The following is a 132,795-nucleotide window of genomic DNA, read 5'->3' as shown; positions in this document are numbered from 1 at the left end:
AGCTGTACACCCAGTCCTCCACTGTACACAACACCCCAGTGGGCTCTCACATATTACCCCCACCCAGGCCACACATACCCCAGCACAGTACCCAGGCACACACCGAGTGAGTGATGCTGACAGTCCCTGGGTCAGTTCTTCCGGGTGCTGCACTTTGCTCACTTGGCCCCCATCAATACCCCTGCTGCCACCATGGAGAGCAGGAGGACCCTGAGGGAGGCAGAAGGGAGGGGAGTGACATTGACCTAGGTTGAGAGTGTGTTCAGCCCAAGCTGAAGTCATCACAGACTATGGTGGCTACAGTCCCTGCGCTTACAGAGCCCCCAGTCTTATGAGATACCCCAATAAGGATACAGGTGTTCCCTAACAAGGGAAATAAATAATCTCATTTTCAGGCAGTTCACGGGGACTTCCTAGAGGAGGTGATGTCTGAGCTCAGACCTGTAGGAAGTCAAGGACTTAGATAAAGAGGAAAGTGGCTGGTGTTCCTGGCAGGGGCGTAGCACTTAGAAAGGCATGGAGGTAGAAGAGATGATTCAAAGGAGGGTTCCAGAAGCCTCTAAGGCTTTAAACCAGAGGACAGATATGATTAGACAGTAGGGGCAAGAAGGAAAGCCTCAGGGAGTAAGCTGGAGCCAAAATTTAGGAAAATATGAAGCATGACCTGGAGCTGTTGGAGTGGGGAACGGAGAGTATGAATAGCCTGGAGGTGGGAAGTAGAAGGGACAGGTGTGAGTGGAAGACACTAAATCCCTTGGGGCTTATTGGGCGCAATACTCTCAAAGAAAGAAACTCCAAAGTACAAGCGTGAATTTTCACATGTATTTTTACCATTCAACTCCTTTTTTTGGTGCAGAAATGGAAACTGAGGCTCAAAGGAGGCTAGGATGAACCAGGACCACATATCCAGTAGTATACTGCTATCCCTACCGGGCCAAGGCAGGGTCACTCACCTGGGACCACTCCTCTTCATCTCCACTGCTCCCACCTCCACTGCTGTCTCCACCACTGCTGTTGGCCCCGCCAGTCCGAAGCTGTGCCCGCTCCCAGCGCAGCTGCTCCAGCAGGAGCACGTGGGCTGGGCCCTGGGCTCGGAGGGCAGCCTCCCGCAGTTCCAGAGCCCGCTTTTCCCGCCGCACCAGCTGTAGCCGCAGCATCAGGTCCGCCAGAGTCTCCTGAGAGACCAAGGAGAGGGTAGAAAATGTGCCTTGAAGGTCAACCGCTGAGAAAACTGAGCCTCTAGGAGGTGCCCACTGAGGGCTCCTCAGGCAAGAATCCTAACCCTTACCTTGATCTTGCATGATAGGAAAAATCCTTCCATAAAAACTACAGCTGTAGAAATAGCCATTCAGAGAGAGCAAGTGTCTTAGACAAAGTCGAGTAGCAACTCAATGGTAGCATCTGGAGTTTCTCCAAATTCAGAACCTCAGCTCTTTCATGCGTGTGATAGCTGCTCAGTCATGTCTGACTCTTTTGCAACCCCATGAATTGTAGCCCGCCAGGCGCCTCTATCCATGGAATTTTCCAGGCACGACTACTGGAGTAGGGTGCCATTCCCTTCTCCAGGGGATCTTCCCGACCCAGGGATCGAACTCGTGTCTCCTGCATTGGCAGGCGGATTGTTTACCTCCTGAGTCACCAGAGAAGCCCCGAGCTCTTTCACGGCAGGTCACAAATTTCAAACAATATCCAGCAAAACTCTCCCTTACTACTCGGTCCCCTAATCGCATCTCACTCAGACTCAGCACAGGATTTGGTCCCACCAGGAAAGATCGACACAGTGACCGCAGCCCATGTGTACCCGTGTGGCCGCCAGGTCCTGCTGGATCTGCGTCTTCTCCATCCGGGGCAGGGATGGGCCAGGCTGGGCCCCCAGAATGGCCTGCACCATGGCTTCTGCGTGGGGCACGGTAGATATGGGCACCCAGGTAGAGCCAGGCTCAGGGGGAATCTTCACCAGAGCACGGCGTTCCTGGAGACGCTGAACATAGCCCTGGAGCTGGGACGCCACCTCCTGTGGTGTGGGCTTATCCACGCTGCTGCCTTCGGGACTACAGGAGACAGGAGAGGCCTGTGTGAACTCTGCTCAGCGTGGCTACACTAACTTCATGCAATCCTGGTGCGCTTTGTCATCTTCCATCTTACTGACCGTGATGGTTCCTTCCAAGGCCATCTGTGGTAGGCACGGTCAAACTAACATGGTGGGCACCATAACGTAAACCCAAACGGGCAACATCAGCCCGCCAATGATCATTCATCAGTGATGAATGAACACCACCACGCCAATGGGCACAGTCACTCACACCATCACAGGGAAGCCATCACACCAACTCAATGAGCACCATTGCTCAACCTGCCAACCCTGTTATGCAGCATCATGACAACCCCTATGGGTACCAGCATCATGCCAACCCCATTAAGCACCATCATACCACCTGATCAGTGGGCACCACCAGCCATCCTCATGCCACCCTGGTGGGTCCTATCCCACCCCCAATGGCTGTAACCACCATGTCAACTTTGCTGAGTAGAAAACAGCCAACTCCGGCAGGCCTAATGCCAACCTCAGGAGCCACGCCAGCCCCCAATATAGGGCCAGTTCTGGGAGCCCCATTCTGCAACCAGAGCCCCACTCACTGGCCCACCCAGTCCCCAGGGCTCCCAAGGGCACCTTGGACATGGATCCTGCAGTGTCACTCCATCCATGGCAGCCTTCTCTTGCACTAGGAGCCTCTGAGCTTCCTTCTCAGCTGCCTCCAAGTCATCCACGAAGGCTCCTTTTCCAGCTCCTGAGTCTGCCTCCCGGAGAGCGAGTAAGGCTCCATACGCCTCCTCACAGTGTTCACTGTGGGACAGCAGTTCTGAGCACCCCAGCATACCCATCCTGTTGCGTAGGTGACACTCCCACTTGCCCCTGGATCTGTCACTCCTCCTCCTAACCCCAACCCTGGGAGTTTGTAAATTCCTTTAGCACCCTGGGACGAAAACTGCCCTAAGTTAATTTCCACGGCAAGGGCAAATACTTTTCTGAGAGGGCTCCGTCTCTCTCTGGGAAGTAGGACTATCCTTTGAGGATATCCATTTCCTTCCCAGGCAGTAGAAAGCATGTGAATCGTGGCTGGGGTGCACTGACCTATACTGCAAGGCTAGACGCAGCGCAGTGGCCTCGGCCTCCCGCTGGCCCAGCCGCATGCTGAGGCTCTCACACCGGCCCTTGTACTCCTGGAGCACAGCTGACAGCAAGCGGTTGAAGCATTTGAGTTTCTCAATGTTCCTGCCTCCGGAGGTGGGGGAAGAGGGAAAAGTGAGTGACTTTGAAGGGCAGTTAGGACACCATTGATTTCCCCACCCCATCCCCACCTTCCCCACCCCACCCCCACTCCAGCTCCAGACTCCTGGCTTTATATCCCAGCTGGGCGGCACCAGTGCCCTTATGAGCCCAGCATTTGTGACTCTTACCCTCGGAGTCGCTCCATCTGGGCTTCCATGATGTGCATCTCAGGAGCAAGGGGCTGGGTTGGGAGAGACCCAAGCATCTGGGTGCTGGAATCACTCTGCAGGCGCCGGAGCAGGGGGTGAGCCCGGGAGAAGGGATCCTGTCGAAAAGAGGTGACTTGATTCACCCAGAATTTTCACTGAGAGCCCAGCATTAGGATTTAGGCCTTTTCCAATCCCCGAAACTATTGGATCACATGACCAGGATTTGAGTCTCATGGCCCCAGACACTAAGGATCTGAAACAGACCGTGGTTTTTAGTTTCACATACTCACCTGTGAGCCCCAGGTCTCTCCATCAGCCCCAGAGCTGCTGGAACCACTACCTGAGCCACCTGCTTGGTCACAGGAAGGAGGTGGAAAGGGCTCCAGCCTCAGCAGGGAATCCTGCAGCTCCTGGACCTGTGGGGAAATGGGGAATGTAAGGCTGGGGTGGCTCCAACCACCTGCCATTCTTCCCTAAGACCTGTTCTTGGAGCAGTGGCAAGAGCACTGGCTGGAAGGTAGGACCCCCCAGATTCTCATCCTGCCAAATAGCTTCTTGTACAACCTTGGGCAAGTCATTCAGCCATGACTTGTTGGTCAGCCATTCAGTCATGCAGTCCCTGAATCAAGACTTCTCTTTCCAGATGTCCAACAGGTTCATGAAAAGATGCTCATCATCACTAATCTTTGCATGCGTGCCTGCTCAGTCACTTCAGTCGTGTCTGACTCTTTGCAACCCTACAGACTGTAGCCTGCCAGGCTCCTCTGGCATGAGAGTCCATGGGATTCTCCAGGCAAAAAAAAAAAAAAAACAGAAAAAATACTGGAGTGGGTTGCCATGCTCTCTTCCAGGGGATCTTCCCGACCCAGAGATCGAGCCCATGTCTCCTGTGGCTCCTGCACTGCAGGCGGATTCTTGACTGCTGAGCCACTGGGGGAACCTCACTAATCCTTAGGAAAATGCAGTCAAAACCACAATGAGATACCACCTCACATCGGTTAGAATGGCAAGCATCAAAAAGCCAAGAAAGGGACTTCGCTGGCAGCCTAGTGCTTAGGACTCCGCCCTTCCACTGCAGGAGGCAGGGGTGCGATCACTGGTCAGGGGAACTAAGATCTTGCATGCCTTGCTGAATGGCGAGGCCAAAAGAAACAAAGAATGCAAAAGATAAGTGTAGGCGAAGATGTTGAGGAAAGGGAACCTTCGCGCACCGTTGTTGAGAATGCAAATGGGTACAATCATTACGGAAAAAAGTATGGCAGTTCCTCAAAGAAGTCAAAATAGAACGACTATATGATACAGCAATTCCATTTCTGGGTATTTCTCTGAAGGAAACCAAAATGCTGACTTGAAAAGACATCGGCACCCGCACGTTCACTGCAGCACTATTTACAAGAGCCAAACCACAGAAGCAACCTAAGTGTCCACGGATGGATGAATGGATAAGATGTGGTAAGTATATTTATAGAATGAAAAATTATTCATCTGTAAAAAAAGGAATCTTGCCATTTGGGACAATATAGAAGGACCTCAGGGCCAGGAGCCGCAGGAGGTGTGGGTTCAATCCCTGGGTTGGGAAGATCCCTTGGAGGAGGAAATGGCAACCCACTCCAGTATTCTTGCTTGGAGAATCCCATGGACAGAGGAACCTAATGGGCTACAGTCCATGGGGTCACAAAGAGTTGGACACAACTGAAATGACTTAGCACGCACACAGAAGGACCTTAAAGGCACTATGCTAAGTGAAATAAGTCAGCCAGATAAAGACAAATAGTACATGATCTCACTTATATGTGGAGTCTAAAATAAAACCAGGGAGTTCCATGGTGGTCTAGTGGTTAGGACTTGGTGCTTTCACTGCTGTGGCCTGGGGTTCAACCCATGGTCGGGAACTGAGATCCCACAAGCCGTGCAGCAGGGCACAGATAGATGATAGGTTAAAATTTTTAAAAATTGAACTCACAGATACAGGGAACATGTTGGTGGTTGCCAGAGTTGGGGGAAGGGGTCAGGGAAGTAAAATTTTTTTTAAAAAGACTTTTCTTTCCCGGCTGAAAAATGGGCTCCACTCCTTGCGCTGGGCTTCTGCAGCCCAGGTCTCACCATCTGTGTCCCTCCTGCCCTGACATCACCTGGGCTCTGGACTCGGACATAAAACTGGCCCTTTAATGGCCCCATGTGGGTGGCTCATAGCATCTTGAGCTGATTAAGGCCTAAGAGCTCTGGTCTCCCTTCCTCCAAACCCACCCCTCCCACAGGCTCCCTGTGTCTCACTTCCAGTCTCTAAGGCTCCCAATCCAGGTCTCGTCCTCAGCCCCTCTCTAGCTTTCACATCCCACCTGCCAGCTCCAGCTTCAGCATCCCCGCAAAACTGCCCGGTTCTCACCGTCTCCACAACGTTGCCACCTCCTGGATCGCCAAGATTCCACCTTCTCCCTCCACAAGCTGTTCCTCCCAAAGCCGCCAGAGGGCGCCTGTGAGCACCTGCATCAGGTCTCCATCCTTGTTTGCTCAGAGCCCTCCGTGCCGTCCACCTCACTCAGAGCAAAAGTTCAAACCCTCCTTGAGGCCCACAAGGCCCTCCGGGATCTGCTCCCATCACCTCGGTACCCTTGTCTCCTCCTGCTCAGCCCCATACTGGCCTCCTCACTGTTTCTTGAACGCACTAATCACACTCCAACCTCCAGCCTTTGCGTATACTGTTCCTAGAGCCTAAAATGCTCTACCCCGGTTCCTTACATGTTTCCTCCCTTGCCTCCTTGTGGTCTTTATTCAAGTGTCATTTCTTCGATGGGCCTCTCTGATCCTCTTAACTAAAGTTGCAAGGGATCTTTGTCTCTTTGGGGTTGCCGACAAAGGTCCGTACAGTCAAGCTATGGTTTCTCCAGTAGTCAATTATGGATGTGAGAGTTGGACCATAAAGAAAGCTGAACGCCAAAGAATTGATGCTTTTGAACTGTGGTGTTGGAAAAGACTCTTGAGAATTCCTTGGATAGCAAGGAGATCAAACCAAGCAATCCTAAAAGAAATCAGCCCTGACTACTCATTGGAAGGACGGATGCTGAAGTTGAAGCTCCAATACTTTGGCCACCTGATACAAAGAGCCGACTCATTGGAAACGACCCTGATGCTGGGAAAGACTGGAAGGCAGGAGAAGAGGGTGACAGAGGATGAGAGGGTTAGATAGCATCACCGACTCAATGGATATAAGTTTGAGCAAACTCTGGGAGATGGTGAAAGACAGAGAAGCCTGGCATGCTGCAGGCTGCTGGACATGAGTGAGCAACTGAACATCAGCAAGGCAAGTCAAAGCTCCAAAAAAATCTTCACAAATGAACAAACGATTCAATGTGTCTTATGCCAGGCCTGCCTCCCTCCCACCAGGGATCCCTGGGAGGCAGCCCTGCCCAACTCACCTCTCTCTGCAGCATCTCCTTCTCAGCCTGGAAGGCCTGCAGGGAGTTCTGTGTGCAGATCAGCTCATCCTCCCGGCTGCCCAAGGCCAAACGCAGCCAGGCATTCCTTTCAGCCAATCGGGCTGCCTCCCGCTGGCAGCTCCCAGCCCCCTCCTGCTCCAAGCAGGGCTTTGATGCCCCCTCGCTTCCGTCCTTTGCCTCCACTGGCCCAGGACAGTTTGGGGGCCGGTGGCGCCAGGCAGCAACGGCTGCTTCCAGAGAGCTCAGCGCTTGCTGGAGAGTCTGAAATACATCAGGTCCAGAGGGGACGCTCTCCCCGTCCTGCAGGACTGTCTCTGGGGCCTGGTGGGTTTCCTCACGGGGCCGCCCCTCAGGGGCTGGGGCTGGTCCCCTGCTAGAGTCCCCATCAACTTCTTTGTCAGTCCTGTGAAGAGGTGAGAGATGGAAATTTCTGGAAATGGGGTCATTTGAGGTAGCTAACACACAGAGGGTTTGTAACAAGGCTAGGACTGCAGGGCCTTGAAAGCCAGGCCAAGGGCAATGGGAGCCATGGCATGTGTGTGAGTCGGGGAGGGACATAAACCCATCTCTGAGTGGGAAAGATGTGCCAGGTCTGCAGTGGGGGACACAGACAAAGTGGGCCTTACCTGCTCTCCAAGCCCTGCCCTTTGGCCTCCACCTCAGAGGCCAACAGTTCCACCTTGGTGCTATCTTGAGATGCCACAGGGCCCGGCTCAGAGCTCCCACTGGCTGCCTCAGCCTCCTCTGAACTCTCTGCCACAGGGTCCAGCTCACCCTGCAAATGATCCCCAGGGCTGAGCTCTGAGCCAAGCAGATCTGGGTGCTGGAGTCTTGCAGGGTTGGGTGTGGCAGGGAGGGGGAACACTTACGGGCAGAGCATGTCTCCCTCGCCGGCTTCGGGGCCGTGTGGCCCTGGCACTCATTGTTATCCAGAAATCAGTGTCTTCTGAATCCTCCTTTATCCTCACCCGCTAAAACCACAACCTGACTTCAGCTCAAAGCAAATGACAACCTTAATTTCGTCTTCTGTGAAATGGGCATTGATTTCACTTCTCCAAAAGGCTCTTGAGTTATCAATGTAGATTTGGCACATTTGAATGCCTCCCTTGATGGACAGCTCACTACCTCTCAAGGTTGCCCTGACCTCTTCCTTCTCTTCCGTCTCCTTGATTTTCCTCTCTCTCTTTGCTCCCCTCCCTCCCCTATCCGGGCTTGGGAGGAGGAGTTCAACAGTCCTCTCTCCTCCTCAGGGCTCTCCTGAACCAGAGATTCTAATCCTGGGATTTGGTTCCCTCAGCCCGCTCTACTTCCCTATCCTCCTGGGGGGTACCTTGGTCCGAAAACCAAGTCCCAGGACATTCTTGGAGTCACTCTGGCCACTGCCCGCTCAAGCTCGGGCTGGCCGAGGCCAGCCTGGGAGGGGCCGGGAAACAGGAAGCCCCCTCCCCGGCCATGTGACCTGTTATTGTGTACTTTCTTCCTCAAGGGCAGCGACTTCCTCTAGCCCCAGCAACAGGACGCATGGCCAGCTCCCGACATGTCAGCCCCTCCTCGCCTCTGCTTCCCAGGCCGAGGCTCCTCCAACTCTGACCCTTGGATTTGATTTCTTGGAAGCTAGAGTGCCACTCTGGGCTGATGCTCTCCACCTGGCTTCCCTATGAACTTCTTTCCTCTGACTGTCCCTTCAGTGTGAGAGTTCTCGTTCCACTTCAAGTCACGGACAGACCTGGGGTTGGGACCCCTGAGCAAGCGATGAGCCTCAGCACATGAGCCTCAGTTTCTTTGTCTCCCTTCAGTGTCACAGGAGGTTTTTGTTTTGTTTTGTTTCTAAACAAAAACAATTTTCTGAACGATAGCTGATTTACAATGTTGTATTAGTTTCAGGTATGCAGCAAAGGTTTTTATTTTTCTTCTTTTCTTTTAGAATATTACAAATTCTTTTTTATTCTTTCTCAGGTTCTTTCCATCATAGGATTACAAGATACTGAATATAATTCCCTGTGCCTTATGTAGGTCCTCATTGTTTATTGTATATAGTGTGTACCTGTTCATCTCAAACTCCTAATTTATCTCTCCCCTACTTCCCCTTTGGTAACTATAAATTTGCTTTCTTATGTCTGTGAGTCTATTTCTGTTTTGTAAGTAAGATCATTTGTATCGTTTTCCCCCCAAATTTAACTGCACATCTTGTATTTTATTTTTAAATTAAAAAATTATTTATTTATTTATTTATTTATGGCTATGTTGGGTCTTCCGGAGAAGGCAATGGCAGCCCACTCCAGTACTCTTGTCTGGAAAATCCCATGGATGGAGGAGCCTGGTGGGCTGCAGTCCATGGGGTCGCTAAGAGTCGGGCACGACTGAGCGACTTCACTTCCACTTTTCACTTTCATGCATTGGAGAAGGAAATGGCAGCCCACTCCAGTGTTCTTGCCTGGAGAATCCCAGGGACGGGGGAGCCTGGTGGGCTGCCGTCTATGGGGTCGCACAGAGTCGGACACAACTGAGGCGACTTAGCAGCAGCAGCATGCTGGCTCTTCACTGCTGCGTCAGCTTTTTCCTCTAGTTGTGGTGAGCGGGGATACTCTCTACTGGGGGTGAGTGGGCTTCTCATGGCCATGGCTGCTCTTGTTGCGGAGCAGTTTTGAGGCACACAGGCTTCAGTAGTTGCAGCACATGAGCTCAGAAGTTGTGGCTCCTGGGCTCCAGAGCACAGGCTCAGCCGCTGTGGAGCATGGGCTCAGTTGCTCCATGGCACGTCGATCTTCCTGGGCCAGAGACTGAACAAATGTCCTCTGCATCGACAGGCAGATTCTTTACCACTGAGCCACCAGGGAAGCCTTGTATCATTTTCTAAGATTCCACATATAAGTGATAGCCCTGGAGGAGGACATGGCAACCCACTCCAATATTCTTGTCTGGAAAATCCCACGGACAGAGGAGCCTGGTGGGCTACAATCCATGGGGTCACAAAGAGTCAGACACAACTGAGCGACTAGACAGCAGTATAAGTGATATCACATATTTGTCTTTGTCTGGCTCGCTTCATGTAGTGTGATAATCTCCAGGTCTATGTATGTTGCTGCAAATTTCATTCTGTTTTGGGTTCAGTAATATTCCAGTATACATACACACACACATATATATATATACACACACATTGTATATAAATGCATGTATATGTTCAGTTCAGTTCAGTTCAGTCGCTCAGTCGTGTCCGACTCTTTGCGACCCCATGAATTGCAGCACGCCAGGCCTCCCTGTCCATCGCCATCTCCCGGAGTTCACTCAGACTCACGTCCATCGAGTCCGTGATGCCATCCAGCCATCTCATCCTGGGTTGTCCCCTTCTCCTCTTGCCCCCAATCTCTCACAGCATCAGAGTCTTTTCCAAGGAGTCAACTCTTCGCATGAGGTGGCCAAAGTACTGGAGCTTCAGCTTTAGCATTTCTTCCAAAGAAATCCCAGGGTTGATCTCCTTTAGAATGGACTGGTTGGATCTCCCTGCAGTCCAAGGGACCCTCAAGAGTCTTCTCCAACACCACAGTTCAAATGCATCAATTCTTCGGCACTCAGCTTTCTTCACAGTCCAACTCTCACATCCATACATGACCACAGGAAAAACCATAGCCTTGACTAGACGGACCTTAGTCGGCAAAGTAATGTCTCTGCTTTTGAATATACTATCTAGGTTGGTCATAACTTTTCTTCCAAGGAGTAAGCGTCTTTTCATTTCATGGCTGCAGTCACCATCTGCAGTGATTTTGGAGCCCAAAAATATAAAGTCTGACCTGTTTCTACTGTTTCCCCATCTATTTCCCATGAAGTGATGGGACCAGATGCCATGATCTTCGTTTTCTGAATGTTGAGCTTTAAGCCAACTTTTTCACTCTCCTCTTTCATTTCATCAAGAGGCTTTTTAGCTCCTCTTCACTTTCTGCCATAAGGGTAGTGTCATCTGCATATCTGAGGTTATTGATATTTCTCCCGGCAATCTTGATTCCAGCTTCTGGTTCTTCCAGTCCAGCGTTTCTCATGATGTACTCTGCATAGAAGTTAAATAAGCAGGGTGACAATCTACAGCCTTGATGTGCTCCTTTTCCTATTTGGAACCAGTCTGTTGTTCCATGTCCAGTTCTAACTTGCTTCCTGACCTGCATACAGGTTTCTCAAGAGGCAGGTCAAGTGGTCTGGTATTCCCATCTCTTTCACAATTTTCCACAGTTTATTGTGATCCACACAGTCAAAGGCTTTGGCATAGTCAATAAAGCAGAAATAGATGTTTTTCTGGAACTCTCTTGCTTTTTCCATGATCCAGCAGATGTTGGCAATTTGATCTCTGGTTCCTCTGCCTTTTCTAAAACCAGCTTGAACATCAGAAAGTTCATGGTTCACGTATTGCTGAAGCCTGGCTTGGAGAATTTTGAGCATTACTTTACTAGCATGTGAGATGAGTGCAATTGTGCGGTAGTTTGAGCATTCTTTGGCATTGCCTTTCTTTGGAATTGGAATGAAAACTGACCTTTTCTAGTCCTGTGGCCACTGCTGAGTTTTCCAAACTTGCTGGCATATTGAGTGCAGCACTTTCACAGCATCATCTTTCAGGATTTGAAACAGCTCAACTGGAATTCCATCACCTCCACTAGCTTTGTTCGTAGTGATGCTTTCTAAGGCCCACTTGACTTCACATTCCAAGATGTCTGGCTCTAGACATATACGTGCTTAGTCGACTACTCAGTCATGTCTGACTCTTTGTGACCCCTTGGACTGTAGCCCGGCAGGCTCCTCTGTCGATGGGGATTCTCCAGGCAAGAATACTGGAGTGGGTTGCCATAACCTCCTCATACACATACATATACACACATGTATATATGGATATACACCAGAGTTATGGAAGTTTTAACAACCAATTTGCATATGGTCAGGCACCATCAGAGAACTGAATCATAACGCATCCTCCTTGTTCCTTACTGCCTCTCTGACCGCCCCATCTCTGCTTCCTCTGTTTCTCCTCCATAAATGCTGAATTCCTCAGATCCCAGATAATTCCTGCATCCTGCTCATTTTCCCGGCATCCACCTCGAAAGGGCCTCTTCCTCATCTCCATCCATAGTCAGAGCTCAAGCCACTCCTTCCCAGTGTGGATGTGAGCCCACCTCCACTCCCTTCCCCACCCAGGACCCAGAGACAGAGATCTCACTGTTCACCTCCCTGGCTCATAGACCCTCCATGGCTCCCCATTGCCCTTGGGAAACATTTCATCCTCTTCAGCCTGGCATTCAAAGTCTTTAATAAAATTATGCCTGCAGGTGGCACCAATGTGTACTCCGGTCTCTAGCCACAATAATCTCTTCCATGAACAACTGAAGCTTCCCTCACATTCTGGTGCCTTTGGCCATGCCTTAACCTTTGCCTGAAACACCCCTTTCTTCCTCATGCATTTGATGTAAACCGTTCATAGCCTGTGGTAGTCTGAACCTTTCTGGTTCCACTGACAGACTCTACGAGGCTGAATCTTCCTGCCTCCGTGCCCCCAAAGGTCGTAGCAAGAGAAGCCGGCAATTTTCTGACTTGAGGGTGAACATTAAAATTCTCACTCTGCTCCAGCCACATTAGCCGATGAGAGACTTTCACAGCTCCAAGGCTCCTCAAAACCTACAGACCGTTGCCCAGGCAGTTCCTTCTGCCTGGAATGACCTTACCCCTCTTGTTTTTTCAGCAGATTCTCCATCCTTCAAGGTTCATTTTACACAGCCCCTCCGGGCTCTCTTTGAACCGGAGCTTAGCTGATGTGGGCAGGCTCAACAGATTTTAACAAGAAACTGAGGCTCAATTTTTAGGTGGTTATGGAGCTGAGGGGAGAAGTGTGCATGAAGAAAAGAAGGATGGCTTGAAATAGTTCTGGCTTGGTATTTTTTAAATTTTTGCAAATATCTGTAAAATAATTGGGAGAGGCCTTGGGTTCTGGACCACGCCCACCTCTGCCGCAAAATCCCCTCACTGAGGTTAGGTCAAGTCCATCAATCACCAGTCAGCCCCTCCTCTTCTAAATCCCGCCCAATTCAGCTCCACTTTATTTAATCACACGGTAAACTAGGTCTTCTCCATTTTTCTGAGCCTTTCCCGTTGTAAATCCTACTCCACTCTGCCTCGATTCAGCCTATCACGTTAGAAGGGCTGACCACCGTAATCAGAATCGACCAGAAACATAAAAGCTCCTCCTTGTCTCACCTTAGCCAATCGTATTCCAGATCCCGGCCCACTCGACTCCCACTCCAGCCTATCACAACCCAAACCCCGCCTCCTAGCACAGTCTCAACCTATCAGCTTCCAAGGCTCTCGTCCCATTCATCTCTCCGCTCGGCTTTCGGCCGCCGAACTACAGTTCCCAGTAGGTTTGACGGCAGCACCGCCCTTCTTCCGGCTGCTAAAGATGGCGGCTTCCTAGCGGGTCAGCAGAGGAGTAGGAAGGAGGCTCAGGCAACGGTGAGCAGAAGTTGGGTGGTGAAAACGTGCGGGATCCGTCCTTAAAGGCCCAACTTCCTTAGCCCCAGAAATTCAGCCCCTCACTTGCTCTGAGGCTTCCTCCTTCAGCCCCAGTTTCTCCTGCAGTCTAGCCTCCATCTCTCTTGCTGCAGCTATGCTTTCCTTAGAGATTATGGGGTCTGCAAGGCGCTCAGAGATCATCCCCGGCAGCCCTCACCCGTTGCCCAGACAGGCAAACTGTTCCGCTGGCGCCCCGTTTTTCCGCAAAGGCATTGTAACACCCGGATCTCCTCTCCAGTGTGCAGACACCGCCTAAGCAGTCACTACGGAGGGGAGAACCCTAGAAGTTTGTATCCTTTATTCACCAAGACATTTTCAGTTTCAGGTGACAGAACCTCCAACCCAGTCTGGCTTAAGCAAGAAAGGGAATTTAGGCATAGCTGGATCCGGGCGCTGAGAAGGCTTTCATTTTCTGAGTGAGCATCACTTCAGGCAAGCTCTCTTTCCCCTCTTGGAAGCAAGAGAGGCTCCTAGCAGCTTTGGACTTGTAACCTCCCAGTACTGCAATTCGGAACTGCCCCTCTCTGGCGTGTTCTGGGTCATGTCCTCATCTCTGAGCCATTCACAGCCCTAGCCAAAATGGGGAGAGAAGGGGTTAGCTAAGAAAAAAAAAGGGGAGGCTGGGTTGATAAGTGTAAAAGGCACCCATCATACAGATGAGGAAACTGAGTCCCTGAGCAGAATGACCTATTGTCAGGAAGCGACTTATGACCTGTTCTGCCCCAATAACCAAATGCTTTTAAAAGCCCTAAGGAAAGGATCCTGGCTTCCCTCATCCCTGCTGCATCCAGCCACTCCGGAGCCATGGAGATAGCAGAGCCCAGCTGTCCCACGGAAGAGGAGGAAGAAGAGGAGGAGGAAGAGGAGCAGTCAGCTGAGCCCAGGCCCCGCACTCGCTCCAATCCTGAGGGGGCTGAGGACCGGGCGCTGGGGGCCCAGACCAGTGTGGGCAGCCGCAGTGAGGGTGAGGGCGAGGCGGCCAGTGCTGATGACGGGACCGCCAACCCTCCAGGAGCCGGTCCCAAGCCGTGGCAGGTGCCTCCACCAGCCCCAGAGGTCCAGGTGCGGACCCCAAGGGTCAACTGTCCAGAGAAAGTGGTAAGTGAGGGGCTTGGCCTGTGCCTTTGAGATGTTAGGGAACCTTGGGTTAAATGTCATTCTTTAGGATTCACTCTGGAAAACAGTCCCTTTTTATTAGTGTCCTAGGGCAGCTGGGCTTCCCAAGTGGCTCAGTGGTAAAGAATCCACCTGCCAGTGCAGGAGACGCTGGTTCAATCCGTGGGTCAGGAAGATCCCCTGGAGAAGGGCATGGTAACTCACTCCAGTGTTCTTACATGGAGAATCCGATGGACAGAGGAGCCTGGAGGGCTACAGTCCATGGGGTCGTAAAGAGCTGGACACAACTGAAGTGGATTCAGTAGCCCTACGGCATGTGGGATCTGAGTTCCTTGACCAGGGGTCAAACCTTTGTCTGCTGCATTGGAAGGCAGATTCTTAACCACTGGACCCCCAGGGGAGTCCCTCAACTGCCTCCTTCTAGAGTGGATGGCTTGGCTGGGAACTGGGAGTCATCATATAGCCTTCTCCCATAGGGCTGCGTGGAGAGGGCTGGCAGAGTGGCATGGGGGCCTGCAGTGACATTTAGTTGCCAGGGACTGCTGGTCACAGCTCTCACTAGCCTCCAGATTTGTTGCAGATCATCTGCCTGGACCTGTCAGAGGAAATGGCGCTGCCAAAGCTTGAGTCATTCAATGGGTAAGAGGGGTTTTTTGGGGGCTGGAGTTTGCCACCATGGCTGGGAGGAGCCCAGCCCCCAAAATGCAGGGTTGTCTCTCTGAGACTAACTCCTGGGTCCTGGAGGGATTGGAGAGTAACCGTGATAATTGGTAATGTTACAGCTGCAGCCCATGGGGTTCTGTTCTCAGCACTTGAGAGCTGTCACACTCCACCCATGTCACAGCCATGACTCAGAAACTCCGAGATTGTCCAAGGCTTCCTGGCAAATGGGCAGAGCCAGATTCAGAGCGAGGCCTGGCTGACTCCAAAGTCCTGTCCTGTGAGCAGCTGAGTCTCATTGGGGTCAGGCAACAGGGCCTGAGCACAAGCCTACCTCCGCTTCCCTGGCATTCCTGATGACCCATGACTGAGCCAAGGTGGGGTACCTCCTCTGGATCACATGTGAGGCCCAGGCTGGCCAGAGGGACCCATTCAGTGAGGGCAAGAGCTGGAGAGAGTCACCTGGGCTGGGTTTGCGGCTGGGCTCTACCGCCTGCCCGGCTGCATGACCTGGACCTTAACCACCGCCTCAATCTCACCCCAGCTCCAAAACCAACGCCCTCAATGTCTCCCAGAAAATGATCGAGATGTTTGTGCGGACAAAACACAAAATTGACAAGAGCCACGAATTTGCGCTGGTGGTGGTGAATGATGACACTGCCTGGGTGAGGCTGGGGGGCAAGACTGGTTCCGCTGGGGTCCCCCAGGGGTGAGAGAGCACCTCACTGAGTTTCAGTCTTCCTGCAGCTATCTGGCCTGACCTCGGACCCCCGTGAACTCTGCAGCTGCCTCTACGACCTGGAAACAGCTTCCTGTTCCACCTTTAGTATCCTTTCCATGGAGGGAGGAGAATGGCCCCAGTCCTGAGGGAAAGGGGGGCTTTGAGTCACTAAGGGCTTTCAGGTCATCTGATGCCAGGCCCCTAGTTGATCTGTGCTGAGGGAAAACAAGCTCAGAGAGGGCAAGTGACTGGAACAGGGTCACATAGCGTGTCTCCTGGCAACAGGCTCAGAGGCACCTGTACTCTCCCAGCCTCTGGAGGAGGGAAACCACCCACTTCTGTCTACCCATGCACTGCTCTGCTCTCCTTAGCATTCCCGCCAGATCTGGAAGGTCTCTTCAGCCTCATGTAAGTCCCCCAAGGGGAATTTATTACTCACCTTTGAAGAGAAGAACCCCTTCTGGGTAAAAGCTCCAAACAGCCCAGAAATAGTCCTTTCAGGAGGCCAAAAGGCTTCCTTTCTCACCCTTTCTCCCTGGAACAATTGCTCACTTACCTGTCTGAAAGCATTTTTGCAAAAGAGGTTCTCTTTCACATCTTGCCCTCTGTGTTACTTTCCTTTTTCCCCTTCAAATCTATTTATTTATGTATTTACTTTTGGCTGTGCTGGGTCTTGGCTTTCTCCAGTTGCAGTGAGCGGGCTTCTCATTGCGGGGGCATCTCTGGCTCCAGAGCACAAGCTGTAGTGCACAGGCTTTAGAAGTTGCAGCACGTGGGCCCAGTGGTTGCAACTTGTGGGCTCTGTAGTTGTGGCATTTGGGTCTAGTTGCTCTGTGGCATGTTGGATCTTCCCAGACCAGGGATCCAACCAGTGTCCCTTGTAATGCAAGGCAGATTCTTAACATCTGGACCACCAAGGAAGTTCCTCTGGGTTATATTCTGACAGCCCAGTGGTCCGCCACTACTTTGTTTTAACTGTAGGGCAGCAAACTTTTTCTTTAAAGGGCCAGATAGGAAACATTTTTGGCTTTGTGGGCCATATCGTCACTGTTGTGGTGACCAGACTCTGCCATTGTAATCCGAGCAAGCTCTGGCTTTGAGGGTCAGCAAAACCTCTGATGGAGCAGGAGAGGTCAGGCAGAAAGGTGAAGCTGGGAAGGTGCCAGGGCAGAGGGAACAGCATGGGGAAAGGCTCAGAGGCAACAGTGAGGTTGGGAGGGGTCAGGTGGAACCTCACATACCCAGTGAGGAGCTGGGCTCTCCTGGGGGGATGAGAAGGGTGGGCCACCAGGGTGTACTCTGACCCTCCCTCCTTCCTGCTGCACAGCCAGCAGAAGACCGAGCTGCCAGTCACGGAGAACGTGCAGACGATCCCGCCGCCCTATGTGGTCCGAACCATCCTGGTCTATAGCCGTCCACCCTGCCAGCCCCAGTTCTCCCTGACAGAGCCCATGAAGGTGAGACCCGGGAGAAGGAAGGATGCCTGCAGCCAGCGCGATGGTGGTTAGATACTAGGAGGGACTTCCTGACCACAGGTGCTGGGGTACCTAGAATCAGGTTCTCAGAATCTAGAGATTGTGGTCATGGGGCCATGGGGTGACCCTAGTCCTGAAGGCTACCTTTCTTCCCCTGCAGAAAATGTTCCAGTGCCCGTATTTCTTCTTTGATGTTGTTTACATCCACAACGGCGCTGACGAGAAGGAGGAGGAAATGAGCTGGAAGGTGAGAGGCCACCGTGAGTGTGGGTGGCAGGTGGATGTATGCGGGGGGTCTCCGAACCCACCTGCCCCAGCCCTAAGGGAAAGGAGGCCCTTTTCACTAAGGGCCTTCAGGGCATCTGATGCTAACCCCCTAGATTATGATCTGTGGTGAGGAAAAGCAGGCTCAGAGAGGGCAAGAAACCAGGTCAAGGTCACACAGCTTGTCTCAGGCATAGTGGTGCCCGGCAACAGGCTCAGAGGTACCTGTACTCTAATGGGGTCCGGAGGAGGGAAGCCACCTGCCCTGCCCACTCATGCACTACTCTGCCATTAGCCTTTTCCTTACCATTCCTGGCCCTTCTAGATCATGGTCAGTCAGATTCCAACATTTCCCACTTGTCTGCAGTGAACTAATGGGGCTGTTGGGACAGTGGCCCAGGAGCATGTAGGGTCCTATCCACCTCATCCCCAACATCCCCTGCTTCTCTCTCTTCCTGCTTTTTCTGGCTCTGTGCCCTCTGCCTGGAGCATGCTTCCCTCCCGGCCTCGCCAGGCTCTGCTGGTCCTTTACATTCCAGCCCTGAACTAGTTGTGGCATCCCCAGTTGGCTGCTTATCTCTCTGAGCCTCACTTGACCCAACCGTGAGCAGAGGGGGTTGAGCCCAGCTCCTACTTATATGTCAGTACCCAAACTGGAAGTCCCTACTCTGAGAAGCCTTCCCTGCTCCTCTGGGTAGATCAGCATCAGGGGGCTGGGGGTCATGTGCTTCTCCAGACTAGGGGTTCCAGCTCTGAGACCTCTTGGGGTGAGTGGGTGGCAGGAAATCTTTGCTGAATGTGGGAATAGTTTCTGCCTGGCAAACTCCTCTTTACCCTTCAGAACCCATCCCTGCGGCCCCTCCTGGGAGGCCCTCCAAGACAGGGAGGGCTTGTCAGCAGAACATCTGCATGAACAGCCCTTCCTTGGCTCCACAGGACATGTTTGCCTTCATGGGAAGCCTGGATACCAAGGGTACCAGTTATAAGTACGAAGTGGCGCTGGCTGGGCCAGCCCTGGAGCTTCACAACTGTATGGCCAAGCTGCTGGCTCACCCGCTACAGCGGCCTTGCCAAAGCCATGCCTCCTACAGCCTGCTGGAGGAGGACGATGAAGCCACTGAGGTGGAGGCCACTGTCTGAACCATCCCTGTGCATCCAACCTTCTTGTACAATGAAACCCTTGGCATTGAATGCTCGTTCTCAGACTGGGCTCCTTGGGACCCCCAGAGGGGGTTCTAAGAAGTATCTGAGGCACCTGGGCAGCCCTGAAGGAACCCTAAGATTCCAGGAAGCATCCCAGGGACTCTAGACACCCAGGCCCCATGTTTCCCAGCCCACATCCCACTCCCAAGTTTTTCAGTTGTAAGTTTCGGTGTGCTTTGTGTGTTTTTGTCATCAGAATAAAAATCTGAGACTCCCTAACCCAAGTCCATTGTTCATTGAAATCTTTTCGGTTGCAAGTGACAGAAAACCCACCCACTGAACTGAAAGGAGAATGGCTAGGTTCTTGTAGATAAAAAGCTAAGATGCAGCTTTAGGCTTGGCTGTATCCAGGTGCTCTGACATTGCTTTGGGGAGAGCTGAAACACCCTGCATGGTTGGTTTTCAGTGTGCCCTGCTTTGCTCCCAATATGTGGAAAGGGGTAGTACGGCTGAGCACCCTGCAAATGCCAGCCCAGGTGAAATGAGGGCTCTCAGAGCAGCCCCTATGACAGGTCTTGCTTGGGTCAGTCATGGACCAGAACTGTGGAATGCTCTCATTGGCCAGGCCTCGCTCAAGCCTCTCTGGGAAGAGAGGTTTATAGTTCCATCAGGAAATGGTGTGGGTGCTCCCCAGAGGAAGGGAAACATATAACACGTCCATCACTCAACTTAATCTTCCTGGATAATGAGCAGTTGTGGGGGGAAAAAAAATTTTTACCAGCTAGATTTTCTCAGTTTCATATAAAACGAAAATAGCTTTATCAAGAAACAGCTTTACTTTCCCAGGAGCATTTACTGGGCACCTGTGTGCCAGGCCCCTCTTTCAACTTAACACCAGCCTGGAAGGGGTTATTCTCCCATCCTGCATATAGAGAAACTAACACCCTAAGAGGCCCAGGGCTCCAAAGTAATGGACTTCAGACTCCACAGGGCTGAAAACGGGCGACGCAGAGCCTCCGCAGGCAGTAGCTATTAATTGAAACCTTACATACGGTCAGGGCTGCGTGCGCCTCGGCAGAGGGTTCCGGAAGACTCAGTACCCTGTGGTCACCACCCGGTCCTGGGGATCGTAGCTCCACCCCCTCCAACAGGGTGTGTTCTTGTTTACACCGTTTTGAGAGATAAGGGCACACATGGCGACCTCCACCCTCCCGGGCCCTTATCGGAGGCCCCAAACGTTATTTGGCCCTGAGCAAACATCACTTGGCCCTGGGCACTACTTGGTGTCGCGGGCTCGGACCGGCACTAAAGCTCCCGACCCTCGATGTGGGCGACAATGCGGCGCCGGTCAGCCTGGCTGGGGTCGCTGCACTGCACCAAGGCGCGGAGAAGGGAGCCGAGGGGCGGAGCGGCGCGTGCGCACAAGGGCGCCGCGGGAAGTTGGAAAGCGGCGGGCGGCGCGACCAGGCGGCTGCCCCAAGGGGACAGCCGGGGCATGGGCCCGGCTGTAGGTCTGGCTCGGCGGCTGCGGGCGGCGCTGCAGGAGGAGGAGTTGCGGTGAGGGCAGGGCCTGGGTGGGCGGGCCAGGGGTGGGGGTAGGGGGCGAGTGCCACGGTCCACTCCGACCCTCTATCCCTAGGACTGTGGAGGAGTTGCTGCGCCGTGGTGCCGACCCCAACCTGGTACTCGAGGATGGCGCGGCGGCCATGCACCTGGCGGCCAGAGCCCAGCACCTGCGGAGTCTGTGTTGCCTCGAGGCCCTGCTGCGCCGAGGCGGGGACCCCAACGCGCGGTGAGGCCGAGTGTGGGCTCGGGGCAGGTCTTCCGTGAACGAGAGCTGTCTCCCGAGTACGAGGACCAGACCTGGGAGTCCTGAAGAGGGCGTCTAAGGATGCGAATTCAATCCCCGGCGGCGGAGCTTAGGGGATCTGGGGAGGGATCTTGAGGGTCCCAGGGCAGAGGCAGGGTACCAGACCCAGGGTAGGGTATGAGATTGCGCCGGGGTCAAAATGGGAATCGAAGTTTCAGATCCGGCGGTAGAAGCTCTAGAGTCAGAGAGCAGAGGTTTGGGTCCCAGCCCAAGGGCGCAGGTTCGAAGGGTGGCATCTCAGGCTGGAGGGCGGAGATGGAGGGCTGAGAGTCAGGGCTTCCGGACCCGGAGATGGAGATTCTTCACTGACCCCCTTCTCCGCTCATGCCCTAGATCGGCCGAGGCACTGACACCGCTGCATGTGGCCGCTGCTTGGGGCTGCCGCCGGGGCCTGGAGCTGCTGCTGAGCCAGGGAGCGGACCCCGCTCTCCGCGACCAGGTAGGGGGCCCCATCGCAGTCTCTAGCCAGGCAAACCCAGAGGGAGGGAAAGAGGAAAGGAAAGGAGGAAGAGAGGGAGGGAAGGGGGCGCCCCCTACTGACCGCACCCCTGCAGGACGGATTCCTGCCTCTGGACCTGGCGGAGCAGCAGGGGCACCAGAACTGTGCCCGCGTGCTTCGGGAGCTGGAGACTCGGACCAGGATCCCAGCCCGGCGGACCTGGAAAGGCTCCTGGAAGCCAGAACCCGAACCAGAGCCTGGAGGTGAGTGGTGTCTGGGCGGCTGGGAGTGGTTAGCCTCTGATATAACTTTGCAGATCTCTGTGTCTAATGCCCAGGGTTTCACCACCAGCCTCTCTGGTCAGTCTCTCTGCCTCTGACTCGCTCCTTCCTCTTTGTGATTGCAGCTGCCTGTTTCTGTCCGATCTGATGTTGATCTTTGTCTCTCACTTCCTCCTCCCCTCCTTTCTGACTTCCCTCTTACCCCTGCTCCAGGCCCAGGCCCTTGTGAAAAGGGGCTGGATACCAGCCCCTCCGGTCCTCCTAATGTGATGCTGAACTCTACAACACTGGGCACAGGTGACAGCAAGGACGTGAGCCTGGAGGCTGGCCCTGGACCCCCCCGCCTGCTTGCCCACCCTGAGACTGCTGACACAGATGGTGGATTGGAGTCCCCCTTGGGGCGCTGGGACTGCAGCTCGGTGACCTCCTTTGTCACCGCTGTTGAGGCCTCAGGAGCTGAGGACCTAACCGGCCACACCTCCCCCTGGGCTGGTGTCCGACTCTCCCAGAGGGTGCCAAGATCTTTGGGTACCCTACAGCTGGCACATCAACCCCTCCTGGAGGACAGGGAGGCAGAACTAAATGCCCATCTGCAGGCCCTGACTCTGACCTTGCCGGATGAGTCCCTCTCCCCCAAGCTCTTCCCAGACAGGAGCCCAACCCATAGTCCTCCTTGGGAACCGCTGCCTGGACCTTCTGACACCCACATCCCAGGAGAGGACCAGCTATCCCTCGACAGTGATTTGGCTGCCCTCTGGCTGACAGAGGATGATGCAAGCGCCACAGTGGGCAGGGACCCCAGCCCCTCTGATCAGTGTCCACCAGACCCTCCCATGTCTGACCTGGAGCTGCTGCAAGGGCTCCGGGCGCTTGGCAAGAGCCCGGGTCCCATTACGTCCTTCACCCGACCACACTACCTCCGACGGCTGAAAGAAGCCCAGGCTGCTCCTAGTGAGTATCCAGAGTTCAAGGAGTCTCCAGGAATCTTCCAAGATCCCTTGGCTCTGAGTGCAACCTACTTCTTCGTCTCTGGGAACCACCCTTTCCTTTGTCTTTCTTGACCCAGTTTCCCTTCCCAGGCCCAGACTTTTCAGGGCACAGCCCAGAGCTGGTCGAAGCCCTGCGGACAGGCCGTATCCCAGATGCCCAAGCCGATGAAGATGCACTTGCCCAGCAGTTCGAACGGCCAGACCCCACCAGACGGTGGCGGGAGGGGGTTGTGAAGTCCAGCTTCACATATCTGCTGCTGGACCCCAGGTACCTGGAGCAGGAATGACTCAGAAGTGGGAGCTGGAACATTCTGAGATTGGTTCTTACCTGCTCTGTGTCTTTTCTGTTTTTTATGTTTATTTTTGGCTACACTGGGTCGTCTTTGCTGCAGACGGGCTTTCTCTATTGGTGGCAAGCCAGGGCTACTCTCCATTGCGGCGCGCAGGCTTCTCGTGGCGGTGGACTCTCTTCTTGTAGAGCACAGGCTCTAGGCACAAGGGCTGCAGTAGTTGAAGCATGCAGGCTCAATAGTTGGGGACGTGTGGGCTCTAGGGCATGCAACTTCAGTTGGGGCACACAAGCTCAGCAGTTGTGGCTCATAGGCCCTAGAGCTTGTAGGCTTCAGTAGCTGTGGCCCCCAGGACTAGTTGCTCCGCAGCATGTGGAATCTTCCCAGACCAGGAATCAAACCCGTGTCCATGTCCCCTGCATCGGCAGGTAGATTCTTATCCGCTGCATTAGAGGGAAGTCCTGCTGTGTGTCTTTAGGAAGGGGACTGGCCCGGTCATCAGCTTCTTTATCAATGAAAGGCAGTTGGATCCACTTCAAGCTGCTGCGTGTCCTCGGGGATCAGCTACCCACCCTGCCTTTTATAAAAGGGGTCACTGGCGTGGGTTCAGTTTGCTCTGTGTCATTAAGGACTATCTCTGGGGCAACTCTCGTCCCCTTTCCCTCTCTGAGCCATCTACCTCATCTAGGAAGACTCAGGACCTGCCAGCCCGAGCCTTCTCACTGACGCTGGCTGAATGCCTTCGGATTTTTGTCCAGGCCATCTTCTACGTGGGCAAGGGAACACGGGCCCGGCCAGACGTTCATCTCTGGGAGGCCCTTAACCACCGAAGACGGCCAGGAAAACAGGTATGAGGATAAGTAGCAGGTTTGTGGCAGGGGGGGCCCAGCTAGGGGCAGGTAGAGGGAATTGTGGGGCAAACCTCTGACCCTGCCCTGGCTCCCCCCAGGCCTGTCCCAAGGTACGCCGGATCTTGGACATTTGGGCCACTGGTCGTGGCGTTGTTTCCCTGCACTGCTTCCAGCATGTGGTCCCTGCAGAGGCTTACACTCGAGAAGCATGTCTTGTGGATGCTCTAGGTAGGTGCCTGGCTTGTGGGGTAGGGGTGGAGTCATAGGAAGGGCATTTGATCTACTAATTCCCTGACCCCTTCCCCATCACAGCTGTCCATTCAGCCAATGAGCAATTATTGAGCACCAACTATGTACCAGCATGTACACATATTTTACTCCATTGGTTTATCCCTGCTTGAGGGCAGTGCCCAGTGGGTTCCCTGGCACAAACTTCTGCCAGCGGTTCCCAGAGGCTGCCTTCATGACCTTATTCCTAATCTCCCCAGGAATCCAGATGCTGACTAATCAGAAGCAAGGACACTGCTATGGAGTGGTGGCGGACTGGCCCCCCACCCGGCGCCGCCGCTTGGGGGTCCATCTGTTGCATCGTGCCCTCCTTGTCTTCGTGGCTGAGGGTGAACGAGAGCTACGGCCCCAGGACATCTAGGCTTGTGCCTGAGCACTAGGGAATTGGCCATTTAACCTAAGTAGAGATCAGGGTGTTTGAATGTTTCAGCTGCCCCTGCATTGAGAGCAGCCCACATCCCCACCCCACAACTCCAGCTCCAGAAGGCTGGTAAGGGAGCAGCAAGACAGATCTCCTCCTTGGGGTAAGGGAGGACTTTATTACAGATGGAACTGCTGGACAGGGAGTGAGCTCCCTGTCATGAGAGGAGAATAAGGGGATGTAGGAGGAGAACAAGTAGACCAGAAGGTTCTTTGGAACATGGTACTTTGAAACATGTCAGTGCTTTGGCAGTTTGGTCCTATCTGGGCAAACAAGTGACCATTTTGATCTCCCTGATACAGAGGACCCATGGTGTAGGTTGTGCTGGGAGTTCCTGAGCTACATGCAGGAAATCTGCCCAGCTCAAGAGTCAAGTTTTGCTGCTTCCCAGTTGTGGGACGGACCAGTAATTTCTCTGTCTGAGCCTCAATTTCCTAAGTTGTACACAATGAGGAAAGTGCAAAATTCTACCTCAGGGGGTCATTGAGGGAATCAGATTAAACCGTCATGGCGTAAAGTGTTTGGCTCTGAGCCCTCCTGACCCAGAGATGACTTTGCAGCCCAGGTGGAAAGTTTCTGGTGGAACGAGTTTGAGAGGGTATGCAGGATGTTCCTGAGGGGTGTGTCGTGTGTTGAGGGGGTGGGTAGAGCTGGAGATTCATTGGAAGGACTGATGCTGAAGCTGAAACTCCAATACTTTTGGCCACCTGATGTGAAGAACTGACTCATTGGAAAAGATCCTGATGCTGGGCAAGATTGAAGGCAGGAGAGGGAACGACAGAGGATGAGAGGGTTGGGTGGCATCACCGATTCTATGGATGTGAATTTGAGCAAGCTCCGGAGTTGGTGATGGACAGGGAAGCCTGGCGTGCTGCAGTCCATGGGGTCACAAAGAGCCGGACACGACTGAGCGGCTGAACTGAACTGAGAGCTGGAGAAGTCGTCGCAGTGTGGGTGTGAGACACCAGCCCTCCTTGGGATCGCTGTGTGACTGGAACCTCCTGGCGTTGCTTCTCTGAATCTGTGTCTTCAACTATAAAATGAGATTAACCTCGACTTTACACAAAGAGCTTCAGTAAATGCCAAGCTACTATCCTAGGGAGGTATTGGCCGGGTCATTTAAATTTTCCAGAAGTGATCCGCTGCCTCATTGGGTTCATCACCTGCCTATCATTGTGGCTTTGCCAACCAGGCCCTGCAGGGGGGCGGGGTAAGCATCCATCTGCCTCCTGGCCTCCACTGCTAAGCCCACGGCTACTCTGGCTATTGCAATAATTAAGACTGCCTGCCTCTGGCATGAGCCTGGGCTCTACTTTTTCAACCGAACTGATGACATCTCTGAGTACCCCTTTAAAACAGCATGTCATGTCCCAAGAATACACAGAAAGAATCCAAAGATGTCCCTCCCCACCCTCCCCCCAGAAAATTCCAGAAGAGATGGAATTTGTCTAATGCAGTGTATCCCGACCTTGGCCCTACTGATTTTGAGGCCAAGTTGCTCCTTGCACTGGGGCCGTCCTGTGTTCTGTAGGGTGTCAGGCAGCATTTCCGGGATTAACACACAAGATGCCAGGAACATCTCCCCCCAAATTGTAGTCATCAAAAATATCTCCAGAATTTACCGACTGACAACAGTGCCCCTGTGAAGACCCCAGTTTAAGCTAAAGGTGGGCTTGCAAACCAGAGGGGAAAGGATCAAAGGTGCAGCAACTGAGGTGACCAGTCTCTCCTCCCACCGCCCACACAAATGCAGGTAAGCCTAGATATACATACACTATTAGAATAAAATATGGGGACTGCTCTGGTGGTCCAGGGGCTAAGACTCCACCCTCCCAATGCAGGGGGCCTGGGTTCCATCCCTGGTCAAGGAACTAGACCCCACATGCCTCAACTAAGACCCAGTGCAGCCAAATAAATAAATAAATTCTTTTTAAAAAGAATAAAATATAGATGGCCACGGAGCAGAGAAATCCGGATTCAAAAAATAGATTCAAAATAAAAATCGTCTTTGTGGCAAAAGGAACCCAAAACCAAGTTATAAGATGAAATGGGACAGTAAAGAGGTACTAACTTGCTGTATGGTGTGGGGTAAAGAGGATTCAATGAACCCATGGGTGTCAGGCACTCAGTACAGGGCTTTGCATACAGCTGACACTCCATTATGGCTACACTATTTAGATGCAATGGCCACTGAGCCTCATCTCAACTTTAGCATCAACCTTAGTTGGTTCTCCTCCTCTCCAGGGACTGTCCTCTGCTCCGGCAATGCTGCCCAAGGAGGCCCTGTGTTTTGAGAAGGGAGGTGAACTCGCAAAGCAAGCCTGGACCACCTACACCCTCAAGTCTTTGTGGGTCAGCCCTGAAGGGGAGGTACCTGAATCAATTCAGTCTACACTTGGGGAAACTGAGGCTCAGGGTGGCCCTATGCTGTGGTCACCCAACATTAGTCTGGAGGCTCAGATTGTCACTTCTTTTTATTGAGTTACTATAAGAGATGTGCAGGTTTGGTGGCTCCAGCCCCCTCCCAAGCCCTCCCCACTTGGGCAACAATAGCTCCCAGCGCCAAGGAATGGGGGATCAGGGGTCTCGGGCATGGTGGCGGGGGGCCCGAGAGTCCCCGCGGGGCTCGTGGGTCCTAGGATCAAGCACGGCGGACACGGAAGACAGCGGGGTGGCAGCCTGCCTCGGCCCTGGCATTGTGGGGGAGGGGGCTTCTGTACAAGGTCACCCTCCGCGGGGGTCGCTGCTGCAGCCCCGAAACACCGATGGGCCCCGCAGGACTAGAAAAGAGCAGTGTGTCCACTTGGCTCCCACGAATGCCGCGTCGTCCGTCCCAGCCAGCCAGGGGCCGTCTCCCTGACCCGACTCCGCCCACTGGGGCGAATGGCCCGCCCACCTGGTCCGCGCTGCAGGACCCAAGCCGGTTTCGGGACTCTTCCTCCCGTTCTTCGGCTCACTAAGAGATACCCGGCCAGCTCAGTGGCTACTTCTTTTCCTCTGGGGGCGCAGGCAGGGGCTCGGGCAGGGCCTTGGGCGAGGGCTCGGGCTCCCAGAGCAGGAATTCGTGGAGCAGCGTGTTGACGGTCTCCGGACACTCCAGCATCACCATATGACTACCTTCATCGATGAGCTTCAGGAAGGCCAGGAGCAGGATCTGCAGAGGAGGCCGGCTCAGAGCGGCCAGAGCCAGGGCCCGGGAGCTCAGGGCCGCTCAACCCCTACCTATGTATGGCCTGCAGCATCAGGAAGTCTTTCTTGCAATCTACCCTGTATCCCTTCATTTCCATACAAGGGGGAGCTAGAGGATAGCCTGTCACTCTCCACGCGTTTTAAGTCGCTTCAGTCGTGTCTGACTTTTTGCTACTCTATGGGCTATAGCCCGCCAGGCTCCTCTGTTCATGGGATTCTCCAGGCAAGAATACTGGAACAGGTTGCCATACCCTCCTCCAGGGGATCTTCCTGACCCAGGGATCGAACTGGTGTCTCTTAAGTCTCCTGGCAGGCAAGCTCTTTACCACTAGTGCTGCCTAAGCTTGGCCTGTCACCCTGCTGGGGCCTAATTCAGTATTCATTCATTCTGCCTTTCTTAAGTGCCTACAATACGTCCAGAGCAGGATTTTTCAACTTGGGCACTCGTGGCATTTGGGGTGGAGTCATTCTCTGAGATGGGGACTACAGGATGTTGAACAGCACCCCTGGCTCCAATCCACTAGGTGCCAGTTGTAGCATCCCACTCCCCCACCACAGTGTGACAAAAATCTCTCCAGGGAATTCCCTGGTGGTCCAGTGGTTAGGACTCTGCATTCTTACTACTGAGGGCTCAGGTTCAATCCCTGGTTGGGGAACAAATATCCCACAAGTTGCACAGCATGGTCAAAAATAAAATAATAATGAAATTAAAATAAAATCAGACACTGCCAAATATCTCTAGGGAGCAAAGTCATCTCAGTGGGAACTCACTGAGAGTGACAGACGGACAGAGTCTCTCATGCTAAGGTCGGGTTTCTCAATCTCCACAGGGTAGACACTTGGCATTGGGTCATTTTCTGCAGTGGGGCTGTCTTGCTCACTGTAGGTAACTGAACAGCATCCCTGGCCTCCACCCACCAGGTTCCAGAAGCACCTCCCTCGCCCACAGTCAAGACATGTCTGCAGACATTTTCAAGTGTCCCCTGTGGGGCAGAATCATCCCTGGTTAAGAACCGATGGTGCAGAGCTATTCTAAGCACTAAGGATCCTAAGACCCTTTCTGGGGAATCTGATCTAAAGACCCCCACTCGCCCTCTTGCAGGATTCTGTTGCCCATCACAAATCCCAACTGTGAAGAGCGCCTTTTTTCTTTTTTTGGCCACACCGCATGGCATGTGGGATTCCAGTTCCCCAATGAAGGGTCCCCATGCCCCCTGCAGTGGAAGTGTGAAGTGCTAACCACCGGATCGTCAGGGAGGTCTGACAAAGGGTGCCTTTTAGTGGGCAGAGGGAACAGCACATAATCCGACCTCCTGCCCCAGGCAGCCCCACCTTCTGGATTCTACCTTTGACCCTCAATCTAAGGTCTGATGTCCCTGGGGCTGGAGCACAGAGCGGAGTCCCCCTGGGGTGTGCAGGGGGGATTTGAGGGGTGTGGTGACTGGGGTGCCATACCTCAGCCATGCGCTGGTCTTCCTCCACTGGCACAAACTTGTCGTGCATGCCGTGGACGAGCAAAACCGGCACGGTGAGCTCAGCGTGGTAGACCTCGTCGCCCTCGGGCCAGTACTGGCCGCTCATCATGGCCCGAAGCACAAAGGAAGACACATTGAACGCATTGCCCTCCTTCAGCAGCTGCTTTTCTTTGGCCCCTTGGCGGGCGAAGCCGGCCCTGGGGGTGGGGGTGGGTGGGGAGCACTGCTGGAGCCCTCAGGCCATCTCAGCCACCAGCGGTGCTCCCCATGCCAGCCCCAGCCATATAGCCTCCCCTCCCGTCCAACTTGGGGAGATGTCAGGGCAGGGCCGGGTCACTCACTTGAGGAAACTCCAGGCCAGGCAGGGCGACAAACAGCGCAGGACGCACGTGGGCATGTTGAAGACGGAGCAGAAGCTGGGCTCCAAGGCCGTGGGCCCTCCGCCGTTGATCATGATCACCTTGTGCACCAGGTCCGGGTACTCGTGTGCCAGGAATGTGCAGAAGGAGACACTGCCCGCCGGCGGATGGTGGGGAGAGTCAAAAGGCAGCGGTCAGCAGGGCACAAGCAGCGAGAGGGTGAATGCCCTCCCCTCACCCAGAGGCAGGTCCTTGAAGGCCAAGATTCTTCCCATGGGGTCCATGAGCACCACATGGGGGTGAGGGATGGGAGGGGCAACCCAAATGCCCTGAAATTGTGTGACTGTGTGTGTGTGTGTGTGTGTGTGTGTGTGTGTGCATTCGTGCATGTGTTGAAGGCAGATTTTTTTTTTCTTTTGGAGAAAGGATCTACATACAGAACTTTTATCAGATCCTCAAAGTCATCATAACTCCCAAAGAGGTAAGAATTACTTATTATCAAGTGTTGGGAAAGCTATTTGATTAAACAAAACCTTTGGCTTCTCAGAGAACATCACTGTTTCCAGTGTATCCCTTCCCTTTAAATCTGACTGCAGTGCAGGAGACCCTGGTTTAATTCCTGGGTTGGAAAGATCTGCTGGAGAAGGGATAGGCTACCCACTCCAGTACACTCGGGCTTCCCTTGTGGCTCAGCTGGTAAAGAATCTGCCTGCAATGCGGGAGACCTGGGTTCGATCCCTGAGTTGGGAAGAGCCCCTGGAGAAGGGAAAGGCTACCCACTCCAGTATTCTGGCCTGGAGAATTCCATGGACTATATAGTCCATGGGGTCACTAAGAGTCAGACACAGCTGAACGACTCATTTCACTTGACCTTCCCTTTAAGGATCTTCTCTTATCAGCCTCTGGGTTTGTCGAATCTGCCTGCTTTATGCAAGGTGGAAGCCTGCAGGTACCTCTCATTACCCCGAAAGCAGGGTTTAGGCAAATGACGGCCTGAGGGCTAGCTGCTTGTTTCTGTTGTTAAACTTCACTTTAAAATTCTGGTAATGTGTAAAATAGCTTATAAATAAAGATTTATTGGAACAAAGCCACACCCAAACAATTGTAAATTTGTTTACAATTATGTCTGCTTTCCTTCTAGAGTGGTAGGCTTGTGAAGTTTCAACGGAGACCAACCATAAGGCCTGCAAACCTAAAGTATTTACTCTTTGGCCCTTTGAGAAAAAGTTTGCCAACTCCTGCTAAAAAGAGGGACAGGATACGAGCAGGAGTCAAATGGACTTGACTGTGCCAGTGACTTGGGCAAACTCCTTAACCCCTCTGAGATATCATCTCCACATTTGTGACACAGAACCTGTGCTGACCTCATAGGATTGTTATGGGGTCACAGGAGTTTGCACACATGGGTGGTCATTTAATGGAGGAGTCATTATTGTAAGCAACCACTTTGGGGTATGTTTTCCTATAAACAAATGGGAGCTATGCTACTTCCTAGTCTGGCCTTCCTTTCTTTTATGTAACATTTCTTTTTCTTGTCTAATTGCATGCACTACAACTTCGAAAACAACAGCTCTCAACCTGGCTGGCTGATCAGACCCTGCCTTTCATCCTGGGTAAGGACGGAAGGGTACCACTTGGCAGCGATCAGACACCAAGACCCAGAGCCTTCCATGATGTGGGCTCTCATCTAAATGCCCAGGTGGTATTATCTACCACCCCTTTTAAGGGAGAGCACATGCATATTAAGGCACTTCAGTCATGTCCGATCCTTTGCACCCCTGTGGACTGTAGCCCTCCAGGCGCCTCTGTCTGGGAGGATTCTCCAGGCAAGAACACTGGAGTGGGTTGCCATGCCCTCACGCAGGGCATCTACCCAAGCCAGGGATTGAACCTGAGTCTCTTACGTCTCCTGCATTCGCAGCCAGGTTCTTTACCACTAGTGACACCTGGGAAGCCCTTAAGGGAGAGTGAATTGAAGTAAACTGTACCCTTGTAAACAAAGATTATGAGATTCCAACTGGTCTTTGCTTAGAGCCCTTGGCGTCACCAGAGCAACCAGTTCTTGGATTTAATAGAAGACAGCGGTTTTCAGCTAGGGGTGATTCTGCCCACCAGAGGACCTTGGCACTATCTACAGGAAATTTTGACTGTCACAGTCATCACTAGACCATCGTGCTAGTTCAGGGATTGAGACACTGCCCTAAAACAGTGTGAAACAACAGTATTGGTGGCAGGAGTCCATGTGTTGTTGTAGATGTTAGTGGGATTTTTCAAAAAGGGAAATTTGGTGAGTGGGTGTGGTTCCTGCCAGTCCCCACCCCTCACCCCCATTCCCGCCGCAGCATTGGCTCACCCATAGGAATGCCCAATAAGCACGTTGCGCTTCTTGGCATAGCGCTTGAAGATTGCACGCATGTCCTCCGCCAGCGCATAGAAGGTGTAGGCGGCAGCCACTTGGGGCGCTGAACTGGCCCCGTGGCCGGCCAGGTCAGGCGCCACCACCTCGTAGCCCAGGCGCACAAAGAAGTCCAGCTGTTCCTTCCAGATGGCCAGGGAACCGCCAACACCGTGGATGAAAAAGAGCACCACGTCAGCCTGGGCGCCCTTACAGCTGGTGATGCGCTTCTCACAGTCAATGTGGATGGTCCGCTTGGGGCGTCGGGCTCGCCGCCGCCGTCCACCACTGCCGCTCCCAGCACTGCCTGGGACCGAGCGGCCATCGCTGCCCGCTGGGTCCGCCAGCTCTACCTCAAGGGCGGCTGGTGGCTCCCCAGAGCCATTCTGCCCGAGCAGGAGGTCAGCTCGTGGTGCTCGGCCCAGGTTCTCCACCAGTAACCGCCCATTGCGGTACACGGTGATTCTGCGCTGGCAGCGGACCAAGCCGGACTGGTCCCCCGGGGCGGCGTCCGACAGTGGTGGAGGTGGGGTCGGGGCCGGAGCGGGTCCCGCATGCTTTACCCGCAGCACACGGCCAGGTTTGACCTCCACAAATGTGTAGCCATCGCTGGACTCCACGCTCTCCAGGGGACCTACTGCGTTGGGTGGCGCACCCAGCAGGCAGCAAAAGATCCCATCGGTCACGCCGGTCAGCATGGTGTGTCCTGTGAGTGTGGGTGACAGCCAGGTCAGAGGCTGTCTGAATAGGAAGCCCTTCATGCCCACACTACCCACTCTCTATACCTGGGGTGGGTGAGCTGCACTGGGAGGCCCTGTCTAGGCCCCAGTTTAGAGGTAGTCAGAACCAGGCACGGACTGAGATGTTTTGTCTGGTCAGTGCCTGTGTGGTAGTCAGCCAGTCCCGTGGGTCAGCCTAGTCTACCTCAAAGAGAAGGCTGTGGCTATGGCTGACACCAAGAGGCATCCATGGGGAAGGTGGTAGAATTGGGGTTTGGGGGACTTCCTGGAGGAGGGGACACTGTGGCAAATGTGACGCATCCCTGAGGACCCTCCAGCTCAGGTTTCTAACTTCTGCCTTCCTAAATCCGTTCATTCACTTGTCCATTCATTCACTCATGCATTCTTTTGTTAACTCACTTTCACTAAACCAGCATAACTTGAAGGCTCCAAAGATATCTTAAAAATATGCAGATCCCAACAATGAGCCCCCATCCCAGGCCTCTAAACGTGGTTTCTGAAAGTTGAGGCCCTGAGAGAGGAGTTTCAGGACTGAGCTCCAGAAGGCCTTATCATGGGTGCAATGGATCTGTTTCACAGACCAGCAAGCTGAGGCCCAGACACTCTGGGAAGAAGCTGCTCTGTCCCCACTGGTCAGTATCCTGGATTCTAGGGAACGTGATACACAGCCTCCAGTGGTGGAGGTGAGGATGGAGCCCTGGCTGGGGGCCTCCAGGCCTCCATCCCCGCTCCCTGGGCCACCCCCCGCCCCCCGCGCCGTGGCCATGGCAACTGCAGGCAGTTACATAACTCGAGGGGGATACCCGTGCAGCACACCCCCATTGTTTAGGCCCTGATGATGGGACCAACCCTTCCCCGTCCCCATCCTGGGCTCCGCGGGGATAATGAACGCCGAAAATCCAGCCTGCGGTAGCCCATACTTGCTGGTGGAGGGGGAGCAAGCCGCGCCCCCCTCCTCCAGCGGGGTTCCAACCCGGGATTGCGGAGGGGGGCGCAAATGCGCCATGCCAGCCCCCCTCCACGGAGCCAGGCCCTCAGCTCCTGGTTGCCCGTCAGCTCGGTGGCGGGATCGAGGCCACTGGGGCACCGCGGCTTTCTAAGAGCCCAAGGGCGGGCTTTGTGGACACCTCCTCCAAAGTGAAAGATCCAGGGGCCTCAATGTCCCTTTCCCACGGCCCTCTCCTTGCTCACCTCATCGAGGGCCCTGGGACCCGGGGCAGGGCAGAGGGGTCCCGGGCAGAGAAACCAGCGTCCGCCTGCAGGCGCCGTTTACATGGTGGCGCGGGGTCTGGCCGGGCACGTCTAAGCGGGCGGGCACGGGCCCGGGGCGGTCAGCGCGGGGACATCCCGCTACCTCGGAGCAAGCCGGCCCTTTAAGCGTCTCCCCGGGCGGGACCGTGAGCCGACTGACTGGCGTCTCGGCCAATCGCAGCTGCGAACTGACCTGGCCTAGTTAGACTGCCAATCAGACTCGGAAGCTCCGAGATTAGGGCGGGCTCTTGGGGCAACGGCCCCGCCCCCCTCGGGGGTTTACGGAGGTGGAAGGAGAGATTGGGCCTGGTCCAAGGCCGAGAAGGGGTCGGAACCTGAGGACTTCCGGGCCCCTGGGAGGTAGCAACCGGAGCCCTCCTCGCTGCAAAGAGGATTTCCTCGGCTAGCCTCAGCCTCCGTACTGGCCTGTCTCCTCTAAACGTCGCCCCAATGCCCCTTTCTCTAAGCTCACCTTTTCTTTCTACAACCTCGCAGATCTTTGCAATTTGCAAAGGAAATTTCAAAAGGCGAGGAAACACGCTCATAAAGGGCACAAGGTCACAAAGTAAGCTGGAGGCGCAGAGATGGGACTTGGAACTACGGCTGTGTGACTCCAAGTCCTGTAAATAGTTATTCTTTAAACCATTAAACAGGTATCTTGGGGCTATTAGGAATTAGTGTCACAGACAGGCCATTTTAACTGTTGGTCAATTTAACTGGTGACTCTGGTTCCAGCTGGAGCCAGAGAGCCCACAGTTCAAATCCAGCTTCTGCCGTTTGCCGATATATGACCTTGGGCAAGTCTCTTCCCTGAGCCTCCATTTATTTCTTTATGAAATTAATTCCCTCTCCCGCATGAGTTTGCTAGGCAGGTAAAACACTTAGCGAGGAAAGTGCTCCATACGTTATTGACATTATTATTGTACTGCTGTCGTACTGTAGTGGTTTGCTAAATGATGGTGCAGGTAGGATGGGCTTCAGATGACAAGGGGTTAACCATCCCTTGCCCACTCCTATCCCCTGGAATTTGCTGCCAGAGCTGGATTAGGTCCAGCCACCCACTCTTGCCCACTCAGGGTGCTCCTGGGAGACTACAGTTTTATTCATGCAGAAAAAAAATTTCCCGCCCCCTCCCCAAGGTGGGTGATGTTGCGGGGTGGGGGCGGGTTGGACCAGAGGGAGGGACTGGAGTCGGGGAAAGGAGAGTATCTGAAGAGGATTTTTAAAAGATGAACGGGAGAGCACCAAGCAAAGGAGGGAGGGTGTGTGTGTATGTCGAAGGCAGGCTTCAAATGCCTGTCAAATATTTTCCCTGGGACAATGGGGCGCCATAGAGGGTACATAAGAAGGGAAAGAGCTCAGGTATGAGCATTAGGAAAATAGAGACTGAACGGGGGCACCATCAAGGGCAAGCCTGCAATCCTTGAGTTTTGCAGATTGAGAAATTGAATGACCACCCCAAGGACATCCAGCCAACTCCAACTCAGACCTCCTGGGCTCCCCTCCAAGGGGCGGAGACTTGGCTGAGGAGAAAGGAAAGCTGCCAGCCAGCTGTGCGCCATCTGCCTTGCTCCTGCTGGGGATGGGAGATTGAACCAGTCGTTTCCTGAGGCTGCCACCAGCTGCACCACCGTCGCCCCCGGGCACCCTCTGCAGGTCTACAAAAGAAGGAACTACAACTCCCAGCAGACTCAGGGAAATAATGTTTTGTGGGCAAGCGCATGCGGAGAAGGCGCCGTTCGCGTGCCGCCTGCTGGTCCAGAAGAACTACACTCTCCTGCGGGCAATGCTCACGCCAGAGGTGCGGTGAGTCTACGTAGGACTACAATGCCCAAGGAAATGTGGGCTCTGCTGTAGAAGAAACTACATTTCCCAGAAGCCCTCGTTCCGCAGCTGCGGAGCCTATAGGCTGCGGAATAGCTGGAAACTGACGGCGTGCTGCGGCTGAACATGGCTTTCTCGGTCGGATCGGTGGGTTGCCTGTTGGGCCCCGTCAGTAGGTCAGCGGGGCTGCTGGGTGGCAGGTGAGTCTTCATGGGGACAGCTTCTCAAATCTGGGAGTAAGAGCGGCGTCGAGGGCTGCCTCCAGGTTATTTACCAATCGCATGACCTTCCAGTGCCTTGCGAACTCCTCGAGTACCTTTTCCTTCCAGGCTCCCTCCCGGCCGAAGCTTGGAAAGGTTGAACTCCACGCGGAAGTCACATAGCGCCCCCTCTGACCTTTCTCTCTCTCTGCTCCCGCAGGTGGCTCCAGGGTCCCCGGGCCTGGCTGGGGCTCCCTGACACCCGAAGACTCCCCGCCATGCAGCAGACCAGGGGCAGGACGCGCGGGAACGAGTATCAGCCAAGCAACATCAAACGCAAGAATAAGCATGGTTGGATCCGGCGCTTGAGCACGCCAAACGGCGTCCAGGTCATTCTTCGCCGCATGCACAAGGGTCGAAAATCGTTGAGCCATTGAGGAGCGCGACGTGGCGGCTGGATCTCCCCGTTAAAGCATTTCCCTCGCTTAGCCTGCGGCCGTTTTTGTGGAGAGCTGAGAAGCAAAGAGTCGGACACGACTGAGCGACTGAATTGAATTGGGGAGCAGGGACTACTGGGACAGACATGAATCCTCCTGTAGATTTCTGGAAGAGGGAATGGGAAGTCAGACCTTGCCAGAGTGCCTTTTTACACTCTTGAATTAGGAAGACTTTGGGGCAATAGTCCACAGATGGTACAGTGAACACTTTTGTAGCCCAGTACATAGCTGTATTCACAACTTGTCCTACCTTCTCCTGTGAGGCAGATCTAAATATTTCAGAAAGCACCTCTCTAAAATAAGGTTCCGTTAATACATATTAACAAAACTTTTCACAGATTAAAAAAAAAAAAGTCAACAATTCCTTTATGTTGTTAAAAGTCTAATAAATGTCCAAATTTTCACTTGTCTTATAAAATGTCATAATTCTCACAAGTTCTAGGAAGGCTTGTGAGCGGTGGGAGGGGTTTGAACCCTCCACCTGCCCCTTGGGGATGGGCACTGTGATCTGGAGCAAGACAGCCCTCTGAGGTTCTTTTGGTTCTTGTAAAAAGGGACTTCCCTGGGACTTCCCTTGGGACTTCCCAAGTGGTTAAGATTCTCCACTTTCCCAACTGCACGGGGGCAGGTTCAATCCTGTATGCTGTGTGGTGCGGCCAAAAATAAAGTAGATTCGTCCTTAAAATGAGATGCTCATTTCTTCTTTGCTATGTTGTTGGTGGTGGTTTAGTCGCTAAGTTGAGTCCGACTCTTTGCAACCCCATGGACTATAGCCTGCCAGGCTTCTGTCCATGGGATTTTCCAGGAAAGAATACATACTGAGGTGGGTTGTCATTTCCTTCTCCATGTTGTTGGAGTAATAATATTCCGTAACTTATTGAGTACTTCCTCAAAAAGTCCTCGTATCCAGGCTGTCAGGCTGGGGGTGGTTTTGTGGGGCTTATTCATACCCAGGCAATTTGGACCCAGTGCACAGTGGAGTCAGGGCTGGGAGGATGATCGTGAGGATTGTAGGAACCCAGAGGAGGCACTGGACTTTGCCTTGGGAAGAAGGCAGTAAGACAAGGCTTATTCGAGAAGGTGGTCCAGAAGGAGAGATTGGACGAGTCAGGATAAAATGTGGACGAAGGAGGCCGAAGAGTCCCAGAATTTCGGGGCAAGGAGGCGGGACTGGATCTTTGGGCTACTGGGGAGCCACGGGAAGTGTTTCAGAGATAGTCTATTCCGTCAGTTCAAAGATAGTCAAACGACTAGCGGGGAAGTTTAGATATGCGGAAACCTAAAGGTTGGAACCCTGGGTAGGAGGCTGGGAGTGTTACGGCGGGTGCCCATCCTTCCAGGGCTGCTGTGAGAACTCCATGAACCACCATGTGAAAAAGCGTAGCAAATGTTAGAGAGCGGCGGGACCTCCGGGTGTTGCGGACTACAAATCCCAAGGGGCTTTGGGGACCCGGCCTCCACCCGTTTCCGATTTCACCGCTCACAGCTTGCAAGTCTCGGGCGGGGTTTTGCTCTCTCAATGTAACTTGACCACGAAGGAGGAGGCGTGACGACCAATGGGCGCGTGGTTTAGCTGGATCTGGCCAATGGTGGGGCGCAAAGACCGCGTAACTTGGGGGCGGAGCCAGAGGGCAGACCAATGATGGAAGGGCGGTCGCACCATCAGTTTAGGCTGCGCAGTGGCTGGAAGTTACTGTGCGGCGGCGGCTAAGAAGGCGGCTGTGGTGGCGGTGGCGGCGGCTGAGGCGGTGGCTGAGGCGGTGACGGAGGAAACAGAAGATGGTGAGAGCGGCCGACAGGGCCGTATTCCCCCTCCGTTCGACAAAATGGCGCCACGGGCCCACCCACTTCCAGTAATCCCTGAGGCCCCTCACCGCCCTACCCGGCCCCCTCTGACCCGGCCCCCTCTGGCCCGGCCCCGCCCCTCCATCTGACCTGTGACCTTCGATCCCCCCCGGACCGTGCTGTGAGCTTCCTGCTTACCCCACCCTGGCTCCATCTTCGACCCCTGACCTTTTTTAGGCTTCCAGGCCCTGACAACTCATTCATTTCCGGGTCGCGGGTCCCCCCGGAAATCGCCTGGTGGATGGGGATGGGGTCCCCCAGACCCCCAAACTCAGGCCTAGTACTCCGCGCCCCGAGCCTGGGCCTTTTCAGTTCGGGAGGGTTTGGGAGGCCGGCCTGAGCGTCGAGGAGGGGAGGGGGCTTGACATAGTGACATGCGGGGCTTTGTCGTCGAAGGAAGTGCGACATCGCGAATTGCCCTGGTCTCTCAGAGCCCTAACCCCACCCCCGACATTCCGGCCCAGACCAGCTGGAAGAGGGAGCAACTTTATCTCTCTAATCACCAGGCCCTTTCCCTGCTAAATGGAGGTAGCAATAGTCCAGACCTCATCGGGCTGTGATAATTTAGGGAACTGACGTCTTAAAGGGCTTGGGACAGTAAACGCTCAGCAGATAAGCTGGGTGACTCGGGGATGGTGACTTTCTCTCCCAGCTGTCTCCTCATCTTGAAGTGGGGATGATGCCAGCGTGTTGTTGGGAGGTTAAAATCCCGCCTTGGGCCACTCAGTCATCCTGGGGTTTGTGTCTGGTGGTTCTGTGGGGTTCAGTCTTTTCACCTGTGAAGTGGGACTCAGCCTTAGAGTTGGGCTGAAGTCCTCTCCATTCCCCCCACTATTTGGCATCCTCAGGGCTGACAAAGGTGATGGAAGCTTTTGTCAGGGCAAATCAAACAGCACTGTCCCTGGACTCAGAGTCCCAGCCCACAAGGTGTAGTTCTTAGAATGTCGTGGGGGATGGGCAAAAAAAGACTTCTTGTCAGAAAGAGTATGGAAAAGTGGTAAGTTGGTTCCTAGCAGGTGGGTCCCCAGGCCTGGGCGTTATCTTCGATTGCTCGCTGCAACCTTATTGCCCGCGTTCAGTCCCTAAAGAGTGTTCTGTTGGCTCACCCTCCAGAACGAATTCTGAATCTGTCCACGGCTCCCCACCCTGGTCCAGGCACTGCCACCTCCCGCCTGAACACCTGCTCCAGCCTCCTACCTGGTCTCCTTGCCTCCATCCTGCCCCATTGAGTCTGTAATGCACCAAGGACCAGAGGGCGCTTTTAAAGATATCAATCAGATAATACCACCATCTCGCTCACACAACATTCCGGGAGCTTCCTGTTGTCACCCCAGTGAAACCCACCTCCCCCCTCAGCCTCCAAAGTCCCCCCTGCCTACCTCTGTGGCCTCATCTGTACCCACTTCTCTCCTCTCCCCTTGAGCTCCAGCCACTGTGGCCTTGTTTCCACATCTTCACCTTCCAAGTCCCTGCCACTCCAGGGGCTTTGCACCTCTTACTCCTCCTGCCTGGAATGCTCATCCTTCCAGGAATATCATCTGCCGGAGGGCCCCTTTCTGACTGCAGGAGACCCCCATGTCTCTCTTTTTTCTGCACACCATTTATTTTCCTCATCTTGCTTTGGTTGGGTCACTGGCAGGCTGCCCACACAGGGACTGGCACACAGATACTCAGTGAGTGTTTGCTGAAGCAGTGGACAGCTTCTGGGCCCAGCTGTAGCTGGGATTTGTCTTGCTGAGGTGAGGATTTCTCCCTGTGTCTGAGGCTTCATTTTCCTGCTCAGCTAACAGGAAGTACAGGCCATCCCCTGTCTGCATTAATTTACTCAGCACAGACACATTGCTGCTAATAATGCTCAGTTGATGCTACCACCTCAGGGCTGCTCTGGGTAAAGCTATTTCTCCATGTTGTCTTACTGGAGCTCAGAACAACCCTGGTTCCCAGCAGGAACAGCCAGGCTGGGAGTTCACCCGCTTCAGGTCACACAGCCAGGGAGAGGCCCGTCCAGCATTCAGTGCAGGCCTGGGGCTCCGGAGCCTCTCACCACTCTGCCACCCGGTCCTGTGTGAGCCCTGTGAGGGGCCCAGGGTTGAGCCAACCCTGCGCTCTGCCTCAGGGAGGGGACAGTCCATGAAGGAGCTGGGTGTGTAAACAGATGGCCTTGTTGGGGTGGGCGTGATCATGGCTCCCGAGGTGTGGGGAGAGGTAAGGGGGAGAGGGGGTTTGAGCTGGCTGGAGAGGGTGGTGGGTGTTCCCCCGTGGAAAACGGAGGGGCATTGCTAGAGGGTGACTGAGGCTGGGGAGGGGTGTGGCAGTAGGCTGGCATGGGCCCAGCCCCACCGGGGCTGTGGAGGGGGACCCCGTCCCGTCCTTTCAGGTCTCAGGCCTGCATCACTGTGTCTGGGCCATCCCCCATCTCCGCTGTCAGGAGCCTCACGTGGCACCTCGTGGTGCCCTGTCCTTGTGGCCGCTCGGCTTTCACCACACGCTCTTTGATCCGCACCCGTGTCCCCGTGCACTGGCTGTTCCCGGGGGCCGGGGGTAGGACTGCTGTGGCTCCCTGCAGTGCCCTCGTGCCTGGCGTGGGGCCCACCACATGGCTGGGTCCCGAGAAAAGCCTGCCAGGTGGATGAAGCAGATCCCATGGTCTGGAACTGAGCTGAGGCAGGTGTCCTGGGAAAGGGGAGGCAGGTGTGAGGGGCTCTGCGCTGACTTCTGGGCAGTAGGTCACTCAGATATGAGGGCCGCCTCATATCAGATATGAGGGCCGCCTTCTGGGTGGGAGCAGGAGGCTCATCCCGCTGCCGTCTTGCCTAGGCCCAGCAGGGGGAGAGATTGGTCTCACGAGGTGAAACCTCTGTTCCTGCCTGCCCCAGAGCGGGATGGGGGAATCCCCCGAACGGCGGCTTCCCCGAGGGCACAGCCCACAGGGGTCAGGAGCACCCAAGGGAAGGTTCACATGGCCTGCGGGCTCTGAGCCTCAGCTTTTAGGCGGGGAAGAGGGGGCACTGGCGTCACGGGAGCAGGAGCTTTACCTCCAAGACTGGGCAAACCTGGATTCAGCCAGCTCTGTGTTTCCCTTTGGGGCTGGGGGACCTCTGACGCGTGTCACGTGAGCCTTCTGCCTCCGTTTCCTCGACTATGAGGGGGTGCCTCCAGCGTGGGAGGGCCCTGGTCCTCCCCCTCTGTGCCCCTGCAGGCCTGAAGGCAGTATTGCTTTCCTGCTCTGCTGGGCGTCAGTTGCTGCCTCAGGCTCTCAGCTGCCGTTCCTCCTCAAGGCTCTTGTGCCTCGGGTTCTGAAGCGGACACAGCTCCTGTTGGCCTTTGTTCCTCACATCTTGCGCCCAGAGACCTGACCCCCGCCCAGAGTCAGGGTCTTCCCCTTCCAGAGCACCCAGCTGGTGCCAGCATGCCAGGGAAAAAGGACTTCCCACGAGTCAGGGCCGTGGATGAATGCGGTTGCTGGCTCCCTAGCACCTTGCAGACCTAAAGCTTCTGGCACCTGCGCCCCTGCCCCAGGTAGTGAGGTGTGAGGGGGCAGGGGTGGCTAACCTGCTCCCTTTAGAATTCTGCCCACCCTCCCCACCAGGCGTTCTCCCCTCACAAAGCAGCCTTTGGATGTTGGGACCTCAGGAGCAGCCCCCGAACTGACCCTCGTCCCCACAGTGTTTGACGAAGAGCTCAACCATGTTTAAGAAGCTAGCACTGACAGACTGGAGCTTAGGTTTCTGAGTTTTCACAAGACTTGGAAGCTTGGTTGACCCTGGGCTCTGTCCGGGTCCTGCGTGCAGGCAGCCCCTGAGTCCCAGCTGCCCTTTCCCCTTCACCCAGGCTCCTCCCCCAGCTCCGTGCATTGTCATGGGGTGTCTTAGGGCAGATGAGTCTCTCTCCATCTCAGGACTCTATTAGAGATGCCTAAATGGAGATGAGACCAGGAGTTTTATCTTCAACAAGCACAGAAGGCAGGTCTGCAGTCGGATGGCCTGGGACCAGTTCCCCACCCTGCTGCTCACTCCTGACTTGACATACGTATCTGTTCCTTTTTGAGCCTCAATTTCCCCGCACCTCTTGGGCTTCCTTGATAGCTCAGTTGGTAAAGAATCCACCTGCAATGCAGAAGACCCTGGTTCGATTCCTGGGTCGGGAAGATCTGCTGGAGAAGGGATAGGCTACCCACTCCAGTACTCTTGGGCTTCCCTTATGGATCAGATGGTAAAGAATCCACCTGCAATGCGAGAGACCTGGGTTTGATCCCGGAGTTGGGAAGATTCCCTAGAGAAGGGAAAGGCTACCCACTCCAGTATTCTGGCCTGGAGAATTCTGTGGCCTGTATAGTCCATGGGGTCACAAAGTGACAGGGCTAGGGTGAGGACTGGGCATTCCTAGTAGCTCAGATGGTAAAGAATCTGCCTGCAATGCGAGAGACGTGGGTTCATCCCCTGGGCCGGTGATCCCCTGGAGAAGGGAAAGGCTACCCACTCCAGTATTCTTGTCTGGACAATTCAATGGACAGAGGAGCCTGGTAGGCTACAGTCCATGGGGTCACAAAAGAGTCAGCCATGACTGAGTAGCTAACACTTTCACTTTCTTGGGAGAATGTGCCCTAACCCCGGGGTTGTTTGCTCCTAAGAGTAGACACATCAGGTGGCCAGCCCAAGGGCGAGTTCTAGAAAACGTGATCAATGGGACAGAAAGAAGGAAGCGGAAGCTGTCTGGTAGCCCGCCCTGCCGCAGGTGCTCTGGGGGCGGCCCAGCCTGCCACCCGGTTTCTCACTCACCATCTTCCTGTCTTCCAGGCAGATTTTCTGAAAGGACTGCCTGTCTACAACAAAAGCAATTTTAGTAGATTTCATGCCGACTCTGTGTGCAAAGCCTCGGTGAGTACGTAGGCCGTAAGCTGCCTCGAGGGAAAGGGTCGGGGTGATGTGCAGCCCAAGGGTCAGAGTCTTGTCTGGAACAGAGGTCGAGCTTCAAGCCCAGCCGCCTCGAAATCCTTGCATGTCTTTTAATCCGCCTGGGAGTGAGGGTGCCAAGTTGAGGTGTGTGGGGACTGCAGACCCGCCCACTCTCCTAACTCATGCCTTCCCACCCCTCTTGCAGAACCGACGTCCCTCAGTCTACCTGCCCACTAGGGAGTACCCGTCTGAACAGAGTAAGTGGCTGCTGTCCTGTGCCATCCTGGCTGGCGAGGGGAAAGGCCATGGAGTGGTACAAGAGGGGACCTGTGGGAAGTTGGGCCACTCCCAGCCCTTGGGAGCAGCCGGAAGCCTGCCTTGCCCTGGGACCCTCCTTATCTCCCCACTGGCATCTACAGTCTGCCCTCGTCGAGTCAGATGGGCCCCGCTGGCTCCACGACACAGATCTTGAGACTTGTACCGTGGGGTGGGGGACCCATCCCAGCCTGGGGTGGGCAGCCTGGGGAGGGAGTGTCTGGAAGAGGGACCTGCAGGGAGAGGCCTGGAGCCCGCAGAACAGGGGGATCTCACGGTTACTTATCGTGGTCCTGGTGTGTTCTTTTAACTGTGAAAAAGAACCCCAGACCTTTCTCGGCGCGCTCTGCGGTCACTGGGGCTTAGTCACGTGGATCTGTGCTCCTGGTCTGTCTGGGCAAATAGGAGCTGGCAGGCTGGGGCTCGTTCCCTGCCTGAGGGTGGAATCCGCGCTCCCCTCCAGACTCGGCCTCCACCTGGGAAGCCGGGACCCTGTCGCGGCAGCCGGCTCGGGCTGCTGGTGGTGGCAGTGCTCAGGTCGGTGGGGGGGTTTGGCTTCTAGAAATCTGCTCCTGGGTTGGGTGTGTGACTTGAGTCCCAGAGAGGCCACCCAGAGCAGTGACAGCCCAGAGGCCATGTAAGGGAAGGCGGTGCCAGCCGGGGTGGCCAGCTCCTTCCTGCAGCTTTGTCTGTCTTTCCTCCTCAGTCATCGTGACAGAGAAAACAAACATTCTTTTGCGCTACCTACATCAGCAATGGGACAAAAAGGTAAGGCGCGTGGGGGTTGGGTGCTGGGCCTTGGGGAGGAGCACGGTGCCCAGCAGGGCCTGTGAGCTGGGGGAGAACACGGGTGGCTGGGAGAGTGAGTGCTGGGTGGGGCCGTGAGGGCTAAGTAGGAGTTTGCCAGATGATCCAGGAGAGGGAAGAATGTTCTGGAGGAGAGATGGGCTGTGCCGAGGCCCTGGGGCTCTGGTGCTCCGGGACAGGCAGGAGCTTGGTAAGCTGTGCCGAGAGGTCTGGCTCCCCAGAGGGTGTGGGGAGCACGGCCCCAGTGGCAGGTGGACGTGGGTGCTATTACTTAACCTTCATTCAATGATGAAATGCTCACATGATTAAGAAATTCAGGCTCCACTGGGGTGTGTAGCTGAGGTGAAAAGTCATCTTCCCCACAAAGGGCCGTCTTTCGGACAGGATTTTTTTTCCTTCCTTGAAAATCTGCCTGTGTAGTCTTGCCGCATGGTCAGGCGGTCTTATTTCCTCTAATGCTGACCACTGGACAGTGGCCTGCTCTGGGCCAGGTTGAAGGGGACCCCATGATGCAGTGACTGCTCGGAACACCCCAGCCCCCGGGCTCCACAAGCCTTGCTCCCCACCAGTGAGGGAAGAGCTTTTCCCAAGTCAGCACACTTTCCTTTTCTGTGGCAATTTGGGGGCCTCACCAGGAGGCTCTTGAGTGCCCTTCACCCTCCGGCACAGTGAGTGGCTTCTGAGAAATGGGCCACGTGGTGGGGGTCACTGAGACGTCGTGGTGACTCCGTGACATGCCTGTCACAGGCTGGGGTCCCCAGTGGCTTGGCAGGGCAGGTTCAGGGGACAGAAGGGTCTGCCTGGCCAGGGGCCTTGGATCAGCCCAGGCCCAGCTCGGGGAAGCACTGGAGCCCCGGAGCTGCAGAGGCAGCCTCAGACTTTAGGCGCTCCCCCCTCGGGGAAGCTCACAGCCACTCTGCTCCCCTGCCCCCCAGAATGCCGCCAAGAAGAGAGACCAGGAACAAGTGGAGCTAGAGGGTGAGAGCTCGGCGCCGCCCCGCAAGGTCGCCCGGACCGACAGCCCGGACATGCACGAGGACACTTAAGACTCGCGCCCCCCTCAGGCGCCTCCCGTCTTGTCTGCTCCTCGCCCACCTGCCTTGTGTAAGCGCCCCCCACCCCTCCCCTCCGCCGGCCCGCCCATACCCCTTCCACACCACTTCCAACCTCATAGGAGCCAATGTATTTATTTTCCTTGAGTTTTTATTTATGCTGTAAAACGCACCAAGCGATGGTTACAGGGGACGCCAGGCCCAGCAGTGTGATGTTGGTAGACGCTTTAAAACAGAGACAAAAACGTCGTTACTCACCTCCCCCCATCCCGCTCCCCTTCCTCCTCCTGCCCCCCAGTTCTCCTCTGGAAAACTGGAGCGTGTCTACGAGGGTCTAGAGCCGGGACCCCGCTGTGGCCGGCCGGCAAGGGTGGGGGCCCTTCTCCCAGCGCCCACCTCCCGGTCCGGTCCTTAAAGACTTTGCCTTGTCTCGAGTTCCACCGGGACCTATTCTGTGCCCAGACCTTGCTCTGAGCTCGAGTAAGGGGGAGAAGTCAGCCCTTCTGGATCTTTCTCTTAAGTCATTTTATCATGGACTAGTGCGTGCTCCATGTCCACCCCAATAAAAGGATCTTTCCTACCCGACCTTGCGTCTTTGCTCGGCGTGCCTCAGCGCCAGAGGACAGAGCCCCTGAGAGTCGTCCCATCGTCACCGGAGGAGCCAAGAGGGGCCTCCAGACACTGGGGCCCCAGAACCAGCTGGATCCTCTGATGGGCCTGCTTGGCCATCTTGGTCAGAGTCAAGACCTGCCTGGACCCTCCCCTCGGCCTCACCCGCATCAAAGTGTCCCCAAGGACCAGGACACTCCCTACCCCTGCCGGAGGAACGGTCTATGCTGCCAAGGATGGAGCTGTGGTGGGCCCCATGCCCAGAACATCAGCGAGCAGGGCGACATGCCCACCCGCCATCGCGGAGACAGGTGGCCTGGCCTCCCTCCCTGGCTCAGGAGGCGGCGTGCAGAGCGCCAAGGAAAGCCCAACCCCAGTGCCCTCAGCAGCAGGTTCCTTGGCCAGTCCCAGCCACCAGCTGGGCTGGGATTGGGGCTGACCCCAGGGAGGTAGGGAGCATTCAGGCTCCAGGCAGAAGGTTCAAGGCCCTGAGCACCAGGGCCCAGGGCCAGGGAATGCCACTTCTCCGCCCCCCTACCTTGAATGGGAGCCAGAGTGTTGGAGCCAGATTGCTAGGGTGTTGGGGGTGGTGAGGGGTGGGGCTGTGGAGCGAGGGAGACAACAGGCTGCAGGGGGTGCCCGTTCCAGGGTATCACCACGGAGATGCCAGCCTGAGTCAGACTGCTTGGGCCTGGGCCACCAGGGGTCTGCTGGGTGGAAGGTTCCAGGCTCAGCTGCCCAGTGATGAGGCCCAGCTCTGGGCGCCTCTGCAGCAGTGGCCATAAAGCTGGTGCTTAGGAAAGGCAGGTTTGACTGTGGTCATGCCAGGGAGGGCCAAGTCCCTGGAGGCTCTCAGACCAGCTGAGAATCGCTAGTCCCAGGGGTTGGCCTGGCCCTGGGGAGGCGCGTGGTGTCACCAGCTGTTGGTGACTGAGTAGATGGCAGGAGTTCAGCTTCAAAGGCCACGGGGCCCGGGCAGGTCTTGTCCTTCAGCCTGTCCTTACCCAGGCTCACCCACACCTCCCTGGCCCCAGGGGGCTGGATGCCATCTCCTGCCAGCCCTGTCCATGGTGTGGGTGGGGTCCCATGGCCTCTCCATGGTCTCCCCAGCTTAGGCCCCTCAGCTAGCCTCCACCCACTCCTGCCTTTGGGGCCCTCCTTACTCTGCTCCCCGAAAACACCACACTGCCTTCCCACACCTCATGCCTTCGCACAGGCTGCTCTCCTGCCTCTAGCAAACCCTGATGTCTTTTCTGGGGCAGGGCCTTCCTGACTCTGCGCCTCTGGATGTGGACCCCCTGAGGCTGAGGCCACGCCCATCCCTGGTCACTCAGTGAAGGGTCCTGGCCACTGTGACAGCGGTCTGATAGCAGTCACACCCTGGGGCCGTGCCAGCCCTTCCCCGATGCTGCCCCTGAACACATCGTCCCCATAACATCGAGACAGGCACCAGGTGCCTTCAGACGCCCGCGCCCCAAGTGCCCCCTGTAGCCCTTGACTTCTCAGATGTCAGCCTGGGAGGCAGGTATGCCAGAAAGGGTGGCTTTGCACGACCGAGGCTGGCTCAGGACCCACACCTACTACCTGACCTGCTGATTCCTGTCCGCACTTTTTGAGATTTCTTCCTTGGTCTAGGAGGCTGAAGATGGGGCCTGAGGCTCTGCAGCTCCTCCCAGGGGGCCCCCTAGGCCTGGATTTCTGGAGTTTTCCATACGTTTGGCCTGGAGACCCAGTTCTTAGGCATTCCCCAAGGGTCTCAGGACAGAAGGGGAACCCACTCTGGGCCTGCCAGTCCCCCAAAGAGCTGGCCCCGACCTTGTCATTGGGCCTCAGAAGTCCCCTTTCAGCAGCTCCGCCTTTGGGCACTGTTGAAATATACTTTTTATTGCATTTCTGCCGTTTTACAAAAATATGACAAAATAAATTAAAAACAAATAAATAATCACCTATTCTGTGTGTTTTCTGTTGTTTTTTGGGGGGGTTTCCTTTCATTTCCCCCCATCCTGGTCGAAAGGAAAACGGCAGATAGAGGGGCCCCAGGCCCCTGGCCCTGCCCCAGGAGGGGCAGCCAATACTGGGGTACATCGGGCCGGCCCAAGTGTTTTCTGGGTGGCGGTCGCCGCCCCGTCTGTGACTGATATTGCATATGAAAACAGGAAGGCAGGGCGGGCGGAGCTAATGCCAGCCGCTGGGCCAGCACAAGGCCTGAGGACTGGGACTGGAGCTGGGGCTGGGCGAGGGCGCCGGGGGCTGGGGGGGCTCGGAGGTGGGAGGCGGCGGCGGCGGCGGCGGCGGGAGGCTGTAGAAGCTGGCGTCCCCCGGCAGGGGCTGGGGGGCAGGCGGGGGCCCGGCGAGAGCGCAGGGCGGGCAGTCGGTGGCAGCAGGGGCCTGCCGCGGGGCGGCGCCCTCGCCCCCGCAGCCCCACGGCCCGTCCCACTGCCAGCAGCCCGCTGGGGGCGTCGGGGGCCGAGGCAGCGGTGTTGGCGGCGGTGGCGGCGGCGCAGGGCTCCGGCTGCGGCGGGTGCGGAGGGCCGGGGCGCCCACGGGGGCCAGCGCTGTCCCTGCGGAGGCGAGAGGGGCCGTTCCGGGGAGATGCCGTCCCCGCCGCTGGGAACCCTGCCCGCGCTCCCTCTGGGCTTTCAGGCACATGGAGGGCCTTATTGCTTCTGATCAGTGACAAGGGGTGGGCTTCTTCGGGTGCATCCCCGGCCTCTGGGCACTGGGCCCCTCCCCTTCACGGAGAGGGAAGTCTGAGGAAGTCCCGCTGACTTCTGACCTAAGTCCCTGGTGCTACGGCTGCCGCCCCTTGGGCTCCCTGGGATGGGTCTCTGGAACCCGGGCATGAATGAGGTGGGGCGGGGCGGCGCAATGAGGCCTGTGACTCTGCTCCGCGGCCACAGGGCTGCAGCCCTGAACTCCCCTAGCGGGCAGCCTGAGCCCCACCTCCAAGGAAGGCCTCCAGGGACAGCTTGGGCTGCAGGCCACGGGCTTGCATAGAGGCCTGGGGGTTCCGGTCCCCCAGAGTGAGCTGGGTGTGGGGTCTCATTGGGGCAGGAAAGGCTAGGCCAGGTGGTGAAGGGTCCTCCCTCATCTCTCCTGGCACCAGAGCATGGCAGGCGGGCACCCTGGGAAGGGCAATGGGGGACAAGGGACTTTGGCATCCCTCCCCCAGGGGTGAGGAGGGTCAGGCACAGGGCTCCAGGCTCTCAAGGACCCGGAAAGACTGAGAAGGCTTTGATCAACAGGCTCCATGTACCACAGACCCAGGTCCCCAACTGGTACCAGGAGACGGAGCCTCCCCTGTCTGCTTCAGCCCCTCTGCCCACGTCTGGACACCCCACCCCTACCCCCAAAGCCCGGCCCAGAGTCCCCACCCCCGAGTTAAAGCTTGTGACCTGAGCTTTCCTCTTCGGGCCGGGGTGTGTCCGGCTCCTCAGCTGCAGCCTCGTCCACCAGCCCACTCCGCTGGGCTCGGCAACCACCACCGCCGAGGGTCCCGTCCTGCCGGGCCTGCCCGCCCGCCCCGTTGGACCCGGCCTCCGCCCGGGCCCCGCCGAAGGGGAAAAGCTTGCCGGCGTGGAAGGCCTTGGGTGGAGAGTGGCTACGCTCTGGGTCCCGCCGGGTCTCAGGTGACTTGAGGAATTTGAAGCTAAGGAAGGCTGGCAGGCGGGTGTCGCTGCCAGTGGGCGACTGGGCAGGGGTTGACCGGGTGGTGAGGTTGGCCCCCGCGGCGGCCGGCGAGGAGGATGAGGTCCCGGACGACAGGAACTTGCCCTGCAGCGGGATGATCTGCTTCAGCTTCATGACGTTGTTAGGTGCCAGCAGGGACCCCGGGCGCTTGGGTCGCTCTGGCCCGTGGCCACCTGCCCCACTGCCCTTGGCCTTGGCCGAGGTTTTCTCCGGGGCAGCAGGGTCCAACCCAGAGCCCTCAGCCCGAGCCTCCTCTCGGCCACTGGCGTCCCGCTCCCTCCGGGCATGGTGCTCCGCGTGGCGCTGTCGCTCCTCCTCCTCCCGCCTACGCCGCTGCTGCTGCTGGTAGCGGTGCTGGGCCTGGCGCTCATGTCTCTGAGGGCAGAATGGAGCCATTATGGGCACTGGGAGGAGTGAGTGCGTGAGCAGGTGCCCACCCAGGCCCAGGCCCACGCGGGGCTCTCCTGCAGAAGTGGGGAGAGATCCACACACTTCTTGGGTTCCAGCTGCATCCCTGGACCCACTCCAGGGCTCTCTGAGAACTGAGAAGAGAGCAAACATTTACTGGCCACCAATTCTGTCCCCGGTCGCATGCCAGACGCTGTCTTAGAAATTGGGAGAGTTAAAACAAATACTGGGCCTCAGTGGTTCCCTGCTTTCTGGAGAACGGGGGAGAGACAGAGCTGTGACTGTCCAGTGGCCAGTAGCCACACATGGCAATGTTAATTTAAAAAAAAATTATTATTTTTGGGCCCCACTATGTGACTTGGAGGTGTCTCAGTTCCCAGACCAGAGACTGAACCTGGGCCGTGGCAGTGAAAGCAGTGGATCCTAACCGCCAGACCAGCAGGGGCTCCCATGGTTTAGTCACTTTAAATAACTGAAGTAAGGGGATTCCCTGGCAGTCCGGTGGTTAGGGTTCTGCGCTCTCACCGCGGAGGGCCTGGCTTTGAGGCCTGGTTGGGGAACTAAGATCCCATAAGCCACGAAGCACAGCCAATATATAAACAAACAACCAGATAACTGGAGTAAAAGCTCGGTTTCTCAGTAGCGCCAGGTCCCACTGCAAGCGCTCATTGGCTGTCTGTAGTAACGGGCTACATGGGCAACCCAGAATAGAACATTTCCATCACTATTTTTGGGGCTTCCAGGTGGCGCAGCAGTAAACAATCTGCCTGTCAATGCAGGAGACTTCTCATAAGAGATTTAGGTTCAATCCCTGGGTTGGGAAGATACCCTGGAGAAGGGAATGGCTACCCACTCTAGTATTCTTGCCTGGAGAATTCTGTGAACAGACGAGCTTTGCGGGCCCCAGTCCATGGGGTCACATGGACACTGAGCAACTGAGCACACACACGTCATCATGGAGGGCTCCACTGGTTGGTGGCAATGAGCTCCCTGGTCTGCTCTGCAGCTTTCTGGGGAACGTGCCACAGGCTGGGCTTCCAGGAAGCATCAGCTGTGTCCCTGACCCCACACAGGACAATGTCCGGCAAGCTAGCAGATGACAGTTCATAAGTGCTGGCCTGGTGCGGGATGCCACCAGGACCCCAGATGGCAGATGACAGTTCATAAGCTGCTGGCCTGGTGCGGGATGCCACCAGGACCCCAGAAGGGACCAGGTCCCTTTGAAATGCTAATTATTACCCTAGGCTTCCCTAGTGACTCAGATGGTGAAGAATCTGCCTGCAATGTAGGAGACCTGGGTTTGATCCCTGGGTAGGGAAGATCCCCTGGAGGAGAGCATGGCAACCCATTCCAGTATGCTTGCCTGGAGAATCCCATGGCCAGAGGAGCCTGGTGGGCTACAGTCCACAGGGTCACCAAGAGTCGGATACGACTAAGCAACGAACGCTAACACAAATCTGCACATCTGCCCTCCTAAGGATGTGACTGCCCAGCCAGGGGAGGCAGAGAGGCGAGGGGGGAGAAGCCCCTCGGAGCAGAGATGTAAACCGGGCCCTGGCCCACATACCTTGAAGGCCTCCCGGCGCTGGTACTCCAGCTTGGCCATCTCCTCAGCCACCCAGCCTGGGATGTCAGGGATGGCCACATGGATGAGGTACTTGAGGAGCAGAGAGAAGTGCTGAGGCGACAGAGGAGGAGGCTGCAGGCATGGGGACACCCCACCACCACCACCTGGGTCCCCCACCCGGCCACCGGTCCCACCTCGAGCACCACCACGGACACGATGGCTGCCTCAGGGCTGAGCCAGGGGAAGAGGCGCTGCAGCTGCCCACACTGGCCAATTAGATAGCAATTGACCACGATTGCCAGGACGCCCATGGCCTCCATCACCTTCTGCGGGGGAAGGGGGGACAAGAGGGGCTCAGATGGGGTCCCACCAGCCTCCCCAGCACCCGCTCCACCTCTGGGCATCCTGGCTCAGAGCCCTTGGCCCTTCCCCCACCTGCCACTGGCCAATGCTTTCCACGCGCTGCCCAAAGGGCCGCTGCAGCCCCGTGCACAGCTTGAGGGCGTCACTGCGGATCTCGATGAGGTTGTTGATGAGGGCGCAGAGGGCAGCCAGCGGGAAGGCAGATGAGAAAAGCACAACATAGCCAAACTGCACAAACATCTCCTGGTAGTCCTGGAACGTGTCCTGTGGGCAGGCACCCAAGGGGTGGGCCTAGGCTCTCCCCCAACTCAGGACACCTCCTCCCTCAGCCCACCTTCCTCTCATCAAGCCCGCCTCCCTCAGATTATCCTGCATGGACCCAAGCTCAGCAAGGTTAGCAAGTTTCTGATCACATAAGGGTGAGTCGTAGCCATGGGATTCTCTAGGCAAGAAGACTGGAGTGGGCAAGCCATTCCCTTCGCCAGGGGATCTTCCCAATCCAGGGACTGAACCCCAGTCTCCTGCATCGCAGGCAGACTCTACCATCTGCGCCACCAGGGAGGCCCCGATCACATAAAGGGGCCCGTCATTCCTTCCTGTCGCTCCCACCCCACCTCCATCCTCAGACTGTGTGCCCGGCCCTGCCGATGGGCCTGCCTCCACCCTCAGGGGCCCTCCTCACCTCGTATTTCTTCATGCAGCTCTCGAGCTCCGCCTGGGTGAGCTGAGACGAGTGTTCCTCCTCGGGTGGGTCGATCCAAGATGACCGGTTCTGCCGCCGCTGCTTCCGGGCTGAGTCGCCTGAGCCCGGCTCTGGATCCGGGCCCCCATCCGGCCCCTGGTCTCGGCCCTCGCCTCCAGCCCGGCGGAGCAGGACAGCCGGGGGAGGCTCCCGTTCGGGGCTGCTGGGAGCCCCCTCAGCCTCATCGTCCTCCTCGGCCAGTGTGAACACGCCCGGTTCCAGCCCCTTCTCCACCATGGTGGGGCTCCCCTCCTCCAGGAGGGCCTCCTGGCTTGGGCCCGGCCGACGCCGCCCAGCCCCCCGCTCGGCAAAGCTGACCTTCTTCAGTCGGAGCCCGCAGTCCAGGAGGCCGGCCTCCTCGCCTTCCTCGTCGTCCTCCTCCTCCTCTTCGTCGTCCTCCTCCTCCTCTTCATCCTCCTCCTCTCTGTCCCCCTGGGGCCCGTTCCCCACCTCTCCCCCTTCCCCTGCAGGCCGCCGCTCCACCGCGGCCTCCTCTTCCTCCTCAGGTGCCCCGCAGCCCCCACTGAGACACCTGCGACCCCCTCCACTGCTGCTGCCACCGCCGCCCTCTTCAGCCGGGGGTTCAAGGTGGCGGCGTGCGGGGCGCTGGAGGCTCAGGAGGCCAAGCAGGGCACGGGCCAGCTCCCAGGCCGCCCGCAGGCCAAGCTCTCCTCGGCCCAGCCGCCGATACAGGTGGGGCTGCAGAACCTCTCGAACATTCTGGAGGAACTGGCGGGTGATCAGCAGCGTGGCCAGCATCTGGGGGTAGGAAGGGGGCGGAGGGCGGCCTCGTGGGGGGCGGGCGGGGCCCTGGGCACTGGGACAGGCTGTGGGCGCTCACCCTCCCAAAGCACACATCCAGCCACAGCCTGAGCCCAGTCTGGATGTCCCCGGGCACAGAGGCAACCCCAAACCACAGCTGGGCGGGCCACAGCGCTTCTAGCTGATCACGTGGGCAGGCCATGGCCTCCCATCATGCTGCACCTCCCGGAGCTCAGCTGGTGCCCAGGGCCTCCAGGGGCTCTCGACACCTGCACGCAGTCAGTGGAGCCCCATCCCTTCAGAGCATGCACCCTCGGCTAGGCGTGAGTGCCCCGGCACAGCCACACTGCCCACCCTGGCAAGGCCCCACGGGCTCGCCGCCACCTGCCCGTACTTTGGCCCGGGCCTCAAGAAGGAGGCCTTGGAGGGAGAGGAGGAGCAGGCGGAACCGCAGGGCCACGAGCGGGACCAGCACCGCCCAAAGCTGCCGCTCGAGGCTCTGGGACAGGGACAGGACGATCAGGAGCTGTGGAGGGACCGACGGACAGGTGGACAGACAGATGGGGGGGCATGACAGGCAGAGGGAGGACACACAGACGAATGGACAGAGAGGAGAGAAGGATGGAGGAGGAAGGGAGGGGCTGGAGAGCCCATGGACCCCTTGGGCCAGTCTGGCCCCCATAGCCAGCTGCCTCGGGGGCACTGCTTTGGGCCAGAGCCTCACCTCTTTCAGGCGCTCCATGTCCTTGAGGTAGAAGCCGATGTAGAAAAGGCTCAGGTAGGAGTTGACGAACTGGAACTGTGCGAAGCGGGCAGGGGGTGGTCACCCCGCCATGTCTGCCCCGAGGAACCCCCATGTGTCCCCTGGAGAACCCCTGCCTGGGGACTGCCCCAGTGGTCCAGTAGCTAGGACTTCATGCTCCCAACGCAGGGGGCCTGAGTTCGATCCCTGGTCAGGGAACTAGATCACATGTGCCACAACTAAGACCCGGTGCAGCCAAATAAATAAATATTAAAAAAATAAATAAAAGAAGCCCTGCCGGCTTGCTGGCCACCACTCACCAGAACGACCTTGATGATGAGGTGCTTCTCATAGGCACTCTCCAGCCGATAGTTCTCTGGGGGCCAAGGAGACGAGTGAGAGTGTAGCCCAGACCGTCATAAGCAGCAGGGACCCCAGAAGGCCCTTCCTCCTGGGGGCTGGGCAGTGAGACCTCCCTTCACAGGGCATACCCATGTCGTTGAGCCAGACAGCCAGCTTCTTATAGCCCTCGGCACTTGCGCTGACCAGCAGGGCCAGCATGACTTTCGGCAGGAAGCGGGCAAGACGGGGCAGCCCCTTCACACTCAGCACCAGCTCCTGCAGGGACAAAGTGGTTCAGAGGTTACCCTGGTCGCTGGGCTTGGCTCGGGGCACACCTGAACTGGTTGGGGCCGAGGCCAGGGCTAGGGACTGAAGGTCACCTGGAGCTGGAAGCAGCCGAGCATGAGCAGGAACACACAGGCTAGGCAGGTGAGGCACAAGGGAAGACTGACGAGCATCTGGAAGAGCAGCCGCTTCCAGGGCGGGTAGTAGAACTCCTCGGCCTGAGTCACGGGGCTGATGCGCCGCACGCCCTGGCAGAGGGTGGGGGCGCAGCCCAACACAAGATCAGAGGGGCTGCCTCTGTCCCACCTCCTTCCCAACCCTTTGAACTCCATGTCTATGATGCTTTATTATGGTGGTTTGTTGTAGTTCAGTTGCTAAGCCTTGTCTGACTTTGTGACCCCAAGGATTGTGGCATGCCAGGCTTCTCAGTCCTTCACCATCTCCTGGAGTTTGCTCAAACTCATGTCCATCGAGCAGGTGATGCCATCCAGCCATCTCATCCTTGCTATCTGGGTGTGTCCACTTAAAGCACCCTCTAGTCCCTCAAATCCAACTTTCCACACCTCTCCCTTTGGGCATGCAGATCCTCTCACTTGGGAAACCTCAGAAGCTGCAGCTCTACTTCACCTCCCGCTTTGTTCTTGTAACGCACTTGCTCAGTGTGTTTTCTCTTTTTTACCCCATTCTTGAAGTCCCTGAACTCAGACTGCCCCGACTGACCCTGAACTGGGGTCGTGGCTCCTCCACAGCCTCCCCGGGTGAGTCCAGTGTTCCCCACTTGTAGGCCAGCTCAGCCCCCCTCCGTTTCCACTCCTCCAAGAACAGCGTTGACCAGACCACGTTGAAGAGGGCAAAGACCACGCAGGATACATCCCGGCTTGTCTGGGGGTGACAGAGGAGGGCTGCAATGTTGGCTGGCCCAGTCCAGGGAGGAAGTTGTCTGAGGTGTTCCACCCCCCGTCCAGTCCACACCCGGCACCTGATCAGCCTCTGTGAATGTGTACAGGACTGAGCCGAAGACCGCCGGGTACACCATTGCCGATGTGTAGAAACCCAGCCAGGCAAAGTACATGGCAATCTTCACACCAAAGTAGTCGCAGATCTCATCTGCCAGGGACGAGGGGGGGCGGTCCCAGTCAGCCCTGCCTGCCTCCTGGGACCCCACCAACCCCCACTCCAGCCAGGACCACACCTAGAGGCTGGTTTTCACACACAGCCTGCACCCATGACTTCATGAGACGGTTCAGGATGCGCTGCTCGTGGACTGGGAACACCTGCTGGATGATCCCGCGGGCCGCCAGTTCAGGGACTGTTGGGGGACAAGAAAGGGTGACCCCACCCGTCTGCCTGTGCTGGGCCTAGCCAGTCCCCCTCGGCTGAAACCCAAGTTATAACTTTTTGCCTCCTCCTAAACACAGCAAATGCTCTTCCCAGGAGAAGCGTTCTGGGTGAAAGGAACATTATTCCTCAAAATTTGGGAGGTGCAGGTGGAGAAGGGTGCTCGAAACCTGGGAGGTGCGATCCCAGTGGGGAAACAGAGCTACTTGGTTTCAGCTCATTCCTCCAAACGTCTGAAGAATGGTGCATAGCTGGCATTAGAAGGTGAACTTGCAGCGGCTGGTTTCCTGGGGGATACTGAGGCCCAGAGCTCACCACACAATATGTGGAGTGCTGTCCATGGTCCTGCCCCAACCTTATCTCAGACCCAGAAAAGGGTTTCTCCTGGACCTGCCTCCAAGGAGACAAGCCCCACCCCTTGCTAAGACCACACCCTTCATCTCATTGGTTGATCTTCAGGCCCCGCCCAATTCTTCGGGAGACTCTGATTGGTTTTATCTAGGCCCCGCCTTCCTAACCCTACTACATTGACAGCAGTCCTCTAAGAGCCCCAGCTAACTCCCCACATACGATTGGAAGTTTGGGACCACCTCACTCACTGATTGGCTGGTCCTCCAGAAAGCGCACATTGTGTAGTGCCTCGCCCTGCTTGGCACGAAGGTTCTGCAGCCAGAAGCGGATGATGCTCTGGCGCTCCTGCAGGGGACAGGGCGTGAGCACAGGGAGCAGCCGCCCACGGGCTAGGAATGTGCGCTGGGGGCCAGAGCCGACCGCACCTGGGAGGTGAAGAAGCGCAGCTCACTCTCCACATTCTCGTAGATGAAGTCCTCCTCGCAGGAGAAGCCGCGGGTGCCCCCGCCAAACTCGGCCTTCACTGCTTTGCGCAGACCCAGCTCGTCGGCCCCTCTGAGTAGGCTGCGGGAAGGGCAGGGGAGGTGGGATCACGGGGAGACCCTGGCTCACCATCCTGGAACTAGGGATGGTGTACCTGGTGGACGTCTGGGACAAATGCAGGGTGGCTGGACCTCGCAGTTGGCGCTTGGAAGGGCGGGGAGCTGAGTAGCAGGGTCAGCGAGAGGCCAGGGACAGGGACTCGCCTCTCATATGTGGCGGTGACGAAGAAGGCGTAGGCGCGTGTGTGGCGGTGGTGGCGGACTTGCACGATGAGCTCGGGGATGCCCACGCGGATGTGGTTCAGCAGCCATAGCAGCGTGTGGTCATCGGTCGTATCTGCCAAGGGGCACAGGGACCAATGGCTCTTGCCAGGAGTGACAGGGGAGCCCAGTTCGGGGGAATTCAGTGTAGGCCCTGAGCAGGTGAGCATAGACAGGTACCTGGGAAGGTCATCAACACGTCACAGTTTTCCGTGGGCACCGTCTTCATCCATGCTTTGTGGGACACCAGATACCGACCCACCTGCAGGAGCCGCTTCCCAAAAAGCTTATCTGGGGAGCAGGCAGCGCAGGCTGGGGTCGGGTCATTCTCAGATGGCCTAGCCTCCAGTCTTAGTCCCTCCAACCCTTGCCTCTGATCACACATTCGCCAGGGCTCCTTGGCACTCAGCTTGGCATTCAAGGCCCTATGAGCTCTGGCCTTGGCTTGTTTCCTTCCTTCCACGTCCTTGTACCAGCCAGGCCCTTCTCCAGGAATGCCCTTCCCCCAGGTCCTCCCTTACAAATCTTACTCATTCTTGAGGCCCAGCTCCGCCTCCGAAACCACAATCGATGGGGCGCTCACTAACAGCTCTGAGCGCCTCACTACATTATGTCAGCGTCTCCTCATAGCTGGGTGCGGCTCTTACCCCCATTTCACAGGCGAGGAAACTGAGGCCCAGAGCATTTAAGTCACGCGCCCAAGGTCACAGAGTCCAGCAGGTATTTGAACCCAGGACTGTATGATTCTGTATCCTCTGTGGAGAGGCGCTCTTAAGCGCATCACTGCTCAGCAGCGATCGAGTAGCCCAAGGGGTGACTGGGCTCAGTCCCGCACCGGGGCTCTAGGAGGGGCGTGTCCATATCTCTGCGCTGGGACCCCACACCCGCTGCACCTTTCCAGCCACGCTCGCCCGGCCGCAGCCGCAGTGCCGGGAAGAGCCGGTGCCTCGACTGGACTCCAGGCCCGGGACGGCTGACTCCAATATCCCTCCCCGTAGACCTGCCGCGAACACCCCAGGCACCTGCAACCCTGTCAGATCCAGGCGCTGCACACGTACCCAGAACTCCGGACGCCGGGGCTGCAGGCTCGCCCTCCGGCGGGGGCCTCTTGCCACGCTCGCCCTCCAGGGACGTGCCCCCAGCGCCGGAGGTGGCTTCCGCCATTGTGAGGGCAGGTCAGGTCAGGGGCTGCGGGCGGCCCAGGCGCCGGGGGGCCGCGGTCTCATGGGGCCGGTGCAGCCACCGAGCGCGCCTGAGGAGGAGACAAAGGCCGCGCCCGCCCGCGCCGGCCGCCGTCCCCGCGTGCCCGAGCGCTGCTTCTCGTCCCCGCCCGCGCGGAACCTCGATTCTCCTTCTCGGCCCCGCGCGCGTCGTTCTCTGGTTCTCGACTCCGCCCGTGATGTTTTCCGAGTTTTGTTCTCGCCCGCCCACCTCGCTCTCTGGTGTTCGTCCCCGCCCGCGCCGAATGTTCATTCTCCTCCCTGTCCCCGCCCGACTCGGTGCCGGTCTCGACACCGCCCGCCCTGGGCCTGGATTCTCTGCCTTAAAGCGTTAGTTTCCCCGTCAGTTTGGAATCTGAGGTGGTCTCGCGGGTAGGTGGTGTGGGTGGGGTTGGGGGAAGCGGGTGGTGAGCCTGGTCGCAGGAAATTGCAGGTAGCAATAGCTCCAACCACCACAGGGAGAATGAGAATAAGCGTAGCATGCCTTAGTACAGGCTGGATGCGTAACGCCATCCTTGTTACCTAGGACACTCTTCAAGCCCTCTTTGTCCAGTGAACTGCTGCACCCTTCAGGATGTAATGTCCTCAGAGAGGACCCGTTAGAGTTACCAAATTTCGGTTCAGTTCAGTTCAATCTCTCAGTCGTGCCGACTCTGCGACCCCACGGACTGCAGCACGCCTGGCCTCTCTGTCCATCACCAACTCCCAGAGTTTACTCAAACTCGTGTCCATTGAGTCGGTGATGCCATCCAACCATTTCATCCTCTGTCACCCCCTTCTCCTCCCACCTTCAATCTTTCCCAGCATCGGGATCTTTTCCAATGTGTCAGCTCTTCGAATCAGGTGGCCAAAGTATCGGAGTTTCAGCTTCAACGAATATTCAGGACTGATTTCCTTTAGGATGGACTGACTGGTTGGATCTCCTTGCAGTCCAAGGGACTCTCAAGAGTCTCCTCCAACACCACAGTTCAGAAGCATCAATTCTTTGGCGCTCACCTTTCTTTATAGTCCAACTCTCACATCCATACATGACTACTGGAAAACCATAGCCTTGACTAGATGGACCTTTGTTGGCAAAGTAGGATCTCTGCTTTTTACTATGCTGTCCAGGTAGGTCATAACTTTCTTTCCAAGGAGTAAGCGTCTTTTAATTTCATGGCTGCAGTTACCATCTGCAGTGATTTTGGAGCCCCCCAAAATAAAGTCTGACACTGTTTCCACTGTTTCTCCATCTATTTGCCATGAATTGATGGGACTGGATGCCATGATCTTCGTTTTCTGAATGTTGAGCTTTAAGCCAACTTTTTCACTCTCCTCTTTCACTTTATCAAGAGGCTTTTTAGCTCCTCTTCACTTTCTGCCATAAGGGTAGTGTCATCTGCATATCTGAGGTTATTGATATTTCTCCCTGCAATCTTGATTCCAGCTTCTGGTTCTTCCAGTCCAGCGTTTCTCATGATGTACTCTGCATAGAAGTTAAATAAGCAGGGTGACAATATACAGCCTTGACGTGCTCCTTTTCCTATTTGGAATCAGTCTGTTGTTCCATGTCCAGTTCTAACTGTTGCTTCCTGACCTGCATACAGGTTTCTCAAGAGGCAGGTCAGGTGGTCTGGTATTCCCATCTCTTTCAGAATTTTCCAGTGTATTGTGATCCACACAGTCAAAGGCTTTGGCATAGTCAATGAAGCAGATATAGATGTTTTTCTGGAACTCTCTTGCTTTTTCAATGATCCAGTGGATGCTGGCAATTTGATCTCTTGTTCCTCTGCCTTTTCCAAATTTAGCAAATAAAAATACAGTTCTCCTAGTTAAATGTGAATTTCAGATAAATGAATAAATTTTTAGTACATCCCAAATATTCCATGCTTCCCTGGTCGCTCAGTCAGTAAAGACTCTGCCTGCAGTGAGGAGACCCAGGTTCAATCCCTGCGTCTTGAAGATCTCCTGGAGAAGGGCTTGGCGACGCACTCCAGTATTCTTGCCTGGGGAATCCCCATGGACAGAGGAGTCTGGAGGGCTACAGTTCATGGAGTTGCAAAGAGTCGGACATGACTGAGTGGCAAACACACATACACACACATAGACCCCCTGACCATCCTCTGTAGCTTCTTCCATTAGACTGATAGACCAGTGAGGGCAGGGGCCCAGACTGATTCTTCGTGGTTACACCGTAGGCATTTGATGTATACTTTTGACAGATGGAACAACTTGGAGACAGCGAACGTCATCATTCACTCCTCTTCTACAATGAAAAAAAGGCTTGTTTTTTTTTTACTTTTTATTTTGTAATGGGGTAATAATCAGTTAACAATGTTGTGACAGTTTCAGGTGAACAGCCAAGGGACTCAGCCAAACATATACATGTATCCTTTCTCCCCCAAACTCCCCTCCCATCCAGGGTGCCACACAACATTAAGCAGAGTTCCATGTACTATAGAGTAGGTCCTAGGTGGTTATCCATATTAAATACAGAAATGAGAACATGTCCATCCCGAACTCCCTAACTGACAAATGAAAAAACTGAACAGAGCGAGGCGTGGAGCTAATCATTAGAACTGTATCCTGTTCCAGTCTTCCCTTAAGTATAGCCGCGCCACCCGCCCGCTCTGTCCAAGAACCAGAGAATTCGCCGCGTGGCAGTACCCCCAGAGACCCCGCCTATCCAGTGCCTGGAATTCCACCATCAGCGCTTTATTTCGCCGGCCGGCGCTGTCCCGGGTTAACCTGAAAATAATCTCCCCTTTCTGGCTTTCGGGGAGTCAGAGACAGACGGGACACACAGCTCTGCACGAGGAGACCGGGGCCAGAGTAGCCCAGAGAGGAGAGAGGACTGTGTTGGGGATCCTAGGGAGGCTTCATAGAGGAGGGGACCTTGGAGCACTGAGGCTCTTTGTCAAGGCAAGGGTATCTGAGGCAGAGGGACGGCGGGAGAGAAAGCTGGGGAGCGGCGAGAAACTGTAGACTTCCGAGAAAAGAAGTCTTCCCAGAAATCTGGAATAGATTTCCCCAGGGCCAGGGCGTTGGTTCCCCGGAACTCATCCCTCCCGGCCACCGAGATGCTCTTGAAAGTGAAAGGCAGTCGTGTCCGACTCTTTGCGACCCCGTGAACTGCAGCCCACCAGGCTCCTCTGTCCTTGGGATTCTCCAGGCAAGAATACAGGAGTGGATTGCCACTTCCTTCTCCAGGGGATCTTCCCGACCCAGGGATCGAACCTGGGTCTCCTGCATTTCAGGTAGATTCTTTACTGTCTGAGCTATCAGGGAAGCCCCCGAGATGCTCTTGCTTCGACTCAAACCCTCGCCTTCCTTTAATTTCCATTGCCCTGTGCTACTCATTTCCGGTGTCTAGGAACCTGGCCCCTCTAGGATCCTAAAAATTCTGTCTAATGTTGCTGGAGGAACACTATTTCACTGCACCGAAGCGTGCGAGCCCTCGGCTTCTTTCCCTGTCATTAGCCAGTAGAAGCGAAGATCTTCAGTGGATGGGCAGTACGTCTTCTAAGGGGCCCAATGATAATCGAGAATTGTTGAGCACTTTACCAGTCACGCCGCGGAGTGGGCGGGACCTCCTGCAAGGACTTGCAGACCCCCGCGGCAGAGTGGGCAGGCGGATAGCTGATTGTGAACCCATGTGGCGGGGGCTGTGGACCCTGGTATCCCGGGCTGCACGTGGGCCTCACAGGTGGGGTGAGCTGGGGAAGGGCTGTGACAGCGTAGGGCGTTGCTCGGGCCCCAAACCCTCTCCCTGGGATCTGGGGGCCCGGTTCCCTGCGGCAGGAGCACTTTCCTTCTCCATCCAAGCCCCACCCCCTGCCGCAGAGCCCACCGCAGTCCAGTCTTCTTCTGGCCTCAGAACTTCCGATCAGTCCCTCCCCTAGCCACAAAACTTCCACTTGGGGGCTCACGCGACCATCGAGCCATCTATCCACCTGCCATGCCTCTCTGGCGTCAGAGCTTCTCAGGTGCGCTGACCCTCCTCCTCTCCAGTCCCAGACTGTGCACGCGCCAGGCCAGTGGTTACCCGGCCCCGGGTTCCGGAGCCACTATCTTCGCTCTGAGCTCTGGCCAAGGCCGCTGCGGCATCGCGGTGATCCGAACCAGCGGCCCTGCCAGCGGCCACGCCCTCCGGAGCCTCACGGCGCCGCGGGACTTACCCCCGGCTCGCAAAGCCTGCCTGCGCCTGCTCAGCGACCCCCGCTCTGGGGAGCCTTTGGACCGCGCGCTGGTGCTTTGGTTTCCAGGTACGGGACTTCAGATCCGGAACCTCAAGTAACTCCTGTGACCCAACTTCCTCTTTCCAGGCGGTCGGCCAGGCCGTATCCTGCTGACACCCATCTGTTCAACATACTAGGTCCCCAAAGTTTTACCGGTGAGGATTGCGCGGAGTTCCACGTACATGGAGGGCCGGCCGTGGTGAGTGGTGTCCTGCAGGCCCTGGGTAAGTCTGCAGCCTTGGGTTTGAAGAATTGCTACGCCGGTGACCTGGGCAGGGGCCAGGGGCCTCAGGATCTTGAACCTTCCCGCAGGCAGTGTGCCAGGGCTGAGGCCAGCGGAAGCAGGCGAGTTCACCAGGAGGGCGTTCGCCCACGGGAAGCTGAGCCTGACGGAGGTGGAGGGGCTGGCAGACCTGATCCACTCAGAAACCGAGGCGCAGCGGCGACAGGCCCTGAGGCAGCTCGATGGGGAGCTGGGTGACCTCTGCCGCGGCTGGGCTGAGACCCTCACTAAAGCAAGTACCACTCATACCTTGCCGCAGAGACACTTCCTAACCTTTCCCTTTGTTAGAGTTTCCTGTCTATGAGCCTCCAATCTGATCCCTTAAGGTCAGGCTGGACCCGGGCACCCACTCGGGGTGAGTTTCTGTATGATCACACTACCCACCTCTCCCTCCCTCAGGCTCTGGCCCATGTAGAGGCCTATATCGATTTTAGTGAGGATGACAACCTGGAGGAAGGCGTCCTGGATCAAGGTGGGTCCCCCTGGGGGTGGGGGGTGGAGACATCTGGCATCCAGCCCCCCAGGCCCTCTCACTCTCTCTCCTTCCTCCATCCACAGCTGATAGTGAGGTGCGGAGGCTGGAGGTGGCGCTGGGTGTACATCTTCGAGATGCCAGGCGCGGGCAGAGGCTCCGCTCAGGGGCGCACGTAGTGGTTGCGGGACCTCCCAACGCCGGCAAAAGCAGCCTGGTGAACCTGCTCAGTGCGTGGGCAGGGGGCAGGGCTCAGGGCAGGGGGCAGGGCTGGGAGCTAAGGTACTGAGCTTTCCGGGGTAGGCGAGGGGCCTGGGAGGTTGAAAACTGTCCGTCCCGTCCCGGGGATGGAGCCTAAGGGAGGGACCCTCTCATCTCCACCCCGCCCACTTCCTCTGAGCCCACCCCCATCCCCAGGCCGGAAGCCGGTGTCCATCGTGTCCCCGGAGCCGGGGACCACCCGAGATGTTCTGGAGACCCCCGTGGACCTGGCCGGGTTCCCGGCGCTGCTGAGCGACACTGCAGGGTTGCGGGAAGGCGTGGGGCCTGTGGAGCAGGAGGGAGTGCGGCGCGCCCAAAAAAGGTGGGCAGGAGGGAAGTGGGAGGGGGGAACTCGGGCCCTTTGCTGTTTCTACCAGTTGCGTTTATCTTTCGTTAGTCCTTAATGAGGAAAGGTTACTAAGCCCCATTAGGTGGGGCCTCAGTTCTTTGGGGAGGGCAGCTTTTAGGTTTGGCCTTTACCCAGTCCCTGCCGAATGCTTTTCATTGCGTAGCTCTGGGGTCCATGCTCCATTTTCCCGCCTCCCAGGCTGGAGCAGGCTGACCTCATTCTGGCCGTGTTGGATGCTTCTGACCTGGCCTCTCCGGCCAGCTGCAACTTCCTGGACACCGTTGTCATCCCAGCAGGAGCCGGGAACCCCAGTGGGAGCCACCAGCGCCTTCTGCTTGTGCTGAATAAATCGGACCTGCTGCCCGCTGGGCGCTCAGACCCCCATCCTGACCTCCCCTCCCACCTGTTGCTGTCTTGCCTGACGGGTGAGGGGCTGGACGGCCTCCTAGAAGCACTGAAGAAGGAGCTGGCTGCACTGTGAGCCCCCTTGCCCACTGGGCAACCTTGCTCTGTCCAAGTTTGGGGGCTAAGCCGCTGGCTTTGGGCACAGCTGGCCCTGCCAGCTCAGTTTCTGTATCTACAAATGGGGTATGATCATTCCTCTTCCCCCTACTTTGAATGCCAAGAGACACCTTGTCCTTTGTCCCTTTCAGGTGTGGGGACCCGTCCACAGGCCCACTTCTGACACGATCGAGGCACCAACACCACCTCCAGGGCTGCCTGGATGCCCTTGGTCAGTACAGGCAAGCAAAAGACTTAGCTCTGGCAGCTGAGGCACTTCGGGTAGCCCGAGGGCATCTGAGTCATCTCACTGGTGGAGGGGGCACCGAGGAAATTCTGGATATCATCTTCCGGGACTTCTGCGTGGGCAAGTGAGGGGGTATCTGAAGCTCAGACCCAGGCTGGAGGAGCACCCAGAAGCCTTGGGGTGTCTGGGAACAGCTGAGGCCAAGTTGGGGAACTTGACTGCAAACCACGAAGCCTCTGTTGCTGGTAGTGACTGAGTGGCAGCCGGCCAGATTTCAGGGGTTTGGCCCTGAGTGGGGCTGAAGGGAGGTCATTTTGGGCACATGATGCTGGGGGAGGTGGAGGATCAAGATGGAGGTTGAAAGGTCTCAGAGGTTTTTTGTTTTATAGCTTTTAATTTATTTTGCAAATACCAAAGGAAGGTAAGAAATGGGTGATCCAGAAATATTTGAACCCCCTCTCCTTGGTGGTTGTATCCTTCCAGAACTTTGTGCAAATTTGCATACATGTGGATGCGCCTGTAAAATATATTTTGTCTTGTATTTTGTACATGAATTCGTGTTTATTGTTCTGCAAACTGTCCTTCCCCAACACCCACTGCCACCACCACCCTGCACCACACAGCGTGCAGGATCTTAATTCCCCAACCAGGGATTGAACCAGTGCCCCCCTTCAGTGGAAGCTGGGAATCTTTAACCACTGGACTGGCAGGAAAGTCCCAAGCTGTCATTCCTTTTATGGTATTAATCTTGAAACGTTTCTTCTTTTATCCTCAAAGTGACTTGCAAAATCCCTACTTCCTCTCCAAGCTTAGTCATTAGTCACTCAGTGAATATTTATCAAGTACCTACTATGTGTTAGAATCGCACCCATCATTTGATTGCATCTTCATAATAGCACAATGCAGTGGTTATGCTGTCATAGTTTTACAGATGAGGAACTGAGGTTCAGAGAAGTATTTAGTTGCTGAAGCCCCCAGGGGATTTGAACATAAAGTTAGATTTCAGTTTGAGTTCGCTGGGGGCCTTCTGGGTGACAGACTGAGACAGGGGGCTGGAAACGGGAGTAAGCAGGCATTACTGCTCCTGTGTTTTTAATTTTCAGTTGTGCTGGGCCTTCATTGCGATGCATGGGCTTTCTCTAGTTGCAGAGCATGGGCTCCAGAGTGTGCTGGCTTCAGTAGCTGTGGTCGGTGGGTTTAGTTGTCCCCGGGATGTGGGATCTTAGTGCCTGGACCAGGGATCGAACCTTCATCCCCTGCATTGGAAGGAGGATTCTTAACCATTGGAATGCCAGGGAAGTCCCCACTCCTGCCCTTATTAAAGAAGAGACACCGCTCCTTTTAGTGAGGTCGGATGCTTGCTTGTTCAGTCCCTTAGTCGTGTCCAACACTTTGCAACCAATGGACCGTAGCCCTCCAGTCTCCTCTGTCCATGAGATTATCCCAGCAAGAATACTGGAGTGGGTTGCCATTGCCTCCATCAAACCCATGTCTCCCACTCTTGCGTCAGCAGGCGGATTCTTTATTACTGAGTCACCTGGGTGACCTGAGTTCTGAAGGCTGCTGGGCAAACTTAGGATGAGGAGACCTGACCTGGTCAGGGACGGATGTGAGGGTAGATATGGAAATTACTCTGACATCTGGAAGGTGAGAAGAAGACAGAAGAGGCCAGCAAGAACATCCCAAGCAGAGGGCACAGCATGTGCAAAGACCCTGAGGTGGGAACATCACGGTGTGTTTGAGGGGCAGCGAGGTGGCCAGTGAGGCTGGAAGTAGAATGAGTGAGTGCTACAAGGGAGGAGGAAATCCAGGAGAGGAGAGCCTGATAGTGAAGGCTTTGATTGTGGGGACTAATGGGGGATCTGGGCTTCCCTGATAGATCAGTTGATAAAGAATCCACCTACAATGCAGGAGACCCGGGTTCGATCCCTGGATTGGGAAGATCCCCTGGAGAAGGGAACAGCTACCCACTCCAGTATTCTGGCCTGCAGAATTCCATAGACTATATAGTCCATGGAGGGACTATAGTCCAAGGACAAGGCGGTTTGTGGTCACAAAGAGTTGGATACGACTGAGGGACTTTCGCTTATGGGGGAATCTGCTGTTGATGATGAACCAGCAGAGGGCGCTCTGCCCTAACAAAAAAAGTGCCTGACACTCCAGTGACGTTCCGGTCCCCTAAGGTCCCAGGGATCCAGGCTTCCACGACCCACCTGATGGCATATGAATAGTTAACTCCCCTTTTGCCAGAGGTGGAAATGGAGTCTCAAATAGGGTCAAGCTCTTTTCCAGAATCAGAAAAAAATCTCCACCTCCAGTAGTTGAAGATACAAACTCTCAAATTTCAAGGGACACAGGAGCAGAGGCTGGGACGTTTCCAGGGCCCATCACGAAACTATAGGGACCCTCTGACTCCATTTCATCATGGCTTCATTGCAATATGTCACACTCTGTTGATTTGTTTGCTTGTTTGACAGCTGGGGTCCCCCATGAATGGGGGGCTCCTGGAAGGGAAGGGTCACCCCAGTTCAGTCCGTGGATATTACTGTTAGGTCTGTTTTGCAGAAAGACAAGAAGCAGCAATGTGGGTGTAGAGAGGGTGGGTGCCCAGATGTCCTTTGCGTGGGGAGGGTCTGGAGGGCTCCCAGCAGGGAGGAGTGGGGTCTGGGTGGGGAGGAAGATGCTCTTGGGAAAGGATGCCTCGGCCCCGCCCACCTACCCTGTCCCTGGCACATCGCGGACTGAGGTCCTTGGCTACCGTCCCTTTTTTCCAAGAAGGGGGAGGTGGTTTGTGGGAAGCAGGCATGGGGGTTATTTATAGAGGTCACAGGAAATCCCCAAAGAGTCAGAACCTCACCCAGTGGCTGGACCACAGGATCAGAGAGCAGGGTCTGCCAATTGCTCCCTGACTAGGACTCAACCCCCACCTGGCTCTCAGGGCTGGGCGGGGCTGGCATAGGGCCTCAGCCTGGAGAAGTCAGAGCTCCAGGATCAGGGCTGGAAAGAGGGAGGGATGGTGCAGGGGAAGTACCCAGAAGGAGCAAGAACTCTGGGGCATCCAGAGGGGCTGCCAGGGGGAGCGATCTCTAGCGTGGGGCCTTGGGGAATTGGCAGGCGAGAACAAAGCGCTCTAGTCTGAGGGCACAATACAGATTAAAAGTCACCGAATCTTCGGTCACAGAGTATGTGTAGATCAGCTGCACCGGCTCTGGGGAGGCAGGGCACAGAGAGCTGAGGAGTTGGGCCTTATTCCCAGGGTACTAAGGAGCCGGCGAGGGTGTGAGTGGGAGAGACGCCTGGTCAGATCCTGGGATGAATGGGTCCCTCTGGACCAGCAAGGAGGCTACAAAGGAGGCGGAGGCTGGGGCCCAGGTGTTGCAGGGCTGACCTGGGACTGTGCTGTGCTTAGTCCCTCAGTCGTGTCCGACTCTCTGCGACCCCATGAACTATAGCCCACCGAGCTGGTTGGAAGGTTGATATCCTAGGATGCTCTGAATGGGAGAGACCAGCCAAGAGTCAAAGACCTGCACCCGTGGGCCCAGAGCGTTTAGGATGATGATTTTCTTTATTTAAATTGGAGGATAATTACTTTACAATATTGGGATGTTTTTTGCCACGCAACAACATGAATCAGCCACAGGTATACGTGTGTCCCCCCCTTCCTGGATCCCCCTCCCTTGTATCATTATTATTACACTCATTTCTAGGCGAGTAAATGGAGGCTGAGAGCAACTGAGCCAAAATTTGAATGCAGGAATGTCGGGGTTTGGAACCCAAACTCAGGACTGGCTGCTGCCAGCGTCCCCCCCAGGACTCCTTATTCCTGGCTGCTCAGGCAGTAGGCTCAGGGTCAGGGACGTCCCGGCTTCCTTGGGGCCTCCAGACTGGCCCGTCTGGGCGGCTGGGCCTGGCTGACCCTCCTGCCCTTGCTTGGCGGGGCCCCAGCCGAGTGTTTCCTGCAGCGGCCTGTCTCTCGCTCGGGTTTCCGTATCCAGGAAATATCGCTCCTTTGTCCCTCCTGACTAGCCTGCCCTAAGCGTGGCATTGCCAGCTCTGGTTCCTCGTGACTCATCTCCTCGTCCAAGGTCCCAGGGGATGGGCTGGGCTGGGGGGACAGAGGATTGGGGACAGACAAGCTGAGACTCTAGATGACAATTTTTAGGCTGTTCTCCCACCGATGACCATTTGCTTTGTTTCCTGGAGTTTCTGCTTCTCGGGGACAAAGTGCTAGGAATGGGGTTGCAGAATCAAAGGATTTGTATGTCTTCACTTTCCATCCCCCACCCCGCCCACCGCCACTCCACAGTTTGTGGGATCTTAGTTCCCCGATTAGGGATTGAACCTGGACTCTTGGCAGTGAAACCAAGGAGTCCTAACCACTGGACTGCCTGGGAATTCCCTGTCTTCACTTTTATTAAATATCATTAAACTTATTTCCAAAAGGGCCAGTATGTGATGGGCATTTCTACCAGTCCTGTAGGAAAATGCCCTTTTTTCTACATCTTCACAAGCAGTAGGGATTATGGCTTTTTATCCTTTTCCTTCCCCCCACCCCAGTCTAATTGGTATGATGTGATTTCCCTGGGTCCCTCTAATGTGCAAAATTTCTCTGGCTTCCTACTTATTTAGTGATCAGTGAGTTGAAGTGCTCCCAAACTGGACACTGATGCCCTTTCTAACATCTACCTTCCCACCAAAAATCCCCCCCAAAAAACAAATGCCTGGGACTTTTGTGAAATTGTTCTGGAATAAGGAGTTCCTGCAAAACAGGCTACAGTTCCTCAGTAATTATCTGTACCTGGGGAAATCTTTGCAAACCTACCAAAAACAAAAGCTACAGGTAGACAATCTGCTTTTTCAGAAACCAATTTGTATTTATTGAAGAAACTGCCTTAAAAATTTATTTACTCTGACTGCACTGGGTCTTTGTTGCTACACACGGGCTCTCTCGAATTAGGCAAGCGGGGGCCACCCTGTCTTTGCAGTGTGCGTGGTGGCTCCTCTTGTGCGGGAGCATGGGTCTAGGGTGCTCGGGCTCAGTAGCTGTGGTGCTCAGGCTTAGTTGCTCCACAGCATGTGGGATCTTCCCGGACCAGGGATCGAACCTGTGTCCCCTGCCTTGGCAGGCAGCTTCTTAACCACTGGGCCACCAAAGAAGTCCAAGAAACTGCTTTTTAAATATAGGTATGTATATGTATAGCTGAGATCACTGTGCTGTACACCTGAAACTCTCACAGCATTATAAATCAACTGTGTGTGTTGTGCGTTCAGTGGCTGAATCGTGTCCGCCTCTTTGCGACCCCACGGATGCCAGGGCATCTCTGTCCATGGGATTCTGCTGGCAAGAATACCAGAGTGGGCTGCCATTTCCTCCTCCAGAGGATCTTCCCTACCCAGGGATCGAATCCTCATCTTCTGCATTGCAGGCGATTCTTTACTGCTGAGCCACCAGGAGAAGCCCCAGTCAACTCCACTACAATAAAAAATGAACAAGAAAGAAGCTGCTTTTTCAATTTCTGCTTAAAAAAATTTTTTTAATCTATTTTAAAGAAGCACTAAATTCATATTATTGCTGTCATAATGTGGGGCTCTGTAGGCATTTCATATAACCCTTATTGATTATATGATTTTGCCATTTCTCTTCACATATAGAGATGCCTCGAGCTTCCCCGTTGGCTCAATGGTAAAGAATCTGCCTGCAACGCAAGAGCCGCAGGAGATGCGGGTTTGATCCCTGGGTCCGGAAGATCCCCTGGAGGAGGGCCTGGCAACCCACTCCAGTATTCTTGCCTGGAGAATCCCAAGGAGAGAGGAGCCTGGCGCAGGCTAGAGTCGGACACCACCGAAGTGACTTAGCATGCACATGGGCATGGAGATGGCCTGAAGTGACTTAGCATGCACATGGGCATGGAGATGGCCTGAAGTGACTTAGCATGCACATGGGCATGGAGATGGCCTGCGTCTTGAGGGAAGCTGGTGTCCACCCGTGTTTGTTCCAGGTTGAAGGGTCTCCTGTTCTGGGGATGCTGGGGATGCGGTTTTGCGACTTGCATCTTAATCCTCGTTCTTTGGCCACTCAGAGCCTGTTGGTGCCTTTTCAAAGCAGAAATCATGACTCAGGAGACTTTGAAGGGTTTCGATAACATTTATGTAGTGCTGCTAACATTTATACGGGCCACAGGCAGGACTGGGTGAGGGGAAGAAAGGATGAAGGGGCAGCCCCCTCTCGGGCTCTGAGGGGGCCCCTGGATCAGAGACATTCCCTCTCCAGGGGGGCCTAGAAGCTCTCAGGAGAGGAAGACGGTGAATGTCTTCCTGTTCTCACTTCCTCAGACCTGGAGCACTACAATGCTCTAAACAAGTGGGATACGATGGGTGCCTTGGCCTGGGTGCACGAAGGGGTGTGACTTTGGGCAAGGGCTAGGCAGAGAGTGCGTGTGTGATGCCGCCATGCATCTCCGTGATGTCATTGCCTTGTCTCTGTGTGACGTCACCAAGCTGCCCCCGTGACGTCAGTGCATCTGTGATGTCGTCACAGTGTTTAAGAGTGAGGGATTGTGTGGTGCGGGTGTGAGTCTGTGTGAGAGTATTAGGCCGTGCAGGGAGGGTGTGGGCGAGGGTGAGCAGAGGACGCAGGCCCAGGGTGCCCACTTTAGTGTGTGTGAGGGAGGTCATCTGACGCCACCCTGGCGGTGTCCCACGCTGCGGGCGTCTCGCTGCACCTGGTCTCCAGACAGGTGAGTCGGGCCACCCTCGGTCAGCGGGGCCTGGAGCCTTCTCAGCCACTGGAGCAGAAAGGAGATGGGAATACAATAGTCAGTCAGGCAGATAGCAGGAGAAACCTTGCCTGGGCCTGCCTCTTACCTTGGGCCCCTTCTTGTTCCCAAGAACCCTAGGGGTCTTCCTGGTGTCAGCCACAAACTGGCACTTGCCACGGCACTGCCATCTACCTCTGCAAGGATTAAACCACGTGCTGCTGCAGCTGCTGACCTCCAACACCCCCTGACGGAGCTCAGAGGAGAAGGCAGAAATGAGGCACTCTGCGCTCCAGGAAGCTGGCAGGACAGGTCTTTATTTTATTTATTTATTTTTTTTTAAAGGCAAAATCAACATTTATTTATTTTTATTTAATTTTATTTTAGTTTTTTATTTTTTAAAAAAATATGGAACGCTTCACGAATTTGCGTGTCATCCTTGCGCAGGGGCCATGCTGATCTTCTCTGTATCGTTCCAATTTTAGTATATGTGCTGCCGAAACGAGCACAGGACAGGTCTTTAATAGTTACATAGTCTCAGGAGCTAATTTTATGAGCCCAATTCTTGTATCTTTTCATATCTAGAAAAGCACTGAAATCCTTCATGGTGACAACTGTTTCTCGTGACTAGCAGAAGCTTTCTACAGAAAAGATATGTGCTTGATCTCATGTACTCCCCTTTTGCCAAAATCACATATATACCGTCTCCTCCTTATTTCTTTGGAGCCGTTGCTCAGAGTTATCTGAGCTTCTGTCTCCTGAGCTGCAGCCCTCACATGGCCCCCGATAAAACTTAACTTGCATTTAACTTTGTACATTTTTTTTAGTCGACACCAGTATCAACCTCCCCTTAGATTTCATCTTGTTGAACCTCTGTGGGACTGACGTATGTGCCTGTCCATTATACAGCTGAAAAGACTGAGGTTCAGAGAGGTTCTGGTTTCTGCTGCAGTCTGTCTGGCTCTCCCCTTTGCTCCCTAAGAGCCTGAGATCCTGGGAGTTCATCCAAAGCCCCTGCTACCCCAGTCTGCCCTCCACCCTGAACCCCCGACTCCCCAGGCAGGGCCTTAGTTTCCTTCTTTTGTCCATACAGAACTGACCTAGAGCCAGCCCCTCACTCATTCCCAGGAAAGTTCTTCCAAAGAGCCTGCCCCTTTACACAGGCTTCCCTGGCTCCTCTGCACCCTCAGGACAAAGACAGCTTTTTTAAAGCCAAATCTTCTATATCTGGCATTCAAGGCTCCACCCACTCTGCCCCCAAGTCCCAGACCTCCCCACTGGGGAATCGAAACCTGTCCAAGCATCACCCAAATTCTCAGAGCCATCCCTTCAACCCTGCCCCTCCGCCTTGCCTCTGCAGGAGCGGTCCCACTGTCTGGAATGCCCTTCCCCCTCCTTGGTCTGGCAAAGGTTCTCGTGAGGGGTCAGAGGTTGACGCGGAGGCTGTTTCCTGATGGGGGAGGTGGGGGCCTCAGCCAAGTCCTGCTTCCGCTGGCCCCCTCCCTTCCTTCCCCGGCTCTTCCCTGGGGCCCCCACAGCCTCACGTTCGTAGATTCCACACCCCGCACCCCCAGCCCCGTCCCACAACCAGCTCCAGCCTCTGTCCTTCACCAGGATCCACTGGCTTTAAGCCAGCCTTGACAGAGATCAGACATCTTTAACCACTCCTGCTCGCCAGCCTGCAAGGGAGGGTCGTCCCTGGCCCATTTTCTAAGCCCCACTGCTCACCTGGACCAGGGCTGTCGGCTTCCCCCTGGTCCCAGGTTCATGCCTTCACCCCGTAGAACAGCAATCAGAAAGAGCCTGTGAACACCTGAGTCGGGTCATGCCCTCTGCTGTTCACAGCCCCTCGTAGGGCTCCCAAAGTCCTCACTGCTGCCCCAAGGCCCTGCCTGATCTGTCCTGCCATCACCCTGACCTCACCTCCTCCTACTCCTCGCTCCATCACTCCACTCCAGCCACACCTAACTCCTCATTCAAACTCACCAGGCATGGATGCTCCTGCCTCAGGACCTTTGCACAGTCTGCCTCACTGCCTGGGGCACTCTGCAGGGAATCCCTTCCTGGCTCCTCCCTCACGGTTAGTTCTCTGCTTAAGTATCACTCCTCAGTGAAGCCCGCCCTGACCCCTGGTGGAAAATTCCAACCTCTTCAAGCTCCCTCATCCCTTTTCTGTCTCACTCATTACCAAGGGGCCCTGTCACAGCTCATTCATCTGGTCTGTTATCCATCTCCCCTACTAGACTGGCAGTCATACAGGGGGTGGGAATTTGAATATCTATGCCTTATTCTTCCCTGTGTTCTTCGCACCTAATAGCTGCTCAAGAAATATGGGTTGAACGATAAAACGAATCATCATAGTGACGGTAGTGAACTTGAGTTGACACTTGCTGTCTGCCTGGCTCACAGTCAGGGCTGAAGTCCCAACTTCAACCTTCCACACTGTGACTTTCTTCATCTTCAACCTCAGAGCCCCTACACCAACATTTACTTAATATTTGTCTTTATGTCCATTGTGGGTTTTTTTAATTATATAAATTGATCTCCAAAGGAAGCTCAGTCTTACTAAGTAGAGGAAAGCTGGACTATTTGGCTTCTCTGGTGGCTCAGATGGTAAAGAATCTGCTTGCAATTTAGGAGGCCCAGGTTCGAGCCCTGGGTCAGGAAGATCCTCTGGAGAAGGGAATGGCAACCCACTCCAGTATCCTTACCTGGAGAATTCTGTGGCCAGAGGAGCCCGGTGGGCTATAGTCTATGCGGTCGCAAAAACAGTCAGACACAGCTGAGAAACTGACACGCTCAGCGCTTTTCGCCACTAATAGAAAGCCACATAACAATGTTCAGTTAAGAAGCATGACCTAGTTCTCAAGCCCAGCCAGGGCGCAGGCCTGGATGTTCCCTCCCTCTGTGAGCACAGGCAAGCTGCAAGGATCTGGGATGCATGGGGGTGATTTAGCAACAGCACAGACTTTCTGGAGGCCCAGAAGGCATAAGAGTGGAAAAGCAATCAACAGTCTTCACCATGGGATGGGTGATTTGAAGCCTGCCTTGAATCTACCTCCCTATTGGGTGCCTGTAAAATTCAGATGTTACAACTCAGTCATTCACAGCTTGTCCAGTGAGTAACTGGACGAACTGGGACTCAAACCCAGAGCTGAAGACTCCAGCCTGACCGTCCCTGGCCCCTCTCTCAGAGGGAAGCAAATCAAGCCGGAGCCTGTGAGCCAGAGGCTCTTCCTGTGATCCTGCAGAGAGAAGCAGGAGGGGCCAGGCTTAAGCACACATTGTTTCCTCAGAGGGGAGGGGGGTGGGGTGTGTCACTTGGGGTAAACAATGTCAAGAGCTTCCCCATTCTCAGCTGGGACCCAGACACGCTTGGACGGTGAGTCTGGCTCCAGCCCTGAGTTGCTGACGCATGACCCCGGGCTGATCACTTCCCTGGGGCCTCAGTTACCTCCTCTGAGAAATGGGGATAATAATAGAACCTCCTTCCTTGCCATGATGGCTTCAGGCCAAGATGGAGAGAGGAAAGCTCTGTTTGTTCAAAAAGCGGGGTCAAACTCTAGTCAAAGAGTGAGGGGACCTGTTCTGCAAGGGGGGTGAGCTCCCCGCCAGGGGCAGTATGTAAGAAGAGACACAGTGAAGATGGAGCTGGGTGCGGAGAACTCTGGAGAGTTAGTAACAGACTTTTGGAAGTCCTTTGGATCCTATGGGCTTTGTTTAGCACCCTGGGGCTGAAACAGATCCAGCTTGACAGTAGCTGCCTGGCAAAACCTTGGACAGCACAGGCTTTGGGGTCAGAGGGATCTGAAAAAATCCCAGAAGCTCCTCTGAGCCTCAGGTCATAAACTACAAATGGAAAGCCAATCTTTGACTCCTAGGTCAGCAGCGTGGTCCTGAAAGGGGGGGTGGGTGTAGCAGCAACCCTGGTGGGAGCACAGGGTGTTCTAGGGGCCGTGGCCTGAGTCACCTTCCCCATGACGCACAGGCTGTTGTCCAAAGGATGACTGCGCTCGGGGGGGCGGTGACGGGGGAAAAGCATGGAGCTATGACCTGATCATGTGCCAGGCACCCTTGATGCTCCCCACCGAGGCTCTGGGTCCCTTGTTCCAGCCAGCTGTGGACAGCACTTTATGGCTGGCAAAGTATTTTCATGCCCTTAATCTCAGTCAGAGTGCGCATGTGAGTGCTCAGTTGCTCAGTCACATCCAACTCTTTTGTGACCCCACGAACTATAGCCAGCCAGGCTCCTCTGTCCATGGAATCTTCCAGGCAAGCATACTGGAGTGGGTTACCATTTCCTACTCCAGGGGATCTTCCCGACCCAGAGACAGAGCCAGTATCTCTTGCATCTCCTGCGTTGGCAGGCGGGTTCTTTACCACTGCAACACCTGGGAAGATGATTTCAGAGACCCTCACCCCCCAACAATTTTGACAGTTTTGTAGAGTTAGAAAGTGTGGCTCAGAAGGGTGGAGTGAGAGGCCCAGGGTCACCCTCAGACACTGCTCTCCCTCCTACCCTTCCTGGGCTACAAGGCTTTCGCCCCGGCAGTTCTTGCCACCTGCAGGGACTGTTCCCCTTGCCGTTCCCCAGGTCGGCTCCTGTCCGCCTTCCAGCTCAAAGATCCCTTCCTTCACCGAGGCTCTCTCTTGCCTGTCTGGAGTCTGATCGCCTAGGTTCACGTCCCAGCTCTGGCTGTGTTACCTGGGGCATGACACACACCCCCTCCATGCCTCATTTGCTTCCTCCAGAATGTGGGGGTAACAGTAGCTCACCCACGGGTTAGGATTCTGAAGATTAAACGAGTTAAATGGGCGGAGTGCTTAGGACTACGCCAAGATTACAGTAAGCACCCAATCACGGCGGGTTTGGTGACTCTTCTTACCCTGCCTCCTTCATTGTCCCTCTGGCCCAATATTCAGAGGCTTTTCACGAATGAAACTGTGTGTCTTGGTCACAGCTCTGACCCTGGGCCCAGCATGAAGTGTTAGTCACTCAGTCGTGTCCAACTCTTTGCAACCCCATGGACTGTAGCCCACCAGGCTCTTCTGTCCATGGGATTCTCCAGGCAAGAATACTGGAGTGGGTTACCATTCCCTTCTCCAAGGGATCTTCCCGACCCAGGATTTGAACCTGAGTCTCCTGCGTTGCAGGCAGATTCTTTACCATCTGAGCCACAAGGGAAGCCAAATGTGCCAGCACAGGGCCTAGTATACAGCAAGTGCTCAATTAAGGAAACAAAAAGTGTGATATGAGCCCCCACCGCACCCCAGTCCTGTACCCAGCCTTGCTCACACCCTGAGACTGCCCCATCAGCCTGAGACAGCGCAGAGCCTCACCTGGCTGAGACCAAGACGTTGCTGGCCGGGGCCCGCTGGGAATCCAGGATCCTTCTCTTGAATTCCTCCAGGCTAGCTGGGTCTGCCGAAAGAAGGAGGGGTCAGGCCTAACTGGGTGCCTTGGTAGCCCTGCCTCCAGGGCTAGGGATGGGCTGGCAATCCGGGATACAAGGTGGAATCCGCCCCCCGTCTTGGCTCTGCCCTCTGTCACTCACCGATAGGTGGAGGGTTGTGGGCAGGGACTGCAGGTCTTGGCCCAGGAATCGTCAACTGCGACTGTGGGAAGAAGAATGCAGGGAGGCTGGGGGAGGCCAGCACCCCCGAGCACAGGTCCTAGGGAGCTTCCTGCCTGTCTACACTCTTAGAGACTCGAGGTCCTTCCAGGGCAGAGAAACCGACAGATACCCATGGAAGAAGGATGGGTATATAACCTCCTGCAGCCACCTGCCCTGAAATGACTGGGAGCCCCCCAGAGACCCCATTCTGCAGGGGTCCTGCCTCGGCCTCCACTACAGCCTCAGTGCCGCCCTGACTCCGACCCGTGGCCCCAGCTGAGCCTACCCGGCCAACCCCCTGTCCCAGACCAAAGCTGACCCGCTCTGCAGACCAGCGGGTCTCCCGCCCTCAAGGCCATCAAACAGCCCTAAAGGAGCTCCTCCAAACCTGAGATCCAACCAGTCCTGAACTCGGTTACCTAAAGCTGGGTCCTCACTTGAAAACAGGACCTCCCTTAGAATCAAATCCAATCTCAGTGACAGATCTGATCTATTACTTTACGTCTAACTCTGACCATAACCCATCCCCTAGACCCAGCCACTATGAAAAATCTACTCCACAACTTTATTCCCTGAGACCCAACCCTGTATTCCCCTATGACCACCCATAAATACTTTCCCAATACTACACTCAACCTCATCTCTACCTTAGACCTCAGCCTCTACCTGAGTTAGAATTCTAACCAACCTCAGCCCAAGATCAGTAGCCACCCAGCTTCTACACTAGACCCAACCCTGACCCTCACTGGAACCCTGGTATATCCCTGCTCTAATTCAAGATCACCTAATCCTTCCCTTCAAATGTATCCCAACACCAACCCAACTCAACCCCAACCAACCACCCTAAACTCAGCTTAGTCTCAACTCCTAACCCATGGTCAATTCCAGCCCCAATCTTAATGCCCGTGAAGTGCTGAATCTACCCTTAGCCCCAAACTTCTAATCATCTCTAGCCCCACCAACCACCTATAGCAACCAAAGCCTCAACTCCAGCCTTACCTCAGTGCAATCCCCAAACCACTGAAATCCTTGATTCGCTCTTCGCTTGACCTAGACACAATGACCACTCTGCATGAAACCTCTGACCCAACTTTTAACCTTTCCTCACAATCCACATTCCAAACGCAGCCTAGTTCTAAGACTAATGAGATTCTGCTCGCAACCCTTACCTTAACCGAACTCAACTCTAGACACAGGAGTCACCAATAATTCACCTCGCTCCAACTCTAAACACAAGTTCAGCACTCACATCAAGCCTTTCCTGTGACCTGCCTTAACCCTCACGCTAACCCCAGTGCCACTCCCAGTCCTTAATCCAGCACCCTCTGATCCTTCAGCTCAACTCAAATCCATCCTGACCCTGACACCAACACTGAATGAGTCCCTAATTCTAACCCTAAGCCAATTTCGAGGCCCACCGCCTTCCTAAACTCAACCCCAATCCTCATCTCTTTCTTGATATCATTCCCAATCCAAACTGCACCGCAGTCCTAATGCCAGTAAAACCCTGTGCCAAACATGATCATAACCCTAAAGCCATTCTAGACTCATGGGCACCCGTGTGCGGTCCCAGCCTCAAGTCTAAATCCACCCTCGATGTCTCAACTGTGTCCCAAAGGACACACTCACTCAACCTTGGACCTGATGGACACCTCCAACTCCAGTCTTAACCCCATCCCCTTTCTCAGTGCTGATACACTTTCTAAGCTCTGCCTCAATCCTAACATCAGTGAAACTCTCAAGCAAGTCCTAACAAACCCAATCTACACCGGGAAGCCAACCTCAAAAAGAAGTTCAAAAAAAAAAGCCAAGTTCAAACCCAAGTTCAACATCACCATCAACTTGGCCTCCAGACCCGTCCCTCCAGTGCAGCCTGAATCTAGGGCCCCCTACCCACCTTTGCCGTGATACAGGTCTCCAGGGCTGAGCTTTTGACTGCCAGCTGTAGCTTAAGGTGCTCGGCCTCCCGCTTCTTCTCCTCCAGCTCCTTGACCAGCCTGTCCCGTTCCTTCTGCAGTGCCACCTTCTCCTCCAGGGCCAGCTGGGTCTGGCGGGCACATTCTGCTTGGAGCTTGACAACCTGGGCCTGCGCCTCCTTCTCCACCTTCTCCTTGGCCTCCTGACTGGCGCGCAGGCTCTGCTCGACCTCCAGTTTCTGGCGCTGGAGTTTCTCGTTCTCGAGGGTCACGCTGTCGATGCCAGCCCGCAAACTCCGGGCCAGCTCTTCCACCTTGGAGGTCATGATGGAGGGCAGGCTGTCGCAGGCTCTCTGGATGGCGGGCAGTTCCGAGCCGAGGGGGTGGTACAAGTTGAAGCCCAGGGTACTGAGGGTGCGCGGGATGATGGAGTCCCTCCAGAGGTTTCGCACATCCGTCTCAAACTTGTTCTTGTCCAGAGAGAGGCAGAAGGCCTGCACCTTCCGCAGCCGGTCCTCAGCCAGCTGCCGCTCCTGCTGCTGCTGGTCCCGGGCTTTGCTGCACTCGGCCAGCTGTTCCTCTGCCACTCGCTTGCCCACTGTCAGGCCGTCCTTGTCTTTGGTACATACCAGCTTCTCCTTTGCCAGCTCCACCTCCAGGGTCTTGGCTTTCTGGGTCAGCGAGAGGGCCAAAGCTAGGGGTATAGGACCAGAAGACTCAGGAAGGTCGGGAGTTGCCAAGACACTGGCCGGGGAATCTTGCCACCTTGCGCTCCACGGCCCGTAACCCCGACTCCAACCCTCACCCACTCACCATCGCAGCTCCTGTTAGCTTCCTTGAGGTGTTCTTGGCACTGCTTCTCACTCAAGATGATGGCAGCCATATATCGCTGGTTGTTGATGTAAATCACCTGCCAGGTGGGACACAAGACAGAGCTCAGTGTCCAGCACCTGTGGGGCCCCTGCCCCTAGGTCCACCCAGACCCCTGGGACGGGGGACCCAGATCTGTCAGCCGGGTGGTCTGTGTTGGCACAGCTCACAAGGGCAATAGCTTCTTCACAGGGGATGCTGGTCTGATCTTCAAGAATTGTTACAATTATAGACAACGATAGACATTCATAAAAAAGAATGAAATTTTGCCATAAGTACCAACACAGACGGACTTGAAGGGCACCTGTGACAAACACTGTATGGTATCACCGATAGGCAGAATCTAAAAAACAGGACAAAATAGTGACTATAACAAACCGAAAGCCGACTCACAGACGCAGAGAGCAAACTAGTGGTTACCAGTGGGGAGAGGGAAGAGGGAAAGGCCAATATAGGAGTTGGAAATGTTTTTTAAATGGGTTATTATGGGATTATATGAAATCATGTGTGTGAAACTTTTGAAAATTGTAAAACATTATAGAATATAAAGAACCTCTCATTCAAAAAAAAAAAAAAAAAGGGTTAAAGAAAATTCTTCCCTTTCCCCTAGGCATTCTAGTCAACTAGGGAAAAAAAAAAGTTTTATGATTAATACTATTTGGCAATTATATAGTGATACATTTTATAACCTGGAGCAATCTTGAAAACATTTACAGCCAATCAAAAATAGACGTTTAAGGGCTTCCCTGGTGGTTCAGTGGTAAAGAATTCGGCTGCCAGTGCAGGGAAGATGGGTTCAATCCCTGGAAGACCCCAAATGCCAAGGGACAACTGAGCCTACGTGTCACAACCACTGACGCCTGCATGCCCAGAGCCTGCGCTCTGCAACAAGGGAGACCACTGCAATGAGAAGCCCATGCACTGCCCAGAGACTGCCTGCGTGCAGCACCAAGACCCGGCCCAGCCATAAAATAAGTAAATAAATGTCTTAAAAAAGAAAAAAAAAAAAAGATTTTCTAATATGGGCTGGATTGTGTCCCCTGCCCCAGATTTCCATGTCAAAGTCGCAATCCTCAGGACCTTAGAATGTAAATTATTTTGCAGACAGGATCTTTAAAGAGGTGGTTGAATTAAGACGAGGTCATTAGGGTGGGCCTTAATCCGCAATGACTGCGGTTCCTATAGGAGGAAACCTGGACACCCAGATATGCACAGACGTGACATGAAGACACAGGGAGAAGGCAGCTGTCTGCAAGCCGGGGAGAGAGGCACGCAACGGCTCCCTCCCTGATGGTCCTGTATGTTAGTCACCTTAGTTGTGTCCAACTCTTTGTGACCCTATGACCTGTAGCCCACCAGGCTCCTCTGTCCATGGAACTCTCCAGGCAAGAATACTGGAGCGGGTTGCCACGCCCTTCTCCAGGGGATCTTCCTGACCCAGGGATTGAACCCAGATCTCCTTCATTGCAGGCAGCTTCTTTACCTTTTGAGCTACTTGGGAAGTCCTAGAAGGAAACAATTCTGCCTATATCTTGATCCTGCGCTTTGTGAAAAAAAATTTCTGTTATTTAAGCCACCTGATTTGTGGTACTTTGTTAGGACATTCCTAGCAAACTAATACAGGTGACAAGATTATTTCACGGGAAAGATGATTCTTTTCAACAAATGGTGCTGGCGCAACTGGACGGTCACATACCAAGGAATAAATTTGCACCCTAACTCACACCATATACAAAAATTAGCTCAAAACGTATCGAAGACCTAAATGTAAGGGCATAAATGAAAAAATTCCATAGAAGAAAACTTAGGTGTTAACTCTGCACGAGTTTGAATTTGGCAGTGCTTTCTTTCCTTTCCTTTTTAAAAAATATTCATTTGGCTGTGCTGAGTCTTGGTTGCATCATGTGGGATCATGTGGGTTTTTTTAGTAGCAGCATGTGGGATCTAGTTCCCCTACTAGGGATTGAACCCAGGCCCCCTGCATTGGGAGCTTGGAGTCTTAGCCACTCGACTACCAGGGAAGTCCCAGCAATGTTTTCTTAGGTATGATACTAAAACCACAAGCACCCAAAGAGAAAACAGCTAAATAGGGCCTCACCAAGATTAAAAACTTTTGTGCCTCAGGGGACAACATCAAGAAAGGGGAAAAAAACTCATAGATGGGAGAAATACTTGCAAATCACGTGTCTGATGATGAGACTAGTAACCAGAAAATATAAAAGCAAACTGTTTAGAAATTAATAATAAAAAGCAAGCCAATTGCAAAACAGACCTAGCATCTGAACAGACATTGTTCTGGAGAAGACATACAACATGTCAACCAACACATCAACAAATATTCACCATCTTTAGCAGGAAATGCAAATAAAAACCATGATAAGATATCACCTCAGAATGATATAGAATGGCCATGAATAAAACAAAAAAAGAAGGGACAAGTGTTGGTGCAGATTTGGAGAAAGAGAATTCTCAGTCGGTATCGGTGGAACTGTAAAAATAATGGAGCCACAGTGGAAAATAGTCTGGCAGTTTTCCAAAAAGCTAAACATAGAATTACACCGCTGTTGTTCCGTCACTTAGTTCTGTCTGACTTTTTGCAACCCCATGGACGGCAGCACGCCAGGCTTCCCTGTCCTTCACCATCTCCCGGAGTTTGCTCAAACGCATGTCCATTGAGTCCGTGATGCCATCCGACCATCTTGTCCTCTATTGTTCCCTTCTCCTCCTGCCTTCAACCTTTCCCAGCATCAGGGTCTTTTCCAATGAATTGGCTCTTTGCATCAGGTGGTCAAAGTATTGAGGCTTCAGCTTCAGCATCAGTTCATCTGAGTAACCAGGGTTGATTTCCTTTAGGATTGACTGGTTGGCTCTCCTTGCAGTCCAAGGGACTCTCAAGAGTCTTCTCCAGCACCACAGTTCAAAATCATCAGTTCTTCAGTGCTCAGCCTTCTTTATGGTCCAATGCTCACATTCGTACATGGCTACTGGAAAAACCATAGCTTTGACTATACAGATCTTTGTTGGCAAAGTAATATCTCTGCCTTTTAATACTCAGTCTAGGTTTGTCATAGCTTTTCCTCCAAGAAGCAAGTGTCTTTTAATTTCGTGGCTGCAGTCACCATCTGCAGTGATTTTGGAGCCCAAGAAAATAAAGTCTGTCACTGTTTCCATTGTTTCCCCATCTATTTTCCATAGAATTACACTATGACCCAGCAATTCTAGGTCTAGGTATATACACCTGAGAGCAATGGAAGTCTATGTTCAGACAGAAACTTGTACACAAATATTCACAGCAGCAGTAGACACAGTATCCATAAGGTAGAAACAACGCAAGTGTCTCATCAGCAGACGAATGGATAAAGCGTGACCCAGCCACCCAGTGGAATGTTATTCTGCCACAAAAAAGGAATGAAGCTCTGACACCCGTGGTAACGTGGATGAACCTTGAAAACATCACTCTGAGTGTAAGAAGTCAGACGCTAAAGGTTATATAGTGCCCGCTTCTGTTTGAATGAAATATCCGGAATAAGTAAACCCATAGAAACAGAAAGCAGGTATGCAGCTGCTGGGAGCAGGGGAGGGAAGTGACTGCTGATACACTTTCTTTTGGGGGTAATGAAATGTTCTAAACCAAACTGTACCGATGGTTACCCAACTCTGTGAGTGTACTAAAAATCATTGTTATGTACATTTTTTTCTTTCATCTACATTTTTTTTTGGTTATGTACACTTTAAATGGGTCAGTGGTATAGCTTGTACATTACATTTCAACTTTACAAAGTTTTATAAATAACTTTTCTTTATAAACAAAGGGCGTGCCTTGCAAACTTGGAAGCAGAAGCCTCTGTAGAAATATGACAAGTAAAGGTAGGAGGGGGGTGAAGGTTTGCTTTTCTCTCGCCTTCCTCCTTTCGGAGGCTGACCCTGTGCTAATGACCTGGGGGTGGGGGAGAACGAAAGGAGCTCTGGGGGTACTGCCCTCGTGGTCCAGTGGCCGAGATTCTGCCCTCCCAGTGCAGGGGGCCAAGGTTTGTTCCCTGGTCAGGCAACTAGATCCCACATGCCACAGCCAAAGAACATGCAGGCCACAATGAAGATGGAAAACGCCATGTGCCACAGCTAAGACCCCACGCAGCCAAATTAATTAATTACTTTAAAAAAGAAAAGAGGGCTCTGGAAGTGCTGTTTTCAAAAGCTTTAACTACGGAAAGGCAAGATCTAAGGGTGTAAGTTGGATCCAAAGATGAAGTGAGAAAGAGGTTTTCTTCCAGTTGAAGGAAGTGGCTCCCCAAAATACAAAAGTTCTGTTTCTGTATAGGTTCCCAGATGCCAAGACGATGAGAAGAATAACACGTACTTAGAACTGATGCAATCTGATGGAGAAGGAAATGACAACCCACTCCAGTATCTTGCCTGGGAAACCTCATGGACAGAGGGGTCTGGCGGGCTACAGTCCACGGGGTTACAAAGAGTCAGGCTCGACTTAGTAGCTAAACAACAATAGCAAACACAATTTGGCAAAACAAAAAAGTACCTTCTCTTGTTAGGGAGTTTTCAGGTACATCTTTCTGAAGCAAGTCAGGAGTCCCTCCCTCACTTTCTAGCAGCTGCCCTGAACTAAGAGGAAAAGAACTCACTGATTAGTCAACATGGATTAACAATCTGAAGCGTTTTCTGGAATATTTGTTAGGACTTAAAGCCAGGAAGTGCTTAGACTACTGGAGTTACGTCAAAAAGACACAGGAGCCAGAGTGCAGGATGCCTAGTGGCCTATTTCAGAATAATTTGACCATCAAAGAGATTATTACATACTGTGTAGCACCGGGAGCTATCTTTAATATCCTATAATAAACTACAATGGAGAAAATAGGAAAAAGAATATATTAATATACACATATGTGTAACTGAATCACTTTGCTGTACAATAGGTATTAACATGTAAATGAACTGTACTTCAATAAAATAAACTTTCTAAAAGATATTTTTACAAATTCTAAATACAGAAAATTCTGGGACTTCTCTGGCGGTCCAGCGGCTAAGACTCGCTACCGTCACACACGTGGCGCTGCCGTGGCAAGGGTGGGGGCCCTTCCCCAGCATTAGCACTGACTTTCTGGGGATCCTTGGAGAAAATCCTGAGGGGTTCCAGGCCAGAAGAATTTGTCAATTTAAAGGGGGAAAAAAGCTATGGTTTTCAAATTCAAAGTTGTGAAGACCCAGATTCTTAGATTTCTAATATTCTATGATGGGAGCATCTGGGATTCAAAGATGTGCCAGTCTATAACTTTACGATAAAAAAATAAACCAACAGAAAAAGGAACTTCCCTGGTGGCCCAGAGGCTAAGACTCCACACTTCCACTGCAAGGGGGGCAGATTCAATCCCTGGTTAGGGATCTAAGACCCCTGGGGTCGTGCTCAGTCGGGTCGACTCTCTGTGACCCTGCGGACTGTAGCCGCCCAGGCTCCTCTGTCCATGGGATTCTCCAGGCAAGAATACCGAAGTGGGTTGCCATGCCCTTCTTCAGGGGATCTTCTCCACCCAGGGATCAAATCTGCATTTCTTGCATTGCGGGTGGATTCTTCACCACTGAGCCACCTGGGAGGCCCCAAGATCCCCGTGCAGTGGGACCAAAACAAAACAAAAAAGGAAAACAGAAGAAGAAAAAACAAAGCTATAAAACTTTACGATCCTGCGATTCCTAACAGTTCCTGGACCGGAAGGCCATCTGTGTCCTGAAAGATCCAGATGAGCCAATGGAACGAAGAAGACGGAGGGGGCTGCCCTGGCCTGGGGGGCTCTTGGGTGGGTACATGGTCCTACCCTGAGGTCTGAGGAGGGCCTTGCCTCATGAAGGGTTCTGAGGGGAGACTCACCCCATTCTGGGGGTCTGAGGGGGACCTGCCCTGCCCTGGGGTATGAGATGGGGAGACACCACCTTGACTGGGCAGTTTCATGGGGGTGGGGCACGCACATCCTTCCTGCCCAGGGGCAAGGACTGGGTAGTTTGAAGCCCCAGAAAAGACGTTTTCTTCCCACTTGGGGCTGTCCCCTGCCCCAAGCAGCCCAGAGACCTGCTGTGGGGGAAAGCGAGGCTGTCCCCTTATCCCCTAGCAAACTTCCCTTCCCCTGCTCACCCCAGCTCTCACCCCATTCCAGCCAAAGCCTGAAGAGGCGTCCTTATTCTCAGTGTCTGCTGGGAGCTGAACCTCCCCAGAGGAACTGCGGGTGAGAGAGACCCCAGGGGATCTTGTTGAGTGAGTTTGACAGGAGCTGAGGGTGTGAAATGGGAGATAGTCTCCACAAGACCCAGGGGTAACTGTTTCTGCTCACTTGCCTTTCCCTTTGCCAGGGGATCTTTCCAACCCAGGGATCTAACCCAAGTCTCCCTCATTGCAGGCAGATTCTTTACCGGCTGAGCCACAAGGGAAGCGCCGTTTCTGCTCCCCTGCCTCCCCAAAACCACTTCCTGTCTTCAGTTCAGTTCAGTCCAGTCGCTCAGTTGAGTCTGACTCTGCAACACCACGGACTACAGCACATCAGGCCTCCCTGTCCATCACCAACTCCCTGAGCTTACTCAAACTCATGTCCACTGAGCTGGTGATGCCATCCAGCCATCTCATCCTCTGTCGGCCCCTTCTCCTGCCTTCAAGCTTTCCCAGCATCGGGGTCTTTTCCAGTGAGTCAGTTCTTCACATCAGGTGGCCATTTCCCCCCTGCAAACGGGTTTTAAAGCTTCTCCCTATCTCCTGGCATTCAGTGACAAAATAACATTTCCAACATCCCGCCTCAGGCAGACCTGGGCCATTCATACTAATTATGAAGAACTCAACTCTCGTGGTTTATTAAGTCAGCTCTTATTTGCAGCTAGTGTATGCCAGCACCTTCTGGGTGCTGTATACATATTAAGTATGTATATAGCATCTATGTCTGGTAACAGACTGGATGCCCAGTTCAACTTGAATTCCAGATAGACCACAAATCATTTTTTTTCAGTCTAAGTATGTCCCAAATACTCTGCAAGAAGATCAAACCAGTCAATCCTAAGGGAAATCAGCTCTGAGTATTCATTGGAAAGATTGATGCTGAAGCTCCAACATTTTGGCCACTGGATGCCAAGAGCCAACTCACTGGAAAAGACCCCGATGTTGGGAAAGATTGACGGGAAAAGGAGAAGGGGGCCGCAGAGGATGAGACGGTTAGATAACGTCACCGACTCAAGAGACTTGAGTTTGAGGAAACTCCGGGAGATAGTGAAGGACGGAGGAGCCTGGTGTGCTGCAGTCTATGGGGCTGCAGAATCAGACATGACTTAGTGACTGAACACAGCAACAAAGTCCCAAATATTGCATGAGATATGGAACGAAATACGCATCACTTCTCTACACGGGCTTGTCACGCAAAATATCCCCGTCTTCATGGATGAGGAAAGTGAGGCTCAGAGAGGTGAGGTGACCAGCCTGAGGTCCCCAGGGTGAGTGTCTAGCCTGCGTTCTTACCCGATCGGCCTGGCACTGGCGGAAGCTGGCATTGATTCGGTCCAAGTCTCGGCGGGCGTTTAGCATCATCTGATTGATGGCATCCCTGGCGCGGGCGGTGAGGTTGAGCTCCTTGGACAGGTTGGCCTGGGAAGCCGTGAGCCCCACCACCTGGCCGTATAGGCCGTCGGCCCGGCGCTCGGTGGCCTGCAGGTTGGACTCAGTACTCACGTGCACGTTGCCGTAGACCATGAAGAGGACGAGGCCAAGGATGATGAGGAATTGGATGAGCGAGACGAAGAGGAAAAAATAGCGCAGATAGTACCAGCAGCCCCTGGAGCTGCTCCCGGCCCGTGAATAGGGGCTCCCGTGCTCCATCGCCAAGCCCATCTCCTCCCAGCGTCTGCCCTGTGTACCAGCACTGCTCGGCTGGCTGGGCTGCTCAGGGTGGTGGCTGCTGCCCCTTCTAGACCTTGCCACGGCGGGGGGGAGGGGGAAGTGTTTATATTACTCCTCTTAATACTTCCTCTGCCTGGCTCCTTCCTGGCCAGCAGGAAATGGGGGCTGTGGGTTATCACAACACTCCCACCCCGGGCTGTGAAGGGAAGAGGGGAGGGCACCAAGGCACGTCTGGCCTCTCTGATTAACTACGGGTGGGGCACCAGCTGGAGTGGTCAGGCATCCTTGGTCTTACTGAGCCTCAGTTTCCCCTTCTGCCCTTGCTCTGTACCCAGAGCTGCTCTCAGCTGCGTGTGACATCTTTTCGACATCCCCCTTGTGTGGAAGACACAGACAAGCAGGGAGGAGAAAGGACTGTTTTGGTGGGGGCAGGCGTTGAGTCTCGCTCTGGTCATTCACAGAGCTGGCCTTAACTCCCCTTGGAGAGGGCTGGCTACAGATGTGTGCCCACTCAAGGGACAGTGCTGTTACAGGAGCTGAGTTGTGCAGAGCGCATTGCCGGGGCCAGGCGCACACAGCTAGCAGTAATGGGCGCAGCTCACCGAGGGCTGATCCGTGGATGGTGGTGGCGGGGGCTCCCCAGGCTATCATCACACCGGCTTGCATGCCTGGCTCATGTAGGCATGTAGTAAGCGGAAGCAGCAGTGAACCTGGGGCCAGTGTGAGTTCCCAGGACAGGTTTCTCACCTCTGAGTCTCAGTTCCCCCTTCTGCATGGTGCCAGGCCCCAGGGTGGGGGAGGGGGCTGGGAGAAAAGATTTGCCAGTTGCTATTATAACACTACCACTTTCTGTTTGAAACCTCATTTTCCAGCTCTGTGAGATGGTGAATGGGAAGCACAAGATAGTGGGGGTCGAACTTCACTGTGGGAAGGGATTTAGGGACCAAGGAGCAAAGGATTCTGGGTATGCCCTCCTGCACAACCCTTCCCCCACCAACAGGCACTCTAGGTAAGCCTCCTCTGTAGGTGACACCAGAACCCCTCCCCAAGAGGAGCGTTGAGAGGTCTTCAGTCTTGGCAAGACAGAGTGGGACTCAGACCCTAGCCCCAGGGGGTCAAGGCTGATAGGAGGGAGCGGCAGGGGCCAAAGGGAATGAGGCAAGGAGATGGAAAGGGGCTGGAACATGAGCGGCTGACGATAACGCAGTTGCTGTCCACTGCCTGTGTGGGGGCATAGCAGAGTGAGAGTCGTGGCATGGGGAAACATCCCCCTATCAGCCAGGGTAATGGGGTGGCAGAGTTGTTGAGGGGGAGGGGTCCTCCAAGGTGATGTTCATCAAGGAGGCAGGAGTTGGGTGGGGAAGGAAGAAGTCCCAGCGGTGGGCAGGAAACCCCTGTCTGACCTTTGGCCTTTGCAGCTACCCATTGATTCCTGATTCCGGACCCTTCTCAGCCACTACTGGGAGGGAGGAGAGTTGGGGGCTGCAAGTGATGCCCAACCAGCTATTTCTCTAGGTTGGACAGGCGCACCCAGAATCCCCTGGAGCTGGGTGGGAGGAGGAGATCGTCCCTCTTCATTATCGGGGCCGTGCGGGCACAGGGAATCCATGGTCTCACTGTAGGCCTCCGGAGTTATGTTCTCGCTGTGCCACCTACTGCTGTGTGACCTGGGACAAGCGACTTCTCCCCCTGCGAGCCTCGGTTTTATCCTAATAGTCAGTAGAGAAACACTTGTCTCAGTGCCTGGCACACAGTCAGCCTTAATAAACAGTGGTGTTTTTTAAAGGTGGGGCTGGATCATGTGGAGCCTCTGATGCTGGGCTGAGCAACTGAGACACAACGGGGGACAGTGCCCCAGGCGCAGTTGCCCTGATCCTGTGGGATCACGGGGGGCAAGGGGGCATGACAGGGGGAGAGGCTGAGTGACAAGGGTCCAGTTGAGAGCTCAGGCATGGCGACAGTGTCTGGAGGTGTTGCAGTCTTGGTATGAACTCAAGATCCTGGCTATTCTTCATCTTATGTCGAAGATGCTGCACATAAGTACGTATGACTATGGTATCTCTCGTCAAGAGAAAAGATAAGCAACCATAAACTCCCAGAAAACTGATGGAACTGACAGTACCGATGTCTACAATTTTGAGCAGTTGTCACAGTCTAAGAACAAGAGTTTGAAATCTACACACAAATGTCCTTTGGGTCAAGCTCAAAAATAACACTCTTTCTGGCAATTTGGTCTCACCACTTAGATTTGTAATATTTCTTTTTCAGTAAGTTTTTTTTTTCCTCCAATAACTGGTTTTTTTAAAAGTTGGATTTTTTTTTTAAACGGAAACGGTAATGATGAAACTCTTTTTTGCTCAACATTATGACTTTGAGATTGCGGATTCCTTTGACCACTGTTTAGGTTTTCAGCACATTTATTTTATTATCATAATAATCATCAAGGGGCACTTAGAATGTTCCTAAATTTTTTTATTGCAATGAACAGAGTAAGATTTGAAGTCAAATCTCTACAAGTGAAATTGCTGGGTGCTAAAGCAATAACATTTTATATTTTGACAGCTGTTATCAATTTGTCCTCCAAAAAGGTTGTTTCCATTGACACCCTTGCCAGCAGTGTCTAAAATTTCTAAAAACAGACTCTTTTGAACACTTTCTGCCTGCATTCCTGGCCAGAAAATTCCAGAGGGGGGAGGTGAGTAACTGGTCCTTGAATTCACATGAGGTCAAATACATCAAATGATGGGAGAGTTTGGTTTTTTCCTGAAAATCATTTGTCATAGTCACAGGAAATTTTGTGTATGAATCTCTCTGAATTCCCTTGAGGGGTCATCATAAAACCCAACACCAATTAAAATTTTTTTTTTTTTTCTAAATCAAAACCAATCCATTTGGTTTCATTTGATTGTTTGGTCAGAGATGGGAAAACTGTCACGAGGAAGTCAATTTCATGTCACTCTGAAGGCTAAACACTGAAGTCCTCAAGGATACACGAGGTTCTTTAAAAATTCTCACGGAACTTCAGGAAGGTTCAGGAGGAAGTGATACTTCTGGTGAAGTAAAATTTCAGCAAAGTTCAGAACACCCTCCACATTTTTGCCAACGTCTTCGGGTTTTGGTTAATTGCAAAGGAAATGAAGTTTGCGACTTTGGGCATTGACAGAGGAGGCAGAGAGTCCTTTGGAGGGGAAGAGCCTGTCCTCTTTGGGCCTTCTGGTTGAACAACTGGGACTGGGGGCCAACAAGATCAAGTTGCGGCTGTGCCCAATGCCCTCCACCCAGATTTTCCCTTTTCATCCTCGCCCACACCCCTCACCCTGCCCCACTGATTCCTGTTTCTGCAGCCAGGGAGGGATCCCGGAGTGCCCATGAACAGGGAGGCCAGGGCAGGGACCTGAGAGAGAGGACAAGGTGGAGACACAGAGAGCAGACTCAGAGACGAGACAGATGGAGACTTGGAGTGGTGATTAGACAGGTGGAGACCGGGGAACAGGACACAGCAAGGGCAGGCTGGGGGCGCTGGCCCTGTGGAGTGGGAGGCAGGGCGGCTGGGGGATTCTTAGTCCTGTTCTGGGACTGGGGTCTGTTTTCTCCCAGCTGCCGCCGGTCCTCATCCACTCCCTGCCCTTTGGCCTCCCCTGGGGATCCGCAGCTTCCAGCCTCCCACCTCCCTCTTTTCTCCCAACTCTGACACCAGATCTGATGATTCCCTTTCGGCTCACACACACCCCATGGCTCCCTGTTTCCCTGGAGCTGATTTTCAGCGATCTGGCAGTTATGACCAAGGTGAAATTAGCAGAATGAGTGAATAATAACGATAATATTTTAGGTTTCGTATACAGCGCTGAGTCCAACCCTTTGTGTACATCAGCCCTGGACCCCACAGCTGCACAGTGAAGGGTCTTAAATCCCTGGAGCCGCAGACAAAGCGAGGCCAGTGTCAAGACCTAGCTGACTCCAGAAGGAGAAGCTATTTCCTGCTCATTTCCGGATTTACGCCAGAGTTGGAGGGGGGCCAGGGGGCAGAGGCGGAGGGTGGGGTGAGGGGGAGCGTGTCTCAGACCCATCCTTCCAGCCTCACAAGTTCTGGGCCCTCAGCCAGCAACTAGGTCTGAAGACTGGGGCGACCCCTGGTGGTCGGTGGCGGAACAAAACTGTTAAGACATCCCTCTCAACGGCATTTCCTCCTTTGGCGCGAGGGATGGGGTCCAATTCTCCCTCTAGGAGGACCCTCTCCCAGTAAAGGCCCTTAAAGCCACCTCTAAGGTCTGCAAGGAGATCCAACCAGTCCATTCTGAAGGAGATCAGCCCTGGGATTTCTTTGGAAGGAATGATGCTAAAGCTGAAACTCCAGTACTTTGGCCACCTCATGTGAAGAGTTGACTCATTGGAAAAGACTCTGATGCTGGAAGGGATTGGGGGCAGGAGGAGAAGGGGAGGACAGAGGATGAGATGGCTGGATGGCATCACTGACTCGATGGACATGAGTTTGAGTGAACTCCGAGAGTTGGTGGTGGACAGGGAGGCCTGGCGTGCTGCGATTCACGGGGTCGCAAAGAGTCGGACACGACTGAGCGACTGAACTGACTGAACTAAGGTGGGCAGGAGTGGGAGATTATGAGCAGAACTGCCTGAGGTGGGGATCAGAGTTTCAAGGGCTTCTTAGACCAGCCTCTTAAATTTTTCAAGACGAATTTTAATTTTAAAGGCAACACATGCACATGAGTTTTAAAACGCAAACTTTACAAAAAGAAGGGGACAACAGAGGATGAGACGGTTGGATGGCATCACCGACTCGATGGACTTGAGTCTGAGCAAGCTTCGAGATTGGTGATGCACAGGGAAGCCTGGTGTGCTGCAGCCCATAGGGTCACAAACAGTCGGACACAACTGAGTGACTGAACTGAACTAATCAAAGGAACATGAGACTTCCTCCCCGCACTGATCCCTAGATCCCTGATTCCTTTTCCAGGGGCCACTGTTGTGACTAGGGTTTCCTTCAGAGACATCTGGACAAAAGTTCCCCCCAGTCCCGATTTTTAAAAGATGTACACAGACTATAACGCTTCTGCTTGTTACATTACTCTGTCTCAGCGAAGGTCAGTTTTGGCCTTTTTAACAGTTGCACAGCGGGAATTCCCTGGAGGTCCAGTGGTTAGAGCTCTGTGCTTTCACTGCTGAGGGCTTGGGCTCAGTTCCTGATGGAGGAACTAAGATCTGCAAGTAGGGCAACTTGGCCCAAAACAAAACAACCCCCACCCTCCACCACCCCCATCCATACAGACCAGTTGAACAGCATTCCGTGGTGTGGATGTATGCACACTCATTTAAACAGACTCCAGTCGGTGGACACTGAGGTTGTCTCCAATTTTTTGCAATTACCAAGAATGTGGTAATAATGTCTTCATTTCTCCTCTCCTCCACCCTTATCTTGAAAGAAGTAAACTGTTTATTTGGATTGTTTTAAATTTACAGAAAAATTTGCAGAGATAATACAGAGTCTCTGAATAGCCCTCACACAGCTTCTTCTATCATTAGCATCTTATATAGCCTAGTTCATTTGTCAAAATTAAGAAATTAATCTTCGTATATTACAATGAACTGAACTCTAGACTTTATTTGATCTCTTCACTAAGTGGTTTTCTGTTCTAATATCCAAACCCAGGATTCTCCACTGCATTCAGTCCATTATTTTGTATGCATTTAAAAATAGTTGTTGGGAATTTCCTGGCAGTCCAGTGGTTTGGACTCCAAACGTTTACTTCTGAGGGCCTGGGTTCAATCCCTGGTCAGGGAAATAGGATTCTTCAGACTGTGTGGCCAAAAAAAGTGAAAAGTGAATAAAGTACTTAGTATGCAAGGCTATAATTAAAAAATGACTGTAGATTAAAATTTTCTTAATAAAAAATTAAATATTCTTTTAATTTTGAGAGATTCTAGAAAATGGCCCTCCCAAGTAGTCGTACCAACAAGCCGTTTCACCAGGACTGTGTATATTCACAAACTTTTGCTTTTGTTTTTATCCTTGCCAAACCAGTGGGCAGAAAGTGGTACCGTGTGGTCGTTTCAGTTGGCATTTCTTCTCTAGCAGTGAGACTGGGCACCTTTTTCTGCATGCTTCTATGAACTGGTTGTCCATATTCTTTGCCTGTTTTCTACCGAGTTACTTTTTAAGCTTTATTTATTTAGCTGCGCCAGGTCTCAGCTGCAGCATGCAGGATCCTCACTGTGGCACAGGAACTCTTAGTTGACGTGTGTGGGATCTAGTTCCCCAGCCAGGGATCAAACCCAGGCTCCCCCCACTGGGAGCCTGGAGTCTTAGCCATTGGATCACCAGGGAAGTCCCTCCACTGAATTATTTTTTGAAAAATTAATTTAGAAGAGATTCTTACATAATAAGGAAAGTGGTTTATTCCTGGATATGAAAAACTATGTGAAATGGATCTTTCTTTTCTTCCAAACGATTTTCTACCTCGTTGTTTTGGATATAGGAAAGTTTCCGTTAATTCTCTTGGGTTTTCTATATATAGTCATACCACCAGAAGATAATATTAAGTTGAATTGTTTTTGAGGCATTCCTGCCAAAAAAGTCAACCTCAAATTAATCATGAGGAAACCACAAAAACCCAAACTCAGACACCACAGAATGACCGGCCTGGAGCTTTAAAAAAAAAAAAAAAAAAAAACCAACGTCAGAAAGGCAGACAGATTGAAAAATGTTCCAGATTAATACAATGTGTAAACCAGGATAATCTTTTATTACAGAGGACATTATCAAAATAGTTGGCAAAATCTGATTACAGTCTGGAGATCAGAACCTAAGTGTCCACTGACAGATGAATAGATAAAGAAGATGTTATATTTATATATATATATACACACAGAATGTATGTATACACACAATGGAATATTACTTATAACAGTCTCATAAAAAAGAAATCTTGCCATTTGCAACAACATGGATGGATCTAGAGGGGGTTATGTTAACCAAAGTAAGTCAGAGAAAGACAAATACTGTATAATCTCACATGAAATTGTTGCTATTTTGATGACCTCTTCAGAATGCTTTTCATTTGATTCGTTAGCATGGCAAATTTTATTAACAGACTTCCCAACACTGAACCATCTTTGCATCTCAGGCCTATGTTCCTTTGTTATAGTGTATTTTTCAAATGTATTACTTGGTTCTCTTCTAAAATTTCATTTGGGAGCTTTGTACCCTCATAGCGAGAGAGGTCTGGAGTTTTCCTACTGTGCCATTTTTGTTAGGTTTTGGTGTCAAGGATATGCTGGCTCTCACCATTCCAATCACTCATTTTACAGACAAGGTAAACTGGGGACCAGAGAGGAGAAGCGACCCCTTCAGCTCACTTCCAGATCAGGGCTGGACCCTAAGTCCTCATGTCCGAGGGATGAGGGCAACACTGGCCTTGTCCTTAGAGGGGACTTAAGTTCAGGCTCTGCACTATCTCACCTTGTGACCCAACGGACCTCAGTATTCCCGTCTGTAGGTAGTTTCAGGGTTGCTGCTGGGTCAAAAGCTGAGCGTGGATGGGTGTCGACTGAGCATCTCATCCAGTTGGGCACCTCTCTGAGTGTCCCTGCAGGGCTCCCAGGGTCTGTCCTCCTGGTTTCGAGCCCCCATCCAGCTGGGGGCCGACTCACCCTCGTGCGCGCCGCGTAGGTCTCCTGCAGCCCCCGGAAGTTCCTGGGCGAGAGCGCGAGCGGGGGCTGGGCCGGGGTCGGGACCCGGCGCGGGTCCGGGGGTGTGAAACTCTGCGCTGGGGGCTCGTCTGGGCTTCCAGGGCTTTACTGCCGGGAGGCGGGGAGAAGGGCCGTCGGCACCAGGACCCCCATCCCCAGGGACCCTCGAGCATTCATCTACTCTTCCTGGTATCCCACTCCCCAAAGATTCCAGGCTTCAGGATCCCCCATCCTTTCTCCCCTGGTCTTCTCCAGGACCGCTCCTCCGGGACTCCCAGTCTTTTCCATGGAAGCTCCGCCTCCAGGCCCCCGATCCCTCCCTTGATACTTTTCATTGCAACGTTCACCTTCGCTCCCCGCTCCCCTCGGAGCCCCCATATACACGCAACCGCAGGGACCCATGCCTCAAGAGTGCCAACCCCAGTGTAGGCATTCCGGCCCCATAGAGCCCGCCGCCAGGTTCTTACACTGAGACCTTCACCTGGATCCCCTCCCAAGGCCCCGCCCACATGACCAGCCCGGCCCCGCCCCGAGCCCTGGACCCTTCCCTCCCTCCCTTCACTCACATGTGCTCGCGCAGCGCCGCCTCCCGGCCTGCGCAGGCTTCGCCCTCCGCCTCGGCCGTACGTGCGCGCCGCTGCGCCTCGTCCAGTTGCTGCGCAGATTTAGCGGCCGCCGCCTCCCAGCGCGCCAGGGCTTCTGCGGACGCAAGGCGCGAGATCAGGATGGAGCCCGGGCTCCTATTCCGCATACATCAACTGCGAGTTTATAGTCTGCATACTGTCTATGTGGTTTGTTGTATTGGAATTAAATTTGTGTGCTGTGTGCATGACCTTTACGTGTTATTTGCATAGCTTTTCAGAGGTTTACATGTCTCTGGGGAGTCTCTACACGGCATGTGCGTATTTTGCTGCGTTTGCATTGTTCTGCGATATTTGCCTGAACTTTGCGTATTATGCGCATTTCTTTCACAAGTTTTCACGTTGCTCTGCTTTACGTTTACACCCGTCTGTGTCTTTTGCCTAGCTAGGAAACGTCTAGGCTCCTCCCACCTCCAGCGTGCCCACCCTTTTTCATCCCAACACACCTGTGAGCGCCCCGTTCTCAGCCCCCATCTGGGTCCCCTGTGCTTTGGCTTCTTCCATCTCAGTCTTCACTGTCATCAGTTGGGTCTGAAGCCGGCTCTGCGGAGTGGAGTAGAAATGACAGGGGAAGGGAGAGAAAGTGAATGGGCCCGGCCCTTTCTAGGGGAGAACACCCTGGTGCTCCTCGAGCTTTATTTGGAATGTCGTTTGGGGTCTTGTAGTTGTAAAACACAGAAATGGCCTCTGAAGTCGGGGGTGAAAGGTGCTTGCCTGCAAGGATATCTTTGCCCAGGTCCACTGACCCCTGGGGCGTCCCAGGTGGCTCAGTGATAAAAGAATCTGCCTGCAGTGTAGGAGACTCAGAACATGCAAGTTCGATCCCTGGGTGGGGAAGATCCCCTGGAGGAGGAAATGACAAGCCACTCCAGTATTCTTGCCTGAAAAATCCATAGAGGAGCCTGGTGGGCTACAGTCCATGGGGTCGCAAAGAGTCGGACACGACTAGGGGACTGAGCACACTGACCCCTGTGCCAGGCCAACTGGATATAGAAAGGTTTAGTTCTGCCGACCGGCTCCGGTTCCAGTCCTAGCTATATCCAGATTCCTGGGGCTGGGGTTTCAGACCAGCACAAGACAATATGGTGATTGATGATTAAGTTTCTAGGGTATTGGTCACCTCTGAGGACATTCTGCAAGGCAATTGGCTTGGTCTCCTCTGAGACTGTTTCATGGGGGCTAGGGGAGAACCATAATTTGAATCCAGGGCAGGCTGCTCTTAACTTCAGCTGCCCCAGGCCCTTCCCTTAGGCAGGCTGGAAAGGCATAGGGATGAATTTTCAAAAGGCATGAATTTTCCAGAATTCGTATGCTGCCCAACCTCTGCTGGGCTGACTACACAGTAGTTACTCAGTAAATGTGAGTGGTTGGGACTTCGAGGATGGTTCTTCTGCGAGGCCCAGGGTTGAGAAAGAGTTAAGAAAGGGTTAAGAAAGAGTTCAAGGGGGTAGCGAGAGGAGAAGGGAGGACCTGGCTGGTACCTCCTCCAAGAGGCCAACTTTAGCTTCCTAATTACAGGTGACACGAATGTCCCTCTCTCAAAATAGGGCTGCTGGACACTGCCTGGGGGGTGGTTGTTGAGTGGGTACTTAGGGGGAGGGTTAGCACAGGGCCTCCCCAGGGGGGCTCAGGGGTCTGCCCCATCCACCAGTGATGGGGCAAACAGCAGAGGACGGTGGAGCCTTCCTTTTATTTTTTTAAAGTCCATTTGTGTCCTATTTTATTTTTTATAATTGGACTATAATCGCCTTACAACGTTGTTAGTTTCTGGTGTGCAACAAAGTGAATGAGCTGTGTTAGTGGAATCTTCTTGGTCAGAAGGTAGACACGAGGGGGAATTGGCCCTGTAGGAGCTGGAAGGAAGGGTGCCGTTCTCATTTTCCTCCCTCAGTTGAAGAACGGGGGAATCCAAGGCCCCGAGGGGGAAGGCTGGGTGTGTGTGGGCACCCCTCCCCTCATTGTCGGGGTTCCCCAGCCCTCCAGCCTGCCCACCTACCTGGCGGCCCTCACAGGCCCTGAGGGCCTCCTCCAGCTCCCGGCGGACGCGCTCGGCCTGCTTCAGCCGCTTCGTCAGGGCCTCCTCGAGCCGGGCAGCCTCTGCCAGTCGGCGCCGAAGCTCCTCGACTTCGGGTCCGGGGTCTCCAGGCGGCGCCGTGGTGTTGGCGGCCGGCTCTGGGCAGCGGGGCCTCCGGGAGGCCGAGGAGGCCAGATTCCAGGCCAGAAGGGCTGCTCCGGCAGCAACCGCTGCCAGGAATACTGCGGCCCCGCACAGGGCGAACACCCGCCAGGCGCGCCCCGGCTCGGGCTCCGGCCCGGGCTCGGCCATGCCGCTGTCCACAGCTCTGGCCCCAGACGGCCACGAGCATTTAATTGGCACCTTGGGGAGCCAGGGACACCCACGGTTCCGCCCCTCCTGGCGGTGGTTTCGAGTTTATTGGGAGGGGCTGGACCCACGCCAAGGGCCAGCCCAGGCTACCGGAGGAGCCTAGGACAGGGCTGGGGATCCCGGGTTCCAGTCTTCTTTCTGCATCCCATGTGACCCTCTAAGCCTCAGTTTCCTCCTCTGTAAACTGGGGATGACTAGCTCCTGCCCTGTAGGGCTCTGTAGGAATCACCTGAGCATATCTGCACAAAGCCCCCCTTTGCACCAGGGGCCCTTGGCAAGGGTCTGGGGGTATACTGTCCTCCATTCTGTTCATGGAGAGACCAAACCTAGACGATGGGAGGCTGCTCGAAACAACTGAGGTCGACCTAGCTCAGGCGGCCGCACTTCTTTGTGACTAGCTGTGCGGCCCAGGGTGCAGACCCAAGGGTGGAGGCGTCCCATTTCCCTGCCCGTTCTCCACTAAGCCACCAGGGGGCGACAATCAGAGCCAGGCGCGTCTACACCGTTGCCCTGACTTTCCGGAGTCAAATCCTCCTCCTCCCTCTCTGCCCTCTTTCACTTCCATTTCCCCTTCCTCCACCCTAGTCCCCGCTTTTCCTCCTCCTCCTCCATCCTTCCCCACTCCCCATCCTCCCCCTCTCCTTTGTCCTTCCCCTGCGAGGCCCCCAGCAGGTCTTCAGGGTCATTCCCGCCCCCTCCAGCCCTGCTGGGTGCTCTTCCGGCCCGCGCATTCCTATCCCGGGGTTGCCGGATGGACCTTTCCTCCCTCTTTGCCCAGCTAACTTCCTTACCAGTTACTTCCCTGTCCACCAGTGTGTCTCTTCCTCTCCCTTCCCCACTAACTCTGACCCCTTTTGATTGCCGTCATCTTGTGTGTGTTTGATTCCTGACTGCCTCTCCCATCAGACTGGGGTGTGTGTGTGTGTGTGTGTGTGTGTGTGTGTGTGTGTGTGTGTTGTGTCTGACTCTGTGACCCCCATGGACTGTAGCCCACCAGGCTCCTCTGTCCATGGGATTCGCCAGCAAAAATCGAGGAGAGGGGTTGCCATGCCCTCCTCCAGGGGATCTTCCCAACCCAGGGATCAAACCCGCATCTCATGTATGGCAGGTGGATTCTTCACCGCCATACAGCCACTGGGGTATCAGACTGGGTGAGCCCCGAAAAAGTAGAGCCTTCACCTGCCTTATTCCCACTGCCACCGCGTGGGCCTGGCACACAGTAGCTGTGCAGTAAATGTGAGCTGAGAGGACACTATGAACAAGAATCTGTGTTCCTTCCTGACAGCCGCCCCTCCTCCCCCGTCCATTCCACAGGAAGAAAACAGAGCCCAGAGAGGCCAAGTCTCAGGGCAGGGACACAGAGCAGCTACAAGTCACTCCCAGATTCCTGCTGGAGCTGGAACCCCCCCCCCCATACCCCAGGCCCTGCAGCACCCCTCACGCCTGGTTTCCAACTCCTGGCTGGGTCACAGTCAGCCAGGGAAGAGGGACATTTTCAGGAAGCAGAGAAGTTTATACCCCGGCCACTGGGTGGGAGTTTGGGGGAAGAAATTGAGCAGGTCAAACCCATATCAGGCAAAACTGCCTCCTCATCTGTGAAACGGTACACGTAGGGCAGGGGGCGGGGAGTGCTGTTTTGGGGCTTTCCAGTAGCCCAAGCTGGAGGTGGGGTGGAAGCGGGAAAGGACCGAAGTCATGTGAGAAGGGCTTCCTGGCAATCAAGAGAACCTGCTAGAAGCAGAGGCCCCTGATGCTGGGAAAGACTGAGGGCAGGAGGGGAACGGGTGGCAGAGGATGAGACGGTTGGATGGCATCACCGACTCAACGGACATGAGTTTGAGCAAACTCCGAGGGATGGTGAAGGACCGGGAAGTCTGGCGTGCTGCAGTCCATGGGGTTGCGTCCGAACGACTGAGCAATAACCACTGCCTGAGCGGCTGAGAAACCCTGAGCAAGTCCAGTTACTTCTCTGGACATCAGTTTCCTCATCTGTTAGATGGGGCTGCTGATGGGGGGTAAAATGCCTCAGTCATTGGAAAGGGACTCCACGGGAGCATCTACTGAGCCTTCCTGTGAGCTGGGGGCACAGAAGTGATGGAGACCCGAGTCTCACCTTCTGGAGCCGAGATTCTCACTGGAATTGAATCTGTGCCCCCAGGGGAGGTTTGGCAATGTCTAGAGGCATTCTGTTGTTGTCACGTCCTGGCAATAAGGTGCTGCAGGCATCTGGTAGCAAAGGATGGTACTCAGCATCCTACAGTGCACGGGGCAGCCCCACCACAGAGAATGGTCCAGCCCAGATGGTGAGAGTTCAGAGGCCGAGAAACCCTGCTCTAGAACTTCAGGGTGAGGAGCAGGAGCTCCTAGCAGGGGGCAGAGACTGGCCGAGGCTGTGAGGCAGGAAGGAACTTGACGAATCAATATATAGAGAAATGGTCGGGGTGGGTGGAAAAGGAGGAAGTTAGGGGATGGGAGGGTGTTGTCAGGGGGGCCTGTGGCAGGGATGGGGTTTGGGGACACCGGGAAGACAGTAGGAGCCGTGGAAGGGGAGTCTAAGATCATCTGGGTTGGGGCCCATGGTTCCAGAGGGCAGTGCAGAATCCTGGGCAAACACAAGGGGCCTGCCCCTAGTGCTACGCACAAAAAGTTGCCTGGACAATAGTTGGCATTCCAGGAAAACTTGGAGGAAGGAAGATAACAGGGGAGGAAGGAAATAGGGGCCATGGGAGGGTCAAGGAAGTGGGTTAAATGGTCTATCAGACAGAGGCCTTCAACTTTGAGCCCCTCCCACGTTTTTCTTTCTTTCTTTCTCTTTTGGTAGTGCCATGTGGCTTGCAGGATCTCAGTTCTCCAATCAGGGATTGAATCTGGCCACGGCAGGGAAATCCTGGAATCCTAACTGCTAAGCTACCAGGGAACTCCCCATACCTAACCTTCAAGTTTGAGAAGCAGAGAGGCTCTCTGGGGGAGGGGCTCTCTAGGAGAGCTGGGTACGGCAGGGTGAATAAGAGTTTGGGGACGGAGGTGGCGGGGGCAATGTGACACACGTCTGTCCCGTGTCTGCACATCTAGGTTTAAGTCCCAGCCCTGCACTTTCTGCTGGAAGGGACTGGGAATCAGGACAAAGTGTTCCTCATCACAGCCACAGTTTCCTCACGGAACCACTGGATCAGAAGATCCAGCCAGGAGATAAGAGCAGAAAACTGCAGGCAGGGAGCACTGATGAGGATGTAGGTCCCTGATGGCTCAGCTGGTAAAGAATCCGCCTGTAATGCAGGAGACCCTGGTTCAATTCCTGCGTCGGGAAGATCCCCTGGAGAAGAGACAGGCTACCCACTCCAGTATTCTTGGGCTTCCCTTGTGGCTCAGGTGGTAAAGAATCTGCCTGCAATGCCGGAGACCTGGTTTGGAACCTTGGGTTTGGAAGATCTTCTGGAGAAGGGAAACACTACCCACTCCAGTATTCTGGCCTGGAGAATTCCAGGGACTATAGGAGTCACAAAGAGTTGGACATGACTGAGCGACTTTCTCTCTCACTTTCAGAGAAGAGGGCTGGGGGAGGGGCAGTGGGGTGATGCCTGCCAGCACCCCAGAAATCCCAGGGAACATTCTAGAGCATGGAGGCTGAATTTGGATGTCCATGGGTGTCCACCCTTGCCCAACATGGCAGGTCCCAGTTGCTTGGGGGTGACATGATAACACTCCAAAAACTTGAGAGTACAATTTTTCCCCGCAAAGGGGTGTTTACTTTTTGGAGCCAAATGACACCAGAAGAAAGTGAGTTTCTAGAAACCATGTCAGCAAGAAGCAGGTGCCCCAAGCCTCACCCCTGAGCCTTCCCCAACTCTAGGGCAGACTTGGGCCAACTCCCCTACTTCACGCAAGACATCCCTCCAAAGCTGGCCCATCTTGGACCCCCTAGGTTACCCCATCCCCCCACCCCCCACAACCGCGTTGCCATGTGGTCCCCTCAGAACTGGCCGAGTCAGGAGCCTCACACAGGGAAGCAGAGAGGGAGCCAGACCAGTCCAGGTTGTGGCCTAAAAAACATCAAAATAGGGACTCAGGTACTTCCCTGGCTGGTAAAGCCTTTGCACTTCCAATGCAGGGATCCCTGGTCTGGGAATTAAGATTCCGCACGTCATGCAGAGCGACCAAAAACCAAAAATTAAAATAAATAAAAAAATTTTAAAAAAGAAACAAAAAACAGAGGCGGACAGAACACAGGCCCCACCCCAAGCCCCGCCCCTCACAGGGCCTCCCTCCTCACTGAGTGCTCCCTCCCTTTCCAAGATCCTTCTCCGCGTCCAGCCCTCCGCCCCACAGACAGGCCACCTCCCCAGACCCTGACCCAGCCCAGCTCCCCGGCCCCTCCGAGCTTTCTTCTCCCAGGAGCTGCCCGATCCTTACCTGCCGGCTTTCTGGGATCTCATGTCAGCGGAGCGTTGAGGACTAAGACCGCGATCACAACGAATAGGAAGCTCGAGCAGCTGGACGCGTTGTTTTTGGAGGAGTTCTCATTCTGTCTTCTGGAGTAGAGATCAGGGCACTCAGGCAGCTGCCGGGCGCTAGGGCCGCTCTAGGCTTCTCCGCTAAGAATCTGCACTCCTTCCCGACAAATCGCTGGGGAGCAGAGTGAGCAGTGCCCCCCGCCCCCAGTGGCTGTGTGACAGATGGGACAAGGCTGGGACTTAAACTTGGTCGCCTGAGCATCGAGGTTCCCCCCCGCCCCAGCCTAGGGGGTCAGGAGTTGGGTGAAAGGGGCGTGCCCCGGGGGGTCCTCTCAGACCTTAGTCGCTCCACATCGGCCAACGCATCCTTCAGAGTTTGGTTCAAAATCTTCAACTCTCCTGGTTGAGGGGTGGGGTACAGGATCAGGGGCAGGTCGGCTCGGTGACCTCACCCACTCGCCGGACTCCAACCCAGGACGTGACTTTTCATGTCCTCATCAAGCCCCTGCTGAGAAACCTGGAGAACCCCCCCCTTCTCCCCAGCTCCACCCCTCCCTGTCTCGGACCCCAGCCCTGGGACCCTCCCTCCTTACTTCTTTCAACACCTGACCCCCACCGCCCCCCACTGCGGAACCCTGGCTGTGTTTTTCTCACCCTGAAACTTTGCCACCTGGGCCTGCTCCTTCTTCAGAGACTCCCTCAGGGTCACCTGGGTCAGAGAGGAGGGTCAGAACATGGACTCCTGTCCCTGGGCGCTGGACGCCACCCTAGGCCCTGGAATCAGAGGAGCTCAAATCCACACCCCATTCATTTCCCTGCCAACCCTCTCCCTGCAACTCAGCCTCCCACCGTGAAGAAAGGGCACAGCCTCCCACCCTCCCCTGGCCACCCATAACAGTGTGATCCTCAAAGTGGGAGTTTTGAGGCCTCCACCCCGCGAGAGAATTTGGAGGTTTCCTGTGCCCTAGATGAAGTTTCCAGATCCACTGGGGGTATTGCATAAAAAAATTTTTTTTAATATTTATTTGAAAAAAATGTTTTATTTGGTTGGGCTGAGTATTAGTTGCAACATGCTGACCCCCACCTGGGGGGTCATTAACATGCAACATGCTAATTTTGCATTTTGTTGCATCTTTAATTGCTGCAAGGGATGTAGGTCCATGACCAGGGATCACACCTGTGTCCCCTGCATTGGGGGCACAAAGTCACTGGATCACCAGGGAAGTCGCTAAATAACATTAAGAGGTCCTCCTAAAACCAGAAAATGGGGCAGAGTGCGGGTAGGGGAAGATTTCAGAGCCCAACTTAGATGTCCCTGAGAGTCTCTAGGTCCTCCATGTTAGAACAGAAGTGAAAATTTCAAATGCTCTCAGGATGCAGTGGAAGGAGCTGGGGAGGTCCTCTTCCCAGTCCCTAGAGAGGATTTCTGCTCCCCAAGATTGGCCCAAGGGGAGTTTCTAGGTCCCCCCATTCAAGTGCCAGAGTTTAGAGAGCTTTCATACCCTACCGGGATACTGGCACCCATAATGGGAGTTTTAAGGCTCCCCAGAGCAGCACCTCAGGGAGAGTGAAAGGTCCCCAAAGCCTAGTGGAGACATCCAGGGGGCAGTCTCAAGGTCCCTCTGATTCTCCACAAAGACCCTGGGAGAGCCTCTCAAGTACCCGGCCTGTCTAGGGGGTGCAGTGGCTTACCACAGAACGGTTGCAGGTGGCAGCTTCGGCTTCCTTCTCACGTGAGGCCTGGTCTAGCTGGCGCTGCAGGTGTTGGCTGAGCTCCTGACACTCCTTCTGTGCTTGGAGGCCGTCCACGCAGGCCTTGCTGTTGGCCCTGACAGCGAAGTAGATGAGGGGCACAAGCAGCCCCACCACCGCCAGGAGCAGCAGGAGCCCCAGCCACAGCGGTAGCTTGCAGCGAGTCAGCATAGATCCTTCCAATTTGTCCATCATGGGTACTGGGCTGCAGTGATTAAAAAGTGGGTACCATAAGGGAACTGCCCTTAGGGAAATTCCAACACGAGTTATATATAGGAGGTCCCTGGCACCACTATGGGCTAGGACTGCCCCCTGATTAGCATAATAGCGGTGCTGATCAGTGAGGAGCTCCAGGAGGAGCCTCTGACTTGCAGATACTTGCAGATACCCAGAGGGCAGCCAGGCTTTCGGTTTAGGTTTCTAGGTTTCAGTTTCCTTTTTCCTTTTCCCTGAGAGAAAAAGATGAGTTGCTTTTGCCACATTCTGGCCTTGGGGCTTTCTGGGTTGGATGCTGGCCAGTTCGATCCTGTGAGAGGGGAGTGGGGCTCCTGGGACACCCCATGTCAGGTCCTTGCCCTTCTCCTACATGTTTCTGAGCGTGACCATCGCAGTTACTGAGCAGCCGGTGCACGCCAGCTCTGTGTTCATCTCTACCACAAGCGGAAGAGGCAGAGGGCATTTTTGGGGCTGCAAGTCCCCAGCTGGGAGAAATGAAACCTGAGACACGAGTGGTGACTGGAGGCATGATTGTGTCTGACTGAGGAGACCGGGTGTAGAATTCAGGGATCTCCTGGTAACCTTGAGGGGTACACTTAGCGTCTCTGTCCCCTGCCGAGCGGACTAGGAGGCATGGAGGGTGTCAGAGGACCGACCAGAGCCTGCAGGGAGGGGAGAGAAGAGCTGGACCTCCCAACACTACTCAGACTGCAGTGGTCCTACATGGCCACCAGGGGACGCACCAGACAACAGACAGCCACCCAGGCCCCTGTCCTGGCTCCAGGCAGGAACTTGCTCTCTCTGCCAGCATCTGTCTCTACCACCTCCGCACTCCACATAAACCCTCTGAACTGTAACTGACCATGACCCTAAGCGGCCTTCCCAGGGCAGAGTCCTCCCCCATATCTTCTGTTTTAGCTGCTTTATGAAGTATGGAGAGAGTAGTATCTAATACCCGTTCCTGAGGTGTTTTCACAGGTGTGAAAATGCCACCCCCTCCCCGCTGCCCAAGCCACTCACACCAGATGGAAGATGTTAACCACATGAGGGTCACGACATGTACCCCCAGACCTACTGGGGGAAAAGGATGATAGTGTTAACCCCTGTGACCTCACCATCAGTCACTCAGAGAATCGTCCCCTCCCCTGGGTCCACTCGCCCCTCCCCTGGGCCTTGAGAATGCTTTTCAGAAACCTCTGGAGGGGTCAGGATTCTCTGGGGGCATAAGCGACTTGCCTCCTTGCAGGGCCCTGCAATGAACCTTTCTCTGCTACAAACTCCACAATTTCTGTGTATCTGTCTTCACTGTGTGTCAGGGACACGGATCTCAGTTAACGGAAGCTCGGTTTCCTCGTCTGCAACGTGGGGACATCACAGGAGCGGCCTCGTCAGGAGGGGCAATGAGGAGTTCTGAGTAAAGCGCTTTGCATCCAGGAGGCACTCAGTGCTGGTGTGGCTGGGCGTGTGACTCAGGGCAGACGGACTGGGGGGAAATGTGGAAGTCAGACCCAGGAGTGAGGAGTACATTTTGAGGAAAGAAGATCAGGTCCATTTGTGACACTCAGAACTCAAAGGACCTGGGTGGAGGGTGTCTAGGGAGAGACCTCCAAAGGGGCTGGGACCCTGGACTGACATTCCAGGGAACTCAGGCTGCACTGATCTCCCTTCCAAAGGATCAAGGGAACCAGATCTTCCTACTGGAGACTGGCCTGATTACACACTTCCTGTTGCAGGAAGTGACTTCTAGAAGGCAGCTGTGCACTTGTCCAGCGGCTTCTTTCAGCACAGCCTGACCACTACCCAGATTCTGTTGGCTCAGCCATTTGCAGGGTTTGCGGTCAGCTGGAACAGAGGCTACGTGGGGCCAAAGCCAGGGATCCTGGTGTTCAGGATGACACCCCTCTGCCTGGTTACGATGCTCACAGCAAAGACTTGCTTCCAACAACTCAAGAGCTGACTCTACATGTGGATGTCACCAGACAGTCTATCTGAAATCAGATTATGTTCTTTGCCCCTAAAGATGGAGAAGCTCTATACAGTGAGCAAAAATAAGACCTGGAGCTGACTGTGGCTGAGATCATGACTCCTTCTGGCCAAATTCAGGCTTAAATTAAAGGAAGTAGGGGAAAACCGCTAGACCATTCAGGTATGACCTAAATCCAATCCCTTACAGTGGAGGTGTCTGATACAGTCAAAGGATTGGATCTGGTAGACAGAGCTCCTGAAGAACTATGGAGGGAGGTTTATAACACCACACAGGGCTCAGTGACCAAAATCGTTCCAAAGCCAAAAAAGTACCTGAAGGCAAAGTGGCTGTCTGTGCTTAGTGACACAGTCGTGTCCAACTCTTTGCCACCCCATGGACTGTAGCCCACCAGGCTGCTCTGTCCATGGGGATTCTCCAGGCAAGAATACTAGAGTGGGTTGCTGCCGGGGTCCAGCCCCGGTGGATCTAGGGTAATTCGAAGCGGGGATGGCGTGGTGAGGAAAAACTTACTTATGTAGAAATGTAAAAGAGAGATTAGGAAAGAATAGTGTAGTGGGAAATTTAGTGGAGAAAAGAGGCTGAATAACTTGGTTTACGCGGAAAACTAATAAAGTTCCAAGACAAGGAACTTGCGCCGTCTACATTAGGCCACCGGCGCCCAGTTGAATAGCGGAGGGTGTCCCACCTTAGGCTCCCTCTCGCGTGGATCCTAAAAGCCAGGGCAAGTAAGTAGACTTGGAGAGCCTCCATGCCCCAGATGGGAATTCAGCCTGAAAAGGAGGTGGGAGAGGGAGAAAGAGAGAGAGAGAGAGACTCGACCCACGGGGAGCCAGATTTCCAAGAAACCAGTTCGAGAAGCTGGTTAGAAAAACTGGTCCATCCTTTATTGTTCGAAAAGCTTTTTATACTTTTTGGTTGTATATAGAGATCAATGGATAATACAAAATTATATGGTGTCAGCAGCCCTGACTCTTATCGAGACCAGGCTTTCTCTCTGCATACCTAGTTGTAGACATAAGTCTTAGGTGATTTACATCATCTTCGGCCAGAAGGTCGATTAACATTTTATGGCCCTTTTCTGATAAGGGTAATAGTGTTGTTCTTCCCAAAGTCTGGTGCCACTCTCTGAAAGCACTAAATAAAGTTACATTCTTACATAGCAAGGATACAACAATTTATAACAAGAAAAAAAGAGTACAGTGGTTTATAACAAAGAGAAAATTCATTAACTCAAAAGTCTAGTATTGCTAACATCAAAACTACTATATTCCTATTTCTGCATCCCGATTACATTGATTAATATCCTCCCAGGTGCCTGAAAGATAAAGGATATGGAGGCCTGGCAGCAAACATTAACTCAACAAACTCTTCACCAAACTAATTCTTAACTCTAAAAGGCTCTATATCTTTAAGATGTTTTAAGCTTCGTGCCTGTCATGGTTGGGGGCTGTAAACAATCCACAAGGTGTAAAGTCCAGGCAGACCTGTCAGATAAGTTAGAAAGCCATCAAAGGGGTTTAAACCGAGACATTCTTTTTATATACAGGAGACTGTTAACTGGAGCTCTGAATGGACTCTTTCCAGAGAAAAGGTGGTAATGTCGGAAGAGTATAGTATAGCAGACAGAAAACGGACAGATTTTGGTTTCGCAATAAAGGCTGAGACAGAGGACCCCTCGAGACCTGACTCGCCTTGCCCATCAGGTCTCTCCCCATGACCTTGTCATGGGTGGGATCTCCTGTGCTGGCTCCCGGCAGGTTGCCATGCCCTCCTCCAGGGGATCTTTACAACCCAGGGATCTAACCCAGGCCTCCTGCATTGCAGGCGGATTTTTACTGTCTGAGCCACCAGGGTTGTCTGATGAGGCCTCACAAACAGTTGAGGAAAGAAGAAAAGTGAAAGGCAAGGGAGAAGGGAAAGATAAACCCAACGGAAGGCAGAGTTTCAGAGAACAGCAAGGAGACATAAGAAGGCCTTTTTCAAGGAACAATGCAAAGAAATAGAGAAAAACAGTAGAATGGGAAAGACTAGAGAGTTCTTCCAAAAAATTGGAGATATCATGGGAACATGTCATGAGAAGACGAGCGCAATAAAAGGACAGATGCAGTGAGGAGCAAGGAGAAACAGAAATAATTAAGAAAAGGTGGCAAGAATACACAGAAACACTATATAAGAAAGGTCTTTGTGACCTAGATAGCCATAATGCTGCGGTCACTCACTAGAGCCAAAACATCCTGGAGTGTGAAGTTAAGTGGGCCTTAGGAAGCATTGCTATAAACAAAGCTAGTGGAGGTGATGGAGTTCCAGCTGAGCTATTTCAAATCCTAAAAGATGAAGCTGTGAAAGTGCTGCTCTCAAGATGTCAGCAGATTTGGAAAACTCAGATCCGGAAGAGGTCAGTTTTCACTCCAATCTCAAGGAAGGCAATGCCAAAGAATGTTCAAACTACCATTTAATTGTGTTCATTTCACACGCTAGCAAGGTTTGCTCAAAATCCTTCAGGCTAGGCTTTAGCAGTTCATGAACCAAGAACATCCATTGTCTGAGGTGGGTTTCAAAAAGGCAGAGGAACCAGAGGTCAAATTGCCAACATTTTTGGATTGTGAAGAAAGCAAGGGCGTTCCAGAAAAAAATTTGCTTTTGCTTCATTGACTCTGCTAAAGGCTTTGACTGTGTGGATCACAGAAAACTGTGGAACATTCTGAAAGAGATGAGAGTGCCCGACCACCTTATCTGTCTCCTGAGTAACCCATATACGGGTCACAGAGCAAATTTAGAATTGGACCTGGAACAACTGACTGGCTCCAAATTGAGAAAGGAGTGAGACATGGCTTTATATTGTCACGCTGCGCATTTAACTTTTTGCAGAGTACAACATGTGAAATGCTGGCCCGGATGAATGGCAAGCTGGAATCAAGACTGCCAAGAGAAAAATCAACAACTGCAGACATGCAGAGGACACCACTCTAATGCAGAAAGGGGAGATGAACTAAAGAGCCTCTTGATGAAGTGAAAAAGGAGAATGAAACACCTGGCTTGAAATACAGCAAGCAACAAACTACAATCAAGGCATCTGGTCCCGTCACTTCATGGAAAATAAAATCAGAAAAAGCAGAAACTGTGACAGATTTTATTTTCTTGGTTTCCAAAGTCACTGGGGATGGGTACTACAGCCATGAAATGAAACGGCACGTGCTCCTTGGAAGAAAAGCTCTGACAAACCTAGACAGGATATTAAAAAGCAGACACATCACGTTTCCAACAGAGTTCCATGTATTTACTGCTATGGTCTCTCAGTAGTCATGTGTGGATGGGAGAGTTGGACCACAAAGAAGGTTGAGCGCTGCAGAATCAATGCTTTCCTACTGAGGTGCCGGAGAAGACTCTTGAGAGATCTTTGGACAGCAGGGAGATCAAACCAGTCAATCCTAGAGGAAACCAACCCTGAATATTCATTGAAAGGACTGATGCTGAAGCTCCAATACTTTGGCCACCTGATGGGAAGAGCCAACTCACTGGAAAAGACCCTGATGCTGAGAAGGACTGAAGGCAAGAGAAGACGGCAGCAGAGGATGAGTTGGTTTGATAGAGTCACCGACCCAGTGGACATGAATTTGAGCAAACTCTGGGAGATAGTGGAAGACAGAGGAGCCTGCAAGCTGCATTCCATGGGGTTGCAAAGCGAGGGACTCCACCGAGTGACTCCACAAGGACAATTTCCTCACCCCACCCACAACTCCATTAAAGCCACGCAGCAGCCAAATGACCCAGGAATCGGGAATGGCCTTGCTGTGCAGACTGACATAGAGCCTGTGTGTCCCCTGACGAGGGCCTCCCCCACCCCCTCCGGCCCCTGGGCTGGACTCCAGGTGCAAAGACAGGGCCCATGGCAAAACCCGTATCAGACTCTTCTGGGCTGACCTGTGAACTTTAGGGTCAGCTCAGGACCGTGATTTCAGATAGGGGTCAAGATTGCATGTGCTCAGCCCTGCCTCCCTGCCAGACCTGGGCAAGTGATTTCAGCCTAGCCTTAGTTTCCATTGCTATAAAATGGGCATGAACATAATAGAACTTTGGTGCTTCCCCACATTCTGCAACCAAAGCTAGTGCTGTAGTCACCTCGTTCTAGTCTCAGCCCTGCAAAAAGGAAGTTTGTGAGTTTTCCCTCTAAGATTTCAATGGGAAAAAGTAATGCATATTCTTCCAAATTTATGCTTTAAAAAAAATGTGTATAGATATAATTGTCTGTGCCAGGTCTTAGTCGTGGTAGGCTCAATCCTTGTTGTGACACATGGAACCTTATCTGTTGCCTGTGGGATCTAGTTTCCTGATCAGGGCCAAATCAGGCCCCCCTGCAGTGGGGGAGTGGAGTCTTACCCACTGGATCCCTGGGAAAGTCCCAATCTATCTTTTTTTTTTTTCTTCTGTTTTTTGGCTGTGCCTTGCAGAATGTGGGATGTTAGTTCCCTGACAACAGATCTAACCCATGTTCCTTTGCAGTTTAAGTGAGGTGCCTTAACCACCAGACCACCAGGGAAGTCCCAACCTTTGTTATTTTTTAAAGACTCCCTTTATTTTGGTTTGCACACACCCAGCAAAGATAGTCCAGAAACACTGCATAGACGCATTTTCCATTTCCCCCACTGTGCTCATCTTTCATCTTAAGGTGCATGTGTTGGAACGTATGAACCAGTGCTGACTGATAACAGGGCTAACTGAAGCCCATGCATTATCCCATCTCCTCAGTTTCCCCCTCTGCCCTTTTTCTGCCCCTGGATCCTCACAGGACCCTGAGTCCTGATGCCTCTGTGGCTCCCCTGGGTCAGGCAGCTTCTCAGGCTTTCCTGGTGGTGATGACCTTGGGAGCTGAGAGTCAGGTGATCTGCAGGGTGGTCCTCGGGCGGGATTGGCCTGGTGTTGTTCTCGTGGCTGGACTGGGCTTTGGCGAGAAGGACAGGAGAGGGCAAGTGCCTTTCTCACGACACACGTGTGTCCAGGACACGGGCCAGAGGCCTGACTCACCCTGTGATCTGGGTCATGCGGCCCTGGCTGAGGTGGTGTCCGTCAGGCGTCTCCACCATAAAGCCGCCTCCTTCCTCTCTTCCACCTGTGCCTTCTGGAAAGAGGTGACGATTTACAGCCCACACCAAAGCCATGGGACCCGCACGCCATCCTCGTGAGGGCCAGATATCTGTGTACGTTATTTGATATTCCTCCGTCTGGGAGATTTTTCTCCTCTCTTTCGTTTCTTGCTTTGGTCAGTCATGTGTTCATATCCCTGTGAACTCATGGATATTTATTTTACACATGATGATATTTATTTTGTCACTCAAATAGTTCCCGCTTTGGCTCTTTGTTATTTTCCACAAGCTTCCTTCCACTAAAGCATTTGGGAGCATTCTTTGTAGTCACGCAGAAACCATATGCTTATAAGGGGCTCTGTTAAGGAAGGCCACCATCAAACTCCATTTTAGGAGCAGGGAGCACACACAGGGAGAGCTTTCTTTCCTTTTAATTGGTCATCTCTCCCAGTGATGGGATATTAGTTTCTAGACCAGGGACTGAACCCAGGCCTTGGGAGCCTGGAATCCTAACCACTAAGTCATCAGAGAACTCTTCGAGGACTTCATTTTGAGAAGCAGGGGAATCTCTGGGGAGGGGCTGCCAGGGCTGGGTACTGTAGGATGAATAGGAGCTTGGGGGATGGAGGTGGCAGGGCCAGGTGACACAGATCTGCCCAAGTCTGCTCATCCAAGTGTGAGTCCAGCCCTGCACTTTCTTCCGGAAGGGACTGGGAGCCAGGACAGAGTGTCCCTCGTCTCAGCCTTGGTTTCCTGGTGGAACCAGTGTCATCCGAAGATGAAGCGGTAATGAGATGAGAGAAGCCAGGAGATGAGAGGAGAAAACTGCAGGCAGGGAGCCCGGACGAGGGTCCTTCGATGCTGCCAGCGGAGAAGAGGGCTGGGGATGCAGGGGGACGGTGCCTGCTGGAACCCCAGCGGTACTGAGGAACATTCTAGAGCACGGAAGGCTGGCTGTGGACGTCAGTGGACGTCCACCTTTGTCTGCAGGGCAGGCCTCAGATGCCTTGGGAGGTGCCCCAGGAACGCTCCAAACACTCGAGAGTCCAGTTTTCCCCCCAAACGGAATGCTTCCATTTCAAGTCCAAAGACCCAAGAAGAAAGTGACTTTCTCAGAGCAGTGTCAGCAAGATGGATGTGCCACAACCCGACTCGCGTGCCATCCCTGGCTCTAGGCGGCCTTGGGCCAGGGCTGCTACTGCCCACTCTTTCAGAACTGCCCTGCCCTGAGCCCGTTAGGCTACCCCATCCTCCCTCCGACGGTGTTGCCATGTGGTCGTGTTGGGACTGGCCAGGACCTGTTGGGAATGGCCAGGACCGGAAGCCTCAAACCGGGTATTGGAGCTGGAGTCGGCCCAGTCCTGGCTGTGGCCTAAAAGACATCACAAGAGGGAGTCAGAGACAGAGGGATCCTGGCTCCGCCCCAACCCCACCAGACTCTAGGGCCCTTCCCAACTCACTCAACCCTCCCTCCGCCTCCAGATTCCACTCCCCGGTGCCCAGACCTTCGCAGGCAGGCCACCTCCCCAGACCCGGATCCAGCCCCAGCTCCCGGCCCCTCCGAGCTTTCTTCTCCCTCTAGACGCCCCCTTCGTACCTGCCGGCCTTCTGGGACCTCATTTCTTCAGACACTTGCGGGTGATGGACACAACCCGAGTCGTCACCACACCCCCGAAAAAGGAGAGGAACACGTCGAACAAGCTGGAGGCGTAATCCTTAGCTGAGTCTTCACTCTTTCTTCTGGAATAGAAATCGGGGCACTCAGGCTGCGGCTTCCTGGGCTCCACGAGATCTGCGCTGTGCCTTTAAGAATCTCCACTCCTCCCCCAAGTCGCTGGTCAGGAGAGTGAGCAGCGGCCACCCCAGGGTTGTGTGACAGATGGGACGAGGCTGGGGCTTAAACTTAGTCCCCTAACATCGGGGTTTTTCTGAGCCGAGGGGACTCGGGAGTCGAGGGGTGGAGTGAAAGGGGAGTGTCCGGGGCGTGGTCTCGCACCTTAATTTCTCGGAAAGGTCATCCACTTGTTGGTTCAAGTTCGCCAACTCTCCTGTTTGAGGGATGGGGCACAGATTCAGGGGCCTCGTCCACACAGTGATCTCGCTAAAGCACCTGGCACCCAGCCGGGACATCACGTGACTTAGCGCGGTGTTCATTCATCCCCAGCTGGGAAACCCGGCTCCCGGCTCCCCCACCCCAAATGGAATCTGGCCCCCCTTCCTCTCCCCTGATCACAACCCTGGTACCCTCCCTCCGGGCTCTCAACACCTGGCCTGTCGCTGCCCCCCCTAGCCCCTCGGCGGAACCCTGGTCATCTGCTTTTCTCACCCTGAAGCTCCTCCACTCGTGCCTGATCCTTCTTCAGAGCGTCCTTCAGGGTCACCTGGGTCAGAGGGGAGGGTCAGAACCTGGACTCCGGAGCCTGGGTGCTGGACCCCTCCCTGAGCCCTGGGGTCAGAGGCACTCAGATGCACACACCCTTCATTTCCCAACCAGCCCTCCTCCTGCTCCTCAGTCTTCTACCTTGAAGAATGGGCACAACTTCCCACCTTCCCCGGGACCCCCTTAAGAGTGTGATCCTCTAAATGGGAGTTTTGAAGGCCTCCCAGAAGAAAATGTGGAGGTTCCCCATGCCCAGACTCTAGGAGAAGTTTCTAAGTGCCCTGGGCTATAGCCCAATAAGGTTAAGAGTTCCTTCTATAACCAGAAACAAGGGGCTGGGTTTGGGAAGTGAGAGTGATGATTTCAAAGCCTAAGTTAGATGTCCATGAGAGTTTCAAGGTCTTCCATTTTAGAACATAAGTGAAAATTTCAAAGGTTCTCAGGATGCAGTGCAAAGAGCTGAGGAGGTCCTGTTACCAGCCTCTAGAGATGATTTCTGCTCCCCAATATTGGCCCAAGGGGCATTTCTAGGTCTCCCCATTCAAGCGCCAGAGTTTAGAGATCCTTCATACCCTAAAGGGATACTGACGCACAGAATTGGAGTTATAAGGCTCCCCGCCCCCCAACATACATCAGCACCCCGCAGACACTTTGGAGGTTCCCAATCCCAGGTGTTGACAAAAAGGACACAGTTTCCAGGTCTATCTTGATCTCCACCAAGACCCTGGGAGAGACCTCCAAGTCTGGGGCTCTCTCGAGGGGCTCAATGGCTTACCACCGTCTGTTTGCACGTGGCAGCTTCGGCTTCCTTCTCGTGTAAGACTTCCTGGGGCTGGTTTAGCTGGCGCTGCAGGTGTCGGTTGAGCTCCTGACACTCCTTCTGTGCTTGGAGGCCGTCCACGCAGGCCTTGCTGTTGGCCCTGACGGCGAAGTAGATGAGGGGCACAAGCAGCGCCCCCGCCGCCAGGAGCAGCAGGAGCCCCAGCCACAGCGGCAGCTTGCGGCCACACAGCGCTGACTCCCTCGAGTCCTCTTCTTCGTCTATGGGCATCAGGAACTCACTCATGTCCATCTCGGTCTCTATGGGCACTGGTCTGCAGTGAATAGAAGTAGCGCCAAATTCAACTGCTGGAACCTGTATGGGCTAGGACTGCCCCCTGATTAGCATAATAGCGGCGGCGGCCAATGAGAAGCTCCAGGAGGCCTGGAGTGACTTGGAGACTCTTGAAGGGAGCCTGTGCAGCCAGGGGAAGCCCAGGCTTTCGGGTTCGGTTTCGGTTTCGGTTTCCTTATTCTGGGAAGAAAACGGGCGGGTTACTTTGGCCAAATTCTGGCCTTGGACTTTCTGTGTTGTCTGCTGGCCAGTACAATCCTGTGAGAGGGGAGTGGGGCTCCTGGGACACCCCATGTCAGGTCCTTGCCCTTCTCCTACATGTTTCTGAGCGTGACCATCGCAGTTACTGAGCAGCCGGTGCACGCCAGCTCTGTGTTCGTCTGTATCACAAAGGGAAGAGGCAGAGGGCTCTTTTGGGGGCCCAAGTCCCCAGCTGGGAGAAATGAAAGCTGAGGCGTGAGTGGTGACCGGGGCGGTGTTGTTTCTGACTGTGGCGACTGGGTTTAGAATTCAGGGATCTCCTGGTGACCTTGAGGGGTTCACTTAGCGCCTCTGTAACCCGAGCGGACCATCGGGAGGGTGTCAGAGGACCGACCAGAGCCTGCAGGGAGGGGAGAAGCGCTGGACCTCCCAACACTACTCAGACTGCAGTGGTCCTACATGGCCACCAGGGGACGCACCAGACAACCGACAGCCACCCAGGCCCCTGTCCTGGCTCCAGGCAGGAACTTGCCCTTTCTGCCAGCATCTCTCTACCACCACGGGACTCCACATAAACCCTCTGAACTGTAACTGAACATGACCCTAAGCGGCCTTCCAGGGCAGACTCCTCCCCCATATCTTCCGTTTTAGCTCCTTTATGAAGTATGGAGATAGTATCTAATACCCGTTCCTGAGGTGTTTTCACAGGTGTGAAAATGCCACCCCCTTTCCCGCTACCCAAGCCACACTCACCAGATGGAAGATGTTAACCACATGAGGATCACGACATGTACCCCCAGACCTACTGGGGGAAAAGGATTGATAGTGTTAACCCCTGTGACCTCACCATCTGTCACTCAGAGAATCGTCCCCTCCCCTGGATCCACTCCCCCCTCCCCTGGGCCTTGAGAATGCTTTTCAGAAACCTCTGGAGGGGTCAGGATTCTCTGGGGGCATAAGCGACTTGCCTCCTTGCAGGGCCCTGCAATGAACCTTTCTCTGCTACAAACTCCACAATCTGTGTATCTGTCTTCACTGTGCGTCAGGGACATGGACCTCAGTTAACGGAAGCTCGGTTTCCTCGACTGCAACTTGGGACCATCACAGGAGCGGCCTTGTCAGGAGGGGCAATGAGGAGTTCTGAGTAAAGCACTTTGCATCCAGGAGGCACTCAGTGCCCACGTGGCTGGGCGTGTGACTCAGGGCAGATGGACTGGGGGGAAATGTGGAAATCAGGCTCAGGAGTGAGGAGCACATTTTGAGGAAAGAAGATCAGATCCATTTGGGACACTCAGAACCCCAAGGACCTGGGTGGAGGGTGTCTAGGGAGAGACCTCCAAAGGGGCTGGGACCCTGGACTGACATTCCAGGGAACTCAGGCTGCACTGATCTCCCTTCCAAAGGATCAAGGGATCCAGATCATCCTACGGGGGACTGGCCTGTCTGACATTTCCTGTTGCAGGAAGTGACTTCTAGAAAGCAGCTGTGCACTTGTCCAGTGGCTTCTTTCAGCACAGCCCGACCACTACCCAGATTCTGTTGGCTCAGCCATTTGCAGGGTTTGCGGTCAGCTGGAACAGAGGCTACGTGGGGCCAAAGCCAGGGATCCTGGTGTTCAGGATGACACCCCTCTGCCTAGTTACGCTGCTCACAGCAAAGGCCTGCTTCCAACAACTGAAGAGCTGACTCTACACGTGGACGTCACCAGATAGTCTATCTGAAATCAGATTATGTTCTTTGCCCCTAAAGATGGAGAAGCTCTATACAGTGAGCAAAAATAAGACCTGGAGCTGACTGTGGCTGAGATCATGACTCCTTCTGGCCAAATTCAGGCTTAAGTTAAAGGAAGTAGTGGGAAACCACTAGGCCATTCAGATATGACCTAAATCCAATCCCTTACAGTATAGGTGACTGATACAGTCAAAGGATTGGATCTGGTAGACAGAGCGCCTGAAGAACTATGGAGGGAAGTTTATAACACCGCACAGGGCTCAGTGACCCAAAACGTCCCAAAGCCAAAAAAGTACCTGAAGGCAAAGTGGCTGTCTGTGCTTAGTGACTCAGTCGTGTCCAACTCTTTGCCACCCCATGGACTGTAGCCCACCAGGCTGCTCTGTCCATGGGGATTCTCCAGGCAAGAATACTGGAGTGGGTTGCCATGCCCTCCTCCAGGGGATCTTTACAACCCAGGGATCTAACCCAGGCCTCCTGCATTGCAGGCGGATTTTTACTGTCTGAGCCACCAGGGTTGTCTGATGAGGCCTCACAAACAGTTGAGGAAAGAAGAAAAGTGAAAGGCAAGGGAAAAGGGGAAGATAAACCCAACGGAAGGCAGAGTTTCAGAGAACAGCAAGGAGACATAAGAAGACCTCTTTCAAGGAACAATGCAAAGAAATAGAGAAAAACAGTAGAATGGGAAAGACTAGAGAGTTCTTCCAAAAAATTGGAGATATCATGGGAACATTTCACGAGAAGACAAGCGCAATAAAGGACAGATGCAGTGAGGAGCAAGGAGAAACAGAAATAATTAAGAAAAGGCGGCAAGAATACACAGAAACACTACATAAGAAAGGTCTTTGTGACCTAGATAGCCATAATGCTGCGGTCACTCACTAGAGCCAAAACATCCTGGAGTGTGAAGTTAAGTGGGCCTTAGGAAGCATTGCTATAAACAAAGCTAGTGGAGGTGATGGAGTTCCAGCTGAGCTATTTCAAATCCTAAAAGATGAAGCTGTGAAAGTGCTGCTCTTAAGATGTCAGCAGATTTGGAAAACTCAGATCCGGAAGAGGTCAGTTTTCACTCCAATCTCAAGAAAGGCAATGCCAAAGAATGTTCAAACTACCATTTAATTGTGTTCATTTCACAGGCTAGCAAGGTTTGCTCAAAATCCTTCAGGCTAGGCTTTAGCAGTACTCGAACCAAGAACATCCATTGTCTGAGGTGGGTTTCAAAATGGCAGAGGAACCAGAGGTCAAATTGCCAACATTTTTGGATTGTGAAGAAAGCAAAGGAGTTCCAGAAAAAAATCTACTTTTGCTTCATTGACTATGTTAAAGGCTTTGACTGTGTGGATCACAGAAAACTGTGGAACATTCTGAAGGAGATGAGAGTGCCCGACCACATTATCTGTCTCCTGAGAAACCCATATACGGGTCACAGAGCAAACTAAGAATTGGGATTGGAAAAACTGACTGGCTCCAATTTGAGAAAGGAGTGAAACATGGCTTTATATTGTCACCCTGCGTATTTCACTTTTTGCAGAGTACAACATGCGAAATGCTGGCCTGGATGAACGGCAAGCTGGAATCAAGACTGTCAAGAGAAAAATCAACAGCTTCAGATATGCAGAGGACACCACTTTAATCCAGAAAGGGGAGATGAACTAAAGAGCCTCTTGATGAAGTGAAAGAGGAGAATGAAAAACCTGGCTTGAAATACAGCAAGCAACAAACTACAATCAAGGCATCTGGTCCCGTCACTTCATGGAAAATAAAATCAGAAAAAGCAGAAACTGTGACAGATTTTATTTTCTTGGTTTCCAAAGTCACTGGGGATGGGTACTGTAGCCATGAAATTAAACGGCACATGCTCCTTGGAAGAAAAGCTCTGACAAACCTAGACAGGATATTAAAAAGCAGACACATCACGTTTCCAACAGAGTTCCATGTATTTACCGCTATGGTCTTTTCAGTAGTCATGTGTGGATGGGAGAGTTGGACCATAAAGAAGGTTGAGCGCTGCAGAATCAATGCTTTCCTACTGAGGTGCCGGAGAAGACTCTTGGGAGATCTTTGGACAGCAAGGAGATCAAACCAGTCAATCCTAGAGGAAACCAACCCTGAATATTCACTGGAAGGACTGATGCTGAAGCTCCAATACTTTGGCCACCTGATGGGAAGAGCCAACTCACTGGAAAAGACCCTGATGCTGAGAAGGACTGAAGGCAAGGGGAGAAGACGGCAGCAGAGGATGAGTTGGTTTGATAGCGTTACCGACTCAGTGGACATGAATTTGAGCAAACTCTGGGAGATAGTGGAAGACAGAGGAGCCTGGCATTCTGCATTCCATGGGGTTGCAAAGCGAGGGACACCACCGAGTGACTGCACAAGGACAATTTCCTCTCCCCATCCCCCAACTCCATTAAAGCCACTCAGCAGACAAATGACCCAGGAATCGGGGATGGCCTTGCTGGGCAGACTGACGTGCCTGTGTGGCCCCTGACGAGGGCCTCTCCCCCAGGCTGGACTCCAGCTGCAAAGACAGGGCCCGTGGCAAAACCCATATCGGAGCTCCACTGGGCTGACTTGTGAACTTTAGGGTCAGCTCAAGACCATGATTTCAGGTAGGGGTCAAGATTGCATGTGCTCAGCCCTGCCTCCCTGCCAGACCTGGGCAAGTGATTTCAGCCTAGCCTTAGTTTCCATCGCTGTAAAATGGGCATGAACATAATAGAAGTTTGGTGCCTCCCCACATTCTGCAACAAAGCTAGTGCTGTAGTCACCTCGTTCTAGTCTCAGCCCTGCAAACAGGAAGTTTGTGAGTTATCCCTCTAAGATTTCAATTGGAAAACATAATGCATATTCTTCTGAATTTATGCTTTAAAAAAATATGTATATATATAATTGTCTGTGCCAGGTCTTATTCGTGGTAGGCTGAGTCTTTGTTGTGACACATGGAACCTTATCTATTGCCTGTGAGCTCTAGTTTCCTGATCAGGGCCAAATCAGGCCCCTCTGCAGTGGGGAGTGCAGTCTTACCCACTGGATCCCTAGGAAAGTCCCAATCTATCTTTTTTTTCTTGTGTATTTTGGCTGTGCCTTGCAGAATGTGGGATGTTAGTTCCATGACAACAGATCTAACCCATGTTCCTTTGCAGTTTAAGTGAGGTGCCTTAACCACCAGACCAGCAGGGAAGTCCCAACATTTGTTATTTTTTAAAGACTCCCTTTATTTTGGTTTGCACACACCCAGCAAAGATAGTCCAGAAACACTGCATAGACGCATTTTCCATTTCCCCCACTGTGCTCATCTTTCATCTTAAGGTGCATGTGTTGGAACGTATGAACCAGTGCTGACTGATAACAGGGCTAACTGAAGCCCATGCATTATCCCATCTCCTCAGTTTCCCCCTCTGCCCTTTTTCTGCCCCTGGATCCTCACAGGACCCTGAGTCCTGATGCCTCTGTGGCTCCCCTGGGTCAGGCAGCTTCTCAGGCTTTCCTGGTGGTGATGACCTTGGGAGCTGAGAGTCAGGTGATCTGCAGGGTGGTCCTCGGGCGGGATTGGCCTGGTGTTGTTCTCGTGGCTGGACTGGGCTTTGGCGAGAAGGACAGGAGAGGGCAAGTGCCTTTCTCACGACACACGTGTGTCCAGGACACGGGCCAGAGGCCTGACTCACCCTGTGATCTGGGTCATGCGGCCCTGGCTGAGGTGGTGTCCGTCAGGCGTCTCCACCATAAAGCCGCCTCCTTCCTCTCTTCCACCTGTGCCTTCTGGAAAGAGGTGACGATTTACAGCCCACACCAAAGCCATGGGACCCGCACGCCATCCTCGTGAGGGCCAGATATCTGTGTATGTTATTTGATATTCCTCCGCCTGGGAGACTTTTCTCCTCTCTTTCGTTTCTTGCTTTGGTCAGTCATGTGTTCATATTCCTGTGAACTCATGGATATTTATTTTACACGTGGTGATATTTATTTTGTCACTCAAACAGTTCCCACTTTGGCTCTTTGTTATTTTCCACAAGCTTCCTTCCACTAAAGCATTTGGGAGCATTCTTTGTAGTCACGTAGAAACCGTATGCTTATAAGGGGCTCTGTTAAGGAAGGCCACCATCAAACTCCATTTTAGGAGCAGGGAGCACACACAGGGAGAGCTTTCTTTCCTTTTTATTGGTCATCTCTCCCGGTGATGGGATATTAGTTTCTAGACCTGGGACTGAACCCAGGCCTTGGGAGCCTGAATCCAAACCACTAAGTCATCAGAGAACTCTTCGAGGACTTCATTTTGAGAAGCAGGGGAATCTCTGGGGAGGGGCTGCCAGGGCTGGGTACTGTAGGATGAATAGGAGCTTGGGGGATGGAGGTGGCAAGGCCAGGTGACACAGATCTGCCGCGAGTCTGCTCATCCAAGTGTGAGTCCAGCCCTGCACTTTCTTCCGGAAGGGACTGGGAGCCAGGACAGAGTGTCCCTCGTCTCAGCCTTGGTTTCCTCGTGGAACCAGTGTCATCTGAAGATGAAGCGGTAATGAGATGAGAGAAGCCAGGAGATGAGAGGAGAAAACTGCAGGCAGGGAGCCCGGACGAGGGTCCTTCGATGCTGCCAGCGGAGAAGAGGGCTGGGGATGCAGGGGGACGGTGCCTGCTGGAACCCCAGCGGTACTGAGGAACATTCTAGAGCACGGAAGGCTGGCTGTGGACGTCAGTGGACGTCCACCTTTGTCTGCAGGGCAGGCCTCAGATACTTTGAAAGGTGCCCCAGTAACGCTCCAAACACTCGAGAGTCCAGTTTCCCCCCAAAAGGGATGTTTCCATTTCAAGTCCAAAGACCCAAGAGGAAACTGACTTTCTTAGTGCACCCTCAGTAAGATGGATGTGCCGCAACCCGACTCGCGTGCCATCCCTGGCTCTAGGCGGCCTTGGGTCAGCCCTGCTACTGCCCACTCTTTCAGCACTGCCCTGTCTTGGGCCCCTTAGGGTACCCCGTCCTCCCTACCAACGCGTTGCCATGTGGTCGTGTTGGGACTGGCCAGGACCGGAAGCCTCAAAGGGGGAATCGGAGCTGGAGTTGGCCCAGTCCTGGTTGTGGCCTAAAAGACATCACAATAGGGAGTCAGAGGCAGACGAATCCCGGGCTCTGCCCCCAGCCGCACCAGACTCTAGGGCCCCTCCCAACTCACTGAGCCCTCCCTGTCTCCAGATTCTACTCCTCGGTGCCCAGACCCCTGTCCTGCAGGCAGGCCACCTCCCCAGACCCTGACCCAGCCCTAGCTCCCAGCCCCTCCGAGCTTTCTTCTTCCTCGAGACGCCCCCTTCGTACCTGTCGGCTTTCTGGGACCTCATTTCTTCAGACACTTGCAGCTGATGCACACAACCGGGGTCGTCACCACACCGCAAGAAACGAGGAACAGGCCGAAGAAGCTAGAGGCGTAATCCTCCGCTGAGTCCTCACTCTTTCTTCTGGAATAGAAATCAGGGAACTCAGGCTGCGGCTTCCTGGGCTCCAGGAGATCTGCGCTTTGCCCTTAAGAATCTCCACTCCTCCCCGACCAAGTCGCTGGGCAGGAGAGTGAGCAGCGGCCACCCCAGGGTTGTGTGACAGATGGGACGAGGCTGGGGCTTAAACTTAGTCCCCTGAGCATCGGGGGTTTTTCTGAGCCGAGGGGACTCTGGAGTCGAGGGGTGGAGTGAAAGGGGCGTCCCGGGGTGTGGTCTCGCACCTTAATTTCTTGGAAAGGTCATCTAGTTGTTGGTTCAACTCTCCTGGTTGCCAACTCTCCTGTTTGAGGGATGGGGCACAGATTCAGGGGCCTCGTCCACACAGTGATCTCGCTAAAGCACCTGACACCCAGCCGGGACATCTCCTGACTTAGCGCGGTGTTCATTCATCCCCAGCTGGGAAACCCAGCTCCCGGCTCCCCCACCCCAAATGGAATCTGGCCCCCCTTCCTCTCCCCTGATCACAACCCTGGTACCCTCCCTCCAGGCTCTCAACACCTGGCCTGTCGCTGCCCCCCCAGCCCCTCGGCGGAACCCTGGTCATCTGCTTTTCTCACCCTGAAGCTCCTCCACTCGTGCCTGATCCTTCTTCAGAGAGTCCCTCAGGGTCGCCTGGGTCAGAGGGGAGGGTCAGAACCTGGACTCCTGAGCCTGGGTGCTGGACCCCTCCCTGAGCCCTGGGGTCAGAGGCACTCAGATGCATACACCCTTCATTTCCCAGCCAGCCCTCCTCCTGACCCTCAGACTTCTACCTTGAAGAATGGGCACAACCTCCCACCTTCCCCGGGACCCCTGTAAGAGTGTGATCCTCTAAATGGGAGTTTTGAAGGCTCCCCAGAAGAGAATGTGGAGGTTCCCCATGCCCAGACTCTAGGAGAAGTTTCCAGATCCCCTGGGCTGTAGCCCAATAAGGTTAAGAGTTCCTTCTATAACCAGAAACAAGAGGCTGGGTTTGGGAAGTGAGAGTGATGATTTCAAAACCCAAGTTAGATGTCCACAATAGTTTCAAGGTCCTCCATATTAGAACATACATGAAAATTTCAAGGGCTCTCAGGATACAGCGGAAAGAGCTGGGGAGGACCTGTTCCCAGCCTCTAGAGGGGATTTCTGCTCCCCAAGATTTGCCCAAGTGGTGTTTCTAGATCCCCCCATTTAAGCACCAGAGTTTAAGGATCCTTCATACCCTAAACGGACACTGACGCCTGTAAATGTGAGCTTTAAAGCTCTCCCCCAACATACACCAGCACCCCGGAGAGAGTTTGCTGCTGCTGCTGCTGCTAAGTTCCTTCAGTCGTGTCTGACTCCATGCGACCCCATAGACGGCAGCCCGCCAGGCTCCCCTGTCCCTGGGATTCTCCAAGCAAGAGTACTGAAGTGGGTTGCCATTTCCTTCTCCAGTGCATAAAAGTGAAAAGTGAAAGTGAAGTCGCTCAGGTGTGCCCGACTCTTAGCGACCCCATGGACTGCAGCCTACCAGGCTCCTCCGTCCATGGGGTTTTCCAGGCAAGACAACTGGAGTGGGGTGCCAGAGAGAGTTTGCAAGTTCCCAAACCTTGGTGGTGATAAAAAGGACACAGTTTCCAGGTCTATCTTGATCTCCACAAGACCCTGGGAGAGACCTCCAAGTCCGGGGCTCTCTCGAGGGGCTGCAATGGCTTACCACAGTCGGTTTGCACGTGGCAGCTTCGGCTTCCTTCTCCTGTAAGACTTCCTGGGGCTGGTTTAGCTGGCGCTGCAGGTGGTTGAGCTCCTGACACTCCTTCTGTGCTTGGAGGCCGTCCACGCAGGCCTTGCTGTTGGCCCTGACAGCGAAGTAGATGAGGTGCACAAGCAGCCCCCCCGCCGCCAGGAGCAGCAGGAGCCCCAGCCAGAGCGGCAGCTTGCGGCCACACAGCACTGACCCACTCTCGTCTATTTCTTTGTCTGTGGGCATCATGGATTCACTCATGTCCTTTTCTTTGGTGGGCATCATGAACTCACTCATGTCCATCTCGGTGTCCGTGGGCATGGTTGTGCAGTCAATAGAAGTAGCGCCAAATTCAACTGCTGGAACCTGTATGGGCTAGGACTGCCCCCTGATTAGCATAATAGCGGTGGCGACCAATGAGAAGCTCCAGGAGGAGCCTCCGACTTGGCGATGCTTGAATGGAGCCTGTGCAGGCAGAGGGCAGGCAGGCTTTCAGTTTAGGCTTCAGTCTCCTTTTTCCTTTTCCCGGAAAAAATGGTGGGTTGCTTTTGCCACATTCTGGCCTTGGGGCTTTCTTGGTTGCATGCTGGCCAGTTCGATCCTGTGAGAGGGGAGTGGGGCTCCTGGGACACCCCATGTCAGGTCCTTGCCCTTCTCCTACATGTTTCTGAGCGTGACCATCGCAGTTACTGAGCAGCCGGTGCACGCCAGCTCTGTGTTTGTCTGTATCACAAAGGGAAGAGGCAGAGGGCTTTTTTTTGGCCGCAAGTCCCCAGTTGCGAGAAATGAAGGCTGAGGCGTGAGTGGTGATTGGGGCGGTGTTGTGTCTGACTGAGAAGACTGGGTTTAGACTTCAGGGATCTCCAGACCTTGCTGGGGTTCACTTAGTGTCTCTGTCCCCTGCCGAGCGGACCTTAGGAGGCATATAGGGTGTCAGAGGACAGACCAGAGCCTGCAGGGAGGGGAGAGAAGCGCTGGACCTCCCAACACTACTCAGACTGCAGTGGTCCTACATGGCCACCAGGGGACGCACCAGACAACAGACAGCCACCCAGGCCCCTGTCCTGGCTCCAGGCAGGAACTTGCCCTTTCTGCCAGCGTCTGTCTCTACCACCCCCGGACTCCACAATAAACCCTCTGAAGTGTAACTGAACATGACCCTAAGCGGCCTTCCCAGGGCAGACTCCTCCCCCATATCTTCTGTTTTAGCTCCTTTATGAAGTATGGAGATAGTAGTATCTAATACCCCTTCCTGAGGTGTTTTTTTACAGATGAAAACGCCCATGCCCTATGGGGTGTCCCAGGGAACCCCACTCCCCTCTCACAGGATCTTCCTGGCCAGCATCCAACCCAGAAATGCCTAAGGCCAGAAAGATGGATGATGTTAATCCCTGTGATAAGCACCCTTTGACCTCCTCATCAGCCACTCAGAGAATTGTGAAGAAGCTGATACCAAAATCTGTGCCCAACGTCCCCTCACCCTTCTGGGAGTTCAGGAGTTTTTTGTGGGTCCTGAGCCACCAGCTTCCTTGGATGGCCCTGGAATAAAACTTTCCCTATTCCAAATTCCAAAGTGTCCCTGTGATGGGTCTCACCATGCATTGAGCACATGGACCTGTGCTAAGGAAACCTCATTTTTTCCAAGTGTAAAGAGGGGCCAGAACAAGAGCGGCCTCGTCAGGAGGGGCCGGTGAGGAGTTCTGAGCAAAGTGCTTTGGCCTCCAGTTGTTGTTCAGTCTCTCAGCTGTGTTCAACTCTGTGACCCCATTGTCAACTACAAATTGGCACTTACCAGAGGCACTGTCAACTAGTGAACAACAAAAGCATTTGCCATCCACCTCTGTGGACATGGAACCCCATGCTGTTACACCTGTTGGCCTTCAACAACCCCTGAGGATTCAGGGTGGAGGGAGGCGCTCTGTGCTCCAGGGAATCTGGTGGGCAGGTCTTTAGATAGCTGGATGTTTTTAGGAACTGATTTTATGATCTCAATCCCTGCATCGCCTCATAGCTGGAGAAACACTAAATCCCTTCATGGTGACATCAGATCCTCACGACTAACAAAAACCTTTCGTAAAATGAGTGTTTCATGGGGTTGAACTCCCCCTTCACCAAAACCTTGTATATTGACTTTCCCCCACTGCTGCTTTGGAGCAATCTCTCAGAGCTATCTGAGATGCTGCCTCCCAGGCTGCCGTCCTCATTTTGCCCCAAATTTAACTTAACTCGCAACTCTCAAGTTGTACATCTTTTTTGTTGTTGTTGTTAAGTCAACAGTTATGGCGACCGCGAAGGGACCCAGAGTAGACTTCCTCACTTCGACTGGACTCCACGAGGAACCGGAACTTTGGTACCAGCAGTGGCCCCTTGCACCCATCCGCCGCCTCAGGGAGTGCCGACAAATCTGGGTAAATTTCTCCTGGTTCTCGAATCTCCAATATTGATTGAGATTCTGAGTTTTATTTGGCAGTGGAACAGGTTACCTGCCCCCTCCCGGTAGGAAAGATACTGGGGTGGGGGGTGGGCACTCACGGTCTAGACACTGAGTGGAGCTCGGTTGGAAGATACCAAGAAATTCCCACCCAGTCAAAAGATACTGGGTGGGGGGCTGGCTGAAAGATGCCAGGGGAATTGCCCACCCAGTGGAAAGGTACTGGGTAGCAGGGCCTGATTGTGAAAAATATCAAGGAATACCTGGGGCTTGGCTGAAAGATGCGGAGGTCGTTCCATTGTGGAGGGCTGAATGGTCTTGGCTAAGTGGTTAAGTAAGAGGCTGATTTGACACTTTCCCTCAATTTGACTGCCATTATAGAATTTGTCAGGATAAAAGTGAGGAAAATATATGAGAGCTTTGCTCTGAAGAAAAGGGAGAAGGCTCCTCCCGGCTGGTTTTGGTTTTCTCAGGTGACTGAGAAATTTGCGGGAGTGGTGAAGGCCTAGTCCTCACACCGTGCAGTGGGCCTGTAGGGAAACCCACCATTAATTAAATGCACATAAGAACTGGCCATTCAGCGACCTGAACAGCATAGTGGTCTTAGATTGCCGGAGGCAGAATCCAAGACGCGTAAGATGAGCTGAAATGACTCTGGGGTGACTCCTAGAGGAGTTAAGCTCACAAGCAGCACATAGGCCCACTACCCAAGTTCACTAGTGATTTTTATCCCTGACAAATTCAGCTCAAAATGGGAAACAGAATCTTTCAAAAACAGAAACAAAGGGATGTCAGAAAGCCAGCCTCTGACTAACACTCCAGCCAGATTCATGTACAATACGTGCGGAGCTCATACATGCAATTACCTAGTTAATTGGAGAAATTATACTAGAAGAGAGCTCCACCTAAAATGGCCAAACTGGGGTTCTTTTGATATTCCAAAAGTGATATTTTTTGCATGCACAATTAGAAAAGGCCTGCCATGCTTACTTTGAATGGTTTCTAGAAGCTTCTAAACGAGGAAATGATAGAGTAACTTCTTCACAGAAAATAAACAAGAAATTGCTTAAAACTATATCAGAATTTAAAAAGGCTGCTAGCACTGACTCTGGTGGGTCACAGGTCTAATGGAACTGGGAAGTCACGTTTGGCATTTATGCCTCTTGGCTTTTGATTTCTGGGCATCTCTTTGCCTTTTGTTTCATTTGGAGTGTGACTGAAGTTCTGGTTCGGTTTGGTTTTGTTGGTTTGGTTTGAGCACACAGACAGCTGTACAAACTGCTCAAATTAATATGGGAGTTGCTCACCCAGAGGTTCCACACTCCACCTGGACACCCAGAGGTTCCACACTCCACCTGGGAACCCCTTGGGAAAAATTCTTTTTTTTGGGGGTGGGGGGGAAATTCTTTTGACTGGTCAGTCTAAAGCTATGATCCAGTGGCAAGAAAAATGGCCTAAAATATTGACCTTTATTGACACAGGATGGAAAAATGGATTGAAGTTCCCTTAAGTACAGGACTTCCTCCTGTAATCAACATACTGGGGCTAATCAGACTAAGACTTGCACTTCCCCAGAGGGACAATCCCCGCTGGCACCAATCTGCCCTTGTTATCAGGACCAAGTTGAGCACTATCTGGTCTAAATTTTGGCTATGAAACGATGGTCACATAAAAACGATTTTTGACAAAGTGATCGCAATATTCTTTAGACTCCAGAGAAAGCTTGAATTAAAAAAAAAAAAAAAAATCTCTCTAAGAATTCTGGCCCTGAGGAAATAACTTCTATACCTTTAGACCAGAGGTGTCTGGATCACCAGGTGGCGCTAGTGGGTAAGAACCCGCCTGCCAATCCGGGACGCATAAGAGACTCGGGTTCCATACCTGGGTTGGGAAGATCCCCTGGAGAAGGAAATGGCAAACCACTCCAGTATTCTTGCCTGGAGAATCCCATGAACAGAAGAGCCTGGTGGTTTATAGTCCGTGGGGTCGCGAAGAGTTGGACACGATTGAAGCGACTTGGTACATAGGCACATCTGGGTCGCTTATCTAGACCATCTCTAATTCCTGAAACCAAAAGGGAAAAGAATGGGGAACAAAGCCTTTTAAAATCTTGTTTCAACCATTTTCTTACAACTAGTATTCATAACGAAGTTTGGGAAACAAAGCTATAGAATCTCCTGTGTCTATATGGATATATGTATGTCTTAGTGTGTGTGTGTTTGTATTTTTGGATAATATTGCTGATTGCTGAGATCAGTTTGTAAATGAGCTCTAATCTAATTGGCCTAAAAGAAAAAAGTAAGTGCTTACAAATCAAACAATTCTAAATACAAGAGAAATTAACCTAAATGAATTTCAGGTTCACGTGAACTGGGAAATATTCAGTATTAAATACTTGATATTAATCTTCGTTTGTTGATCTCCCTAATGTAGACATGTCTATGAGTAGTTAACATTAAAGCAGAATATTTTCATTGTATCTAGGTTTAATGTAAGTTAAATATTATATCTGTTATAAGTTTGTCAGCAAGGAAATTACCTCGAGTGAAGAAACTTCTAAAAAATGTAAATGAGATATGAGCCTTTAGATAAACTCTATTAAGAATAATTATGCTTTAGGAATGTCTGTTTAAAATAGCCTTTCCAGGTAGAGATAACTTGAACTTCTAAGGGTTGTGCTAAACTAAGTGTTGGAAGTCTATTGAATAGCTAAGTCATTTCCAAATATAATAAGACTTTGAAACATTTACTACTGAACAGTAATTTCCTTTCACAGAGAAACTAAAGAGATTTGGGATTTTCAATGAATGATGTTTGTTTTCGTCCTAAATGTTCTCTCTAAGAAAGCAAAGATTTTAGAAATTATCACTGGTATTTATGCTCACCAATGTATAACGCACGAATATAAAAGTCAGTTCTTGGTTGCTTAAGGGAAGTAGGAAGTGTGTTTTCAGTAAAGAAGGTATGAGGAATGGAACTGCATTTTGTGAAAGGAAAAGAAAGCAGGCCTGACTTACAGGCGGCTCGTTAGGATGCAAGAACACAGTCATGGGTGCAGAAAGCGATGAGGTTTGTGAAAAGTGAACCATGAGCAAAGAGTTTTGTACACAGTAAGGACTAAGTTTAAAATAAAGTTAATTAATTTTCCCTTTTAAACAAAGTGCTAAGTTGCTTCAGTCGTGTCTGACTCTGTGCGACCCCATAGACGGCAGCCTACCAGGCTCCGCCGTCCCTGGGATTCTCCAAGCAAGAACACTGGAGTGGGTTGCCATTTCCTTCTCCAATGCATAAAAGTGAAAAGTGAAAGTGAAGTCACTGAGTCGTGTCCAACTGTCAGCGACCCCATGGACTGCAGCCTACCAGGCTCCTCTGTCCATGGGATTTTCAAGGCAAGAGTACTGGAGTGGGGTGCCATTGCCTTCTCCTGTACATACACTGCTGCTGCTGCTAAGTCATTTCAGTCATGTCCAACTCTGTGCAACCCCATAGATGGCAGCCCACCAGGCTCCCCCATCCCTGGGATTCTCCAGGCGAGAGTACTGGAGTTGGGTGCCATTGTCTTCTCCTTTAAACAAAGTACCCTGGTGCAAAAAGTTAAATATAGCTTTTCTTTCTGTTACGAATCTTATCTTCAGATATTGAACTGCCTTTCAGATTTAAGTTTCTGTATCTCTTAAATAATCTGTTCTGAAATCCTTTATTGTTCCTTTGGCTAGTTCAGTTCAGTTCTGTTGCTCAGTCGTGTCCAACTCTTTGTGACACCATGAACCACAGCACACCAGGCCTCTCTGTCCATCACCAACTCCTGGAGTTTACTCAAACTCATGACCAATGAGTCTGTGACACCATCCAACCAACCATCTCATCCTCTGTCATCGTCCCCTTCTCCTCCTGCCTTCAGTCTTTCCCAGCATCAGGGTGTTTTCAAACGAGTCAGTTCTTCGCATCAGGTGGCCAAAGTATTGGAGCTTCAGCTTCAGCATCAGTCCTTCCAATGAATATTCAGGACTGATCTCCTTTAGGATGGACTGGTTGGATCTCTTTGCAGTCCAAGGGACTCTCCAGAGTCTTCTCCAACACCACCGTTCAAAAGCATCAATTCTTCCAGCACTCAGCCTTCTTTGTAGTTCAGCTCTCACATCTCACATCCACATACTTCAGCCAAGTGAATAACTGTTGTTTCACAATGACTATAATCTTATCTGACTGAGTGTTCTAAACCTTTTTGGTATTTGTTGGCAAAAACTTCCCAAATCATTCTAATGAAGAAGATCTCTAGCTAACTTTGGGATGCTTCAGAGGGCCCCTGAAACATCCTAAAGAGAGATATTACACTAATTAGGTTCATTTTGTACACAGAATTACATGGAGAGTATTGCCAAGTGAGTAATGTCTCAGGTTATATTCTACGGTAAGTGTTACTAATATAGATATCCTAGAAACTGTATGCTAAGTCACTTCAGTCGTGTCCAACTCTGTGCGACCCCATAGACGGCAGCCCACCAGGCTCCGCTGTCCCTGGGATTCTCCAGGCAAGAACACTGGAGTGGGTTGCCATTTCCTTCTCCAATGCATGAAAGTGAATAGTGAAAGTGAAGTCGCTCAGTCGTGTCTGACCCTCAGCGACCCCATGGACTGCAGCCTACCAGGCTCCTCCATCCATGGGATTTTCCAGGCAGGAGTACTGGAGTGAGGCACCAAGTATTCCTAAGATATGCTTGGGTAAAATATTATCAGGCCTAATTCTAGTTACTATCTCAAAATACTGTCATAGCACTAACCAAGTTTTGCAAAAATGCTTTCACTTCAAGAAGATTTATAGAAGCACTTTTGGATAAATACCGGTTTCTGAACTGGGTAAGGATTCTGACGGAAAACTTGATGATTTCAAAAGGTTAACAAAATGACTGAATGAACTGGTGAATATGCTTATAACTGTGATGGTTTCTATCTGAAAAATTACTGATTTAAATCTGTGTTTTCCAGCTGTAAGAAGAAGAAGAAGAAAAAAACCTTCCCTTCAAACTAATTATGACAGTAATTTGGTAAAATTATATTTTATAAACAAATTGAAACATTTATCTTTTCTCTCTGTCTGAACCCTCTAGAGATTGGATGCTCTTCGTTTCCAGTAACCTTATTAGGTAAGTTAAGAAGGTTATCTAACAGGAACAGAAAACTCAAGGAATTTTGGAGACCTTTAGGAAACATCATTACGAACAAAGCTAGTGGAGGTGATGGAATTCCAGTTGAGCTATTTCAAATCCTGAAAGATGATGCTGTGAAAGTGCTGCACTCAATATGCCAGCAAATTTGGAAAACTCAGCAGTGGCCACAGGACTGGAAAAGGTCAGTTTTCATTCCAATCCCAAAGAAAGGCAATGCCAAAGAATGCTCAAACTACCGCACAATTGCACTCATCTCTCACGCTAGTAAAGTAATGCTCAAAATTCTCCAAGCCAGGCTTCAGCAATACGTGAACCGTGAACTTCCAGATGTTCAAGCTGGTTTTAGAAAAGGCAGAGGAACCAGAGATCAAATTGCCAACATCTGCTGGATCATCAAAAAAGCGAGAGAGCTCCAGAAAAACATCTATTTCTGCTTTATTGACTATGCCAAAGCCTTTGACTGTGTGGATCACAAGAAACTGTGGAAAATTCTGAAAGAGATGGGAATACCAGACCACCTGATGTGCCTCTTGAGAAGCCTGTATGCAGGTCAGGAAGCAGCAGTTAGAACTGGACATGGAACAACAGACTGGTTCCAAATAGGAAAAGGAGTATATCAAGGCTGTATATTGTCACACTGCTTATTTAACTTCTATGCAGAGTACATCATGAGAAACGC

The 132,795-nt window shown here is 53.4% G+C and overlaps 13 protein-coding genes and 2 non-coding genes across 29 annotated transcripts in view; 6 read left to right on the top strand and 9 right to left on the bottom strand.

Moving 5' to 3' along the window:
* USHBP1 (USH1 protein network component harmonin binding protein 1) overlaps positions 1–8,298 on the bottom strand; it is a 9,037-nt gene extending 739 nt beyond the window's left edge. Inside the window, exons 1-10 of one of the 3 annotated variants that reach the window (XM_004008436.5) lie at positions 7,787–8,298; positions 7,544–7,692; positions 6,897–7,320; positions 3,771–3,896; positions 3,460–3,596; positions 3,134–3,274; positions 2,672–2,845; positions 1,802–2,051; positions 954–1,175; positions 104–210 (exon numbers count right to left, since the gene is read on the bottom strand). In XM_004008436.5, coding sequence (XP_004008485.2) covers positions 104–210; positions 954–1,175; positions 1,802–2,051; positions 2,672–2,845; positions 3,134–3,274; positions 3,460–3,596; positions 3,771–3,896; positions 6,897–7,320; positions 7,544–7,692; positions 7,787–7,840 — 1,784 coding nt within the window. In that variant the 5' untranslated portion in view covers positions 7,841–8,298. Of the gene's footprint in view, positions 1–78; positions 211–953; positions 1,176–1,801; positions 2,052–2,671; positions 2,846–3,133; positions 3,275–3,459; positions 3,597–3,770; positions 3,897–6,896; positions 7,321–7,543; positions 7,693–7,786 lie in introns of all 3 variants that reach the window. The other 2 variants (XM_060415376.1, XM_012177717.4) reach the window with 2 other exon arrangements.
* Positions 8,299–13,328: 5,030 nt separating this feature from the next.
* BABAM1 (BRISC and BRCA1 A complex member 1) lies at positions 13,329–19,121 on the top strand. Of its 7 annotated transcripts, none has more exons than XM_012177712.4 (10): positions 13,329–13,403; positions 13,789–13,879; positions 14,210–14,561; positions 15,160–15,218; positions 15,784–15,904; positions 15,987–16,065; positions 16,344–16,368; positions 17,288–17,417; positions 17,596–17,682; positions 18,636–19,121. In XM_012177712.4, exons 3-10 carry the CDS (start codon positions 14,268–14,270, stop codon positions 18,837–18,839), a joined length of 999 nt encoding a protein of 332 aa, XP_012033102.1. In that variant the 5' UTR covers positions 13,329–13,403; positions 13,789–13,879; positions 14,210–14,267; the 3' UTR covers positions 18,840–19,121. The 7 variants fall into 7 exon arrangements, with proteins under 7 accessions (XP_012033102.1, XP_012033103.1, XP_004008484.1 ...); XM_012177713.4 differs by having other exon boundaries at positions 13,789–13,895; XM_004008435.5 differs by having other exon boundaries at positions 13,783–13,879.
* Positions 19,122–20,103: 982 nt separating this feature from the next.
* ANKLE1 (ankyrin repeat and LEM domain containing 1) lies at positions 20,104–25,409 on the top strand. 2 transcript variants are annotated; one of them, XM_012177715.5, is made up of 9 exons: positions 20,104–20,399; positions 20,482–20,634; positions 21,046–21,151; positions 21,267–21,414; positions 21,646–22,383; positions 22,512–22,689; positions 23,400–23,559; positions 23,661–23,790; positions 24,051–25,409. In XM_012177715.5, exons 1-9 carry the CDS (start codon positions 20,167–20,169, stop codon positions 24,209–24,211), a joined length of 2,007 nt encoding a protein of 668 aa, XP_012033105.3. In that variant the 5' UTR covers positions 20,104–20,166; the 3' UTR covers positions 24,212–25,409. The 2 variants fall into 2 exon arrangements, with proteins under 2 accessions (XP_012033105.3, XP_042105639.1); XM_042249705.2 differs by having other exon boundaries at positions 23,470–23,559; positions 24,051–24,163.
* A 1,318-nt stretch (positions 25,410–26,727) lies between these two features.
* Positions 26,728–33,808, bottom strand: ABHD8 (abhydrolase domain containing 8). Its single transcript, XM_027969450.3, has 5 exons — positions 33,621–33,808; positions 31,648–32,395; positions 29,277–29,447; positions 28,916–29,132; positions 26,728–27,425 (listed from the first exon to the last, which is right to left on the bottom strand). Exons 2-5 carry the CDS (start codon positions 32,385–32,387, stop codon positions 27,255–27,257), a joined length of 1,299 nt encoding a protein of 432 aa, XP_027825251.1. The 5' UTR covers positions 32,388–32,395; positions 33,621–33,808; the 3' UTR covers positions 26,728–27,254.
* On the top strand, positions 28,044–28,116 carry TRNAK-CUU (transfer RNA lysine (anticodon CUU)). Its single transcript has one exon. It is a non-coding gene; the product is annotated as a tRNA-Lys (tRNA).
* Positions 33,809–35,609: 1,801 nt separating the features above from the next.
* Positions 35,610–36,889, top strand: MRPL34 (mitochondrial ribosomal protein L34). The gene is made up of 2 exons (XM_004008434.6): positions 35,610–35,704; positions 35,925–36,889. The coding sequence occupies exons 1-2, from the start codon at positions 35,631–35,633 to the stop codon at positions 36,139–36,141; spliced, it is 291 nt and encodes a 96-aa protein (XP_004008483.1). The 5' UTR covers positions 35,610–35,630; the 3' UTR covers positions 36,142–36,889.
* A 976-nt stretch (positions 36,890–37,865) lies between these two features.
* On the top strand, positions 37,866–45,700 carry DDA1 (DET1 and DDB1 associated 1). Its single transcript, XM_004008433.4, has 5 exons — positions 37,866–37,983; positions 42,843–42,923; positions 43,147–43,198; positions 43,963–44,024; positions 44,999–45,700. Exons 1-5 carry the CDS (start codon positions 37,981–37,983, stop codon positions 45,107–45,109), a joined length of 309 nt encoding a protein of 102 aa, XP_004008482.1. The 5' UTR covers positions 37,866–37,980; the 3' UTR covers positions 45,110–45,700.
* A 1,887-nt stretch (positions 45,701–47,587) lies between these two features.
* Positions 47,588–58,496, bottom strand: ANO8 (anoctamin 8). 4 transcript variants are annotated; one of them, XM_042249702.1, is made up of 19 exons: positions 58,176–58,496; positions 57,298–57,408; positions 57,061–57,193; positions 56,740–56,878; positions 56,563–56,659; positions 55,818–55,934; positions 55,605–55,732; positions 55,346–55,507; positions 54,721–54,873; positions 54,490–54,616; positions 54,319–54,374; positions 53,981–54,055; positions 53,651–53,782; positions 52,435–53,253; positions 51,825–52,016; positions 51,584–51,715; positions 51,390–51,500; positions 49,120–49,789; positions 47,588–48,285 (listed from the first exon to the last, which is right to left on the bottom strand). In XM_042249702.1, exons 1-19 carry the CDS (start codon positions 58,279–58,281, stop codon positions 47,900–47,902), a joined length of 3,846 nt encoding a protein of 1,281 aa, XP_042105636.1. In that variant the 5' UTR covers positions 58,282–58,496; the 3' UTR covers positions 47,588–47,899. The 4 variants fall into 4 exon arrangements, with proteins under 4 accessions (XP_042105636.1, XP_027825250.2, XP_042105637.1 ...); XM_027969449.2 differs by lacking the exon at positions 53,651–53,782; XM_042249703.1 differs by lacking the exons at positions 56,740–56,878; positions 57,298–57,408; positions 58,176–58,496 and having other exon boundaries at positions 56,563–56,739; positions 57,061–57,178.
* A 3,405-nt stretch (positions 58,497–61,901) lies between these two features.
* Positions 61,902–65,215, top strand: GTPBP3 (GTP binding protein 3, mitochondrial). The gene is made up of 9 exons (XM_012177710.3): positions 61,902–62,022; positions 62,328–62,581; positions 62,692–62,778; positions 62,867–63,069; positions 63,237–63,309; positions 63,396–63,539; positions 63,727–63,892; positions 64,118–64,396; positions 64,573–65,215. Exons 1-9 carry the CDS (start codon positions 61,970–61,972, stop codon positions 64,793–64,795), a joined length of 1,482 nt encoding a protein of 493 aa, XP_012033100.3. The 5' UTR covers positions 61,902–61,969; the 3' UTR covers positions 64,796–65,215.
* A 5,577-nt stretch (positions 65,216–70,792) lies between these two features.
* PLVAP (plasmalemma vesicle associated protein) lies at positions 70,793–87,744 on the bottom strand. Its single transcript, XM_004008430.6, has 6 exons — positions 87,322–87,744; positions 79,767–79,863; positions 78,935–79,647; positions 76,978–77,038; positions 76,763–76,844; positions 70,793–71,452 (listed from the first exon to the last, which is right to left on the bottom strand). The coding sequence occupies exons 1-6, from the start codon at positions 87,688–87,690 to the stop codon at positions 71,446–71,448; spliced, it is 1,329 nt and encodes a 442-aa protein (XP_004008479.2). The 5' UTR covers positions 87,691–87,744; the 3' UTR covers positions 70,793–71,445.
* On the bottom strand, positions 71,825–71,931 carry LOC114115128 (U6 spliceosomal RNA). Its single transcript, XR_003589610.1, has one exon. It is a non-coding gene; the product is annotated as a U6 spliceosomal RNA (small nuclear RNA).
* Positions 87,745–94,436: 6,692 nt separating the features above from the next.
* On the bottom strand, positions 94,437–99,003 carry CCDC194 (coiled-coil domain containing 194). The gene is made up of 4 exons (XM_027969220.3): positions 98,041–99,003; positions 96,491–96,587; positions 95,970–96,102; positions 94,437–95,511 (listed from the first exon to the last, which is right to left on the bottom strand). Exons 1-4 carry the CDS (start codon positions 98,368–98,370, stop codon positions 95,361–95,363), a joined length of 711 nt encoding a protein of 236 aa, XP_027825021.2. The 5' UTR covers positions 98,371–99,003; the 3' UTR covers positions 94,437–95,360.
* Positions 99,004–102,148: 3,145 nt separating this feature from the next.
* On the bottom strand, positions 102,149–104,879 carry BST-2A (bone marrow stromal cell antigen 2A). 2 transcript variants are annotated; one of them, XM_027969178.2, is made up of 5 exons: positions 104,574–104,879; positions 103,536–103,590; positions 103,220–103,280; positions 102,841–102,959; positions 102,149–102,470 (listed from the first exon to the last, which is right to left on the bottom strand). In XM_027969178.2, exons 1-4 carry the CDS (start codon positions 104,826–104,828, stop codon positions 102,860–102,862), a joined length of 471 nt encoding a protein of 156 aa, XP_027824979.1. In that variant the 5' UTR covers positions 104,829–104,879; the 3' UTR covers positions 102,149–102,470; positions 102,841–102,859.
* Positions 104,880–107,698: 2,819 nt separating this feature from the next.
* BST-2B (bone marrow stromal cell antigen 2B) lies at positions 107,699–115,402 on the bottom strand. Of its 2 annotated transcripts, XM_012177568.5 has the most exons (5): positions 115,073–115,402; positions 114,244–114,298; positions 113,914–113,965; positions 113,515–113,657; positions 107,699–113,289 (listed from the first exon to the last, which is right to left on the bottom strand). In XM_012177568.5, the coding sequence occupies exons 1-4, from the start codon at positions 115,367–115,369 to the stop codon at positions 113,534–113,536; spliced, it is 528 nt and encodes a 175-aa protein (XP_012032958.2). In that variant the 5' UTR covers positions 115,370–115,402; the 3' UTR covers positions 107,699–113,289; positions 113,515–113,533. The 2 variants fall into 2 exon arrangements, with proteins under 2 accessions (XP_012032958.2, NP_001171522.1); NM_001178051.1 differs by lacking the exon at positions 107,699–113,289 and having other exon boundaries at positions 113,534–113,657; positions 115,073–115,369.
* Positions 115,403–119,122: 3,720 nt separating this feature from the next.
* Positions 119,123–124,889, bottom strand: LOC101111628 (bone marrow stromal antigen 2-like). Its single transcript, XM_060416218.1, has 4 exons — positions 124,491–124,889; positions 123,388–123,442; positions 123,052–123,110; positions 119,123–122,791 (listed from the first exon to the last, which is right to left on the bottom strand). The coding sequence occupies exons 1-3, from the start codon at positions 124,836–124,838 to the stop codon at positions 123,070–123,072; spliced, it is 444 nt and encodes a 147-aa protein (XP_060272201.1). The 5' UTR covers positions 124,839–124,889; the 3' UTR covers positions 119,123–122,791; positions 123,052–123,069.
* Positions 124,890–132,795: the final 7,906 nt, after the last annotated feature.

This window comes from Ovis aries, chromosome 5 (assembly GCF_016772045.2).
Source record: "Ovis aries strain OAR_USU_Benz2616 breed Rambouillet chromosome 5, ARS-UI_Ramb_v3.0, whole genome shotgun sequence".
NCBI classification, from domain to species: Eukaryota; Metazoa; Chordata; class Mammalia; order Artiodactyla; family Bovidae; genus Ovis; species Ovis aries.
Note: the sequence above shows the minus strand (reverse complement) of the source record. Positions and strands in the feature narration are given on the sequence as shown.

Coding starts and splice junctions, on each gene's coding strand:
- ANKLE1 (XM_012177715.5), top strand. CDS start 20,167: ATGTGGGCGACAATGCGGCGCCGGTCAGCCTGGCTGGGGTCGCTGCAC. Junction 22,690..23,399: donor TATCTGCTGCTGGACCCCAG/GTACCTGGAGCA, acceptor TACCTCATCTAG/GAAGACTCAGGACCTGCCAG. Junction 23,560..23,660: donor GAAGACGGCCAGGAAAACAG/GTATGAGGATAA, acceptor GGCTCCCCCCAG/GCCTGTCCCAAGGTACGCCG.
- DDA1 (XM_004008433.4), top strand. Junction 42,924..43,146: donor ACTCTGTGTGCAAAGCCTCG/GTGAGTACGTAG, acceptor CCCCTCTTGCAG/AACCGACGTCCCTCAGTCTA. Junction 44,025..44,998: donor ATCAGCAATGGGACAAAAAG/GTAAGGCGCGTG, acceptor CCTGCCCCCCAG/AATGCCGCCAAGAAGAGAGA.
- ABHD8 (XM_027969450.3), bottom strand. CDS start 32,387: ATGCTGACCGGCGTGACCGATGGGATCTTTTGCTGCCTGCTGGGTGCG. Junction 29,448..31,647: donor CTTATTGGGCATTCCTATGG/GTGAGCCAATGC, acceptor GCCGGCGGGCAG/TGTCTCCTTCTGCACATTCC. Junction 29,133..29,276: donor CTGGCCTGGAGTTTCCTCAA/GTGAGTGACCCG, acceptor CCCCACCCCCAG/GGCCGGCTTCGCCCGCCAAG.
- MRPL34 (XM_004008434.6), top strand. CDS start 35,631: ATGGCTTTCTCGGTCGGATCGGTGGGTTGCCTGTTGGGCCCCGTCAGT. Junction 35,705..35,924: donor GCGGGGCTGCTGGGTGGCAG/GTGAGTCTTCAT, acceptor CTGCTCCCGCAG/GTGGCTCCAGGGTCCCCGGG.
- LOC101111628 (XM_060416218.1), bottom strand. CDS start 124,838: ATGCCCACGGACACCGAGATGGACATGAGTGAGTTCATGATGCCCACC. Junction 123,443..124,490: donor CCACGTGCAAACCGACTGTG/GTAAGCCATTGC, acceptor CCTCTGACCCAG/GCGACCCTGAGGGACTCTCT. Junction 123,111..123,387: donor ACGAGTGGAGGAGCTTCAGG/GTGAGAAAAGCA, acceptor TCCCTCAAACAG/GAGAGTTGGCAACCAGGAGA.
- PLVAP (XM_004008430.6), bottom strand. CDS start 87,690: ATGGGCTTGGCGATGGAGCACGGGAGCCCCTATTCACGGGCCGGGAGC. Junction 77,039..78,934: donor AGACCTGTATCACGGCAAAG/GTGGGTAGGGGG, acceptor TTCTTCCCACAG/TCGCAGTTGACGATTCCTGG. Junction 76,845..76,977: donor CCACAACCCTCCACCTATCG/GTGAGTGACAGA, acceptor TTCTTTCGGCAG/ACCCAGCTAGCCTGGAGGAA.
- BST-2B (XM_012177568.5), bottom strand. CDS start 115,369: ATGGACATGAGTGAGTTCCTGATGCCCATAGACGAAGAAGAGGACTCG. Junction 114,299..115,072: donor CCACGTGCAAACAGACGGTG/GTAAGCCATTGA, acceptor CCTCTGACCCAG/GTGACCCTGAAGGACGCTCT. Junction 113,966..114,243: donor ACGAGTGGAGGAGCTTCAGG/GTGAGAAAAGCA, acceptor TCCCTCAAACAG/GAGAGTTGGCGAACTTGAAC.
- CCDC194 (XM_027969220.3), bottom strand. CDS start 98,370: ATGGCCGAGCCCGGGCCGGAGCCCGAGCCGGGGCGCGCCTGGCGGGTG. Junction 96,588..98,040: donor GGGCCTGTGAGGGCCGCCAG/GTAGGTGGGCAG, acceptor TCCACTCCGCAG/AGCCGGCTTCAGACCCAACT. Junction 95,512..95,969: donor GCGGCGCTGCGCGAGCACAT/GTGAGTGAAGGG, acceptor GCCTCCCGGCAG/TAAAGCCCTGGAAGCCCAGA.
- BST-2A (XM_027969178.2), bottom strand. CDS start 104,828: ATGATGGACAAATTGGAAGGATCTATGCTGACTCGCTGCAAGCTACCG. Junction 103,591..104,573: donor CCACCTGCAACCGTTCTGTG/GTAAGCCACTGC, acceptor TCTCTGACCCAG/GTGACCCTGAGGGAGTCTCT. Junction 102,960..103,219: donor GCCGATGTGGAGCGACTAAG/GTCTGAGAGGAC, acceptor TCTCTACTCCAG/AAGACAGAATGAGAACTCCT.
- ANO8 (XM_042249702.1), bottom strand. CDS start 58,281: ATGGCGGAAGCCACCTCCGGCGCTGGGGGCACGTCCCTGGAGGGCGAG. Junction 55,508..55,604: donor CATTCACAGAGGCTGATCAG/GTGCCGGGTGTG, acceptor TGTCACCCCCAG/ACAAGCCGGGATGTATCCTG. Junction 53,254..53,650: donor TTCTTGAGGCCCGGGCCAAA/GTACGGGCAGGT, acceptor TCCTACCCCCAG/ATGCTGGCCACGCTGCTGAT.
- BABAM1 (XM_012177714.4), top strand. CDS start 14,268: ATGGAGATAGCAGAGCCCAGCTGTCCCACGGAAGAGGAGGAAGAAGAG. Junction 16,369..17,287: donor GAAGGTCTCTTCAGCCTCAT/GTAAGTCCCCCA, acceptor CCTGCTGCACAG/CCAGCAGAAGACCGAGCTGC. Junction 17,418..17,595: donor CCCTGACAGAGCCCATGAAG/GTGAGACCCGGG, acceptor CTTCCCCTGCAG/AAAATGTTCCAGTGCCCGTA.
- GTPBP3 (XM_012177710.3), top strand. CDS start 61,970: ATGTGGCGGGGGCTGTGGACCCTGGTATCCCGGGCTGCACGTGGGCCT. Junction 62,023..62,327: donor GCTGCACGTGGGCCTCACAG/GTGGGGTGAGCT, acceptor CCTCCTCTCCAG/TCCCAGACTGTGCACGCGCC. Junction 62,779..62,866: donor TGGTGTCCTGCAGGCCCTGG/GTAAGTCTGCAG, acceptor ACCTTCCCGCAG/GCAGTGTGCCAGGGCTGAGG.